General features: G+C 32.1%; 3 protein-coding genes and 2 long non-coding RNA genes across 18 annotated transcripts in view; 3 read left to right on the top strand and 2 right to left on the bottom strand.

The window, feature by feature from the left end:
• The window catches only part of LOC139482657 (KRR1 small subunit processome component homolog), a 29020-nt gene extending 5330 nt beyond the window's left edge, over positions 1 to 23690 (bottom strand). The window contains exons 1-8 of the mRNA XM_071266653.1: positions 23539 to 23690; positions 13427 to 13626; positions 11961 to 12095; positions 11316 to 11441; positions 10601 to 10684; positions 10150 to 10206; positions 2068 to 2238; positions 538 to 615 (exon numbers count right to left, since the gene is read on the bottom strand). Of these exons, the coding sequence (XP_071122754.1) occupies positions 538 to 615; positions 2068 to 2238; positions 10150 to 10206; positions 10601 to 10684; positions 11316 to 11441; positions 11961 to 12095; positions 13427 to 13626; positions 23539 to 23551 (864 nt within the window). The 5' untranslated portion in view covers positions 23552 to 23690. The remainder of the gene's footprint in view (positions 1 to 537; positions 616 to 2067; positions 2239 to 10149; positions 10207 to 10600; positions 10685 to 11315; positions 11442 to 11960; positions 12096 to 13426; positions 13627 to 23538) is intronic.
• On the top strand, positions 23651 to 51565 carry LOC139482658 (uncharacterized). Its single transcript, XR_011654905.1, has 2 exons — positions 23651 to 23871; positions 49368 to 51565. It is a non-coding gene; the product is annotated as an uncharacterized lncRNA (long non-coding RNA).
• Positions 51566 to 64608: 13043 nt separating this feature from the next.
• Positions 64609 to 75033, top strand: LOC139481390 (uncharacterized). 2 transcript variants are annotated; one of them, XM_071264699.1, is made up of 7 exons: positions 64792 to 64894; positions 66385 to 66465; positions 68073 to 68174; positions 68668 to 68757; positions 69556 to 69591; positions 69999 to 70076; positions 71638 to 75033. In XM_071264699.1, exons 2-7 carry the CDS (start codon positions 66438 to 66440, stop codon positions 73647 to 73649), a joined length of 2346 nt encoding a protein of 781 aa, XP_071120800.1. In that variant the 5' UTR covers positions 64792 to 64894; positions 66385 to 66437; the 3' UTR covers positions 73650 to 75033. The 2 variants fall into 2 exon arrangements, with proteins under 2 accessions (XP_071120801.1, XP_071120800.1); XM_071264700.1 differs by lacking the exon at positions 69556 to 69591 and having other exon boundaries at positions 64609 to 64894.
• A 15465-nt stretch (positions 75034 to 90498) lies between these two features.
• LOC139482656 (uncharacterized) lies at positions 90499 to 95976 on the bottom strand. The gene is made up of 2 exons (XR_011654904.1): positions 95838 to 95976; positions 90499 to 94259 (listed from the first exon to the last, which is right to left on the bottom strand). It is a non-coding gene; the product is annotated as an uncharacterized lncRNA (long non-coding RNA).
• On the top strand, positions 91950 to 143828 carry LOC139482654 (TNF receptor-associated factor 6-like). Of its 13 annotated transcripts, XM_071266642.1 has the most exons (9): positions 91994 to 92914; positions 96091 to 96269; positions 117884 to 117909; positions 119720 to 120030; positions 120451 to 120610; positions 122471 to 122632; positions 126919 to 126993; positions 133653 to 133730; positions 142660 to 143828. In XM_071266642.1, exons 4-9 carry the CDS (start codon positions 119804 to 119806, stop codon positions 143746 to 143748), a joined length of 1791 nt encoding a protein of 596 aa, XP_071122743.1. In that variant the 5' UTR covers positions 91994 to 92914; positions 96091 to 96269; positions 117884 to 117909; positions 119720 to 119803; the 3' UTR covers positions 143749 to 143828. The 13 variants fall into 13 exon arrangements, with proteins under 13 accessions (XP_071122740.1, XP_071122744.1, XP_071122752.1 ...); XM_071266639.1 differs by lacking the exon at positions 117884 to 117909 and having other exon boundaries at positions 91950 to 92914; XM_071266644.1 differs by lacking the exons at positions 91994 to 92914; positions 96091 to 96269; positions 117884 to 117909 and adding exons at positions 106148 to 109264; positions 110192 to 110291.
• The last annotated feature ends 351 nt before the right edge of the window (positions 143829 to 144179 follow it).

Below are 144179 nucleotides of genomic sequence, written 5' to 3'. Positions count from 1 at the left end.
TGTATTGATTATCATGATTAATTGCATAAATTGGTTTTCATTTTAAAGTTTTATTCAATACACAGATCCTCTTTTATTCGTTCTCTTCAAAAACAAATAATAAACAGAAATGATTTTGAAACAAGAATGTGTCCCTAGTACACGGATGCCCCATCCACACTATCATTTTCTATGTTCACTGGACCATGAAAATGGGGTAAAAACTCTAATTAGGCATTAAAATTAGAAAGATCATATCATAAGGAGCATGTGTACTAAGTTTCAAGTTGATTGGACTTCAACTTCATCAAAAACTACCTCGACCAAAACCTTTAACCTGAAGCGGGACAGATGAATGAACAAACAGACGAAGGGATGCACAGACCAAGAAAAAATAATGCCAAAATGGGGCATAAAAACAGAAATTTAAAATTGGTTAATTTGACAATTGTACAATAGAAATCAGAAATATGAAAAAATATATTTTTAAGATTTTTTTTATATTTTATGTCTATTTTTATTTTAACATTGTGTATAATCATATAATTAATTGATTACCTTTTTCTCAGCTTGCCTCCTTGCCTTTTTGGTACTGGGCTTCAGGAAGTATTCACCGGAAGCAAGTTCTTTGTCAACCTGAAAGCAGAAGACAAAATAAACATTCAACCCTATCAATAAGGCAAGCAGACCCTCCAACAATATCACTAATACTTTCATCTTTTAGTTCTAGTATATTGGTTAAAGATGCTTATGTCAAAATTATTTTAGTCCTTAAAATAGCAACTTCACAGCTTAATGGATTCCAAATTGATGAAACTCAGCATTCACTATCGGAGTATGAAAAAAGTAAAATAATAAAAATACAGAACTACGAAGAAAATTCTAAATGAAAAGTCCCTAAGCAAATTGCAAAATCAAAAGCTCAAACATATCAAACTATCCTATTCCTGACTTATGTAGAAAATGGTGAATTTAACCTGGTTTTAAAGCTAGCTAAACCTCTCACTTGTATGAAAGCTGCAAAAAATTTCATTAGATTGACACTAATTATCCCTACACATGAAGCAGACATCTTAATGACAACAAACCAGATGCTTCACAGGGCGCAGCTTTATACGACCGCAGATGTCGAACGCTGAATGGTTTGGGAAAGTATGAACACAACATTCAAGCTGGATACAGCTCTGAATTTGGATTGCGATTAAATAGTTGACACAGCATAGGTTTCTGACACAGAATGAATGTGGTCTAATGAGCTTAAACATTTTTTTTTTCTTCTGAGCAATTCACTTTGCTGTTGAATATTAATCCTCTCAAAAAAAAAAGTATTTGAAGAAATTTTCTTTTTAATTTCTGAAATCTGAAATGAGAAAAATTGACTCCCCCCCAATTTTTTTTTCACCTCCCCCTTTCCCTTATTCCAAAAATGATCTTTTTCAACTTGTAAAGGGGCATAACCCTGTTGAATAATCAAATGGTAATCAAAGTGCTTGTAATCACTGAATGGTAAAGATTGCTTTAGTTTATCAGTTGGTAGTAAAAGTGAATATTGCATTGTATATTGTATATAGCATTGATTTAAGTTGATTCAACTATTATTCTGGACAAAGAAAGATAACTCCAATTTTCAAAGATTTCATAAAGCATTAGTTTCTAGGTGATTCAACAACCATTCTGGACAAAGAAAGATAACTCCAATTTATTGTCTTGAAACTACAAAAATGCTTGTTTTTGGCCCTTTATACCTAGACCCTTAAATTATATCCCAACCTTCTACTTATGATATTAAACATTGTGGTACATTTAAGAACAATTGAAATACTTATACACAACTTAACACTAGATAAATGCTTGTTTGGGGACCTGTGGGTCCCTCATTCCTAAACCTTAGGGACCATAACCCCCAAAATCAATCCCAAACTTCCTTTTGTGGTTATAAACATTGTCTTAAAATTTTATTGATTTCTATTTACTTATACTAAAGTTATTATCCGGAAACCATCCATTTTCCGACGATGCTGACGATGACGACGAAGACGTGATACCAATATAGGATCGCAAAAATTTTGCTGTCGTATAAAAACCTACCTTACTCTCTGGTTGTGGAGGTGGGAAAGGTGTATATATTTTCTTAATTCTCTTCTTCATGGGTTGTTTCCTCTTACTGATATTTTTAGACTTAAATTTTGGCAAAAATCTATCCCAGCTTTCATTTTGTAGTTGAGGATCTTTTGCTAATTCTTTTCTTATCATCAATGTCTACAATAATAATGTAATTATAATAATGCTTGATATGGTTATAAAATCTCCCTTAACATCAACAGAACTCCTTAACAAGTCAAACAATAGTACTAAATTCAGGGCCTTTCGTCATAAAACTTTACTCAGTACTCAGATTACTATATCTGACTCAAAACACAAAATCCACAATTTTGATTGGTTGAATTTAGTCTGAATACGATAATCATACTCCAAAATTTTATGCACGCCAGGTCTGGTATAAGTTTTACATAAATCATGTTTCATCTGTCACATTGCTTGTTAGTAAATTGTAATTTCAGGATTTTTACAAAAAGAATGCCCATTTATTGTCTTATTTTTTAACCAAAAACTTGTTTATTCATACAATTTTTTTTTATTTGAAAACATCATTTACATTGTTGAGTATTTGGTTAAATAGATTCCCTACTTTTATTATATTCAGGCCAATTAAGAGGTAGTCATTTGATAAATATTGATTGGTTTTTTGGTTAAATAGATTCCCTACTTTTATTATATTCAGGCCAATTAAGAGGTAGTCATTTGATAAATATTGATTGGTTTTTTGGTTAAATAGATTCCCTACTTTTATTATATTCAGGCCAATTAAGAGGTAGTCATTTGATAAATATCGATTGGTTCTTTGGTTAAATAGATTCCCTACTTTTATTATATTCAGGCCAATTAAGAGGTAGTCATTTGATAAATATCGATTGGTTCTTTGGTTAAATAGATTCCCTACTTTTATTATATTCAGGCCAATTAAGAGGTAGTCATTTGATAAATATCAATTGGTTCTTTGGTTAAATAGATTCCCTACTTTTATTATATTCAGGCCAATTAAGAGGTAGTCATTTGATGAATATTGATTGGTTTTTTGGTTAAATAGATTCCCTACTTTTATTATATTCAGGCCAATTATTAGGTAGTCATTTGATAAATATCAATTGGTTCTTTGGTTAAATAGATTCCCTACTTTTATTATATTCAGGCCAATTAAGAGGTAGTCATTTGATAAATATCGATTGGTTTTTTGGTTAAATAGATTCCCTACTTTTATTATATTCAGGCCAATTAAGAGGTAGTCATTTGATAAATATTGATTGGTTTTTTGGTTAAATAGATTCCCTACTTTTATTATATTCAGGCCAATTAAGAGGTAGTCATTTGATGAGTATCTATTGGTTCTTTGGTTAAATAGATTCCCTACTTTTATTATATTCAGGCTAATTAAGAGGTAGTCATTTGATAAATATCAATTGGTTCTTTGGTTAAATAGATTCCCTACTTTTATTATATTCAGGCCAATTAAGAGGTAGTCATTTGATGAATATTGATTGGTTTTTTGGTTAAATAGATTCCCTACTTTTATTATATTCAGGCCAATTAAGAGGTAGTCATTTGATGAATATTGATTGGTTTTTTGGTTAAATAGATTCCCTACTTTTATTATATTCAGGCCAATTAAGAGGTAGTCATTTGATAAATATCGATTGGTTCTTTGGTTAAATAGATTCCCTACTTTTATTATATTCAGGCCAATTAAGAGGTAGTCATTTGATAAATATCAATTGGTTTTTTGGTTAAATAGATTCCCTACTTTTATTATATTCAGGCCAATTAAGAGGTAGTCATTTGATGAGTATCTATTGGTTCTTTGGTTAAATAGATTCCCTACTTTTATTATATTCAGGCCAATTAAGAGGTAGTCATTTGATAAATATCAATTGGTTCTTTGGTTAAATAGATTCCCTACTTTTATTATATTCAGGCCAATTAAGAGGTAGTCATTTGATGAATATTGATTGGTTTTTTGGTTAAATAGATTCCCTACTTTTATTATATTCAGGCCAATTAAGAGGTAGTCATTTGATATATATCAATTGGTTCTTTGGTTAAATAGATTCCCTACTTTTATTATATTCAGGCCAATTAAGAGGTAGTCATTTGATAAATATCAATTGGTTCTTTGGTTAAATAGATTCCCTACTTTTATTATATTCAGGCCAATTAAGAGGTAGTCATTTGATAAATATCAATTGGTTCTTTGGTTAAATAGATTCCCTACTTTTATTATATTCAGGCCAATTAAGAGGTAGTCATTTGATAAATATCAATTGGTTCTTTGGTTAAATAGATTCCCTACTTTTATTATATTCAGGCCAATTAAGAGGTAGTCATTTGATGAATATTGATTGGTTTTTTGGTTAAATAGATTCCCTACTTTTATTATATTCAGGCCAATTAAGAGGTAGTCATTTGATGAATATCGATTGGTTCTTTGGTTAAATAGATTCCCTACTTTTATTATATTCAGGCCAATTAAGAGGTAGTCATTTGATAAATATCGATTGGTTTTTTGGTTAAATAGATTCCCTACTTTTATTATATTCAGGCCAATTAAGAGGTAGTCATTTGATAAATATCGATTGGTTCTTTGGTTAAATAGATTCCCTACTTTTATTATATTCAGGCCAATTAAGAGGTAGTCATTTGATAAATATCGATTGGTTCTTTGGTTAAATAGATTCCCTACTTTTATTATATTCAGGCCAATTAAGAGGTAGTCATTTGATAAATATCGATTGGTTCTTTGGTTAAATAGATTCCCTACTTTTATTATATTCAGGCCAATTAAGAGGTAGTCATTTGATGAATATCGATTGGTTCTTTGGTTAAATAGATTCCCTACTTTTATTATATTCAGGCCAATTAAGAGGTAGTCATTTGATAAATATCGATTGGTTTTTTGGTTAAATAGATTCCCTACTTTTATTATATTCAGGCCAATTAAGAGGTAGTCATTTGATAAATATCGATTGGTTCTTTGGTTAAATAGATTCCCTACTTTTATTATATTCAGGCCAATTAAGAGGTAGTCATTTGATAAATATCGATTGGTTTTTTGGTTAAATAGATTCCCTACTTTTATTATATTCAGGCCAATTAAGAGGTAGTCATTTGATAAATATCGATTGGTTCTTTGGTTAAATAGATTCCCTACTTTTATTATATTCAGGCCAATTAAGAGGTAGTCATTTGATAAATATCGATTGGTTCTTTGGTTAAATAGATTCCCTACTTTTATTATATTCAGGCCAATTAAGAGGTAGTCATTTGATAAATATCGATTGGTTTTTTGGTTAAATAGATTCCCTACTTTTATTATATTCAGGCCAATTAAGAGGTAGTCATTTGATGAATATCGATTGGTTCTTTGGTTAAATAGATTCCCTACTTTTATTATATTCAGGCCAATTAAGAGGTAGTCATTTGATAAATATCGATTGGTTTTTTGGTTAAATAGATTCCCTACTTTTATTATATTCAGGCCAATTAAGAGGTAGTCATTTGATAAATATCGATTGGTTTTTTGGTTAAATAGATTCCCTACTTTTATTATATTCAGGCCAATTAAGAGGTAGTCATTTGATGAATATCGATTGGTTCTTTGGTTAAATAGATTCCCTACTTTTATTATATTCAGGCTAATTAAGAGGTAGTCATTTGATAAATATTGATTGGTTTTTTGGTTAAATAGATTCCCTACTTTTATTATATTCAGGCCAATTAAGAGGTAGTCATTTGATAAATATCGATTGGTTCTTTGGTTAAATAGATTCCCTACTTTTATTATATTCAGGCCAATTAAGAGGTAGTCATTTGATGAATATCGATTGGTTCTTTCGATAAATAGATTCCCTACTTTTATTATATTCAGGCCAATTAAGAGGTAGTCATTTGATGAATATCGATTGGTTCTTTGGTTAAATAGATTCCCTACTTTTATTATATTCAGGCCAATTAAGAGGTAGTCATTTGATGAATATTGATTGGTTTTTTGGTTAAATAGATTCCCTACTTTTATTATATTCAGGCCAATTAAGAGGTAGTCATTTGATAAATATTGATTGGTTTTTTGGTTAAATAGATTCCCTACTTTTATTATATTCAGGCCAATTAAGAGGTAGTCATTTGATAAATATCGATTGGTTCTTTGGTTAAATAGATTCCCTACTTTTATTATATTCAGGCCAATTAAGAGGTAGTCATTTGATAAATATTGATTGGTTTTTTGGTTAAATAGATTCCCTACTTTTATTATATTCAGGCCAATTAAGAGGTAGTCATTTGATAAATATCGATTGGTTCTTTGGTTAAATAGATTCCCTACTTTTATTATATTCAGGCCAATTAAGAGGTAGTCATTTGATAAATATCGATTGGTTCTTTGGTTAAATAGATTCCCTACTTTTATTATATTCAGGCCAATTAAGAGGTAGTCATTTGATAAATATCGATTGGTTCTTTGGTTAAATAGATTCCCTACTTTTATTATATTCAGGCCAATTAAGAGGTAGTCATTTGATAAATATCAATTGGTTCTTTGGTTAAATAGATTCCCTACTTTTATTATATTCAGGCCAATTAAGAGGTAGTCATTTGATGAATATTGATTGGTTTTTTGGTTAAATAGATTCCCTACTTTTATTATATTCAGGCCAATTAAGAGGTAGTCATTTGATGAATATCGATTGGTTCTTTGGTTAAATAGATTCCCTACTTTTATTATATTCAGGCTAATTAAGAGGTAGTCATTTGATAAATATTGATTGGTTTTTTGGTTAAATAGATTCCCTACTTTTATTATATTCAGGCCAATTAAGAGGTAGTCATTTGATAAATATCGATTGGTTCTTTGGTTAAATAGATTCCCTACTTTTATTATATTCAGGCCAATTAAGAGGTAGTCATTTGATAAATATCGATTGGTTCTTTGGTTAAATAGATTCCCTACTTTTATTATATTCAGGCCAATTAAGAGGTAGTCATTTGATAAATATCGATTGGTTCTTTGGTTAAATAGATTCCCTACTTTTATTATATTCAGGCCAATTAAGAGGTAGTCATTTGATGAATATCGATTGGTTCTTTGGTTAAATAGATTCCCTACTTTTATTATATTCAGGCCAATTAAGAGGTAGTCATTTGATAAATATCAATTGGTTCTTTGGTTAAATAGATTCCCTACTTTTATTATATTCAGGCCAATTAAGAGGTAGTCATTTGATGAATATTGATTGGTTTTTTGGTTAAATAGATTCCCTACTTTTATTATATTCAGGCCAATTAAGAGGTAGTCATTTGATGAGTATCTATTGGTTTTTTGGTTAAATAGATTCCCTACTTTTATTATATTCAGGCCAATTAAGAGGTAGTCATTTGATAAATATTGATTGGTTCTTTGGTTAAATAGATTCCCTACTTTTATTATATTCAGGCCAATTATTAGGTAGTCATTTGATAAATATCGATTGGTTCTTTGGTTAAATAGATTCCCTACTTTTATTATATTCAGGCCAATTAAGAGGTAGTCATTTGATAAATATTGATTGGTTCTTTGGTTAAATAGATTCCCTACTTTTATTATATTCAGGCCAATTATTAGGTAGTCATTTGATAAATATCGATTGGTTCTTTGGTTAAATAGATTCCCTACTTTTATTATATTCAGGCCAATTAAGAGGTAGTCATTTGATAAATATTGATTGGTTCTTTGGTTAAATAGATTCCCTACTTTTATTATATTCAGGCCAATTAAGAGGTAGTCATTTGATAAATATCGATTGGTTCTTTGGTTAAATAGATTCCCTACTTTTATTATATTCAGGCCAATTAAGAGGTAGTCATTTGATAAATATCAATTGGTTCTTTGGTTAAATAGATTCCCTACTTTTATTATATTCAGGCCAATTAAGAGGTAGTCATTTGATGAGTATCTATTGGTTTTTTGGTTAAATAGATTCCCTACTTTTATTATATTCAGGCCAATTAAGAGGTAGTCATTTGATAAATATTGATTGGTTTTTTGGTTAAATAGATTCCCTACTTTTATTATATTCAGGCCAATTAAGAGGTAGTCATTTGATAAATATCGATTGGTTCTTTGGTTAAATAGATTCCCTACTTTTATTATATTCAGGCCAATTAAGAGGTAGTCATTTGATAAATATCGATTGGTTTTTTGGTTAAATAGATTCCCTACTTTTATTATATTCAGGCCAATTAAGAGGTAGTCATTTGATAAATATCGATTGGTTCTTTGGTTAAATAGATTCCCTACTTTTATTATATTCAGGCCAATTAAGAGGTAGTCATTTGATAAATATCGATTGGTTCTTTGGTTAAATAGATTCCCTACTTTTATTATATTCAGGCCAATTAAGAGGTAGTCATTTGATAAATATCGATTGGTTCTTTGGTTAAATAGATTCCCTACTTTTATTATATTCAGGCCAATTAAGAGGTAGTCATTTGATGAATATCGATTGGTTCTTTCGATAAATAGATTCCCTACTTTTATTATATTCAGGCCAATTAAGAGGTAGTCATTTGATAAATATCAATTGGTTCTTTGGTTAAATAGATTCCCTACTTTTATTATATTCAGGCCAATTATTAGGTAGTCATTTGATGAATATCGATTGGTTCTTTGGTTAAATAGATTCCCTACTTTTATTATATTCAGGCCAATTAAGAGGTAGTCATTTGATAAATATCGATTGGTTCTTTGGTTAAATAGATTCCCTACTTTTATTATATTCAGGCCAATTAAGAGGTAGTCATTTGATGAATATCGATTGGTTTTTTGGTTAAATAGATTCCCTACTTTTATTATATTCAGGCCAATTAAGAGGTAGTCATTTGATAAATATTGATTGGTTTTTTGGTTAAATAGATTCCCTACTTTTATTATATTCAGGCCAATTAAGAGGTAGTCATTTGATAAATATCGATTGGTTCTTTGGTTAAATAGATTCCCTACTTTTATTATATTCAGGCCAATTAAGAGGTAGTCATTTGATGAATATGGATTGGTTCTTTGGTTAAATAGATTCCCTACTTTTATTATATTCAGGCCAATTAAGAGGTAGTCATTTGATAAATATCGATTGGTTCTTTCGATAAATAGATTCCCTACTTTTATTATATTCAGGCCAATTAAGAGGTAGTCATTTGATAAATATTGATTGGTTTTTTGGTTAAATAGATTCCCTACTTTTATTATATTCAGGCCAATTAAGAGGTAGTCATTTGATGAATATGGATTGGTTCTTTGGTTAAATAGATTCCCTACTTTTATTATATTCAGGCCAATTAAGAGGTAGTCATTTGATAAATATCGATTGGTTCTTTGGATAAATAGATTCCCTACTTTTATTATATTCAGGCCAATTAAGAGGTAGTCATTTGATAAATATTGATTGGTTTTTTGGTTAAATAGATTCCCTACTTTTATTATATTCAGGCCAATTAAGAGGTAGTCATTTGATAAATATTGATTGGTTCTTTGGATAAATAGATTCCCTACTTTTATTATATTCAGGCCAATTAAGAGGTAGTCATTTGATAAATATTGATTGGTTTTTTGGTTAAATAGATTCCCTACTATTATTATATTCAGGCCAATTAAGAGGTAGTCTTTTGATAAATATCTATTGGTTTTCTGTCACGTTGACATTTACTGTGGATTGAGTTATTCTCGTGTGTACCTATTTTTCGTTTATTGAGGAAAACTTGCATATTCGTGGATTAACAATTTGGTGGTTTTGGCAAAGTCTGCATACATTCCTTTTGAAATTTGTATTTCGTTGAACATTTAAATTTGTGGTACCCCTGAACCCATTAAATTAGTATCCAACGAATATTAATTAATCTACAGTACCAGATTGGCTGTCCTTCTATATTAGGTAACAAGTCTGAAAGTTGGTGTTTCTCTCCAGGAACTACGACTTCCTTCACCAATATAAACTATATAGCTGAAAGTTGTTTAAAAATACCAACATACAAACAAAGAAACAAAGTGTTTCACATTACTGAACTGTTTAGCACACTAAAACAAAGTCTTACCTTAATATTATAAATAGGATGAATATTTTTCATAGTGTCCTCAATGATTTTTCTGACCTGAAAAATACAACATTAAGCAATTAGACAACTATGAACTTTTATAAGCTGACTTATACATACATAAATTATCGTTATAGGAGTAAGGACTGACTTTTTGCTAAGTAAACAGGCAAGGATTTGATTTTATTGACGGACTCAAAACAAATCCTTTGCCAATCACTAGGATATTTTGCTGTTCTGTTTGTCAATTAGTAAAAAAGGTTATACCTTTTCTTCTCTAAAAAAAAAAATTGTTTCATCTTCAATATAATACATTTTTCCATCATCTTTTAATTTTCTTCTAAAACTTCTCCATTGAGGATACATGTAATGAGGCTGATTACAATAGTTTTATTCTGATTCAATTATTCATTTAAAATTTTATCAAAGTGTTATATATCTTTTAACTTACATCTCTTAATCCTTTGTGTGGTCCCAAAGCTGACACAGTGTTACCTTGTACCAGAACATAACATTCTGTTAGGAGCTCTATTGCCTGTTTTAGATAAAAGAAGTAGTTACATAGAATCCTCTAAATTACTCAGAATCAAATATAAATACATGTAGAAGCAGATAGAGTTTAAATGAAATCCATGTTATAGATATAAATTTTGTAGTCAAATATTGTAAGTGACAAATATTTATGTTCATGAATTGAATTTCAAAAGCATTCCAATAATTTGAAATGGTTGTAGAATCTATCTTTAGATGTAATAACTTTCAAAAATATGTTTTCTCACCATGTTTTTAATGTTTTAGTTTTTGAGTAAAATGATTGATGTCGGCTAAAATGAAGATGAGCATTATAGCTTGCTATGCAGCATGGGTTTTGCTCATTGTTGAAGGTTTACCAGTGACTTATAATAAGTAATTTCTTAGTTGTCTGTGGTGGAGAGTTGTATCATTTTGCTCATTGTTGAAGGTTTACCAGTGACTTATAATAAGTAATTTCTTAGTTGTCTGTGGTGGAGAGTTGTATCATTGATAATCATACCACATCTTCTTATTTTATTATTACCACGCAAGTTCAAGCTACTGCTAAAAAGTTTTGGTTTGGACATCTTTAAACAGTGCTAACCTGTGTTATGTGCTACAGTACAACCATATAATTTGTTAAAATTAATCACCTTTAGTGTAGATCCATTTGGACCTATGACTCTCTGTCTTCTCTTAACAAATCTTTCTTTATTTCTACAAAGTGATGCTATCTTTATGATGTCACATGCTATATCATTCTCCAGAATCCTAATTGCCTGTAAATAAAATAAAGTTCTACAGCCTCAGAAAGGGTTTCAATCTTATGTTATCAAATACACTTTATGTTATCCATAATTAATGATAAGAACAGTCTGTATACTTATAATGCAAGCTGTTGTTTTTTTCATAACTTTTCTAAAGTAAATAATGTTTGTATAGAGTATGCTGGCAAATGTAATCTATACTACTAAAGGAAGAAAACGGTTTAATTGAGCTGAAACTCCTCTGAAACTGTACACAGTCGGATATATTTGTGATATGATGTATAAATGTCTCTCTACAATCTAAATTTGTCTTTGAACAACAGAAAACAGAATTTTGAGAAAATATCCAAATTCAGAGACCATTATCGATCTGTGCACATGCCTTTTTTTCCGTGCATGCTTGTGCATGCTCAGTCAATGGCGTGTATCTTTTAGCATTAGTTCTACCTCTGTCAAAACAACTGGATCTGAGTAGAAACTCTTCGAAAGGGAAGTCTAGGAAAATATTTCTATATTAAAAAACAACTCTACCTGTTCATAAGGGACGCTCCTGGCCAATAACTTGATTAGATCTCTTGCATTGACAATAGAATATGGATCCCAGGTTTTTCTGGTGGTAGATACAGACATACTTCCTTCTACTACATCTAATTCTGCCTTGATTTCCTGAAAAAGATAAATAACAATCACTTGATACTGGTGCGACTTAAAAATAAATACTATTATTCCATATTGCTAAAATATTAGTAGGTTTTTCTATATGAATGGGATTTTGAATAAGTACCGATTATCAGGTTATCTACATGTTGATATCGTAAAATATCAGCTGCGAGACATAATATGAAGCTTTTTGTCGAGTGAGCGTAGCGAAAGAGATCAAAAAGCCTTCATATAATGTCAAGCAGCTGATATTTTACAATATCAATATGCAGATAATCTGATAATCGATTTATCGGGCTATATTTGCGTGTTTCAGAAGTGTTTTCTTTGTTTCACCAGCACACAAAAGATGACTTGATAAGTTCGGGTCACAGTTATTAACGTCGGTTCAAACATTATGACGTCGCTGATATGTCCGGGTCAAAGTTATTAAGGCCGGGTCAACGTATTTGACGTCACAAAGACATGATACGGAATAATATTAAGAGCTGAACAGAGTGATATAGACAGTGGGACGACCGATAAATAATCATATTCACCTGTGGAAAAAGGATATTCACCGAGCAAAACGTCGAGTGCTTTTACGTGCATAACTTTGGTAAAAAACGTTTGATGTACAATTGGTTTTGGTAAATATTTTCCATTACATTTATTTCTCTCGGAATATGGAATAAAACATTTACTGTCTTTTGTTTCGGTAAATATGTGGTTTTATTGACTTTTGAAAAAAGTAATAATCACAGAGGCCAACGGAATATCAGTTTTTTTCAAAAAGTCAATAAAACCACATATTTACCGAAACAAAAGACAGTAATTGTATAATGTTTTTATTGCAATACTAAAATGGGAATTCATATGTAAATCAAAGTTCAGCACAATTTTTAAGAAAAGTTGGTTAAAATGCTAACTCATGCTTATGGGTAACATGATGATACATGTACATTTATCCTAAATTTATGAATCACTGCATCCATCTATAAGATATTTTTTAAATTTTTTTTTCAGTAGTCAGGCTTTTACAATCTCTTTACCATCACCATCTGACTATCAGATAAGGTGTAAAGGGTTTTGTTGAATAAAACAAATATCAAATACTTGACTTTATTTTATTGTAAATATACATTATATGAACATCAACTAACACTAACCACTAACAAAAAGTAGAAAAAACACATACATTGTACACACTCTCGTTGTACTTGCATTTACATAACATGCATTAATTTGTTTATTACAAAGAAAAATGTTATCTTTGTAAAGATCTACTCTTTATAAACTGAAGATATCCATTAAATTTCTTTTTCTTTTAAAAAGTCTATATTCTATTAAAAACTTACATAGTCCGCTAAAGTTTTCTTAACCAAAGGCCAACATTCTCTCAGGTACTTTTCTCTGTACTTTGGAAATAAAGTAGCAAAAGAACTCTCTGCCAGCATGCCATGTTTATTTTCTTCTTTTGTTATTCCTGGTTCTTTCCATCCTTTAGGAACTTCTAATAAACTGTCATTGTCAACATTTTTCTTTCCCCATTTTTTTTCTGGAATTGAAAAATCAGTTTCATAATTCATTGACATATATATTTGTCAACTACAATATTTTTCAAACAATTTATTAAATTTTTTTTTATTGCCAACAGCTGTTCTAACTATGTCAGAGCCTTCTCCTGTAAGTAAACTATTGATTGACCGGTCAAAATTGTTATCAATCTTTTTTTTATAAAATGTGGAGGTAAGTTTAGTTCCTTAAATGATCGACATTTTAAACCTTGTTACCTAGCATTATATTTGCTGTTAAATCGTGTATGTTGTGTCTAGGTAAATGCCTGTTAGGTATACTAAAATCAACTTTCATCTTTGATTTAGTATACAATCATGTGATCTATAAATTACATGTATCATCTCTTTTCACAAAATATGCACTAGAGTTACATCATACTGCATGATGTAACTCAGATGTCTTTAGTGCATATTTTGTGAATAGAGAAGGTAAGTTTTACATGCTTATTTGTATTTGCAAATTCACTCAACATCAGAGTAAAAAGTAGTAGCATTAGTACTAATCACAATCTTTAACTTCACTGTTCAGTTCTACAGCTTTAAGAAAACTTATTATTAGCTACAGTCAAATATTAGATAGAGTCACAATTCCATTGAAAAGAAAAAATACATAAATATTATGTACATTTGTATTATAGTTTTAAAGCAAAGAGTTGTAATTCTTTCTGACCCTTTCTATAATATACAAATAATTTATTAATTCAATTTGGTTCCAACAGACCCTCTATTCAGCAGCATTTTACAGAAACATAAACAATCTACAATATATTATCAAAATTGTCTGCAATTGACTAAAAAGCATTCTATGGATTACCAATATTTGTGAAAATGTTAATTAGTTTTTATACTAATGATGTACTTTTACAAATTTAAATTCATTGACAAGTCCTCCTTACAAAAATATATATAAAAAAGTAAACTTGGATTACCTGGATTTGTCTCCCTTTAATACTATTATTGCTAAAATGACTCCTGCAAGTCAAAAAGAGATGAAAGTATAGATCTGTTACTTTCTGAGGTGAAATTTCTATAATGTCAGTTGTAACCTTTCATAGTTCAACCATTGATTCAAAACTTTTTGGTGGATGGCATTTACGATTAAAACAATCCAGATGTTCACATTTTATAACGATACATATAGTATATGAAATATGAACTTATAACATACAATGAACCCAAAGTCGATGAAGTGGTTAATGTTGGAGGAAATAATCTTCTATTGGTGGGAGTATTTTATATATTTCCCTTGATAAATCATTTTATAATGTCAAATAATATTTATGTCACTAAGTACATGTTGTACATGTAATATCAGACAAAACAACAATTAATTACCTTTATTTCCGGTCTTCAAGTATAGTTCTCATTATTAGTAGTGTATTTTTTCTTTCCCACTTTCATTCATTTATTGTATTTTAAGGCCAGAAATGAAAGAAGACAATTTGGATGTTCATTTTATCTGATATATATTAATTGAAGAATTCATTAGGTCAGGTGTAAACAGGTAATATTTTTTTGTTTTCAGAACATCTCTTGACTTGTCAATACGGTATGGATGTGCATATATAAGCTTAATTTTTGAGCTGTAAATTAAAGGCTCAATTTTCTAAATGTATGATATTTTTACACTTGCACTTTATATTACACACAAAAGTGGCAGCAGACTTGGGGTAATTGTAATTGTAATCGTTAATCAGCTGTAATTGATTACAATTTTTCAAGTAATCAGTGTAATCATTAATCAGCCAAAAATCTGATTACATGTAATTTAATTTAATCAATTACTTTTCAAAATACCCTGTAATCATGATTACTTTTTGATTACATTCTGATTACAATGAAAAAATCTAAAATTGTGTTTTTGGTCATTAAATGAACCTCTTTGTTATTCATATTTGATAAATTTTAAACATACTAAAATGGTTTGGTTACTTTAAGCATGTCTACTTTAGTAAAAAAAATAAACTGTTACAGTATTGAAAAGTCACCATTAGCCTAAGCAGAGACATATAATACAATTATTTACCTTTTATCTTGGTAAAAGATATTGTACGTACATGTATATTCATCGTTTTATAATGATCTTCATATTAATATTTGATAATAACTGTTATATATTCAAGTAATACTTTTCTTTAACCCTGAATTATAATCTTTCGTTAATTTTTGTGATTTTTTTGAATTGACAGGTAGGAGACTAATTAAGGTTTGTTTTTATTGCAATTACCAATTCAGTATAGCTGTAGGGAAATATATATGATAAAAGATAAATCAGACATGAAAATTTATCTAATTAGCACAAACTAAATTAAAAGTTGGACAAATATGTTGTTTAATTTTTTTTTGTATTTGGACTGGACATGTAAAATGCAATGATTTTTAGTACTTACATATTGTTTACAATTTGATTAAACATTTCTATTAAAATTAAACATAGTTTTAACTGGTAACTTTATTTCATCCATATTTAAACTTCCATAAACTGCAACTTGGAATACATATAAATTATGAAAGAGGTCAGAAGACAAACAAAAAAACTCTTGATAATGATTATGATATATCTTTATTAAATTTAATTCAAAATAATTCAGAGATCATTGGTGATAAAGTGTAATGTATACATATATATATATATGTATATGTAGTAAAATTTGGTGTTTATTTAAATAGATGAAGTTTAATTTAAAGTTATCATTTTATAATTGAACCAAATAAAATACTTTCTCAAAAATGATATAGTTATATTGAACATTTATCATTCACATCATTCAAAATGTTTTGTTTTTTAAATCATTGTAATCAGATGTAATCATGATTACTTTGCCAATGTAATCATTAATTTAATCAGATACTTTCAGAAATGATGTAATCATTAATTTAATTTAATCGTACAAATGAAAAAGTAATTGTAATTTAATCAATTACATTGAAATTAATCGGACCCATCTCTGAGTGGCAGTGGGCTATTTTGTGAATTGAATAATCATGTTTATCTGTTGCTACACTTTTAATAATAATCCGACCTAATGACAATTTGTTTAATTTAATTAGATTAAAGAATCACAGACATTACAGAAGCAAAATATTAAGAGTAGAGAAAATTGAGCAATAACATTTAAACTTTTGATTATTAATCAACTTTTAAAATTACTAAACAAGAGAAAAACATTTAAAATTGCACATTAAAGTAACCCAATTAATTATTAACACATTAAGGAAGTTTATATTTAGAGAAACTACTCAGTGTTTTGCATTTGCGCCGATCTGCATTTCATTTGCGCCGGTTTTTTTCCCCCAGGTAAATTACAGGTGAATATATAGATATAAGAAGATGTAGTATAAGTGCTAATGAGACAACTCTCCATCAAAGTCCTGTTATTTTTCATTTATCATTATAGACCTCTTTGATTAGACACAAATGAAATGAATTGTCAATCATCATGATCATAACATGTATATATTTAACTGTTGTCCCATGCTCACAAAGGGGAGATGGAAGAAGGCATACAAGAAACATCTCCAGACCTTTTCCTTGACCGTTCTTTAGCCTCTGCCTTTTGGGCTCATTCTGTGTTTTGATAATAGTCAGACTACCAGAATCCTTGGTGACTCTGGCTTTACACGATTTTATGATACATTAGTAAGATACATGTATGTTGTTATTAGTAAGATATGTTGTTATGTTTCAAGACACTGAACTTCCAATATGTATGGCCGTCAATGATTAAAGAATTGACTCCTCGGCTCGTTTTAGCGTCCAATTTGTCCATCATGTTTACAACAAAGTTCCAGAACAATATGAATCAAAACTAACTAATTAAACAAAAGTGAACAACATTTATAACCAGATTTTATGGTATAATACATGTACAAGTATTAACTTACCTGTAAATCTAATTACCCGGTAGGAGAAAATATAAAATCGGCGCAGATGAAAGAATGATTTTTTTTTTAATCGGGGAAAATGTCATACGCCCAAACTACTGTATTTGCTAAAATTAATAAAAATTCAAATATACTCTTTATGATGCACCATATATATGCCAACCTCAGGGCGGTGTCATTTGCAACAGGTGACATCCCCCATGGATATTACTTGATTTATTTCACTTGACTGGATGGGGTATAACAGGTTCGCTTATTAAAGACCAGTCCATCTATAGACAGGAGTTTTGGGATAAACTTATCAATGAAGTGTCCAGTTATTTGTCCCATATTATACACTCAGTTCTTTCGTACATCTGTTTGGTGACACTGATAGGTTATTAGAAATCAATAATAATTATAATGGCTATCAACCTTATCGCACACATCTTCAAATAGACAGTCCTTATGCAAATTTTAAGCCCCGCCTGATCACTTGATATTACAGTGGTAATACTAATACATCTCTGCAAAAATATCACTGTTAAATATTTGAATCAGTCCGAAGATTAGTTGAAATATTTAACATTTTACACATTCTTGCACACAAAACTGCCCACTAGATTCTACCTCCTTCTAACAAGAGCTACAAGCACATGGGAAGAAAAAGGAAAGATAGAAGTCGACAAAAACGAAAACTAGAGGCTCTCAAGACTGAAGAGCCTGTGTTGCTCACCTTGGTCTACCTAAATATCAAACAAAGAACACTCTCTAACATTGTAGATGAGAACAGACCATGACAAAAATCTCTATTTTGTTGATCTGGTATTACTGATCTTTTAGTCTGTTTAGTTATCACTTATTGATAGATCTTGCCTTGCTGATCATTTTTTTGTATTTTTTAGTGTTTATTCATCATAATGAGGCATAACAGAAAAAATATGTTTCTCTCTAAACATGATAAATGCAAATATTTAAAAAATCTTAAAATATGTCATTTATGGGCAATAACTCTAATAATAATTTGTCTAACAGTTTCAACGTATACATGTATATGGACAATTGGTAGAGCTCATAATTCTGAACATTATTTTTCCTTTCAGATTTTCTCTATTTACAGATTCAAAAGTCAGCCATGTTGGTTGATAGGAAAGTTATCTGTCACAATTTTAACTACATTTTTGTAGATACATTTGTGCCTTAAGCCCCAGTCCCACTAGACCATGATCACTACACACTCACCGCGATCTAAAATAAATTCAGATTGTGGTGACGTCGCGGTATGAGCGGCATGAAAATGTAAATTTTCAATGCTTTCACGATGCTACTTCTTCCCATTACGCTTCTACAATGATCTAGCTACGATTACACCACGTTCTCACCGCACTTATTCTGCGACCTCACTACGCTTATCAAGATCTTTCTACACTTATCACTTTATCACTACCACCATACCACGAGTAATCCGATTGCAACACGATCTTACCACCCTTCTACTGTGATTATAGCACGTTCTTACCACAATTACACTATGTTCATACCGCGTTCTTAGCAATAACGTCAACAAAACCTGAAGAGATTTGATATATTTTATGTGAAATGACAATGAGAATGATGGTCGTAGTATGAACGTAATGAGGTTGTAAGAAGAGTGTGATGAGGACTGAAAGGGCATGCTAGAATCGTACTGTGGTCTTGAACAGTGTTGTGTAAACGTGGTATGGTCATAGAGGAAGCGTAGTTGGGTCGCGGTGAGAACATGATGGTCGTAGTGATGTCGTAATAATGTTGCTGTGAGATCCTAGTGCAGTCTCTACGAATAGAAGCATGCTGTCGCTAAGCTCTTGCTACGATGGCACAGCAACCTTTGCGATCTTACCACTACCTTAGTGCGCTCTCAGTACGCTTCTACTACGACCTGATTGCAACACGACCGCACCACAATTGTTTTGAACATGTTCAAAGTTGGCCATGCTCATCACGATCTCGAAGACCTCAGCACAACCGTGATACGACCTTACTGTGATCTACATGATCGTACTACAATTTTTTTACAGATCGTAGTGTGATCGTGGCCTAGTGGGACTGCGGTATTAATGATGATTGTGGCCAAGTTAAATTTGTCTCAGTCAGTCAGTAGTTTCAGAGAAGATCTATGAAAAAGATTACAAAAATTTACAAAAAGTTGTTAAAAAGAAGTAAGTTTGGTAAGGGCCCTATCTGGCCCCAATTATAAAGTTCATAGTTACAAGACAATAAACGTTTTAATTTGCCTTAATGACGTGTGAGAAGGTTAAAAAGTAAAATTGAGAATGGAAATGGGGAATGTGTCAAAGAGACAACAAAGACCTGTTTTTGTCAAAGTTTAATTCTAACACGTTGATTTTTACATTCCAAAAAGGTCAAGATAAGGGATTTTGGTGAAATTTGACAAAATCAGCTGGATTTCAACCAAATTAAGGACCAGGAAACATAGAGCGCAGGTGTCGACAAACTTGATATTCAAATAAGACATGTGAAATGTCTTCACAATCATTTTTTTAAAAGATCTTTGTTGTCGACGTATGCGCTCTATGTTTCCTGTCCAATAATCTATGGAAATTTACCTGTTTTCATTGATTTTTTCGTAAAAAATCAATATGAGTACAACTTGTGGCGTCATAATGAAACGCAGAAACGTTATATTTTCAACAAAATGGCTTATTTCCTATCTAGTCACTATATTACGATGGCCGAAGTGAGCCGACAAAAATGCTATTTAAAAAACTTGTATAGTACTGTACAGACAGTTTGTACAATGTACTATCTTGTTGTTTTACTTCCGGGTAAAAAGATAGTACTTTGTACAGAAAGTTTGTACAATGTACTATCTTGTTGTTTTACTTCCAGGTAAAAAGATAGTACTCTGTACAGAAAGTTTGTACAATGTACTATCTTCTTGTTTTACTTCCGGGTAAAAGATAGTACTCTGTACAGACAAGTTTGTACAGTGCACTATCTTTTTATGGGATCAGGAAATAATAGGTACGGCAATTAATTGGTGCAGTTCCTTCACCGGAAATCTGTGACATGTTCGAAATATTTAATCAAATTATTTATGCATTTCAATATAGAGAAAAAAAATAGTCTATCATGGCAAATATAGAGGCGATGGATTTATAATATATAACGGAACATATCAGGGAACATCAGATGAAATAATAGATTTTTTTCGTCTAGCAAATAATTAAAACCCCTAATTAAAATCAAAAACGATCAAATGTCGTTCTTAGATGTTGATGTATTTAAAGGTCAAAGATTTACAACATATAACATTCTTGACCTTGAAATTCAAAGTAATTTTTAAGACACAAATTATTATCTGTTTCTGGACAGAAATAACTGTCACTCACAGCATGTATTCAGAGGATTTATTAAAGGTAAAGCAATGCGGCAAACTAGAAACACAATTGACCATAACAAATTAATAAAAAAATCTTAACTAATTTCAAAGTGAAATTATTAGATAGGGGTTATGATAACGTGGAGAAAGATGATAGTATCACTGATGCTTTATCAATTGACCGTACTGATTTATTACAACAAAAGAAATCAGAAGAAAACAATATATTCCGTAAGTTTTTATAACTAAATATTATAATCCATATATACATAAAATAAAGAAACGTGTAATGAAACACTGGCATTTATTACAGTTTGACGAAGATTGTGTACAAGTATTCAAAATAGCACCAATAGTTGCGTATAGCAAACATAAAAGTATTGGGGATATGCTTAGTATATCAAAGTTAAAGACTTTATTCAAATTGACAGTTGGATCCCTGATGATGGTAGATCTGTCATAACTTGTCTGTACAGAGTACTATCTTTTTACCCAGAAGTAAAAAACAAGATAGTACATTGTTCAAACTTTCTGTACAGAGTACCATCTTTTTACCGGAAGTAAAACACAAGATTGTACATTGTACAAACTTTCTGTACAGAGTACTATCATTTTACCAGGAAGTAAAACAACAGGATAGTACATTGTACAAACTTTCTGTACAGAGTACTATCTTTTAATCAGGAAGTAAAACAACAAGAAAGTATTATGTACAAACTGTCTATACAGTACTATACAAAGTTTAAATAGTATTTTTGTCGGCTCACTTCGGCCATCGTACTATATTAGCTTCGATTCATGTATGATTTGTTGTGATATTGGTCAATAAATCCAAATTTGAAATTTACGCTAAAAAAGGGGGCCATTTTAAGACCTTACCGAACATACTCCTTTATTATGAAGGGCAATAACTCCTAAAGGGTATCAATCAATCATTTTGGTCATGTAGATCTTATTTTGTTGAACAATTTTGCTGTAAACAGTTTATCTCTTTCTATTATAATTCAAAATAATAAGCAAAAACTGTAAAATTGCCATAAAATTACCATTTCTGAGGCAGCAACTCATCAATAGATTTGCGACAGAAAATTTCAGCATTTTCAGGGCAAATGGGTCTTGACCAGATGAACATTTTCATTCTGTCAGATTTGCTTGAAATGCTTTAGTTTCAGAGATATAAGCCAATCAAATTGCTTGAAAGCACTGAACTGTAAAGATTGCTTCCATTTATTAGTGGGAAGTAAAATTAAATATTGCATTGGTTGTAGTTGATTTAACAGCTATTCTAGACAAAGGAAGATAACTCCAATTTTTAAAGATGAGGTAAACAATGACTTAATTTATATTTTTTTAGAACAGATATTACATTCCTGCACCTTGCAAAAGTTATGTAATTTTCTTAACAAGTGTAACATCATTTTGTGCCTTGAATATCTGAGCATATATTACATTGATAAATTTTTGAAAATGTTCATGAAAAGGATGTATAGAATGTTATGATCAATGCACTATACTTTGTGTTTCAAAAAAGGTGGTGATAAGCCTTGGAACATATTAGCCCAACTTGGCCCAGTAGTTCATGGAGTTTCAGATGAGGACGTATTATGTTAGTTATACGTCCTTGTTTCAGAGGAAAAGATTTTAGTAAAAAATTTGATTTAGTTATCAATGATATTGACATATTTCATTGTTTACCTCATTTATAAAATTACGTAAAGGTGTGAAAAGTTGACTTTAAAGGGCAATGATTCTTTATAGCGACAATTGACCATTTTGGTCATGTTAACCTATTTGTAGACCTATTTTTGCTGAACAATTTTGCTGTTTACAGTTTATCTTTATCTATTATAGTATTCAAGGTAATAAACAATTAATTTTTATGGCGAACGAAGCTGGATACAACCGTAGAGGGTTAACCCTGAACAGTTGGGTCAATGACATAAAACATAAAACTCTGAGACTACTATAGTAATACTTGTTAAATGGTTATGGTAGTCTCATCAGTTATACTGCATAAATAGACTGAAGAGATCATTTGGTTCACAAATATCAATAAAGATGAATACATTAAATTCCAGTATCCTATTACATGTAACTTGTGGATATGTTAACATTTTTTAAAAACTAATCCGTTAAGGAAACACAGCTAGCTGTGTGTGCTCCAACACTGGAGGGATTTACATAAAGAAGAAGAAGAAGTATGCAAATCAAGGGGGAAATAATTAATTGGTTGTGGCGAATTATACAAATATTTGGCAATTTTTTTCATCAAACATAACAAGATAATCATGATAAAATATTCTGTTCAAATAATAAACATTATGCAACTAGACAACAATAAGAAACAATATAAATCAGGGAAAATGAACATCAGTTTTGAATGCTGCAAATGCTGCAAGATCAATATATTTGTCATATACATTATATGTAACCACATTATCATAACTTTAAACGAGGGTACATAACAAGATAACTAAATCTGGTGCACAAAATTTTGAGTCCATGCCATGGCCATGCATGTATTATTTTTTTATATATTATTTATAAACAAATGTCCAGATTTCAACTGTTGCAGTGTTGGGAAATAACATATTGGGACCCGCAGTTGGTACAGAAAGATGGATAAATAGTTATGACTTGTGCAAACCTTGTCTTTCCATGGTTTGTTTAAAATATCAAAGGAATTGTTTTCTTTTTTCTCCTCACGTTGTTTCTACTTTCAATTTAGTACAAGGATTATTTCCCCTGGATTGATCTTAATCATTGTTGCGTTTGTTAACGGAGAAAAGCTACTTTTTAAATGAAGAAATTGTATTGCTTGATCATGTGATTACTCATTTTTTTCCAGTTTGCAGTTGTGTATTATCCAGATTATACTGGTTATTTCCACACATATCGTGGCTACAGCATTACATTATTGAATGAAATATTTTTTGTGAAATGAAGGTCATTCTTTATCATGTTTATAAAAATTTGTTTGGTAAGTATGTATTATGATTAGAAAAAAATGGGTATCAGCTGTTTCCAATCACTCTTCGACTTCTTCTAATATATGAATAAACTCCTGGGAAGGAGTTTTAAAATCCCGTTCTCGGCCCTATGATATTTATCAGTATTTGAAATAAAAGATCCCATGGCTACATATAAGGCACAAAATGTGCACCATAATTCAGTTACCTTGTTTTGTAACCCCCATTGACATAATGGTTACATTGGTTACATTGGTTACACTCATACAAACTATCATAAATCATCATATTCAGAAATTCTCAAATCCTGGTACATTTGTAACCTCCACTGACCTAGTGGTTACATTGGTTACACTGGTTACACACATGCAAGAATCCCTTTTAGCCATCTTGTTACCATGGCAACCCCATTATTAATGGCTGTGAGGTTACATTAGTTATTTAGGTTACAATGATTTAGGGTTACAATGGTTACATGCATGGAGAATCAGGTTACAATGGTTACATGTATAGGGAATCAGGTTACAATGGTTACATACATGGAGAATTTGGTTTCAATGGTTACATGCATGGAGAAATAGGTTACAATGGTTACATGTATGGGAAAATCAGGTTACAATGGTTACATGCATGGAGAATCAGGTTACAATGGTTACATACATGGGGAATCGGGTTACAATGGTTACATACATGGAGAATTTGGTTACAATGGTTACATGCATGGAGAAATAGGTTACAATGGTTACATGCATGGAGAAATAGGTTACAATGGTTACATGTATGGGAAAATCAGGTTACAATGGTTACATGCATGGAGAATCAGGTTACAATGGTTACATAAATGGGGAATCGGGTTACAATGGTTACATACATGGAGAATTTGGTTACAATGGTTACATACATGGAGAAATAGGTTACAATGGTTACATGTATGGGAAAATCAGGTTGCAATGGTTACATGCATGGAGAATCAGGTTACAATGGTTACATACATGGGAAAGTCGGGTTACATTGGTTACATGCATGGAGAATCAGGTTACAATGGTTACATACATGGGGAATCGGGTTACAATGGTTACATACATGGAGAATTTGGTTACAATGGTTACATGCATGGAGAAATAGGTTACAATGGTTACATGTATGGGAAAATCAGGTTGCAATGGTTACATGCATGGAGAATCAGGTTACAATGGTTACATACATGGGAAAGTCGGGTTACAATGGTTACATGCATGGAGAATCAGGTTACAATGTTTACATACATGCCTGGGGAATCAGGTTACAATTGTTACATTCATTGGGAAGTCAGGTTACAATGTAGGTTGGTATAAAACTATGTCCACCATGATGGCCCTATGTGTCCATCATTATACTCCCTGTTGCTAATTAATACACAAGGTATTAATCAAAAACTAGTCAAGGATAAAGGGAAATCATGACTGCATTGAAGTGTTAAAATTACATAACCTACAGGTAAAGTGTCTCAGGTAAAATATGTGTTTGTCAAATTTAATTACTGTGATTATGAACAGAAAAATAAAAAAATAAAATGAAATAATACAACTAGATGAACCAGAGACATATAAAACACATATAGCCTTATAACATTTTTTTTTAAATGTCTTGTGACTTTGTTTTGATGTTAAATTTTTTTTTTAACTTCTATCAATTTATGTTATTTTTTAAAAGTACTTTTTGACAACTGAAGATTAAATGAATGTCATCGTCATATATAATGCAAACTTTCACAATACCTGTCTTTTTCTATTGAAAAGGTGTTTCTAAAATCAATTTTCTAAATTCAAAATTGTTTATACTAAGAGAGACGGATCTGCATTTAACATTGTTCAACAAATGTTTTAAGATAATATCTTTAGGACTTATTTTAAATATAATTTAGGCAATTCATTATTTCTCTATTGAATAAATATATTCAACATATATTTATTACAGCAAAATTTGATAATATTTTGTATTGTCATATATCTGAGACTACTAGACAAGTATCTTTAAATAGTCTAAATCATTCAAGTCCCTGCAGTTATTACAATGTATTAACTTTATCTAAAATGTCTGGTTTTAAGTGAAATATTCTTGTCAAATGTATACAAGATTATATGAATGTAGGACAGAGAGTCACAGCTCAAAATTTCACGGACAAAAAGTCACAATTCAGTTTTGAGATTATTTTTCTTTGAATAAGAAAACACTTCAAAAAAAAATTTGTATTGCCTTGAAGTTTAATATATGAAGCAACTTTGTAATTAAAATGTATTTAATAAATGTCATTAATAATTATCAAATAATTGTTTATATGAAAAAAAAATGCCAAAGTGACTTGGTACTTAAATTGGTTCATTTTGCCAATAAATATATCCTTTGCATGTTTAAAATTTAATACATTTTCATTATCAATGTGTATATATATGTATCATGCCAGTCCAGCAGTTTCAACAATATAATACACAGAGAGAAAAAAAATGATTTTATCAATCTAATTAAAATATTTTACTTAGATTGTGATTTTATTAATAGACCATAAAAATGTCACAATCTATAGACATGGTAGAAGTGTATTTATTTTTTCTGAAGACAAATTTTGGTTATTAACTGACAGATATTAGCCAAACTGACGATAATATACTGGATTTTCAATTGTTTTAAAAAGCAACAAAATTTTTCATTAACTAGTTTCTTTTCATAATGCAATTAAGATTCACTTTATTCTGAGAGCTAAGAAAATTTTTCAATATGATAAAAAAAAATAATGAGCGATAACAAAAATTAATGAGCATTTATACAAATTTGATATTCAACTGCAATATCTATTAACTGTTTAAACTGTTTATTCAAAAAGCACTCGGACGCAGATTTCCTGGCACGGATTTCCTGCATAACAGGAGCTACAAAGAATGTAGGACAGAAAGTCACAGGACAAAAAGTAATAGACAAAAAGTCACGGACAATAAGTGACAGGACAAAAAGTCACAATTATTTTTTTCTGGCTATTTTCTTTGAATAAAAAACGCTTATTTCTACAAAAATATTTTGGTATTTTTTTTTGACTGTTGTATATAAACCAACTTTGTAAACAAAATTTATCCAAAAAATATCAAAGATGATTAAATAATTGTTAAAAAAACAAAATGTGAAAGTGGCTTGACACTTTAATGGCTTCATTGTGCCAATAAATATATCCTTTGCATGATTTTTATTAAATAAATAATCATTTTTCAAGTATAATGACACATTTCCTAAACTAATATGAATATATGAATTAAAAAGTGAATACATCACTTACATATTCAAACAATTGGCAACAAATTATTTGTGACCTTTTGTCATGTGACCTCTTCGTTCTATCTTTGTGACTTTATGTCCTGTGACATTTTGTTCTGTGACTTTCTGTCCATTTACTGAGACAAATACACATAAATTTACAAATAACATAGATAGCGAAATGAGTAGAATACATAAAATGAAACAGTAAAAATATTTTTTTAACAAAACAAAATATATACTAAATCTTTTGACCAGATCGCAAAAAGTCTGTGCAATCTGTAAAGTTTAAATAACCATGTGATCAATATATTTAGATATGTGCATTAGGTTGGTTCTAGAACACCCAGACAAAGTCCTAGAAATATTCCTTATTATTCCCAAAACTCAAACTAAATACTTATATACAATCTTTGTTAATAGCTAGAAGTATCTTATTCATCAAATTTGTCTGAAATTTACTGAAATAATTTAACACAATTAAATTTTTAACAACAATTGAGGAATATACTTTATTTATTTAATTCATTTGTTATAATAGTTTAATATTGTTTTACCTTTTTTACTATTTAGTTTATGCCTCATTTGTTGTTTTTATTTTGACTTGGGACATCGTAACTGTTACAACTATCATCCTAAGACCCCAAAATTCAAACATATCTTATCTTAGAAGACTTTCTTAAGACTAATTTTAAAAGATGTGTCCTAAGACCAATACATGTATACCATGTATACAGGTTGAACAGATATATGTATATGAAACCACAGCACAGGGAATCTGATGTTTTAGCGCCAAAGAAGTAGCCTTTTAAGCACCAGACATTTAAACCCATTTTAGTGAAAATTAAAAATGTCAATGACCATTTTAGAGAAATATTTTGACCCATTCTAATAAATAATGTATGATCAATATAAAAAACTTCAATAGACTCAAGACAGCACTATAAAACATATCTTGTCCATTAAAATACAGCACTAATAGTCTAAAAGATTAATTCAAATGTTAAAAGTCTGTTCTACCCTGATATTTATATATCCTATGAGAAAGTACATAATGGGCTCTGCATGAATATACTCCCTGTACAATACTATTCATAGAATTGCATACGGAACTGTTCTTTCTCTTTATTTTGTCTAGAATGTGGTGCACATTCCTGTATACTTTGTAATTTTAATAATAATAATCAAGGAAAATGAAAATAGCTGGGTGACAACTATAAAATTGCTCATTATAATGGGCATGGAAAGACTCTGGACCATTAATTGGTTGCTTTGAATTACACTGCCCAAAGCTTAAGTAGGAATATAGAATCTTCAGTTCTTCCCAGTTTCTTCTAAGAGATAATCTGCGAATTCGATACATCTCTTATTGTATTTCCATGATGAACATATAAACGTTAAACCAGTATAAATTATTGTTCATGGTTATAGTGAGGCTAGTATTATTCAACCAGGGTCAGCTTTCGCTAAAATGGACTATCCAAAATACAGAACAGAGTAATCACACGCAAAAATGGGCTCTAATGTAGGCGCTAAAATATTCCCTAGTAGTCTTTTTTTTCTCTTGCTAAAATGTCCTGTGCCCAAGTCTGTATTATGTGATTATGTTCCAGACCGTATGAGTATTTGGACCGTACGCGTACGGTCTGGACCGTATGCATATATTTTCAAAATACGCATACGATCGGACCGTACGCGTACGGTCTGACTAATATTAAGAAGTTGGTCACGTTTATCAGATACAAATGTATATAACAGATCAACATGGCTTCGTTACATCTCAAATTAATGTAAAAAGTTCAATAGTAATTGAAATAAAACAAAATAATGTTATAACTATTTTAAAAAATCACGTTTATTTAATCTGTTAATCTCCTGTATTTAGCATGTCAGTAATTCATATATTGAAGCCAAGTATGCTAATTAAAATTGAAGTTATCGGAAGTAAACTTAGAGTGGGAGGACAATCGTTTTAGAATATTAAGGAACTTTACAAAAAAAAAAATGCAAAGCAACGTGCATGAACAAATTATGTTACTGTAAAAAAAATATGACGTTCTTTGTGGATTTCAGTGTCACCTTGTATGAGTACCAAAATAGGAATCACAGATATAAAAATAAACACATATTTAATTTCAATTGTTCGCTTAATCATTTCATCCAAATACATGTAATAAAATCAATTTATATAACTAAAAATAATGATTTTGATAAATATTTGTTTAAATTTAACCAATATGATCCCAAAACATCAGCTGGACCGTACGCGTATGGTCGGACCGTACGAGTAAACGTATACGGTCCGGACCGTACGCGTACGGTCCAAATACTCATATGGTCTGGAACAGTTATAAGCATTGTGACTGTATAAGTTTCATAACATTTGGTTGAGGCAAACTACTGTTAGAGAACGGAAAAAACTTGGAATTAAATGCTAACAAATTTGGATTTTATGTTACTAGGGGGATGCCTTATTTGTAACCCCAAGCCATTCAGTGAAGTCAATAACTACCATCATGACCATTAAATTTTCAATTGTTTATTGGATATGGTCAGTGTGTATTTATGTCTCTGATATGGTTGATTGAACATGATAATTTGCAATTTGCACAAAGTCATCAGTCATGTGTAATGTGCTGATTATAAAGTTATTTACTGTGCCTAACCGATCACCTTTGGGGTATTATAATACCTACAGTGTTACCTGGATAAAAAAATTGTCAACACAATTTGTCCATTTAAACTGTACAATAGGTTTTGTGAGAGATTATCAATAGGTGGTCATTTAACTACCTGTAGATTTTACCTGGTTGTTTTTTGCCCTAAATTTTTTTTTCAGGTAGTTAAATGACCACCTATTGATAATCTCTCACAAAACCTATTGTACAGTTTAAATGGACAAATTGTGTTGACAATTTTTTATCCAGGTAACACTGTAGGTATTATAATACCCCAAAGGTGATCGGTTAGGCACAGTAATTACAAAGTCATAATATCTGTAAATACCAAACTTTTTATTTATGGTTTTATATGCTTATCTTTTCTTACATCATATAATAGAATGTAATAGAATAGAATAGTATAGAATATTTTTATTTCCCAAATTACAGGGCCCATAAAGGGCATAAAATCAGATACAATTGATTTACATAATTGGTAACAACAACAATAATAGTCAAATGTAAATATATATTAAGTATATATAAGCATTGGGCAGAAGCAGAACCAAAACCACATATATATTGTGAATAATTAAAAGAATGAAATTACATTATATGCATTCATTCTCAAATCGTTTACTAGTACTTGACTTATATTCAATATGTATACCTGATCCCCTTAATTCAAAACGGTCACAAATATAATTTTTCCATATTAAGAGTTAAATTTTCTTGGGTAAGAGCCATGGCAATTTATAAGATTTATTTAAATTTTTTTAAATTATAACAATTGTGAGAAATGTATTTAAAAAATCTTCCCTCTGAATATCAAAAAGAGGGCATTCTAACAAAAAATAAAGCTCATCGTCAACTTCACCAATTGAGCAATTTGAACAAAGACACTCAGATCTTTCTCAAATGTTTTCATATATGCACTCTGTGCTTCTAAAACACTGATTTATGGTAATTAGTTTTAAAACTTTGTTTCTAGTGCAACAAGACAAGTCCTTTGCTGTATTTGTAAGCACCAATTACTACCAAAACATTCTCAAGTCCCATCGATCTTGTTTAACCAGCTACTAGTATGTTTAAAAGTGTCGGATCCAGACATTTTCATAAGTGGGGACCACTGACTGCCTAAGATGGGCCCACTCCAGTCATGCTTCAGTGATTCCCTATATCATCAACCATTTTTATCCCAGAAAAGTGTGGCCCTGGCCCCTAAAAACCACTCTAAATCCGCCTCTGAAGTCCCAGTTTCTTCTAAAATTTCCAAAATAGAATCCTGTGACTTTCTTTCCTGCATTCTTAAAGGATTAAAGGAGATTGCATTCATGCTATAAATTAAAATTATTTAATGCGGTCTTCTTAACTTTCAGCTTACAGCTAACAATTCTACCATACAACAAATATAGTTGACCTATTGCTTATATTTAAAGAAAAACAGACCAAAACACAAAAACTTAACACTGAGCAATGAACTGTGAAAATAAGGTCAAGGTCAAATAAAACCTGCGCTACTGACATATAAATCATAAAATATTTCATACACCAAATCTAGTTAATCTATTGCATATAGCATTAGAAAAAAAATACCAAAACTCAATTAAAAACTTTAACTTTGACCACTGAGCCATGAAAATGAGGTCAAGGTCAGATGACACCTGTCAGCTAGACATGTACACCATACAATCATTCTATATACACCAAATAGTAGACCTAATACATACAGCATAAGTAATACAGACCAAAACACAACAACTTAACTATAACCACTGAACCATGAAAATGAGGTCAAGAACATTGGACATGTGACTGACGGAAACTTCCTAACATGAGGCATCTATATACCAAGTATGATGCTTCCAGGTCTTCCACCTTTTAAAATATTAAGCTTTTAAGCACTTAGCTAACGCCGCCGCCGGATCACTATCCCTATAAAAATTAACAATTACAGAGAGGCAAAGACATTGATTATCGTATCAACCACTTCTTCAACAATCTGTTTATTCTTGTTGAATTTCACATGTGTATAACATATTTATAGTTTTGATATAAATTAAACAAATTAAAATTTCATTATAATGTCTTTAAACCTTTCAATATAAAGGGTATGGTTTTATTTTAGGACTAACCATTTTTTAGGGTTTATTTTAATACAAAGGTTTTTTTTCAATAAATACGTACATGAATACAAGGACACACTCTAATTTTAATTCAATAATTTTGATATTAATTATATTTATTTTTCTAACCTATTTGCATGATTTGATTTACATTTGAACATGTCAATTGCATGTTGAAAAAATTTATAACTTTCCATTTGAAACAAATAATTATATAGATATATATGCCATGCAAATATGAAATATGAAATGACAGAAACATATAATTCATATATTATATGTCTCTAGAATAGACATTATGTAAGATGTAAACATTTATAAATTAGGTATTAATCTGAGTTTGAATTATAAGTAATAAACAAGGTTAAGATTGTAAGTTATACACAGAGTTTAAATAATATGTAATAAACAGAGTTTGGACTGTAGGTTATAAACAGAGTTTAAATTATAAGTAATAAACAAATTGATATAATCAATCCATTCACGTCTCAGTCCTTACAGCTGAACGGACGTGCTGGGTCAGCTCTCCTTTACCCGCTATCTTCGATGAGGGTTTATTGCTAGATGGTCAACGACATACTACTAAGATGACAGAAACCAATCCATGCCGTACAGAGAGACGTAGTAGTTGGCGTACCCGCGTTAACATGCCTCCAAAACCATTGTCTATTATGGGGAGTGTCATGCCGATTAACGTCCGAGGGCTGTATCCTAGGCTGTTGGGTGATACGACCTTCATTTTCCTGCCTCACGGCTTGGGTCCTGATAACGCTTCCTGTCATCTTTAGAACTACGTCCACGATTCATCTACCAGTACTCCATCATCGAGGCTAGCGGGCTGCCAAGCTGACCAAACTGGCCCTGAAAGCAGCCGTTGTGAAGAAGTAAAATCCAAAATAGTAAACAAACCAAAATCAACTCACCAAAACCAAGATGGCGGCCTCCATTCGGCGTCCTTACTACCTGTTCCTGACCCACGGCAGAAATTATTCAAACGCTCACCAATCGCCTTCGGGCACCGAGCCGACCGTGCGAGGGCTGTATAGCCAGTCAAGGTCGTTAAACACTTCCATTTGTTGTATTGATATAATGTTACATTGGGGAAGATGTTTATTAATTCATTAATTTTAAGGCAAGTTTAAAAATTGAATAGCATTATATAAAAAAGTTTGACTAAAATAATGAGTAGAAGATGTTGTTTCAGGTTTTTTTACTGTTCAAGATTAACAACCAGCATATTGTTAATTTTTTTTGGATGATCATTGTCAACACAAAAAAAACACCGTCATAATCAATTAACATTTATCATGTTTATGAATTCAGATAAAACACTGAAATTCAAAAGAATGTTCCCAGGCTAAATGTGATTCCGTAATTGGTCTTGACATGAACATTAACAAAGTCCTTCTACTAAGGGAGTTTAACAACTTGACTAAGTTGGTCCTGAGACTACTGTGTTATACTTAGTCTCTGAGGTCTGTCGCAGAATTTTTTTTTTTTTTATTTTACTCACAGAAGACACCAAGTCAGTTCAGATTGTACGTGCATAAGACATTTTCAAACAGATTTATCATAAAGTATAAAATATGTCAGGACAATAACAGACTTTTAAGTTATGACCTTGAAAAGCACATTTAGAGTATGTTGAGACAAATGGTAAACGGACAGAAAGTCACAGGACAAAAAGTCACAGGACATAAAGTCACAAATTTGATAGGACAAAAAGTCACAGGACAAAAAGTCACAAATAATTTGGTGACAATTGTTTGAATATACAAGAGAAATATTTTGAAATATTTACTTTTTAATACATATATTCATATTAAAGGATAGGAAATGTGTCATTATACTTGAAAAATCAAGATTTATTTAATTTTAATCAGGCAAAAGATACATTTCTTGGCACCATGAAGCCATTAAAGTGCCAAACCACTTCGACATTTTGTTTTTTTAACAATTATTTGATCATCTTTGATATTTTTTTGATAAATTTTGTTAACAAAGTTGGTTTATATGAGACAATATCTAAAAAAAGTCTAATTTCCATGTCCCGCACTTCACCAGCAATTATTTTTTTATTCAACCATCTTTTTTGAAAATTTTAAGTTTCAGTATAAACTAAGTTATATAATGCACCATGGCCTGCCAATTAAACACTCATTCTTATATCTCTTCTAATAAAATATTGTAATTTAAATGTTCAACCCCCCCTAAAATCATGTTGTCCCCTGTGTTTTTTTGAAAACTAAATCATTCAAATATTATCCAAATTAATTAAACAGGCGTCCGATTCTCACATATATGATATATTATATAATAAACTTGCCCCTAATTTGTCTTTTTATATTATAACTATAGCATGTAATAAAATTTTGCAAATTTTAAGAGAAAAAAAATTTGTCCCCAGGGGTGATTTCCCTCCTGTTACCACTGGGTTTTTTTTACCTGTGGAAACGTTTACAAGACCAAGAGTTATTTTCCCATTATGTATTGTGAAGAGCATCATTTCCTGAATGCATTAGTACAAAGAAATAGTTGGAAAGGCGGCCAGGTTTGAAAATTCAAGCCCATCCAATGTAAGAATTTATAGAAAAATACTTATTGGTGTTCTATCCTGTTACAGCCTTTTCTCAAACTTTCTGAGAATATTTTTAAGTGTGCACCACAGCATTAAGTGTGTTTTTATATCATCTTTTTAAAAGTTATATGTTACAGGAAATACACTTACATTTAATGTGATAAAAAGGACAAAAACTATCGCGTAATTCCTTTCTGTTACGTTCTGTCATGTTACCTGATAAAAAGTAACAGAATAACCATCATCAGTAACAGGAAGGATGTTCAAGACAATTTCACTGAAGAATCGAACAGTTAATCTACTATATGCCAACCATTTCATTCAATATAAGTTATCACCACCATATTAAATAAATTTCAAAATAATATAAAGTATATTGAATAAAAAAATAGGTTTTTTGCTTTTGATAACAGCAGAGAACATTGTGCAATTCTAGTTTAGTAGATAGTAACAGAAAGGAATTTATTTTAGAATTTTTCATTACCTAGGCAGATTTTTCATCTTGCAAATACAGTTTCAAAGGATAAATGACATTGTTTGCTGTTATCTTCCAATTGTGACCAATTTAAAATGATGTATTTTTCTTAAACTTTAAAATAAAGCAGAAAAATCCTTTCTGTTACCAACTCTGTCCTGTTACCGTTGTGCTGTTACTCAAGATTCTTTCATGTTACCGACATATCTGACTATATTTAAGTATATTTCTAAACCTTTTGTATTGCAAATGCTAAAATCAATAATTGGCATTTGATAAACTATTGCAGGATATACTAGTAAACCACAAATATTGTCTTAAACTTATTCCTTATTCCCATTAGAAACTTTTTAAAATTGATTCACTTTGGTAACAGGAAAGAACTGGATTTTTTTTGGTACCATTTTTAAAATAGCCATTGTTTCCTTATTAAACAATTGTTTGAATTACAGACAACAGTTCCTAGATCCCCAATGTGTGTTCTTCGATTTGTGCTATTAAAATACTGGGTCTAAACAAAAAAAAAATGTTTTTTCTTATTTCCAAAAATTAGACTTTTTCAGATATTGTCTCATATACAATAGTTCAAGAAAAATACAAAAATATTTTTGTAAAAATAAGCGAATCGGATTTTTATTCAAAGAAAATAATCAGAAAAAATGAATTGTGACTTTTTATCCTGTGACTTTTTGTCCTGTGACTTTCTGTCCTACTAACTCATACCCAGTTTTCCCATTGTGATATGGAATCTTGTGGTACAATTTCAGAGAGATCCATACAATAACACACAAGTTATGGTCCAGACACTACAAAATTGCTTTCCCCCCTTATTTCTATACCTTTGGTTCCATAAACCCCGAACTCAATCCCAACTTTTTCTTTGTGGTATTGAACCTTCTGGTAAAATTTCATAGAGATGCATTCATTTAACTTAAGATGTTGTAACCTGACTTTCCCATGTATGTAACCATTGTAACCTGATTCTCCATGCATGTAACCATTGTAACCTGATTCTCCATGCATGTAACCATTGTAACCTGACTTTCCCATGTATGTAACCATTGTAACCTGATTCTCCATGCATGTAACCTGACTTTCCCATGTATGTAACCATTGTAACCTGATTCTCCATGCGTGTAATCATTGTAACCTGATTCTCCATGCGTGTAACCATTGTAACCTGATTCTCCATGCATGTAACCATTGTAACCCGACTTTCCCATGTATGTAACAATTGTAACCTGACTTTCCCATGTATGTAACCATTGTAACCTGACTTTCCCATGTATGTAACCATTGTAACCTGACTTTCCCATGCATGTAACCATTGTAACCTGATTCTCCATACGTGTAACCATTGTAACCTGACTTTCCCATGTATGTAACCATTGTAACCCAACTTTCCCATGTATGTAACCATTGTAACCTGATTCTCCATGCATGTAACCATTGTAACCTGACTTTCCCATGTATGTAACCATTGTAACCCGACTTTCCCATGCATGTGACCATTGTAACCTGATTCTCCATGCGTGTAACCATTGTAACCTGATTCTCCTTGCGTGTAACCATTGTAACCTGACTTTCCAATGCATGTAACCATTGTAACCTGATTCTCCATGCGTGTAACCATTGTAACCTGATTCTCCATGTATGTAACCATTGTTACCTGACTTTACCATGCATGTAACCATTGTAACCTGACTTTCCCATGTATGTAACCATTGTAACCTGATTCTCCATGCGTGTAACCATTGTAACCTGATTCTCCATGCATGTAACCATTGTAACCTGATTTTTTCATGTATGTACGTAACCATTGTAACCTGACTTTCCCATGTATGTAACCATTGTAACCTGATTCTCCATGCATGTAACCATTGTAACCTGATTCTCCATGCGTGTAACCATTGTAACCTGATTCTCCATACGTGTAACCATTGTAACCTGACTTTCCCATGTATGTAACCATTGTAACCCAACTTTCCCATGTATGTAACCATTGTAACCTGATTCTCCATGCATGTAACCATTGTAACCTGACTTTCCCATGTATGTAACCATTGTAACCCGACTTTCCCATGCATGTGACCATTGTAACCTGATTCTCCATGCGTGTAACCATTGTAACCTGATTCTCCTTGCGTGTAACCATTGTAACCTGACTTTCCCATGCATGTAACCATTGTAACCTGATTCTCCATGTATGTAACCATTGTAACCTGACTTTCCCATGCATGTAACCATTGTAACCTGACTTTCCCATGTATGTAACCATTGTAACCTAATTCTCCATGCATGTAACCATTGTAACCTGATTCTCCATGCATGTAACCATTGTAACCTGACTTTCCCCATGTATGTAACCATTGTAACCTGATTCTCCATGCATGTAACCATTGTAACCTGACTTTCCCATGTATGTAACCATTGTAACCTGATTCTCCATGCGTGTAACCATTGTAACCTGATTTCCCATGCATGTAACCATTGTAACCTGTCTTTCCCATGTATGTAACCATTGTAATCTGATTCTCCATGCATGTAACCATTGTAACCTGACTTTCCCATGTATGTAACCATTGTAACCTGATTCTCCATGCATGTAACCATTGTAACCTGACTTTCCCATGTATGTAACCATTGTAACCCGACTTTCCCATGTATGTAACCATTGTAACCTGATTCTCCATGCATGTAACCATTGTAACCTGACTTTCCCATGTATGTAACCATTGTAACCTGACTTTCCCATGTATGTAACCATTGTAACCTGATTCTCCATGCATGTAACCATTGTAACCTGACTTTCTCATGTGTGTAACCATTGTAACCCGACTTTCCCATGTATGTAACCATTGTAACTTGATTCTCCATGCATGTAACCATTGTAACCTGACTTTCCCATGCGTGTAACCATTGTGACCTGATTCTCCATGCGTGTAACCATTGTAACCTGATTCTCCATGTATGTAACCATTGTAACCTGATTCTCCATACGTGTAACCATTGTAACCTGATTTTTTCATGTATGTAACCATTGTAACCTGACTTTCCCATGTATGTAACCATTGTAACCTGATTCTCCATGCATGTAACCATTGTAACCTGATTCTCCATGCATGTAACCATTGTAACCTGACTTTCCCATGTATGTAACCATTGTAACCTGATTCTCCATGCATGTAACCATTGTAACCTGACTTTCCCATGTATGTAACCATTGTAACCTGATTCTCCATGCGTGTAACCATTGTAACCTGATTCTCCATGCGTGTAACCATTGTAACCTGATTCTCCATGCATGTAACCATTGTAACCTGACTTTCCCATGTATGTAACCATTGTAACCCGACTTTCCCATGTATGTAACAATTGTAACCTGACTTTCCCATGTATGTAACCATTGTAACCTGACTTTCCCATGTATGTAACCATTGTAACCTGACTTTCCCATGCATGTAACCATTGTAACCTGATTCTCCATGCGTGTAACCATTGTAACCTGATTCTCCATGCATGTAACCATTGTAACCTGATTCTCCATACATGTAACCATTGTAACCTGACTTTCCCATGCATGTAACCATTGTAACCTGATTCTCCATACATGTAACCATTGTAACCTGACTTCACCATGTATGTAACCATTGTAACCTGATTCTCCAGGCATGTAACCATTGTAACCTGATTTTCCCATGTATGTAACCATTGTAACCTGACTTTCCCATGTATGTAACCATTGTAACCCGACTTTCCCATGTATGTAACCATTGTAACCCAACTTTCCCATGCATGTAACCATTGTAACCTGATTCTCCATGCGTGTAACCATTGTAACCCGATTTCCCATGTATGTAACCATTGTAACCTGATTCTCCATGCGTGTAACCATTGTAACCTGATTTTCCATGTATGTAACCATTGTAACCTGACTTTCCCATGCATGTAACCATTGTAACCTGATTCTCCATGCGTGTAACCATTGTAACCTGATTCTCCATGCATGTAACCATTGTAACCTGACTTTCCCATGTATGTAACCATTGTAACCCAACTTTTCCATGTATGTTACCATTGTAACCTGATTTTCCTTGCATGTAACCATTGTAACCTGACTTTCCCATGTATGTAACCATTGTAACCTGATTTTCCTTGCATGTAACCATTGTAACCAAACTTTCCCATGTATGTAACCATTGTAACCTGATTCTCCATGCATGTAACCATTGTAACCTGACTTTCCCATGTATGTAACCATTGTAACCCAACTTTCCAATGTATGTAACCATTGTAACCTGATTCTCCATGCATGTAACCATTGTAACCTGACTTTCCCATGTATGTAACCATTGTAACCCGACTTTCCCATGTAGGTAACCATTGTAACCTGATTCTCCATGCGTGTAACCATTGTAAGCTGATTCTCCATGCGTGTAACCATTGTAACCTGACTTTCCCATGCATGTAACCATTGTAACCTGATTCTCCATGCGTGTAACCATTGTAACCTGATTTCCCATGTATGTAACCATTGTAACCTGATTCTCCATGCGTGTAACCATTGTAACCTGATTCTCCATACATGTAACCATTGTAACCTGACTTTCCCATGTATGTAACCATTATAACCCGATTCTCCATGCGTGTAACCATTGTAAGCTGATTCTCCATGCGTGTAACCATTGTAACCTGACTTTCCCATGCATGTAACCATTGTAACCTGATTCTCCATGCGTGTAACCATTGTAACCTGATTTCCCATGTATGTAACCATTATTACCTGATTACCCATGCGTGTAACCATTGTAACCTGATTCTCCATACATGTAACCATTGTAACCTGACTTTCCCATGTATGTAACCATTGTAACCTGATTCTCCATGCGTGTAACCATTGTAACCTGATTTCCCATGTATGTAACCATTATTACCTGATTACCCATGCGTGTAACCATTGTAACCTGATTCTCCATACATGTAACCATTGTAACCTGACTTTCCCATGTATGTAACCATTGTAACCTGATTCTCCATGCGTGTAACCATTGTAACCTGACTTTCCCATGTATGTAACCATTGTAACCCGACTTTCCCATGTATGTAACCATTGTAACCCGACTTTCCCATGTATGTAACCATTGTAACCCAACTTTCCCATGCATGTAACCATTGTAACCTGATTCTCCATGCGTGTAACCATTGTAACCTATCTTTCCAATGTATGTAACCATTGTTACATGACTTCCTATTGCATGTAACCATTGTAACCGATTTCTCCATGCATGTTACATTGTTACCTTATTCTTCATGTATGTAACCATTGTAATCTGATTTCCCATGCATGTAACCATTGTAACCCGACTTTCCCAGGCTTGTTACAATTTTTTACTGGATTCCCCATGGACAGCCATGCATGTACAGTTTGCAAAAGATAAAGTCACTATTGCATATCATTTACTTAAGGTCCATGTGTGTAACCAATGTAACCAATGTAACCATTGCTTCAATGGGGGTAACAAAACAAGATACCTATATTCGGGTGCACATTTTGTGCCATATCTACATGGCTGGCATTAGCATTACACTTTCTTTAGTATGCTTTCATGTCGATCTGTCCCTAGGTCGATCCGTCCCAATATGTTCCGGCCCCTGTTGATCCAGCCCCATATTTAAAGTCGATCCTGCCCAAATAGAAAATATTTATACAGAAAAAATAAGGTCAAATCATTTGTTCTTCGTACATACATGTACATGATGTATGTATGAGGGTCGTATTTTTTTACGGCAAATAACGGTAAAAAATCTTGCAATATGAAGTTAACGGTAATTTTTGGTGTATGACGATAAAATTTACACTTTCTTTTAGACGATAAAAACATCGACAGATTTTGACCAATATCGTTAATTTTTTTTTTAAATGACGATAATGATAATTATTTGAGACCTCTGAAGTATCATGATAAGGAATTAATTTTTGATGAATCACAGTAAAATTTTAACCAATTTGACGCCAACGGTAGCCAAAAATGAGTGTTTGACGCCAGACGTTAAAGGGCATTACTTCCCTCATACATGTATGAATTCGTACTTTGCATGCATTTTCAACGAAAATTGTGACGTCACAATTCGCTGTTTCAAAATCTAATGCATTCAGGGTAATATTTTCAAAGCGTTCATCAAAATGTTGTGATTGGTTAAAAACATTCTAAACAATTAAAATTCATCTAATGACATAGATCAATATTCTCATTTTGGTACGAACAATGAGATAACCCATAGTCCTTTAGATTCTGAAAAGGTGAATTCATTCTTAATCAAGTATAAAAACCCATGTCAGAGACGAATATAGGAATTGTAATTCATAAATTTCTATGAATTTTATAATAAAATAAAAGGTGTATGTGAATTGGCGAGAGTAAAAATCTTGATTTTTAAGCTCCCATCTGCCCAACCGTTATAAATTGAATTTTGGATACTAGTATTCAACTAAAAGAAAATGTGGATGCATCATGGTATCATTTCTGTTATATATTTGGACCCTCAAAGTCTAAGGTTAAATAAAACATTCACCAGTTTAAATTTAGAAAGATATACATGTACATGTAGCATGGTTAGAGATTGTCAAAATGAATTGAAAAAATAACCAGTTAAACGAGGAAAAAATGTCTAATATCATTTTCAATGTATTATTTTTTTATGCCCCCATCATAATAAAGGGGTCATTATATGTTTTACCCATGTCCGTCTGTATGTTTCTACCTCTGTGTGTCCCAAAATTGGTTTCTATACTTCCATTTGACTTTAGTTTACAACAACCAAATGTTATAAATTTTATATACACTGCTTCATGTGCTTATTACCTCAAAACTCAGATCAAGTACACATTTTGGTAGAGTACCTTTACTGTTATAGAGTTATGCCCCTTTACAAATGGGTTAATTGCTGATTTTTTTGTTGCCGTTCCCTACTTACAAAATGACTTAGGTTTATCTCAACTTAATGTTAAGAAACTTTTACCAATGCTTATTGCTACAAAACCCAGATCAAGTTTGAATTTTGGTGGCGTCCCGATTTTGTTTTTTGTCCATGGATTTATGAGTTTTGAACAGCGGTATACTACTGTTGCCTTTATTTACCATTCTAGAGTTATGTCCCTTTACATATGGAAAAATTGTTGAATTTTTCGTTTTGATTCTTTAACTTTAACTTTACCTCAACCTAATGTTATAAAACTTATACACTATCATGACTATGTTTATACATATAAAACTCAGTTTTTACCATTCTAGAGTTGTGTCCATTTATAATGTTATTTGCAAGCAGGAGCATCATCTGTATCTGTATTTGTTTGTGTCAAATGGACACATTCCTCATTTTAAGGATGTATTCTTCTGACGTTTCAGTCTTCTTGAAATCTCGTTCTGGAATTATTTCCAAAACATGTGATACAATTGGAAAATATCAATGAATTTTTATACGACTGCAAAAATTTTAATTTTTCGTCGTATATTGCTATCACGTTGGCGTCGTCGTCCTGCGTCGTCGTCCGAATACTTTTAGTTTTCACACTCTAACTTTAGTAAAAGTGAATAGAAATCTATGAAATTTTAACACAAGGTTTATAACCATGAAAGGAAGGTTGGGCTTGATTTTGGGAGTTTTGGTCCCAAAATTTTAGGAATTAGAGGCCAAAAAGGGCCCAAATAAGCATTTTCTTGGTTTTCGCACTATAACTTTAGTTTAAGTAAATAGAAATCTATGAAATTTTGAATTAAGGTTTATGACCACAAAAGGAAGGTTGGGATTGATTTTGGGAGTTTTAGTTCAAACAGTTTAGGAATAAGGGGCCAAAAAAGGGCCCAAATAAGCATTATTCTTGGTTTTCGCACAATAACTTTAGTATAAGTAAATAGAAATCAATGAAATTTAAACACAAGGTTTATGACCACAAAAGGAAGGTTGGGATTGATTTTGGGAGTTACGGTCTGAACAGTTTAGGAATTAGGGGCCAAAAAGGGGCCCAAGTAAGCATTATTCTTGGTTTTCGCACCATAACTTTAGTATAAGTAAATAGAAATCTTTGAAATTTAAACACAAGGTTTATGACCATAAAAGGAAGGTTGGGTTTGATTTAGGGAGTTTTGGTCCCAACAGGTTTTTAGGAATAAGGGGCCCAAAGGGTCCAAAATTGAACTTTGTTTGATTTCATCAAAAATTGAATAATTGGGGTTCTTTGATATGCCGGATCTAACTGTGTATGTAGATTCTTAATTTTTGGTCCCGTTTTCCAATTGGTCTACATTAAGGTCCAAAGGGTCCAAAATTAAACTTAGTTTGATTTTAACAAAAATTGAATCCTTGGGGTTCTTTGATATGCTGAATCTAAAAATGTACTTAGATTTTTGATTATTGGCCCAGTTTTCAAGTTGGTCTAAATCGGGGTCCAAAACTAAACTTTGTTTGATTTCATAAAAAATTGAATAATTGGGGTTCTTTGATATGCCAAATCAAACTGTGTATGTAGATTCTTAATTTTTAGTCCCGTTTTCAAATTGGTCTACATTAAGGTCCAAAGGGTTCAAAATTAAACTAAGTTTGATTTTAATAAAAATTGAATTCTTGGGCTTTTTTGATATGCTGAATCTAAACATGTACATTTGTACTTAGATTTTTGTTTATGGGCCCAGTTTTCAAGTTGGTTCAAATCAGGATCCAAAATTATTATATTAAGTATTGTGCAATAGCAAGAAATTTTCAATTGCACAGTATTCAGCAATAGCAAGAAATCTTCAATTGCACAGTATTGTGCAATAGCAAAAAATGTTCAATCAACTTAAATCATTGTTTTATACAATGCACAATGTATATTCACTTTTACTACCAACTGATAAATTAAAACACTCTTTACCATTCAGTGATACCAAGCACTTTTTGTTACATTTTAATATTTTATGATGTATTTAAATGAGTAATTATTGTTGCAAACACTATTAGAAATTTGAGTTGAGATCAGTTTTGAAAAAAGGGAAAGGTGGATGTGAAAAAGAAATTGGTGGGGAGGGGGTTTAATTTTTTCTCATTTCAGATTTCATAAATAAAAAGAAAATTTCTTCAAACATTTTTTTGAGAGGATTAATATTCAACAGCATAGTGATTGCACAAAGACAAAAAAAATATTTTAAGCTCATTAGACCACATTCATTCTGTGTCCAAAACCTATGCTGTGTCAACTATTTAATCACAATCCAAATTTAGAGCTGAATCCAGCTTGAATGTTGTGTCCATACTAATGCCCCAACCGTTCAGAGTTCAACCTATGCGGTCGTATAAAGCTGCGCCCTGCGGAGCATCTGGTTAAAATATTATAATCAAACTTAATTCTGTGAAAAAATTGTGTATTTACCAATGAATAGTTTTTGAGTAATCCCATTTTCAAATTTTACAACCAATCAAGTCAAGTCTTTTTAGCCAAAATTTTGAGAAAATGGGTGAGGAGAGCAAAAATGATTTTACAAGAATCATTTACATCCCATATAATTTTTGTCTTTTCAAATTTCTTAGATATGTATTTTTTCAATCATTTATTACAAAAAAGTTGAAATAATATGCATTTTGTTCTTAAAACTGAGAAAAAAAATCACAAATTTACAAAATTGACAGCATGGTAAATTTGACACAAAAAAAACCCATCAAAATATGATAAAACTTTCTTATATTAACACCTATGATCTACCTTTAGTTTTTTTATACGACCGCAAAAATCGAAAATTTTTTAGTTGTAAATGTATATTGGTATCACGTCGTCGTCGTCGTCCAAATACATTTCGGTTTTCGCACTATAACTTTAGTTTTAAGTAAACAGAAATCTATGAAATTTAAACACAAGGTTTATGACCACAAAAGGAAGGTTGGGATTGATTTTGGAAGTTTTGGTCCCAACAGTTTAGGAATTAGGGGCCAAAAAGGGCCCAAATAAGCATTTTCTTGGTTTTCGTACTTTAACTTTAGTTTAAGTAAATAGAAATCTATGAGATTTTGACACAAGGTTATGACCACAAAAGGAAGGTTGGTTTTGATTTTGGAAGTTTTGGTCCCAACAGTTTAGGAATTAGGGGCCAAAAAGGGCCCAAATAAGCATTTTCTTGGTTTTCGTACTTTAACTTTAGTTTAAGTAAATAGAAATCTATGAGATTTTGACACAAGGTTATGACCACAAAAGGAAGGTTGGTTTTGATTTTGGAAGTTTTGGTTCCAACTGTTTGGGAATAAGGGGCCACAAAAGGGCTTAAATAAGCATTATTCTTGGTTTTCACACAATAACTTTAGTATAAGTCAATAGAAATCAATGAAATTTAAACACAAGGTTTATGACCACAAAAGGTAGGATGGAATTGATTTTGGGAGTTAAGATCTCAACAGTTTAGGAATTAGGGGCCAAAAAGGGGCCCAAATAAGCATTTTTCTTGGTTTTCACACCATAACTTTAGTATAAGTAAATATAAATCTATGAAATTTAAACACAAGGTTTATGACCATAAAAGGAAGGTTGTGATCGATTTTGGGAGTTTTGGTTCCAACAGTTTAGGAATTAAGGGCCAAAAAAGGGCCCAAATAAGCATTATTCTTGGTTTTCGCACAATAACTTTAGTATAAGTAAATAGAAATCAATGAAATTTTAACACAAGGTTTATGACCACAAAAGGAAGGTTGGGATTGATTTTTGGAGTTGAGGTCACAACAGTTTATGAATTAGGGGCCAAAAAGGGGCCCAAATAAGCATTATTTTTGGTTTTTGCACCATAACTTTAGTATAAGTAAATAGAAATCTATGAAATTTAAACACAAGGTTTATGACCATAAAAGGAAGGTTGGGTTTGATTTTGGGAGTTTTGGTCCCAACAGTTTAGGAATAAGGGGTCCAAAGGGTCCAAAATTGAACTTTGTGTGATTTCATCAAAAATTGAATAATTGGGGTTCTTTGATATGCCGAATCTAACTATGTATGTAGATTCATAATTTTTGGTCCCGTTTTCAAATTGGTCTACATTAAGGTCCAAAGGGTCCAAAATTAAACTTAGTTTGATTTTAACAAAAATTGAATCCTTGGAGTTCTTTGATATGCTGAATTTAAAAATGTACTTAGATTTTTAATTATTGGCCTAGTTTTCAAGTTGGTCCAACTGGGGGTCCAAAATTAAACTTTATTTGATTTCATCAAAAATTGAATAAATGGGTTCTTTGATATGCCAAATCTAACTGTGTATGTAGATTCTTAATTTTTAGTCCAGTTTTCAAATTGGTCTACATTAAGGTCTGAAGGGTCCAAAATTAAACTAAGTTTGATTTTAACAAAAATTAAATTCTTGGGCTTATTTGATATGCTTTATCTAAATATGTACTTTGATTTTTGATTATGGGCCCAGTTTTCAAGTTGGTCCAAATCAGGATTCCATATCAAGTATTGTGCAATAGCAAGAAATTTTCAATTGCACAGTATTGCACAATAGCAAGAAATATCTAATTGCACAATATTAGCAATTAATTTTCAATTGGAGTTATCTTTCTTTGTATAGAATAGTAGTTGATAATATATGTTGGAAATTTGCCAGACATGACTATGATGTCATTTTCTATTTTTATTTGCCAATAACTTTATGTAAATAACTTCATTGGAAATTTGCCAATATAAAATGTTGCTTGTGAAGCTTTTTTTCCTTATTTTATCTAAAATGTTTTTAGATAATGTATGTTGGACATTTGCCAGACATGACTATGATGTCATTTTCTATTTTTATTTGCCAATAACTTTATGTAAATAACTTCATTGGAAATTTGCCAATATAAAATGTTGCTGATGGAAGTTTTTTTTTTATTGTTTTATACAATAAACAATGTATATTCACTTTTACTACCAACCAATCTTTACCATTCAGTGATAACAAGCACTTTATTTTACATTTTAATATTTTATGATGTATTTAAAAGAGTAGTTATTGTTGCAAACTCCATTAGATATCAGTTTTGGAAAAAGGGAAACAGGGATGTGAAAAAAAAGGGGGGGGGGTTTAAATTTTTCTCATTTCAGATTTCATAAATAAAAAGAAAATTTCTTCAAACATTTTTTTGAGAGGATTAATATTCAACAGCATAGTGAATTGCTCAAAGGCAAAAAAAAAACTTTTAAGTTCATTAGACAACATTCATTCTGTGTCAGAAACCTATGCTGTGTCAACTATTTAATTTTAGATTTTAAAAGTTTGAAGAAGAAATCTTTAATTGATTTGTAAAATCTTGACATTTGTTTTGTGTAAAAAAAACCCATGTAATGTCAAAAATTTGATCACAATCCAAATTCAGAGCTGTATCACGCTTGAATGTTTTGTCCATACTTGCCCCAACTGTTCAGGGTTCGACCTCTGCGGTTGTATAAAGCTGCGCCCTGCGGAGCACCTGGTAATATTTTATGATGTATTTAAATGAGTAGTTATTGTTGCAAACTCCATTAGAAATTTGAATTGAGATCAGTTTTGGAAAAAGGGAAAGGGGGACGTGAAAAAAAAATGGGGGGGGGGGGGGGGTGTTAAATTTTTCTCATTTCAGATTTCATAAATAAAAAGAAAAATTCTTGAAACATTTTTTTGAGAGGATTAATATTCAACAGCATAGTGAATTGCTCAAAAGGCAAACAAAAAAATTTAAGTTCATTAGACCACATTCAATCTGTGTCAGAAACCTATGCTGTGTCAACTATTTAATCACAATCCAAATTTAGAGCTGTATCCAGCTTGAATGTTGTGTCCATACTTGCCCCAACCGTTCAGGGTTCAACCTCTGCGGTCGTATAAAGCTGCGCCCTGCGGAGCATCTGGTTTCTTATGTTTTGGAATTTTTCACTGCCAAAAAAAATAAATTAGGAACTGTAAGAAAAAGTTTAACAAGTCTCTTTAGATACATGTATACGGGCCCAAATAATCTAGTACATTCAGTTTTTTGGATGCTTCTTACAGATCATACGTATACTGATATGCATCTCAATCCTTTGATTTAGCACATGGAAAATGAACAATATTAAGGGCAAGGGTTTTAGAACAGGTGCATCATAGTGAGGCCTACAAAAACACAATGTACCGGTACAAACATTTTAATATGGAAGATGAACAATATTAAGGTCAAGGTTTTAGAACAGGTGCATCATAGTGAGGCCTACAAAAACACAATGTACCGGTACAAACATTTTAATATGGAAGATGAACAATATCAAGAGCAAGGGTTTTAGAACAGGTGTATCATAGTGAGGCCTACAAAAACACAATGTTCCGGTACAAACATTTTAATATGGAAGATGAACAATATTAAGGTCAAGGTTTTAGAACAGGTGCATCATAGTGAGGCCTACAAAAACACAATGTACCGGTACAAACATTTTAATATGGAAGATGAACAATATTAAGGTCAAGGTTTTAGAACAGGTGCATCATAGTGAGGCCTACAAAAACACAATGTACCGGTACAAACATTTTAATATGGAAGATGAACAATATCAAGAGCAAGGGTTTTAGAACAGGTGCATCATAGTGAGGCCTACAAAAACACAATGTTCCGGTACAAACATTTTAATATGGAAGATGAACAATATTAAGGTCAAGGTTTAAGAACAGGTGCATCATAGTGAGGCCTACAAAAACACAATGTACCGGTACAAACATTTTAATATGGAAGATAAACAATATTAAGGTCAAGGTTTTAGAACAGGTGCATCATAGTGAGGCCTACAAAAACACAATTTACCGGTACAAACATTTTAATATGGAAGATGAACAATATCAAGAGCAAGGGTTTTAGAACAGGTGCATCATAGTGAGGCCTACAAAAACACAATGTTCTGGTACAAACATTTTAATATGGAAGATGAACAATATTAAGGTCAAGGTTTTAGAACAGGTGCATCATAGTGAGGCCTACAAAAACACAATGTACCGGTACAAACATTTTAATATGGAAGATGAACAATATCAAGAGCAAGGGTTTTAGAACAGGTGCATCATAGTGAGGCCTACAAAAACACAATGTTCCGGTACAAACATTTTAATATGGAAGATGAACAATATTAAGGTCAAGGTTTTAGAACAGGTGCATCATAGTGAGGCCTACAAAAACACAATGTAACGGTACAAACATTTTAATATGGAAGATGAACAATATCAAGGTCAAGGTTTTAGAACCAGGTACATCATAGTAAGGCCTACACAATACTTTAATACTAAATGTATATATATATATTAAGTACATTTTAATATAGAAGATGAACAATATCAAGTTAGTACAGATGTACATGCAGTGGTGTTGACATTTTAAATTAATCATTACAAATTTTACCTTGTAGGTTACATCACAAAAGATGAGAATAACGGCAGTGACCTAAGGTTGGAACTGCAGCAAAGCTGAGAGTAGATAAACGTGGACCATCTATAGATAGCTTGATACACAATCATAAGCTAAAAGAATGTCCCAAGCTAAAAAAAGTATTTCATTCGAGAATGGTGATGAACCATGTGTTCCAATTACCCGTCCTGACTGTATAGAAATAATGGATCCTATGAAATCCAACTATTCTACCATCCATGACTTGGAGGGAGAGCAGTTCTTATCCAACTACTCTACTGTCACAAGTACTAATAGTGCTCCATATGTACGAGATACCGCTCTTCTTCTTCACAGGGAGCATAAATTATTTACACAAAGTCGGGAAGACAAAACGAGAAGAAGATCAAGAAATGCCACATTCTGTTTCATCTTTGCAATTATACTCATTTTGGTATTAGTTGTGATTGCGGCAGTTTCTCTTCATCATAAATTAACAAATAAGAGCAATACTGATGAGTTTAGCCACCAGAACAATACCATCTTTAAAGCAATTGGTATAAAGGATATGAATCTCAATCTCAGTGATATAAAGGATATGAGTCTTATAAAGGCAGATAAAGACATGAACCTCAGTGACACAAAAGAGATGGCGCTGACAACTAACACCACTTCAAATTTGTTTCTTTAGCTTATAAATACCCCTGATAACAAAATTGTATTTTTGTTAGGAGATCTATACTATTAAGAATTTGCTTTTCGATGAATAGTTTATGCATTTTCATTGAATAAAAGAAATTTGAAAATTGATTAAGCAAGATAATCGCAAGAGAGTAAAATTGGGGTTGAAAATGGTAACAAATTTTTGTTCGAGTTGAATGCGGGCATATGGTGTCAAAGTTAAAAACCATAAGGGTTTTTTTTTAAGCTTGTTTTGTTTGTTTTGGTTAAAGTTTGGGTCAATGGAAATGTTGAGAATTGTGATGTTTTATTTATAAATTTTACTTTAACCTGATAATTCAGATTAGTTACAAGTATTATTTTTGCAATAACAAACTTATATTTTCTCTCTTTTTATTAATCGCTAAGCCTTAGTTCCACTGATTTTTTGTCTTTAGCTGGGGCTAGTTATTGTTTTTTTAAGTGCTTTATAATGTTTGATAGTGCTAGTTATTGTTTGATTCTGTCTTTGTTTTTTTTGTCACTTATACATGTAGGTACAATGTATAGATGTTTGTTTTGGTGTTTTTATTCACCTTGTTGATGTATGTAGTATATTTTAATGCATTGTCTGTTTGTTGTTCACCCACCTTGTCTGAAAATCCAGTATACCATTAATATTTATTATTTATGAAGTCAGAGAACCCTTATTTTGAATGTAATGTATTATTAAGTTTTCTTTATATAACATTCATGTGACCTGACCAAAAAAGGCATTGTTTGAAACGGGTACAACCATTACACATTTATGCTTTGGACGATAGCTTTTATGCTGTCAGTGGTACCCACGGTACAGTCAAAACAGTGTACATGTGTCTAGTGCTGTTTCATGCATGTTTTGAAGGCCAAAATTTCTCATATATATATTTAACATAAAACTGTCTTTTGTAACTACATGTATATGTGTATGGTATACACCATTGTCACATGTTTGTAATGTACATGTGTTCTCACAATATGGTCAGTTATGAGATATTATCTTTATTTTTTGTATTGGTAATTGTCAAAATAATTGTATGAAGTTTTTAAGATAATTGTATGTATAGGACCCCTCAAAAGAATGAGCAACTGTCTGAATATGATTGGGAAGATTTTCAAATTTAATATTTTTAATAATTTAACAAACTGATGCATGTGATGAAAGGGGTGATATTTTATTTGTATTTATTTATTTATTTAAATTCAAGTACATGTATGTGACAAGATGTTAGACAAGTTTGTTTTTTTTATGAATTGATAAGTGATAGTAGACATTTGTCTGGTATAATGTTAGTAGGAAAATGGTTGTGATATTAAATACATTATACTACAAGGCCAAAAAAAATAATATGTGGTTCTGGTTTTCCTACTTACACTTATTTTGAGCCCTAGCTATTTTACTTTATTAAAACTGTTTTGGGCTATTTTTAAGAAAACATCTGTTAGTCATAATGTGTCTTAGTATATTCTATAGGAAAAAAAATCAAAATAAAAAAAAACCCAACCCTGTTATTATAAAAATATATATAGAATACACCCAGAATCACACAATTATTCTATTTGGCCTGAGTGATTGCTTTTATAGATGGATCAGTGTAAAAGTTTTCAATTTTATATTAAAAAAAATTAAATTAAATCCTGACATGCACGACAACTATTTATTTTCAGCTTTAATAATGAAAACGTCTCCTTCTTAAATTTGCTTTGTCATGATATTTCATGAGGTTATGTTAATTATTTGTTATAGCTAAATATATGATTTAGGAGATAACTGTATTGTATTTTAAGCTCTGAAGGCATCAATTGGGGATTTGATGGTCGCAAATTAAGTTTACTGGCGACGGGTTAGCGGAGACAGTAAACGGGTATTTGCGACCATCACATCCCCAATTGATGCCGTCGGAGCCTAAAATACAATATTGTTATCTCCATTCTAATGAAACTGACAGAAAACAACGTTAAAACACGTAATTAAAATCTGTCATATGCCGTCTGCGCATGCGCGTACGCCCCATAGCATCAATTGTCAATTGATGCCATGTAAGAAAGAGACGTTATCCAATCAAAATGAACATTACAAACGTTGTTGCATTAGAATTACCAATCTTTTCATTTAGCTAATAAAGCTGCCATACATGGTACGGGTTAAACAAGCATTGACAAGGAAAATACTTCAAAATTATTAAAATTTGTCTATCACAACAAAAAAGGTGAAGTGAAAGCCAAGTCAAGAAATGTCTTTGATAAACATTGATGATTTGTGTGTTAGAATCACTTTACCAAGGGTCCTTAAACAGCCAAAACATATTCCAACAAATAATAAAATGTCTGGAATACAGTGTTAAGAAAAGAATTACAAGTTTACAAAATCCTATTGCCATTGGAAAACTTAAAAAAAAAATGCATGAATACAGACATGCAATGGGATATCCCTACTCAAACAATTTGAAATAGTCCAAATGTGTCATATTTATATATTTTTATCCTATATCTCTATACCTGATTTCTTACTTTTTGCATTGAGCTTACTTGATTAATATTTTTAACATGCCATACACACAGAAATTATTATCTATTCAGGCTGCTCATAGGAGAAATATTGTTGTCTTTTCAAAGTTATTCTTTGTTATTCAAATAATCTTTAAATACATCTTCATATATTTTATCTATATTGACTATAACCATGATTCAGATTTATAGACAATTTCAGTATGTAAACTTATACAAGGTGTTATAGTCACAGGTTTGATATTGGAATGAATAGATATCTAATAGAAGAAATAATATGGAAATATATATTTTATATTATAATTTATTCGGTACAAAATGTACCTGTGTTTATGGTATAAATCCATGCAAATGATGTACATTTCTATATTTTATCAGTTCACTGAGCTCAGTTTGATAATTTCAGATGTTTCGTCAGATACTTTAATATTTTCAAAAACATTTTGGATTAGTATTTTAATCAAAAAGGACAATATAGAACACTCAAAAACTTTCTAAGGGTTCTTTTGTAATAAAATAACAATGTGCATGTAGACTTTTATATACACAACAAATCTGATCACATGATTTCTACCAGAACGTCACTGTCAGATTCCTTATAAAGAAATCAGTATGCCTTTTTACATTTGTTTTTTACTTAGATAAGAACAGAATAAGTTATTATTAAAATAAGAATAACTATGGATTTTGCTCTTAAAGAAGACTGACTGTATTGTTGGTAACATTTACATGATTTTGTCTCTGGTTGGTATTTGTCTCCATGGCATTTATACCATGTCTTCTTATTTTATAGAAATAGAGATGTTTGTAGTATCTTAAATCTTTTGAGAATTTGCATTATGAGCCTTTTTTTAGGGATTTTAAAAGTAGTTCAGCCTTACTACGCATGTTAATTGTATACCTTAGTGCTTGGGTGTAGATTATTTCTAAATTGATGGATGCAGTACTCCTTTATTTAAGGATATTCATTCAAAGATTTTAGGGATACAGGGTATTTCCTAAACAAGGTTATTATTTAACTTTCTTATACTTTAAATTGTTTATTATTAGCTCACCTGGCCCGAAGGGCCAAGTGAGCTTTTCTCACCACTTGGCGTCCGTCGTCCGTCGTCGTCGTCCGTCGTCCGTCGTCGTCGTCCGTCGTCGTCGTCGTTAACAATTTACATTTTGAACTTCTTCTAGAGAACCACTGAATGGAATGGAACCAAACATGGCATGAATGTTCCTTATGAGGTGCTGACCAAGTGTTGTTACTTTGTAGCCGATCCATCATCCAAGATGGCCGCCAGCGGGGGACTTAGTTTAACATAGGACCCTATGGGAAATGCATACAAATGACTTCTTTTAGAGAACCACTGAATGGAATGAAACCAAACATGGCATGAATGTTCCTTATGAGATACTGACCAAGTGTTGTTACTTTGTTGCCGATCCATCATCCAAGATGGCTGCTAGCCGGGGACTTAGTTTAGCATAGGACCCTATGGGAAATGCATACAAATGACTTCTTTTAGAGAACCACTGAATGGAATAAAACCAAACATAGCATGAATGTTCCTTATGGGGTGCTGACCAAGTGTTGTTACTTTGTAGCCGATCCATCATCCAAGATGGCCGCCAGCAGGGGACTTAGTTTAACATAGGACCCTATGGGAAATGCATACAAATGACTTCTTTTAGAGAACCACTGAATGGAATGAAACCAAACATGGCATGAATGTTCCTTATGAGGTGCTGACCAAGTGTTGTTACTTTGTAGCCGATCCATCATCCAAGATGGCCGCCAGCGGGGGACTTAGTTTAACATAGGACCCTATGGGAAATGCATACAAATGACTTCTTCTAGAGAACCACTAAATGGAATGAAACCAAACATAGCATGAATGTTCCTTATGGAGTGCTGACCAAGTGTTGTTACTTTGTAGCCGATCCATCATCCAAGATGGCCGCCAGCGGGGGGACTTAGTTTAACATAGGACCCTATGGGAAATGCATACAAATGACTTCTTCTAGAGAACCACTAAATGAAATGAAACCAAACATAGCATGAATGTTCCTTATGGAGTGCTGACCAAGTGTTGTTACTTTGTAGCCAATCCATCATCCAAGATGGCCGCCAGCGGGGGACTTAGTTTAACATAGGACCCTATGGGAAATGCATACAAATGACTTCTTTTAGAGAACCACTGAATGGAATGAAATCAAACATGGCATGAATGTTCCTAATGTGGTGCTGACCAAGTGTTGTTACTTTGTAGCCGATCCATTATCCAAGATGGACGCCAGCGGGGGACTTAGTTTAACATAGGACCCTATGGGAAATGCATACAAATGACTTCTTTTAGAGAACAACTGAATGGAATGAAACCAAACATTGCATGAATGTTCCTTATGCCGTGCTGACCATGTGTTGTTTCTTTGTAGCCCATCCATCATCCAAGATGGCCGCCAGCATGGGACTTAGTTTAACATAGGACCCTATGGAAAATGCATACAAATGACTTCTTTAAGAGAACCACTGAATGGAATGAAATCAAACATGGCATGAATGTTCCTAATGTGGTGCTGACCAAGTGTTGTTACTTTGTAGCCGATCCATTATTCAAGATGGCCGCCAGCAGGGACTTAGTTTAACATAAGACCCTATTGGAAATGCATACAAATGACTTCTTTTAGAGAACCACTGAATGGAATAAAACTAAACATTGCATGAATGTTCCTTATGAGGTGCTGACCAAGTGTTGTTACTTTGTAGCAGATCCATCATCCAAGATGGCCGCCAGCAGGGGACTTAGTTTAACATAGGACCCTATGGGAAATGCATACAAATGACTTCTTTTAGAGAACCACTGAATGGAATAAAACCAAACATGGCATGAATGTTCCTTATGAGGTGCTGACCAAGTGTTGTTACTTTGTAGCCGATCCGCCATCCAAGATGGCCGCCAGTGGGGGACTTTTGAATGAAATTAAACATGTTCCTTTCCTTATCAATGAGGTTGTGTTGTCACTTTTAGCCAAATTTTATATTTTTTCATATGATTTCAAAAACCCAAGTAGAATCAGGTGAGCGATACAGGCTCTTGAGAGCCTCTAGTTTGTTTAGTTTTATTTTAGTTTTTTGCCTCCAACATTTATGTTTAGACTTAAAATAACAATTTAACTGCTTGTAAATGTTAAGTTTTAGTAAATAAACCTTTATTGTGTTCACCATTTGTTATATTGTTTAGTTACAGCCTTGATAGTCAGCACTTCTGTGTAGACATGAATATCAATTATATGGTCGTTTTAATAAATTTCCTGTTGACAAAACTTTTAATTTTTCAAAAAACTAGGGATTTTCTTATCCCAGTTTTTAGTCAATAACTTGTGTTTAAATGTATAAATCTCTCTGAAATTATACCACAAGTTTCCATACTACAAGGAATTGTTATAGGGATAATGGATCAAATCATTAAGCAATTAGGGGCAGAAAAGGTGGGATTGAATTTTGGGGTTCTTGATCCAATGGGGGTTTCAATGAGTGAGGGGCCAAAAAAAGGGCCCAAATAAGCATTTTTGTAGTTTTCAGTCAATGACTTGTGTTTAAGTGTATAAATCTCTCTGAAATTATACCACAAGTTTCCATACTACAAGGAATGGTTATAGGGGTAATGGATCATATCATTAAGCAATAGGGGCAGAAAAGGTGGGAAACAAGGGTTTTTCTGGTTAAAGGACAACTTAGACAATTTAAAAGCAGTGTAAGGGAGGTAATCCAATTTCAATTAGAATTTAAAGAATACTGTTATATATATATGTGTGATTACTTGATTACCTTTGATTAAGGGGCGGCGGGTAAAATATTTCTCATTTCAGATTTCAGAAATTAAAAAGATTTTTTCTTCAAATATTTTTTTTGAGGGAATTTATATTCAACAGCATAGTGTATTGTCAAAATCAAAAAACATTTTTTGTAAGTTCATTAGCCCACACATTCATTCTGTGTCAGAAACCTTTGCTGTGTCAACTATTTAATCACAAACCAAATTCAGAGCTGTATCAAGCTTGAATGTTTTGTCCATACTTGCCCAAACTGTTCAGGGTTCGACCTCTGCTGTTGTATAAAGCTTCGTCCTGCGGAGCATCTGGTTCTTTCTGTTTTACTTCCATTTTCATGTTCTTCTGGTTAAGTTGTGATGATACATGATATACATTCTTTGAAAGAAATTATAGGCAGTAATTTCTTTGAAAAAGTTACAAGAACTGGAAACAGGAAATGCATCTTTATCAGATTGAACAATATACACATCTTTAATGATGCAAAATGAAGAAGAAATCAAGGGAACAAAAGCAAGAATGATTCGAAATACAACGAATTTTCTCATCCCAGGCCTAGATTACCTTAGTCGTATTTGGCACAATTTTTGAAATTTTGGGTCCTGAACGCTCTTCAATTTTACACTTGTTTGGCTTTATAAATATTTTGATCTGAGCGTCACTGGTGAGATTTATGAAGACGATCCACTTGTCTGGCGTATCAAACTATAAGCCTGGTAACTTTGAAAACTATTTTATGATTAGAAAAGAAACAAGTTGTGGCTTTCTGAAAAGTTTAGAATCGACAGTCATTCGTGATAACAGATAAATTATTGCTGCAAAGGTAAAGTCTATTCTATGAATATAATCATTATCACCAGAAGTCCATTACTGGTGATAATGATTATATTCATAGAATAGACTTTACCTTTGCAGCAATCATTTATCAAAGAAATTTTGCTAGGGAACACAAGTCTAGAATTTTTAATAACATTCTTGGAGATAAATATTCCACATGCAGGTGCTGCTAGTAAGTGTGACATAACAATCAAAAGTTCAATATAGGAAAATTGAAGTATTTTTTTTTATGAATTGTCTACTATAATAGTAGGACATTATTTTTCCAGTCTTTACATCTGTTCGTCCATCCCTTGTAGGATTGAAGTTTAGCTTTTAGGTTATTGACCTAACCAACTTGAAACTAAGTACATATGTCAAAATATAAATAGCACTATATAGATATAAACGAAGATGTGGTTGGAGTGCCTATGAGACAACTCCATCCAAGTCACAATTTGTAAAAGTAGATCATTACAGGTCTAAGTACTATGTACATGATGTAAACTGTGTAAAAATATTTGAAATATCGGAAGGTCTCGACCAATTGAACAGGTCATGTTGCCAAATGGAAACATCTTGTTTTGTCTCGTCTCAAGTTGTCAACTGACCCTCATTATTGATTTGTAAGTATATGTTATAGTGTACCTGTTCTATTAAATTCAATTTGATTGGTACTCCCAGTTTCTTAGTACAGTAACATGCACATGAATTGAATTATTTAATGAAAGTTTATATAAGGTTAATATAAGAGAAAGCGAAAAAGATAGGATTAGTTCTAGGTTCTTCACTCTTCTAGGGAGAAGCCCTTGTATTAAGTCTGCCTCATGATAAAGACTTGACAACAAGTAGCATAGTTTTTTCTTAAAGGAATACAAAATGATTGCTTAAATATTACACTTACACCAAACATAACACACACGTCATCAATAGGAGGAATCCATCATGTTTCAAAGGATTTTCGTTATGTATCAGAACTGTTCTTACATACTCAGATTTGTCTTTTCTTAAAAAAAAGTATTCATTTTTGTTAGTCCTTTTTGTCTCGCCTGCGACGACCTATATGTGTTATAATCTGTAGTCGGCAACGGTAAACTATTTCTTTAAAGCTTTATAATTCAGGAGAAAGATCTAGTCACTTCATACTTTGTGTGAAGATACCTTATGTAACACAGTTTGCGTCTGTCATATTTCCCTTGTCCTTGGTGTCATTTTATGGTTCAGTGACGGCTTGAAAAAAACAGGTCTTTTTGTTAAGTGAATCACTTATTATGAGTTATATGATAACTATATTTGGTATATATTGATTCCTTGTAATGTTTACATATCTGTTCGCCTGACTTCGACCTTATTCCATGGATTAGTGATCAAGATTAAAGTTATATTTGTTGTTTTTATAGTGATTAAGATGATGACACAATGTTGACTGCTGTGCCCCTATTTTTGACATTTTTACCTATTATGTCTGTTTGTTTTGTTCACGCATCGGTGACTATATAATGGAATTTGATGCGACTGTCATACAAGTGAGAGGTTTAGCTAGCTATAAAACCAGGTTCAATCCACCATTTTCTACATTTGAAAATGCCTGTACCAAGTCAGGAATATGACAGTTCTTGTCCATTCGTTTTTGATGCGTTTTGTTATTTGATTTTGCCATGTGATTATGGACTTTCCGAATTGATTTTCCTCTGAGTTCAGTATTTTTGTGATTTTACTTTTTACGTGTCTAATAAACTCACCATAGATACCAGGATTGAAATTTGCATTTGCGCCAGAATCGCCTTTCGTCTAAAACTCATCAGTGAAGTTGGAATAAAAAAAATTAAAAAAGCCAAAAAAAGTACAAAGTTGGAGTCCGTATCTAAGATTCTATAATAAATTGAAGTCAAATGGTATAACGACAATCTTTGAACGGTGCTTGTTCATAGCATCCATGCCCTAAAAATGTGTTAGCCTTTTCGGATAATTATATCACATAACCACAAGCAACCACAATTTTGGAAGCAGTATCAACTGGCCTTTCTTTTTTTATATCAATGTTATAAATAAACTCATCATAGATACCAAGACTAAATTTACTCAATATACCAGAACCTGAATCAAACTAATTATAATTGACAACACAGATTAACTTGACCAAATGAAATTCAAATGCATCATTTACGCTGATGTTGTGTCGTTGATCTCCTCTTATATTTGATGTGTTTCCCTCAGTTTAGTTTGTAACCCGGATTTGTTTTTTTCTCAATCGATTTATGATTTTCGAACAGCGGTATACTTCTATTGCCTTGATTTACGCTGAAATAGAGATTAGGAGTAAGACTGGTTCGAAGTCGGAACTGGAAGTGAGACTTCATTTTGGGCCCTTGGAGTATTTCGCATCAGATATGGATTAATCGGTTTATGCAGCATTCGCTAACATTTTAGGACTCCAATTTGATGTGGCCTGTTTGTGTTTTGTGTTATGCCTAAACTCGGAGCTAACCATTCGTCGTTACATGTCTCAATTAGACTATTTACCGGATTTGTTATAACATAAGCAACACGACACGACGGGTGCCACATGTGGAGCAGGATCTACTTACCCTTCCGGAGCACCTGAGATCACCCCTAGTTTTTGGTGGGGTTCGTGTTGCTTATTCTTTAGTTTTCTATGTTGTGTCATGTGTTCTATTGTTTGTCTGTTTGTCTTCTTTCATTTTTATACGACCGCAAAAATTTTAATTTTTTGGTCGTATATTGCTATCACGTTGGCGTCGTCGTCCTGCGTCGTCTTGCGTCGTCGTCGTCAGAATAGAAATCAATGAAATTTTAACACAAGGTTTATGACCACAAAAGGAAGGTTGGGATTGATTTTGGGAGTTTTGGTCCCATTATTTTAGGAATTAAGGACCAAAAAAGGGCCCAAATAAGCATTATTCTTGGTTTTCGCACAATAACTTTAGTATAAGTAAATAGAAATCAATGAAATTTAAACACAAGGTTTATGACCACAAAAGGAAGGTTGGGATTGATTTTTGGAGTTGAGGTTACAATAGTTTATGAATTAGGGGCCAAAAAGGGCCCAAATAAGCATTATTTTTGGTTTTTGCACCATAACTTTAGTATAAGTAAATAGAAATCTATGAAATTTAAACACAAGGTTTATGACCATAAAAGGAAGGTTGGGTTTGATTTTGGGAGTTCTGGTTCCAACAGTTTAGGAATAAGGGGTCCAAAGGGTCCAAAATAGAACTTTGTGTGATTTCATCAAAAATTGAATAATTGGGGTTCTTTGATATGCCGAATCTAATTATGTATGTAGATTCTTAATTTTTGGTCCCGTTTTCCAATTGGTCTACATTAAGGTCCAAATGGGGGTCCAAAATTAAACTTTGTTTGATTTCATCAAAAATTGAATAAATGGGTTCTTTGATATGCCAAATCTAACTGTGTATGTAGATTCTTAATTTTTGGTCCAGTTTTTAAATTGGTCTACATTAAGGTCCAAAGGGTCCAAAATTAAACTAAGTTTGATTTTAACAAAAATTAAATTCTTGGGCTTATTTGATATGCTTTATCTGAACATGTACTTTGATTTTTGATTATGGGCCCAGTTTTCAAGTTGGTCCAAATCAGGATTCCATATCAAGTATTGTGCAATAGCAATTAATTTTCAATTGGAGTTATCTTTCTTTGTATAGAATAGTAATTGATTATATATGTTGGAAATTTGCCAGACATGACTATGATGTCATTTTCTATTTTTATTTGCCAATAACTTTATGTAAATAACTTCATTGGAAATTTGCCAATATAAAATGTTGCTGATGAAGCTTTTTTTCCTTATCTTATCTAAAATGTTTTTAGATAATATATGTTGGACATTTGCCAGACATGACTATTTACATTTTGGATATTGAACCATAATAGTTTAATATTAAACTTAAAAACTTTAAATTCTAATTTTCATTTCTTAAACCAAATTCATAATGTGACATAAACCTATGTTGTGTCAACTATTTAATCACAATCCACATTTATAGCTGTATCAAACTTAAAAGTTGTGTCCATACTTGTTCTCATTTCAGATTTCATAAATAAAAAGAAAATTTCTTCAAACATTTATTTGACAGGATTAATATTCAACAGCATAATGAATTGCTCAAAGGCAAAAAAAATTTTAAGTTCATAAGACCACATTCATTCTGTGTCAGAAACCTATGCTGTGTCAACTATTTAATTTTAGATTTAAATAAGTTTGAAGAAGAAATCTTTAATTGATTTGTAAAATCTTGACATTTGTTTTGTGTAAAAAAACCCATATAATGTCAAAAATTTGATCACAATCAAAATTCAGGGCTGTATCACGCTTAAATGTTTTGTCCATACCTGCCCCAACTGTTCAGGGAGCGACCTCTGCGGTCGTATAAAGCTGCGCCCTGCGGAGCACCTGGTTAACTTTCATTTCCACTGCTGGTGGACGTTTCGTTCCGAAGGTATCACCAGCCCAGTAGTCAACACTTCGGTGTTGACATGAATATCAATAATGTGGTCATTTTTATAAATTTCCCGTATAAAAAACTTTGAACTTTTTGAAAAACTAAGGATTTTCTTATCCCAGGCATAGATTACCTTAGCCGTATTTGGCACAACTTTTTTGAATTTTGGATCCTCAATGCTCTTCAACTTTGTACTAGTTTGGGTTTATAAATATTTTTGATTTGAGCGTCACTGATGAGTTTTATGTAGACGAAACGCGCGTCTGGCGTACTAAATTATAATCCTGGTGGTACCTTTGATAACTATTTAGCAAGGCGTTGTCAGTTTATTTTCGATTTATGAGTCTGACTGTCCCTCTGGTATCTTTCGTCCCTCTTTTGTCTCTGTTAACAACTTTATCTGATTACCCAGTTCTTGTACATCATGTACATGGCAATATCAACGTTCGCCCATTAAACCTTTTCACGCCAATCTATCATTGAACTGACTAAACGTTAATGCCTTTAATTCGCTGATCTAAAGAATTAAGTGACAGAACGCTCGGTGTAGTTTTTGATTTATCAAGGTATACACTTTCAACCTAGTCCTCCATGTCAGAACTCAAGCAGAGAACATTTGCTTTTCCACACTTCCACGCTAGCTTATTCGTTATGTTGGTGCTTCCTTATAAGACAGAAATAATCGTCTATAGTTCACTGTAATTTTCTAATAGGCTTGGCTATCGGATTCCTTGTTAATGGCTCATTGGCTGAGTATGAAAACAGCCAGCTTGTAAAGTTTTCTTCAGACGGTTCTAGAAACACCTTTGTAGCCAATGAAAATTGTCATCAGGGAACGGTCTAGCATAGTCAAACTTAAGTTTGACAGTCTCTTGAATATCTTTTGTTTATCTTTCATTCACTAAATAATTCAAAATTTGGTGACTATGTTGAATGCATCTATCCCATCGAACTAGAGATAAAGGATACAACATATACAGATAAGTTGGCCTCATGTCTTGACGTACATCTAGTAATTGATAATGAGGGTCGGTTAAAAACAAAACTCTACGACAAAAGAGATGATTTCAGCTTTCCAATTGTGAACTTTCCATTTCTAAGTAGCAACATTCCAGCAGCACCTGCATACGTGGTATATATCTCCCAATTGGTACGATATTCCCGTGCTTGCGTTTCCTATCATGATTTTCTTGATAGAGGGTTGCTGCTCACAAGGAAGCTATCAAATCAAGAGTTCAAAATGGTGAAGTTGAAAGTATCCCTTCGTAAATTTTACGGACGCCATCACGAGTTGGTTGACCGTTATGAAATAACCGTTTCACAAATGATATCGGATATGTTCCTTACGTCGTAACTACAATCCCCTTCCCTTCATGAATGTGACCTTCCGAATTAGACTATTACCGGATTTGTTATACCATAAGCAACACGACGGGTGCCACATGTGATGCAGGATCTGCTTACCCTTCCGGAGCACCTGAGATCGGCTCTTGTGTTTGGAAGGGTTCGTGTTGCTTATTCTTTAGTTTTCTATGTTGTGTCATGTGTTCTATTGTTTGTTTGTCTTTTTAAATTTTAGCTAGGCGTTGTCAGTTTATTTTAGATATATGAGCTTGACTGTCCCTTTGGTATCTTTCGTCCCTCTTTTTTAATCCAAATCGATATTTAGTTTCCAATATATGCAATGTCACAGTGGCGAATCCAGAACTTTTTGAAAGGAGGGGCCCGCTGACTGACCTAAGGGGGGGCCGCTCCAGTCACGCTTCAGTGATTCCCTATATATAATCAACAAAATTTTTCCCACGAAAGGGGGGTCCGGTCCCCCCAGGCCCCCTGGATCCGCCTATGTGTCAGGATTTCTTGATACAAGGAAAACATAGTATCCACTAGTAGTTTCAAAGTTTTTAAAATTGCCATAGATAGCTTGTCAATTTAATTTAGAGTTGTACTAGTATTTCAATGTTTTAGGAACGACATTATTTTGTTGGACTAGACTTCTCAACTCAAAATAGGTTTCTATGAACATTGGTCTAACTACAGTTTTGTGGTATATCTTGCGACTTTCCCAATGGTACTCTTCTGAATGGTGTATAGCTACGATCAATCATTTTATTCAAGTGCAGTCTAGGTGCCAGAATAACATCACCGAAGTTTCCCTCAAGTTCGGTCTTTTCTGCGTTTCAAAAGAGGGACTAAAGATACCAAAGGGACAGTCAAACTCATAAATCGAAAATAAACTGACAACTCTTCAGTTAAATGAATTACTATGCTGGAGCGTGGTCAAATTATAAAATGGTGAATTAGCTACTCTAAAGCGAATCATGTTCACCACGGAGATAATCCATTAATAGGCCCTCAGGTTTGATGTCAAGAATGATCTTGTTCACACATTCTAAGGTAGCCAAAGGAAATGCATCAATTAATACACTGGAATACAGAGATCAAGACCAAGAATGGAACTGAAGTCAGGACTGGAACTGAGACTGCAGTTTGGGCTCCTGGAATAATTCATGGTAGGTAAGAGGCAAGGAATATTAATTAACCGGCTTAGGCAGTAATCATTACATTATAGGACTCAAATTGGATGCGGTCTTTTCGTCAGTTTTGTGTAAATTCGTGATCTAACCCGTTGTCTATTCTCTGTAAACAACTTTCTCTGATTATCAAGTTCTCGTATATGGCAATATCAACTTTGAATTGACGAAACTTCAATGCCTTTAATTCACTGATCTGAAGAATTAAGTGACAGAACGCTCAATGTAGTTTTTGATTTATCAAGGTATACATTTGTAACCGAGTCCTCCCTGTCAGAACTCAAGCAGAGAACATCTTGTTTTTTTTTCACGCTTACACACGAGCTTAGTCTAACTTATGTTGTTGCTACCTTATAAGACAAGACTAAGTATAATCGTCTATAATTCTATATTTTTCTAATAGGCTTGAGGCACTGGCTCAGTCTGAAAACCGGCAGTTTATTTTCTTCAGACGGCTATCAAAACACCTTTGTTTGCCAATAAAATTCACATCACTGATATGTCGTTAGAACTTCTGCTAAGTACATATATGGTTCCAAGAGAGGTATCCTAGAGGTTATTTATAAGTTAATCCGGTCCGTCCTGCGATGATCTGACTTATCACCACTGGATTGTACATCTTGTTCAAAACGAAAGTAAATAATTCAAAGATGGTTTATGGGAAGGAAGCTTTTGCGTGTGTTGCCAAGGTAAGTACTGGAATAAAAGATACACATTGGTGGAGAAAAATTAAAGAGGAGTCGATTATTGTATGATTTGTCTAATTATGAATAGACCTAGCTATTGCGATTTCGAGACAAAAGCTCGAAGAGGGAATTATGGACAATTTTCATGTTTTTTAGAATGACTTAGCTCTGACACTCTATAAACCCAGTAAGACATTAAAACCCCCATGAGAGGAATATAGAACTGAATACTAGTAGTCTGACTGGTACGGAAATGACTTATAGGGCGAAACTTCAGAATAGTAGAATTGATCTAAAAATGTATAAACATATATATGTTATATTCAGAGTAGAATCATTTCAAATGTTTACCGGTTTAAAAAAATACCTTATTATATAAAAAAGATCGAACAGAATTTGTCCGAAATATTTATACAAAACCAAAACAATTTTCCCATTAAATACTATTACCACAAAAATGTTGTATAAAACGATGATAGTATAAAACACCCTTATTATGTGTGTTGTAATACGAGGAGACATTCTCACAAAAACATTTCTACATTGTGTTTATATGGTGATTTAATTTGACCTAGATTTTATTTATTTTATTAAATTTAAATGCTAAAAGGAGGTATTTTATAGTATAATTGATGACATTCAAAATTTCATCTTGAGTTACTGTAGTACGCGTCTCAAAAATATTTCATGACTTTGTCGCGGTTCTTAGCAAATCTGCTGCAAACATCTGCGTAAAAACTCACATGTTTGTTTGAGTTGTTGTTCACTTCGTTATACGTTTTATGTACATAATTTAGAAACATTTTTAAAATACTAGTAGCATGTAATTTTTCCAATTGAAAACCACAGTGTTGTTAATTGGTAGTATATGCTATGAAATAGTTAAGAGTACCAAGTATAACAACACAGAAATGTTGAAAGCACTCACTAAATTATTCACTCTTATACTTAATTAACACTACTCTTTATATCTTGATAAATGGAAGGAAAAAAACCATTCATCATTATTATAATTTTTTTCAAGAGAGGTGACAAGTAGTTGAATCTTGGTAGTTAGAGGGTGGTATCATTAATGTCCTGTTTGAGTAAAAGTTTAAAGCACGAAATGAATAACCGATACTTTAATGTTAATAATCTGTTATGAACAGAGTTGTGTCCTTTGATCATAAAAATTAATATTTTGGCTTGAACACCTTGTATTGCGTGAAACATTCTCTAATTACCCAATCATATGATTTTGCCCATTGAAACTGTTAATCATCTACGTTAAATACTTTCTTGTCATACGTTTACAAACAAATCTCTAGACCATTACCTTAGTATGACACAACTGAGCTACTGAAGTCGATAAATTGAGTTGGTACTTATATTGAAATAAATAAACCCGTTGGTTTTGGAAATTAAGACAATGTAGGTTAATACTTGACTTACAGTATACAACGCGTCTGCATCAGGTTTGAATATTAATAATGCACCCGATATTCTTTTTAAAGGAGTATTGTGTTTCTTAAGATTTGATTATCTTCGAAACAACAGACAAGAAGAAATGGCAGAAGGAGGAACCACAAACACAGGTGATTTTTGAGATACAGCAATAGCGATGAATAAGTTAGGGTTCAAAGTTGAATGTTGATAACTTTTAATACTTTCAAATGCTGTAAATTCAGATATTATTGCGAAGATGTTATTAATGCGAATTACGCATCTGGTTGAGTATCAAATTAAAAAAATGTATTCTGATATAGATCTGTATGCTGATTTTCCTGCAATCGCTAAAAAATATTAAATGCACACAATTATTTCTTAATCTACAGTTGTTGGTTTTGTAAATTTATGCGTTGACAAATGTAAATAATTATGTTAGATTTGATGATACCATTGGACCAGAAAGTCTACCCAGAGACCTTTTATTCTTTTGTTGAAAACTCTTTCAATTTGAATCAGTTGGTGGTACTAGTAAATAGAAAGACGTGGTTGGTAAGAGGAGATGACTACACTATTTGATAACACAATGATAGGAAAACACATGTAATCGTTCAGCCTTTCAAATTGTGTTTTAAACAAAGACTTTACGATATCAATACTTCGTACAAGATTGTATTTTGTCATATGTTCATGGTACTGTCAAATAGTATTTGGCCAATATTTTACAAAAATGTTTCCATCGCCAAGGATTGAATGCTGCGCATTCAAAAATGGAAACGATGAATATTGAATTCCTTAATGTCATAAAAAATGCAGACAGGTTACGTTTTCACACCAATTTTTAATTCGATGTAATAAATGTTGGTTTTTCAAAACAACAAGTGTTCATTAGTTGAAAAAACTGTGCCCAGGATGTTAGCTATAATTCTGGACATTATGAAATGATGTACTCTGTTTAAAAATCTTTTTCGTAAATTATGTCGTAAATCATTTGCAAGTTTTCAGAAAAGTGGGACCAGAGATTGGTATTTTGCTATTATGCAGTTTTAAACGAGCAAGTAACTCGTCGATTTTACACATTATTAATTTATAATTTTGTTATTATTCTAGAACATTGTATACGTCTTCATTTAACAGCAAAACATTATTTCAAGTTATACATATATGTCGAAACGACTCACACTGTACCAATATCATATTGTCAATAGGTTTTGAATAGACAATCTACAATGATATGATGATCCAAGACAATAACAATCAAAACCAAGGAGCAAACAAAGACTCACAAAACCAAAAGACATTTACATCAACAGTTAGAAATAATAAATAAAAAACAACACGAACTCCACTAAAAACCAGGAGTGAAATCAGGTGCTCCGAAAGGGTAAGCATTTTCCGCACCTTATACGGCACCCGTCGTGTTATTTCGTTGTTCAGGTAAAGATGGAAGGTTATTATGACTGAGAAAGATGCAACAGTAACAATAAGAAAAGTCGTTGTCAACTCATAAAATCATGTTGTCAAACAAATAATTGTTTAATTAATTGATACTATATTTGATATATTATATCTTTTTATTTCATTCCATATCTTTTTTTTACAAATCCGCTGCGTATTACATTAGATGCGTTGCTTTGTTTTCCTTGTTGCCAAATGTGATGTTTTGATTCCTAGATAGTTGTTTGGCGATGTTAAACTGTTACAGTAGGAAACATTATCCAATAGTTTTTTGTGTGTTTTATTTCTCTCTCCATAGATGATTGTTTGATACACGAAGATTCTTCATCAGATGAGGACTTTGCAAATGTACTTCATAAATTGGACCAGTTTAGAGCTACTGGAGATTTCGATGATTTTGGTAAATACATATACTAGTTTACTTTACGATAGTACTTTTCTAATTAGAATTTACTGCTAAAAATTTTAAAAAAAATTCTGACAATTAAAAATATGTTTTACTGTAGTGTTATCAGGATTGTGTCTTACGGATTTAGACTATTTACCAGGTTTGTAATAAAATAAACAACACGACGGGTGCCACATGTGGAGCAGGATGTGCTTTCCCTGCGGGAGCACTTGAGAACATCCCCAGTTTGTGGTGGGTTTCTTGTTGCTTAGTATTTAGTTTTCTATGTCGTGCCTTATGTACTATTGACTTTCTGTTTGTCTTTTTCGTTTTTAGCAATGGCGTTGTCAGTTTAGTTTTGATCAATGAGTTTGAATGCTCCTCTGATAACTTTCGCCCTTTTTTGAGTCATTCAGTTGAGCTTCACATGTGGTGTATGATTTGTGGTCATGAATAAATGTAAAACGCCCTGCAGTAAGATATCGTTTTGTATTTTTGTTTATAGATGCATCTTTAATAAACGCAAGAAAAGACGATATTAACGCATTTCGTAAAAAGGACCAATTTGGAGTTCCCGAGGGGTTCGAAGACTTTGGTAAAACATTAAAATGTTACATTTATTGATATTTTGGGTTAAAAATTTATTGATTTTTTCATATTGAAAATTTATAAATATTTATAGGTTTCATAACGAGTGAGAATCGCTTGATATCAACTCGAGTTATTTGATTTCAATATATTTAGATTAAATAACGAGATCAACGATATCCAATTTTCACAAGTTGTTAAAACCATTTCTCCTAATGGTCAACACTCTCAATGTGTGAAATTAAAAATTCCTCGAAATGTTGATCTAGTCTTTTGTACAGTCTTGTATAACGTCAAAATCTCCTTTTCCAGTTTCAGACTTTAACATCAGACATTTTATGACTTTTCGTACTCTCCAGAATTTAATAAAATTTGACAAAAAGAAGATTGTCAGATGAAATGTGCAAGTGTTTTGTATATTATCGAAGAAATCACATATGTTCTTCGCCATGGACGAAACGTACATCGTATTAACCTTTGAAAACCACCAATCAGTTAACGATTATACAATTGAAATGCTGTAATATCTTCTTGTAACACTGAACAAGCCAATCAAATTTACGCAGAATTTCGTATCACTTTTTCGTATCGCACTCCGTGCAGTGTGATACAATAATTATCTATCCATGCAAGTAATAGAAAGCAAGTCACAACCATAAGAAATTTAATTTGATAAAGATTGATGTTCATGTTTGAAACTTGTTATAATGTCAATGAACACATTACGGGATGGTCGCCTTCTAACGGACTATAATTATTAACTACTATAATTATTGCTTATTATAGTTTCATATTGCTGTTATAGATTTCACAGAAACAGGATCTGCATCTCTTTGGCAAGGTACTATTGGATGTTGAGGTGTTTTTATGATGTTGGTGTCTAAGCCAAGCAACATGTCAATTCGTTTTCAGTAAACTAAATTCATTTAAAATGCTCTTATATACCAGGATGTTGTTATAAGTGGCGTTTAAAATTTAACATTGATTTCAAATTGATATAATTAAACTTCAACTTGCGTATGTTTGGAATAGAAGATTAGAAAAAACACCTAGGTCCTTGACATATTATCATCGGTTTGCAACAAACTTTGACAATACTTCATAAATAAAGCATAAGAATCACTAAAACACATAAAACAGGATGGGCATTCATATAATAAAAAGGAAGGATGAAAACAAAAGCATTAAGTGTCAACATTGATATATATATATATATTATTCATCATTATAATTTTTTTTTATATTAAGGTTGTACTAGCAAGTACAGTGACCAGAGTAGCGACGAAAACAGTGACAATGGAACAACACTTAGGGATGAAATAATAGGTAAATACCATTTAAAGTTCTATTGAATCGGACAAGTGCAAAACTTGAAATATAAATAGTGATTTATATACACAATTGTCTATTATTGATGATGTTCATGTAGTGCATTTCAATTTTTTGATATTTGATATCAGTGGCAAGTCGTGATTGCGTCCGTAAAACTAACGAAGGGATGACCTCAACTTCACCATTTGAAACTCTTGATTTAACAGCTTCCTTGCAAGCAACAACCCTCTATCAAGGAAATCATGATAGGAAATACAAGTTCTGGAATCGCGTAGCAGCAGGGAGATATATACTCCGTATGTAGGCACTGCTTGAATGTTGGAACATAGAAAAGGAAAGTTAACAATTAGGAAGCTATATTCATCTCTTTTTATCGGAAAGTTTAACAAACTCTCATTGTCATATTTAGATGTAAGTCAATATATGAGGCATACCTAACTGTATCTGTTGTATCCCTTACTGTATCTCAAGTTAGATTGGATAGATTCGTTCACCACAGTTACCAAAATTGAAGAATTAACCGATTATGAAAGAAAGCTTTTGATACACGCAAATCGATCGAAATATGTTATGGCAAGAGTTCCAAATGGTGAAGTTGAAATATTCCTTCGTAAATTTTACGGACGCCATCACGAGTTGGTTGACCGTTATGAAATAACCGTTTCACAAATGATATCGGATGTGTTCCTTACGTCGTAACTACAATCCCCTTCCCTTTCATGAATGTGACATACCGAATTAGACTATTTACCGGAATTGTAATCACATAAGCAACACGACGGGTGCCACATGTGGAGCAGGATCTGCTTACCCTTCCGGAGCACCTGAGATCACCCCTAGTGGGGTTCGTGTTGTTCATTCTTTAGTTTTCTATGTTGTGTCATGTGTACTATTGTTTTTCTGTTTGTCTTTTTCATTTTTAGCCATGGCGTTGTCAGTTTGTTTTAGATTTATGAGTTTTACTGTCCCTTTGGTATCTTTCGTCCCTCTTTTATGGCAAAGTGTGATTAACAGATAAAACGAAAATAACTAAAGGACATACATATAATCATTGCACTGTTATATCATCTCATGTATTTAACATGTATGCATATTTTTTTCAAGGACACGTCCTTAACTACGATACGAAACCCGAAAGTTGATTAGCAGCAAAATTTGGTTGATAATCACCGAATAAATGTTTGTTGTCGATTATACATTATGTATTTGTTATAGAATAAAAAGAAAGTGCACAGAGGACTAAGTTTATTTATATGCAATCATGGTTCAATAATTTCCTCAACATAATAATCACCAGAAACTAGTTTCATAATACTTTTATAATGACCTTAAGAAACATATTAAAATCATGTCACCATGTTAATGCCGCGTATCCATCAGTTCATGGATGATGTGATAATAAAAAACACGGTATGATATGTAACATTATGTCATCTGATAATTCATTCTGAATCTTCTTTTGAATAATATTGTATCAATTTATTTACCTCTTCGGTAGACAATATGATGATTCCACACTGAGACTGTTTGAAAATAGTAATGATTTTTTTTATAGATGATTCTTTAAAAAATGCAGATCTAATAGACGAAGATGGTAATAATGTTCTCCATAAATTGGTTCTAATGGGAGATGCCGATAATTTCGACAACTTTGATTGTCAAATAAACAAGCTTCTTTTTAGAAAAGGAAAAGAGTTCGTTAAAAAGGCTTTAAAGCAAAAAAATAATATAGGAAATACACCTTTGCTTGAACTATTAAGATGTGAAGATATGGAATGTGTTAACCGAGAGGCCCTACAAATCTTTTTACACGAAGACTATGAATATGATATCAACACTTCGAACAATATGAAATTAGGTCCGCTTCATCTAATAATGTCAAAAGAATTTTTGCCCAATATTTACGAAAATGTTTCATCCACCACTGACAAACAACTGCTGGATGATTACAACAAAAAGAGAAATAAGATTGCAACAATGTTACTGAATACTCGTGCAAATGTTAACCAAAAAGATATTTTCGACCGTACGCCATTGTTTTTAGCAAATGCTACAAGTTCAGTTCAGCTTCTGATAAACAATGGTGCAGATTTGAATATTAACGATATATTTGGAAGATCCATATTACTGGCAGCTGTATCTATGGAAAATCATAAACAACTTACTCAGTATTATATCGAAAAGATGGACAAACAACATTTTTTACATTCTGATGTTTATCAATCAACATTATTTCACTACGTAGCGATATTGCAGAAAGAATTGGAGATATGTGATTACCTGGAACGTAAAGATAGAAAATGTTGGGATAACTTGGAATGTAAAGATATTAAAGGACATGCACCTTATGAAGTTTCGAGATTTCGGTTACATTCTGAAATCAATAGAATTCCAAATATTAATATCGAATCAATACATTCACTTTTGGAAAAGAGAGGAATAGGAGCCCCATGGGACTATGCCGAAAGTGAAGATATCAAGCAAACTGTTATAAAGTTTGCTGAAGAATTGTGCATAGCTATTGGTGAAGAGGACGCAAGACTGAAATGTACTCTTCGAAGATCAGGGAGTACAGAAGAGGGAACAAAAGTAGGTGATCCAAATGAATTCGATTTTATATTCTGCTTGGACGAAATCCAGAAATTGTGTAGCGTTAAAGATCTGAAGATGGAAAAAGAATTTTTTGAACTGAATGCTAACATGACCAATAAAGACATCCCTCAGCATTTCAAAATGTTCTTTGGGGAAGATGGTTTGTGTAAAATATCCGAGGTTCGAATGGCATTTTCTAGAGCGGTGAAAACAGTTGTTTTCGATGAGAAGATTTGGAAATCAAAAAACATTATTTTTGGGAAGTTGAAAAATTCTACTGAATGTGACAAACCGGTGTTAACAATGGAAATACATTGGTTTGGATGTTCTTACAAAGACGAAATTATAAGTATTGACCTCGTGCCAGCTATCAGAAAAACAGAATGGTGGCCTTCAAATGGTGGAAGTTGCGAGTTGCTGAGGAATGAAAGTATTAAAGGACAAGGATGCTTATTACTTTTTCAAACAACAGTGATGGTACACTCGGAAACACATCTTAGAATTTCCTGTTCCCCAGCAGAGATCAAGTTGTTAAAAAATGTTTTACCGTCGTACTTTCTTGAGGGGTATCGTCTTTGTAAACTACTTTATCTGTGGCTTATAAATACCCATAGTTCGGACGACAAGTACATTCAGGCTTGTATAAAAGATAAATTGATAACAAGCTATATGTTCAAAAATTGTCTCTTCTATGTGTTCGAAAATTACAAGACGAAAGGCATGCCTGTAGCAACCAGCAATGAACATGTAGCTATAATTGATTTAGTAGGCGATATCCTATTATGTTTGAAGACTTTTAACAAAAATCAAACGTTTCCAGTATTTTTCATTCCCAGACGTGAAGACATTTTCATCATCAAACCTTATGAACAAATTAATCTCATGGAGGAATTAAAGGACATCTTAAAACATCAATGCGAAACCCGTGCACATGTTATAACGTATATGCTAAAGATACATGGTAGGGAAAAGTAACATTGAAAACATTACATATAAATGTACATGTATGTGAAAAAAGACTCTTACTTTGTTTCAAGAAGCTCTTTTGTATTGCAGTTTATATTTTTAACATAGCTTTATTCATTTGTTGACTCTTGTACATATATAAATCAATACCATGTAATGGAATGTAGTCGATGAATCGTTTCTTTGAATAAAAAAGCAAGCAAGGATAGGGCAATGACTTACAGTCAATATGGCATGCAAACACAGTAAATATAAATTGAAAAGAAAGAAACTTGAATCTGGGACTAACGCAACAAAATGTTTTAGAGAGAGTCATAAGACCGAAAGGAGACTGGTGCGATCTGTCCAAACGCCTAGAAAAATGTTTGTCTGATATTGGTGATTGGATGAGTGCCAACATGCTGAAACTTAATGAAGACAAGACAGAATTAATAATTTTTGCACCAAAACATCAATTGAAGCATCTTTCAGATTTTCGTCTGACATTTGATGGAACAGTGTTAAGCGACATTTCTTGTGTGAAAAATCTGGGAATGTACTTTGATAAAACCATCAGTATGGAACATCAAGCCAGTGCGATCACTAAAGCTTGTTTTTACCAAATTCGGAATATTGGTAGAATTCGAGCTTTAATTTCAGTTGAAGCCTGTAAAACACTAGTGTGCTCCCTAGTTACATCAAGGCTGGACTATGGCAATGCATTGTTGTACGGTACTAACACCAACATTATCAGTAAATTGCAGCGGGTCCAAAACACAGCAGCGCGTTTGATAACACGAAAAAGGAAATTTGACTCAATTACGCCTGTTTTAATATCATTACACTGGCTACCCATACATTACCGTTGCCAATATAAACTTCTTTTATATGTTTACAAAGCACAGCATGGCAAGGCTCCTAGTTACCTTCAAAATTTAATTACTCCATACAAGCCAAGTAGATCCCTCAGGTCGGAAAATAGTATGCTTCTACATCCTCCAAATGACGTTCGAACAAAAAGCTACGGTGAGAGGCGTTTTGACAAGGCTGCGCCTACACTCTGGAACCATTTGCCATCGTCTTTACGGAGTGTAAATTCTTTAGATGGTTTTAAAAAGCAACTCAAGACTCATTTATTTCGGACTGCTTTTAAGGATTTCTTGTAGATTTTATATACTTTTAATTGACTGCATTAGTTTTAGACAGTTTTGTATATTTTAGGGTACATGCATTTTTCATTTCTTTTATTTCTGTTTTTTTTCTTCTTTTTTTTAAGTATCTTATAAATTTTTATATGCTTGTTTGATTCTTTTAAGATAGTGCTTTGTAATCTATGATTTATGTATTTTTGTATTTATATATTTTTAAATGTGAAGAGTTTAGAGTAATTTTTGTTATTATATAATGCGCTCTATATATATTGTATTTATTATTATTATAGAGTTGTCATATTCAATTGCATTAATGATACATAAAGGAGTAGTATACCGATGTTCAAAACTTATAAATCGATGGAAAAAAAAACACAAATCCGGGTCACAAACCAAAACCGAGGGAAACGCATTAAATATAAGAGGAGAATGACGACACAACATTAAAATGTAACACACAGCGAAACGAACTAAGCATTAGACAAAATCCGATGAGAATAACAAATATAACATCAAAACTAAATACATGAATTTGGGATAGAAAAGTACCGTGACACGTCTTATAATAATGTGAATTCTCACTCAAATATAAGAGGAAACAAACGACACAAAAGAAACACAACGTTAAAATGTAACACACACAGAAACGAACTATAATTTAACAATGGCCATATTCCTGACTTGGTACAGGACATTTTTAAAGATAAAAATGGCGGGTTGAACCTGGTTTTGTGGCATGCCAAACCTCCCCTTTCATAGCCATGTGAAATATAACATTAAAATGACAACTCAACACCACAGGACTACAATATAAATAAATTGGAGAATACAATTGCCAAAGAAACAATCGAACAACAGCCAACAAAAGGCAACAAGTTGAAAATTTTAATACGTCAGAAGTGCATTTTATCCACACAAGATCCACCAGTGACGCCCAGATACAAAAGTTTGAAAGCCGAAACAAGCACAAAGTCGAACAGCATCGAGGACCAAAAGATCAAAAAAGTTGTGCCAAAAACGGCCAGGGTTTTCTGTTAGTTACCAGAACATCCTTATTATTTAGAATAATTTATACTTTTGCAAACAGTAAATTTATAAAATTATTAAACAGAAGCTGTACATGATAGAACTGAAATATTAACTAATTACAGGAAAAAACTGAAATACATTACATAACCAGACATTTGCAACACAAAATGTAGACACATCCGAACAAGCCCAAACCCCAACGCCAAGTGACGTCATATTTGAAATTGTAAAAAGGACCAAAAAAATGATGACGTCATTTGAATTTGTAAAACAGATCATCAAAAAATGAAAAATGACGTCATTTGAATGAATAAGATAGAATTAGGATCGATTTAAGATTATATTTGAACTAAATACTGATATTGCATTTAACAAGAATGCACATTTTAATATTTATTATTAGCAAACTAAGGTAGCAATTAACTATCTTATAAAGCTATGTCCGGTTTGTTTTGAATGTGACTTCAAACGTAAAATATCGTACTGATTACTTTGAACAAAATGAAATCTAATAAATGAATGCGGTGATTAATATTATTTACCATAACACATAAATATAATAGGAAAGACAAACTGTTTCTTTCAGTCATATTAACCATAAACAGAGTTGGTAATCCAATAATTCCTCCTGAATCACTATGTTTGACTTCTGTGTTGATTTGAAACATCATATATTTGGGTTTTGTTCACTCCTTAAGTAAAAATGGTAAGATGAAAAAAAAGTGAAAATCTGCCAGATGGGGTAGGGATGTAATGTTTCATTTTTTTCTGGTAAGAAATATGAGCAGACTAGTATTCTTTATTGTAATATGTTCCAAAGTAAGAAGTCTATGTATCATAGGTGTCCGGACTGGTTTCAAGTTTGTTATGTCTTGGTTAAGGTGGCACGGTAATATTTGCATTCCAGAATTTAGGTTGCTCTTTTGTGTACCCTACTTAGGTAAATGTGCTTAAACAGTGTGATTGGACAAAAAATACAGTATCAACTGAACATACTTTCATAAACTGAGGGATGAATCAGGTGTAGAAAAATATGAAATAATTTTACATACAGATGAAAATGAATTTTTGAGAATTTTTGAGAATTTGTATTCACTGCACCATAAAAGACCTAAAAGTACTAGTGACCATAGGTTTTTAAAAATAGCAAAAAAAGTAAACGGTCATGATACATATTCAAATTCAATTCTGAATAGTAAAATGAAAGTGCTTCAGTTAACTGTGAATGTAGAATTTTTTGCAGTGTTAGAAAGTGGTGAAAATTCTAAAAAGGCTATCATTATCCCTTATGGGCCAGGAAATAATAACGTGCCACCTTAATATGAGTGTAGTGTTAAAAAGTATTAAACGGAACGGATATGATCTCTGCGCCGGAGATTGAGTTACCAATTGAGTAAAACCTGTATCCAAAAAGGAAAACCATTAAAAATCCGAATTTAAATCGTAAAATGAAATATGGAAAACAATTACAAAAAATAAAAATATTAATCGTTAAATTGAATACAGAAACCTTAAATATATCACCTAACAAAACAAAGCTAGATTGCTTAATCAAATCACAGCGTAAAATTAAGTGAGCATTATGAGAAAAGGTCAAGATTGACTGTAACATGAGTTTTGTCAGTACGAACATGTACTTCAGGATATTTTACAGTTAACAAAATGACAAATTAAGAATTCAAACAGATCTCATCGAAAAATAATGAATTTGTTATACGGGTTCTAATCATTGTTGAAGACGTATAATCATTTACGTCTACGTCATTTTGGGTCTGGTAGAGGGTTGTCTTGTTTCCAATGATACCACATCTGCCACTTTTTATATCAATGTTTATAAGACAATTTGTCAAAAAAGATATTATCTAGTCTTGGATACATAGAAGTTGTTTTTGAACTAGCTGTCAGTAAGTGCGAGTTCTCTCTGATCTGTACTTAGTGTATTTTTGTTGCAGAGATGTACAAGTACCTGTCCAATTCCTCTCTTTCTTAGAAGAATTTCTATTTGTATCCATCTGATGATTTTAGCTTTTTCAACTGATTTTTATTGTTTGTTCTTATGTTGTACAGTTACAACACTGTCAAAATAATGGAAGGGTGGCTGCTTTCTAACTTGTTTAGCCAGGCCACATTATGTATGTACATGTCCCCAGTCAGGAGCCTATAAATCAGTGGTTTCCGTTTGTTGCTGCGTTACATATTTGTTAATCGTTCAACATTTTGTACACAAATAAGGCCGTTAGTTTTTGTTTTATATCTTATATCTGACTATGCGGTATGGGGTAAGCTAATTATCGAAGGTCGTAAGGTGAAAACTAAAATCCGAAGAAAAGTTCCTAATAAAATGGCAAAATCAAAAGCTCAAACACATCAAACGAATGGACAACAAATGTCATATTCCTGACTTGGTACAACCATTTTCTTATGTGGAAAATGATGGATTAAACCTGGTGTTATAGCTAGCTAAACCTCTCACTTGTATGATAGTCGTATAAAATTCCATTATAGTGACAACGATGTGTGACTAATACTAACAGATGTAATAGGTAAAAATGTCAAACATAGGGTACAGCAGTCAAAATTGTGTTATTATCTTAATAACTATTATAACAAATATATAAACAAACATTTATCATGGCACAATAAAACGATGACGGGATATATGAGTACAAAGCTACGTCATACGTAACAAAGAAACATAAAAAGGCGTATAGACAAAGCATATTCGCAAAAATAAACGACAAGAATACAAAACTTATCATAGAACAATAACGCAATGACGAGATGTATAAGTACAGAGCTACCTCATCTGTAACAAAGAAGCACAAATAGCATATGGAAAAGGCATACATTTGTATAAGCAAAAATGAAAGACAAGAATATAATAGTCCTCATAGAACAATAACACAATGACGGGATGTATAAGTACAGAGCCATATCTAAAGGATACCACCAAACAAAAACAGACTGAAAAAAGACAAACAATAGAATACTATAACACATTATTTTACTTGATAAACAACGCAAGTACCCACAATCTATACTTCAAGAACATTGTGTATTATTTGTCAAGTTTCCACTGAATATTTATCAATAAGGTCTTGGTACCTTCCAATGAACTATTTTAGAAAAAGGACGATCGAGACGTTGTTTGACATTCCCCCGTTCGTCAACTTTCTGCCCAGACACTGGTGACGTTTTACAAAATCTGAATAGTTGCTGCATGCTCTTGAATATAGATAACGTTGGGAAATGTATATCCCATATGCAGGTGAAATTAGTATATTGCTATTATGGTTTGGGAAAGTGATTATTTCTGAATTAAAATCGTCTCGTTTGGCATATATTGTTGCACTGAGATGACCGTGTATGTCAAATTTGAGATATAAGTCTTAAAATGAAGAAGAGGAAGCCGTGTCTGTTGTTTCTACAATTTCGAGTTCAGGGTGATATATTGATGGAACCTAATCAGAAAGGTTTGGATTGTTAATGGAGAGAATGTTATCAATATATTATATATCTGAATGTGAAATGTAATGACCTGGCTTCTTTGATCTTCTTGTGTTTGGCAAGTGTCTGAATGAACTCCGATTCATAAAAAAATAAGAAGAGGTCGACAGGGAGAGATGCATAGTTTGTTCCAATAGGACTGCCGACATTTTGTTGAAAAAGTCTACCTTCAAATTCAACAAATTTGTTGTCAATAAGAAGCTCTACCATACTGATCACTTGTTCTTCTGTGTAGCATGTTTTACCTTTATGTTCACAATTAACAAAATATGTCGTTTGGTATCCTAAAGTAATACATTTATAGTGTATGCTACCATTTTTATGTTGAAATGCATTATGTATTATTATTTTTACGCGATTTTTCAATTTAATATTAGAAATGGTTGTATACAGGGTTGATAGAACTAATTTCAGAAAAAGATTGAAAATTATTCGGAAGTACTTTAGAGTTTTTCAAGTTAGAATCCATAATACCACTACGCGAGTAAACAGCTTCGCAGTATTTCTAAAGACCCTCTTTCACTCCGGACATTTTTGTAATTTAAATTGAAAATTCTTTAGTCGACCATGCAGATGATCCGGCAAAGAATTTTGTAAAGCTTATGTATCCAATACAAATCAAAAGCTTAAACATATCAAATAAATTGATAGCAACTGTCATATTCCTGATTTAGAATAGGACTAATTTCTTACGTAGAAACTATATTTAACAGGTATTTTGTGTAGTCAATAGGGACCATCAAATGTTCAGAAAAATACAAAAGCTGAGATGTTTTATTGATATTATTGGTTTTTTTTTTCTATTTGACTCTCAGTTCAGTTGACGGGTGCCATGTGTGAAGTAGAATCTGCTTACCTTTCCGAAGCACCTGCGATCACCCCCAATTTTGATGGGGTTCATGTTGCTTAGTCTTAAGTTTTCTATGGTGTGTATTCTGTACTATTATTTGTCTGTTTGTCTTTTTATTTTAAGTCATGTCGTTGTTAGTTTATTTTCAATCTATGAGTTTGACTGTCCCTCTGGTATCTTTCGTCCCTCTTTTGACGGATGTTCTTGTAATAATAATATTTGTGAATTATGTCTTACCACTGAGGAACATTCTTTAAAGGCTTAAAAATACATTAAAAAATATATGTTAAACATATGGCGACAAAACTGAAAACTTTAACCCTTCCATTATAACCATAGACTGGTACAATTACCACATTGCTGTGGGTAAGAAAGATTTTCATTTCGTCCTTCAAGTTTTAGTTTTTAGCTCTTTATTCACTTTATCGATTTTGAAGTCCTTTCGTAAACTGACATTTTAAATATCGGTTTCAGTTTTAAAGTTCATATGTACCAATAATAAGGTAGTCCATCGTCTTTGCCTTAGATTGTAATAACAGACTGCATTTGTCAATTTTCTCATTTTATTCGCAAACGTTATGGTAGGTATTGTCTCCCTTTGAATGTGTCAAACTATATTTTGTCTCTTGCCATCATATGTTTCATAGATGTTTGATTGATAGTGCCTACAGCCCGTTTAGTAACAAAATGTCACATTTGCAATAAATGCAAGAAAAAACTCCATAAAAAAACATATTTATAAAATAGAAAAAACTGCCATGTCCAATAATTAAGTGTTCCAAATACCACTATACAAGACATATAACACGCTTGACAAATAGTGTGCGATTTCTCTGTGTTAATACTTCAGTTACAAACTATCAAAACAGTGGTTTTGAATTCCTCATCAAAGATTTAAATATCGAACACTGAAGTCAGCGGAGGTTCTGATTGTTGAAAAATGTGAACTAGTTTCACAACACACTTTGATTGAATATTGGTTTCCTTCGAATATGCAAAGGCGAATAATTAAATAACAAAATTTCCATTTCCACAGAGAATAATTAACCTTTTTGCTAACCTAAAGAATGATGATGTTTTACATTTCTACATGATAAATTTGTTAATGTTAATGATATTTGTAGATTTTATTTTGAGTTATTGCCTCGCTTAAGGACTTAGCATCAATGTTTTATCTGGTAAAAAAATACCGACCTTCAAGGTAAATTCAAAAAACGTACATCCACTTTTAAAACACTCCTGATGGAGGTTACAGAAATATGTTTCATTGGTTTACAATTTTTGAATTATATACTTACATCGGTCCCTCAACATAGTCAAAATCCTGTCTGTTATCATTTGCAATTTATATTAATTACAAAGCCGTACATATTCTTTCTGAATGGTTTAAGGCTGTGAAGTTGTTGATACAATTCATAATTAAAAACTGAATGAATCTATGAAAAAAGTAAAATCACAAAAATACTGAACTCCGAGGAAAAATTCCCTAATCAAATGGAAAAATCAAAAGTTAAAACGCATCAAATGAATGGATGACAACTGTCATATTCCTGACTTGGTACAGGCATTTTCTTATGTATGAAATGGTGTATTAAACCTAGTTTTAAACTTGCTAAACCTCTAACTTGTATGACAGTCGCATCAATTTCCATAACGTTAAAACCAATGTTACATCATTTCTTTAAAATTCCTAATGTAGCAAAACACCTGTCCTACCTCAATCATAAATAAATTGCAACTTGCAGATAAAGCCCATAACCAACATAGTGTTTGTGTATAAATAAATTAGGTATTAACAACTCACTTGGAAACTCAACATCTAGTGTATACCCTAACAACACTTACCAAGGGATAAATCATACTTTGTAAAAAATCAAATTTCAAAGAAACTGACAATATCAAGATGCTTGATTTTTTTTATTGATATATCTGTTACCTTTAAGGACGTGTTAAAAACTCAATGGTTGACTGTTATAGAATATCTGTTATACAGATGAATAAAGCCAATAGTAGTATAACCGATTTAACTGAAACAAATCATGGTCACAAACCAAACCTGATGGAAACACTGCAACTGCAACTATAAAAAGAAACAAAATGGAACAAAAAACCACTGAACTGCTACAAAAAAACAAACGACAACATACATAATAAACGGACTATGTGATAGCCACTGTCACATTCCTGTCTTGTTTGGTTGGTTGAACCTGGTTTTATGGCTAGCCAAACCTCCCACTTATTAGGCAATGTTAAATTACGCATAAAATGAAAACATTACGTGACAGAAATAGTTCAAATAACTGTAAGAGCAAACAGGACAGAGAAACACATAAATAAATAATATAATGGTCCATTTCAACATATTATCCAATGTGGAATATCAACGAACAACTAAAATTGATTTACAACAGAACACAAGTTCAGCACGATGTACGAATGTATCACAAAAAAGTGAAGTCAAAGCTAAATCCCTGAAATTTAATATAATATTGTAAGTAAGTTTGTAAATAAACTCATCATAGATACCAGGATTTAAATTTTGTACTTTTGGACGTTTCGTCTACAAAAGCCGTCACAAGTGATGCTCGAATAAAAAAAAGTTTAAAAGACCAAACAAAGTACGAAAACCAAGAGCATTAAGTACCAAACATTTCAAAAGGTTTTGCCAAATACAGCTTAGGTAATCTATTCCTTGTATAAAAATGCTTAGTATTTCCTAAATTCAAAGTTTTGTAAACAGTTAATTTATAATTATGACCATATCAATTATAATTTATGACAACACAGAAGTGCTGACTTCTGGGCTGGTGATACCCTCGGGGAAATAAAACTCCACCAGCAGTGGTATCAAACCTATGTTTTTATTTGATGTTTTTTCTAACCATTAGAAGAGTATTGATATAGAATGTTGTTAATAATGGTGTAATTATTGTAGTTTATAACCATGTCGGTTCCTTTTAGATCAAACTGTAGACAAAAAAATCCCGTGCATATATCAGTAATTGCTTTAAACTAAAAGTCAGATAAATGAACTAGGTGATTATATCTTTACTGTTATATACATTTAGAAAATAAAATTCGAATTAAACCCACAAACTTAAGACATAAAACAACACCCAACCAGAATTACAAATGGAAAATCATAACTAAATAAAAGTAACAGTAGTCTACCTCTATTCGAAATTCATAAATTGATTGAGAAAAAAACAAATCCGGGTTTCTAACTAAAACTAAGGGAAACGCATCAAATATAAGAGGAGAACAACGACACAACAGAAACACTAAAATGCAACCCACACAGAATTTTTTTTATAATAAGATGCTAGTAATAGCTGCCATTGTCCTGACTTTGTACAGAACATTTTAAGAAAAAATGGTGGGTTGAACCTGGTTTTGTGGCTAGCCAAACCTCGCGCTTTGATGGCAATTTCAAATATAACACTTAAATGACAACATTACATGACAGGACTACAGTACAAATAAACGAAAGAACATGCAGGACAAGGAAATACACAAATAAACATTACAATAAGACATTTCGACATGCTAATCATGTAATACATGAATTTTAAATATACAAATACCGAGACACGTTTTATAGCAATGCGAATTTACTCTATCAAAACAGTCACATTCGGTAATTAGAAGACCAGACGTATATAGTAAACCACAAACTAAGACGAGGTAAAAATGTCGTTATTTAGTTGAGACACAGACACATCGTATAGATAAACCAATTCGTGATGGTGTCCATAAAATTATAAAATGTAAATGAAATACGTATCGGGTGAACATACATGTGCATATCAAAACATCATACGATGAAACAAACGGTATGTTACTGCTGAGAAATGGGAAATTGATAAAATATAGTCATGGATTTTTAGTGCGAAATTGTCCTTCTGTGTCAATAATGAGGAAATTATCAACGTAGCAAGCGGTCCTTCTAGTATCAGTAGTATCCTTACTAACGGATATATTCCAATTGTTGTAGCTATAATCCCGTCTCATTTTATTTGAATGTTACCTACCGAACTAGACTTATCCCCGATGAGTAACACGACGGGTGCCATATGTGAAGCAGGGTCTCCTCAGCATCACTGAGAACCTGCAATCAATCCAGTTATTAAAGAAATGAGTGGAGGTAAATACTCATATTCATATAGGTTTCTCTAAATTGAAGCTCATGGATCTACGTCAAACAAGATTTAGGTTTCGTATCACCTGCCAAGAGTTTCGGTTCGGACATGATTTTAACAATTCAAGGATTTCAATGACTTACTCAAACCAGCTTTTATTTGCTACATTCACATTTTGGTTTATTAATTTAAAAACCAATCTTATTTGAACCATTTTACAAAGTGTATTTTACTCAAAAGCCATATCTCAATCAATGTCAACGAATGGTGATTGCTTTGCTGTGTCGTTGTTCTCCTCTTATATTTGATGCGTTTCCCTCAGTTTTAGTTTGTAGGCGTGTTACCCTGTCATAAATTACAAATTATTAGCAACCTGGCCCTCGCCTTGCATACTTCAATCCTTGACGAGGTTTTGTAACCACTGATTCGATGATACTGCGCGCTGATTTTCCATTCGTTTCCGATGGTATCACCAGCCTAGTAGTCAGACAACACTACTCTGTTGGTGGAATATTTCATGGATAGTGTAATAATACTCTTCAACTTTGTACTTTATTTGGACCTTTTAATATTTTTTTTATTTGAGCTTCACTGGTGAGTCTTTTGTAGACGAAACGCGCGTCTGGTGCAAATATAAAATTTCAATCCTGGTATCTATGATGAGTTTATTTTGTAAGTTAACAGTTTACAAATGTAGAATTGGAGAGGGAAACAACTGGGTTGTTTTCTACCACCAGTCAAAATGGCTTTATCAAAAATTTGATCTATTTTAATTAATAATGATCTTCATTTTCGTTATTGATATGGCATTTGAAATGTTACGATTTGAGTGCCGCTGATGAGTTTTATGAGACTTGTATGTAAAATTAAAATCCTGGTATCTTTGATGTGTTATACTTTGCCATTGTCCTAGCTTTTCACTAGATATGACTTTTACCATTTTAATACACAAACGTAAGATGTTGCACAAAGATATACAATTCTGAAATCTGTATACAGAATTTTAAACATTGGTTTGTCATTTAAATTATGTGGATAGAATTCATATTGATAATAGGTGGGGTTCTAATTTAAATTGACTTATTTCAGAAAATATTACCGAGTCCATGTTTAGTCAAAGTGACATTTGTTAATCGATAAATCACATATACTTGTCAAATGTATTTGAAGATATATACAATCTGAGTCTGAAGCTTACAGCCAACTTAACGGAGATTGAAATATTTGCCAAATTATCTATCCGATCTTAGTGATACCGGAAATCAATCTATTTAATCGTAACTTAAATTTCGTTTTATCTATGTTGTTTACTATGTTGACAAAAGAATTTAGATTAAGTGTTTTTTTCTGTATTGGTTGTTATGCACCTTTTGGTTATAACTTATCGTGATCAAACGTGGACAGAATTAAATAATAAGAGAATGATACATGTAAAATCTATTGTCTAAAAATATCTTTATTATGACGTTAAAGTATTATAACGTCATGAAGTTTCCAAGGACATTTATCTATAACATCTTTTCAATGATTGAAAAAAGAAATGGCAGCCATGTAGTTTAGAGGAATAATAAACAACTGAAGAAGGCCAATGGCCGAAACGTCTTGAACAATGGGTTTATTTATACAATTATAAAAATATCTTTCTAGCAAAAAATGAAAACTTTAAATGTTTGACGTTTGTCTCGGTTTAGCAAGGACGCAATCATAATTATGAAATCACAAAACTCGTTCCGGTAAACAGGAACAATAAAATTAACTTGAATACAAACGTTTTGTTTTATAATATTATTTTACTCATAAAATAGAAAACGAACGATGGGCAGAGTAGACATCAAAGATTAAGATTTATGAAATTAATGTACATGGCAAATTCAAATGCACCATATCCCAAAGTAAATAAACAACCAATTATAAACATTAGCACACAAAACACAACATAATAACTGAAGAACACAACTCCCCTCCCCATCTCAATTACCGAAAACCAAGAGTGAGTTTATTTTCCATAGAAGGGTACGAAGATCCTGCTTCACGGATGGCACCCGGAGTGTTGCTTGTGTTACCAAAGAACCGAATAATATTTTGAATGCGAATAAATCGAGAAAACAGCAACAACATATTCACTATTCCGAAACAACCTATTCTATAAAGTTATGAAAAATTATAAATATCGTTTAACGGGTAATCTACCTGTAAAACAATATTTTCCCTTTTTTAATCTAAAGAGACATAAGCTTTAATTGTTATACATTGTATTTACAAAACCCCCTATATTTCTATACTGAAAGAAGAGCTCGTCATAATGAGCCGGCCGACGTGCTCAAAAATTGGTATACAAAAATAATGCAATTGTATCAAGCGTATAATGCGATTATCTTTTTTTAAAATTATTTTTCAAAACACATAGTTTGACTAATCATTTTATTAAAACGAAAGCTCATCAATTCAAAACTAAGCTTATAAATCGATGCGTCATTCGCGCAAGTTTTGTCAACGTTATTTTTTTTTACACATATATTCCGACTGTATATCTCAGAGACAAACAAATGCCAGTATGTCACAAAATAGTCATTAATACGTAATTTTGGAGGAAAAAAAAGAAAGGCAACGATAGTATACCGCTGTTCAAAAGTCATGCATTGATTGAGAGAAAACAAATCCGGGTTACAAACTAAACCCGAGGGAAACACATCAACTATAAGAGGAAAACAACTTAATTGTTGAAGTGCAACAAAAACAAATGCCAATATACATAGAAACGAACTATATAACAACTGCCAAATTCCGATATCGGTACATGACAGTTAAAGAAAAAAGGGGGTTGGATGATAATATAAAAAGAAGATGTGGTATGATTGCCAGTGAGACAACTCTCCACAAGAGACCAAAATGACACAGAAATTAACAACTATCGGTCACCATGAACCATGTTTTATGGCTAAAAAACCTCCCGCTGGTATTGCAATGTTGTAATAAACATCGCTTAATTGGCAACATTACATGACTAAAATACAGCACAAACAAACAAAAACACTCAGCACAGAGAAACGCACAAACAAATAAAATAAAAGCCGTAACGTTGCAACATGTAAACCGCACAATAACAACGATAGGATAAGTTTACCCTGTTGACTCATCTGTTCTCATCCTGTTTGGAGTTGATAAAATTTGACTAGGTTTATGTTATAAATGGATTTTTCAGGTTTCATTTCGATTTTAATACTACTGAAATACAGTTTAGGATTTTCCTCGAATATTATTTTACTTTTTAGTACTGGTGTCACCTATTTATACCTAGACATCTATATATAATTGAAAATTAGTTAGTTTTCTGTAATATTTGATATACGGATTTTTATCCAAATTAAAGAGCAAGATATAAATTTTTGAGATCTTTGCTTCAATATGCATTTGATCACAAATAATTACAGAATGGAATTCTGACCTAAAAATTTATATGCCTGGTATATTTGATAATTATATTAAATAATGGAATTCTGACCTAAAAATTTATATGCCTGGTATATTTGATAATTATATTAAATAATGGAATTCTGACCTAAAAATTTATATGCCTGGTATATTTGATAATTATATTAAATAATGTAAAACAACACAAATTAGTCTTCCAGGGATAGAAACACTTACAAATGGAAGACATAAACAAAACAAAACGTTCATTGAATGTCTATCCCATCGAACTTGAAATAATGGATACCACAGATACAGTAAATTGCTGACTCAAATTTTGGTTTGCATGTAGAAATTGGCAATTAGAATTTTTATTTTACTACAAAAGCGAAGATTTCTGTTTTTTAATTGTGACCTTCACATTTCTATAAGGCAGCATTCAATCAGCGCCTGCATATGGAGTATGAACCTTCAAGTATATTCCATATTCCAGAGCTTACATTTCTATTATAATTTTCGTGATAAAGAGATGCTTATAAGAAATGTTTCCTAGTGATATAGTTGAAGTCATGCCTTTAAAAGTAAGTGAAATCTCAATAATTTGGTTGACCGTTATGTAATACGTGTATCTTATCTTACAATACAGTTATTTCCTAATTGTCCTAGCCACAATCCCGTCGTCGTTTCTTTGATTATGGCATTATCAAGGACAGAACGTGTGGCGCCGGATCTTATATCAGATTTTAGATATCACAATATATTTTGGTCTCAAACATCACTTAAAAGACATTATTTGTCGAAATAAGCACACGGTGCATCAAAATTGTTACCAATTATATTATTGCCCTCTGAAGAACCTGCTATATCTGATTTTTGGTTTGACTCATATAACTCAGTCCCAAGTTTTCTGTATATTGTTAAGTGGACTGTTGTTATTCTATAACTGCTTTATCTTGCCACTGATACATAACATGCAATGCATCAAAAGAAAAATACATAGAAAAATGAATACCCATCATCACTACCAACTTATAATAAATTGTTGAACTTCGGAGAGATCGTTTAACCGAGAAGAAAATTTGAACCTTTCAACTTTATTGGCATCCAGTTTGTTTCTTGTAATAAAGTGACAAGTTAAAGGTATTCAATATTAGTTGTTGATTATAATAGTGACTAAGGTTGTAATATGGTCTATGAACTTTGTCAGTATTGCTGGTGTTATATTGTGTTTGTGTGAAGAAAAGGGGGTGGGTCCTGTGTTGATTTTTTTGTTTTACATTTTACTAAAATTTCTTTTGAAACTAAATATAAAGGTTAATGAATTGAAAGAATGTTACGCCTCCTCCAATTAGTTTCTCTGGGATATGAATTGGTAACATTTGCATTTAGTTGCGTAATGTTGTTCTTTCGCTTTCTATGTTGTGCTTTGTATGTTTGTTCTTTGATTTACTTTCTTTTTCTTGACGTGGCTTTGTCGGTTAGTTTTCAAATTATGTGTTTGAATGTTCCTTAGGTATATTTCGCCTCCCTTTAATTGCGATGACATCTTAAGAACAGAAATTAAAAGAAAATGCAATTCACAATCGGAGACAAACTGGTAACAAGCCCGATTTTTTTCTCTCTCGAAAATTGTGTATTAAATATTATTCCTAAAGTATTAAAGGAACGAAAATATATATTTTATAAAAAAAAAATTGCAAACCCATGATTGTCATACTCATTTTATCCAAACAATCAAAGGTTTAATAAGTTATGCGCATAATCCGTTACAACTGTAGTGTAAAGAAGTGTTTCTTTCGGAGAATTGGTCATAAGACTCGTTGTTTATTTCAAAATAAAAAATTATAACAAAACTTTTTCAGCGAAACAAGAAATTTTAGAATGAATTTATATGAGTATATATATCTAAACAGAAATTTTTCCATGTTTTTTTGTATTTTCTGTCTTTGCTTTAACAGTATTTATAATAAAAATCAACAGTACTAATTTTGCTGCATCAGATGCGAATTTTGACAATTAATGTCTATTGGTGGATGCTTAAGACCAAATAACTTGAAGACTTCAAGCATAATACAAATGTTAAAGAGCTGATATAATAAAATTGGACCTATTACATAGCAAAATCCAGGCAAGGAATTAGACCTTTCCATGAGGAAGATATTATTAAATAATTTGATATGATTTCCAAAATTGTATTATAGAGCAGAAGTACAGATGTGCAGGTTACTGTGTTGGTGATACTCTCTTAGACAAACAGTCCATCAGCAGAGGCATCAAATAAAAAAAATTAGTGATTTTTAGCCATGGCGTTGTCAGTTTATATTCGATTTATGAGTTTGAATGTCCCTTTGGTATCTTTTGCTCCTCTTTGAGAACATTAGTTGCATGCTCATGCAAGTACGCTGAAGGTGGGTGTTTGTTATCAACAAATCGAGAACAAATCAGTTGTCAGTACTTCAGTGTTGATGTGGCGTATCTTCTTTTTTTTTTTTTTAAATTCACTTAAAAACAAAGGATCTTCTTCTCGCGTCAAAGATGTCAACCGTAGTTCTCAAGTTCTTAGTGCTCTTCAACTTGATTCGGCTTTCCAACTTTTTTTTATTGGAACCGCCACTGTTGAGTCTGTAGCTATTTGAATATTTGTGTTTTAGTGCCTGTTTTCTTGAGAGAATAATGCTTTTGAACGTTTTGGGGGTGAGTGCCAATGCAAAATATAGAATAACCAACTTCGAGGAAAATTCTAAACGGAAAGTTCCTAAACAAATGGCAAAATTAAAAGCTGAAATACATCAAACGAATGAATAACAACTTTTTTCTTATGTATAAATATAAATATAAAGATTTTCGAAAGCAGAAAACTTAATAAATATTTGAGATATGTTTATGATTTTCTTGCATGATGTTTGACATTTTCTTATTTCCTTGCTAGCACAGACAAGTTGTTGTATCTTAATAACATAATTATGATTTATAATTTAATATTAGAAAAAATAACTGAACATGCAACCATCTTTTTCAAATTGCATTTCCGCAATAATGAGACAAAATGAGTCAAATGTAAAAAAAAAGATATTTACGTCCTAAAAACAAGAATTTTTGAACAGATTTTATGTTCATGATTAAAATGTTTTCTTAATACTTAAAAAACTATTTAACAAAATTTGATTGAAAAACAAATTTAATCTTTTAAAAAATAGGGAAAGGATGAATAAAAATCAAATTATTAAATAGTATAATTATATTATAAAATGATTAAATTGCTAAAATGAAGATGGACTCAAGGAAATCGTAGCGAAATTGCTTATTTTCACAAATTTCATTTTAATTTGATTATGTTTTTTGAAAATCGTAAATAACTTTCGAATTTAAAGTCTGATAAAAACAATTATTGCATTTTTAATGTAAAGAAAATCTAAACTATACAACTTTATCAAATCATTTTTGGCTTAAATGCTTCTCATTCTGCCACTGAAAAAAATAATATTTAAATATAGTAGCACTATTTGTCCATATTTATATTTGAATATACTACTTAGGTTCAGATTTGCTATGCATTTCTGGAAAATAAGTGAATCAGTATTTATGTCAAATATTTTAGACTAATTCAAAACTGAAAATTATGTAAACTATATAACCATTTAAAACATTTTAGAAATTGACAAATAAATCATTTTCATCATCCAGACACAAATGGATAAAACTTTTTAAAAATATTAAATTTGTAAAACATTAAAACCATAAATGAAAACGGTGATGATCATGACGATGATGGTTAAATAATAACAATAATGATAATGATAAAAATAATAATAATTTTAATAACAATAACAATAACAGTAACTACAATTTATTTACGTATCGCGTACTAAATTGCAAGCCTGATATTTTTGCTGATTTTTAATACAATATCAAACCATATGTATTGGAAAGCAAAGCCATCGTCTATTCTAGCAGGTGGTAATCGAAAATGGCACCTAATGATCGGACAGACAGCCATAAATGCAGAGCAAAATATTTAACATTCAATAGAAAAAGGATGCATAAATTTCACGTTGCCTTTGAAGCCAACAGCAATGCCAGAATATTGCAGATATTTTAATATTTACCAAGAGATTTCTAAGAAAAAGTTCGTTCGATACTGATAGCTACCAAAAGTGCAGCGAAAGCTTTTGAGAAGTCATGGCCGAGATGCCAAGTGGTGACGTCATTTCTATATATTTGTGTATAAGGACGAGATTTGATTGGGTAACTTTGCCATTCCAGTGAAACGGGTTACAAAACAAGTCCAGTACGAAAAAAAACATCGCAGGCAATGTTATAGTTCTGGACCTTAGTATCGATAAGTTACAGTTGTATTCATGGAGTTAATAACGACTTTAATGGAAGGATGTAGTTATCCAGACCGATTTACCAAGCCTCTCATTATACGATATCGATGTCATTTGGTGTTGCTTTTAAAATGGCCTGTACAAACAAGATCATGTGTAAGAATGGGTGTAGACGGATGACCAGCAACAACAAAGACTTCCATTTTACAGTCTCTCATTGACAATGGAATCGAACAACAAAAACATATATGAATATATTTAAAAGAGGAAGAACTTTACTGGAAGATCGAAAGTTTGGATTCAGTCAAGTCAATATCTAAAAGTATAGAGTCATCAAAAAGAGTCATTTTGCGAGTAAAATCGAACTAAAACCACAATGAACGTAAAATCTGGTAGTCTATGCATTACAACATAAGGCTAGTGAAATTTTGTGCAATGTTTTGCCTTCTCACTCAAAGATGAATGTGATATATTGTGGTGATTATCAAATATTTTAACATCACTTTGTATCGACAAGATGGTTCCATGAATGAATTGGGTGTTTACATTTTTTAAAACACAATAATACAATATGTGTTATTTATTAATTTCTATATCAACATACGAAAATACTGAACGACTCATAATGGTAAAAATATTGAATTACATGGAACTCAAAAATACAATTTTTTGGAACCATCAACAATCAGAGTTGAAATCATATTTAGTGTTAGTTACTAGAGCATAATCATCATCAGCAATTTAAGTTGCTATGTGGCATTTTTAAATAATAAAGCAAACAGACAACTCAATTCAGATGAAGGAGAATGCAGAGAAATGTGATAAAATGATGTTTTTTACATAATGGATTTAATGGAAGTTTACACAAAGAGGCTGATGGGTAAAGTAAATCAATTAAGTTTCATTTCCTCTTACAACATGTTTTATCCAAATATGCTCTATAGTACTTCAACTACTGGTACGAAAAACATAAAATATTTTTGATGTGTACATAAATATCATTGTAAACAAAGTTATATACTCCATCCAAAACTTTTTCATAAAAAGAATATCTTAAATCAAGTTGTGCTAACTGTTTAACTTGAAATGTTTCTTTTTTAAAAAGAACATCATATTTGATTAAACTTGAAAGTTAAACAACAATGATCTATGAATCAAAGCAAAAGTTCCTCACAGCATATGCAAACTTTATTATTTTTCTTATTATTATAAATATTATTATAATTATGAATTTGTAAATTAGAAATGTGTCATGAATAAATCAAAATCAGAAAGAATAAAGGTTTAAAAAATAAATCTCGATTTTAAGTTTTGTTTTTGCTTTTTCTTACTTGCATACTTTACAAGAGATAATTGTGTAAAATATTTTCAAAACGAAGCATTCATATATTATATTCAAATTTTTGAATTATGGTTTCTTGAGATTATTCATAAAAAAAAAATAAACAAGGATTTTTGTTTTAGTAAATGCTTGATATTATTGGCAAATCAATACACAAAACAGAATTACAGACAAAAAAATTGAATAATTATAAAATCAAGTCTTACCGGAAAATATGTTTGAAAATGTTGTTACTTTTGGTAAAGGAGATCTATATTAACAAGTAGCAGCAACAGCTCTTTTCATAATTAAACAATATTATCTAGTTATAAAGTCACACAAAAACATTAATAAATAATAAATATATTCAAAGAGAACTTTCCTGTTTATCTAGGTTTATCCTCTCTAAAAAGTTGTTCTTTTAAAGTTGTTTGTTTCCTCTTTGTTTATTAGTCATACCATGTGATTGCACATATGAACAAGAAGCATTTTTCTTTTTCTTTTTTTTTCCGTTGGTAAATGTTATATGAGCTACGTCCGTTCAATAGACTAGTAAATGTTATTTATCAAGACTTGTGAATGCTGTGTGCATAATTGTTATGATCTCCATCGGCTTAAAAGAAAGCTGGCTTTCGATGCTCTTTGGTGAAGTCACTGAGAAAGCTATGGTACGCTTTGAGAATTATTGGCTCATGAAGTCCGCCATGTTTGTTTGTCATCAAAAAGGTTGTTTGATATGACCTGGAAAATTCCCATTCAAAAAAACAAAAAACATCTTCTTCGTATGCATGTTCCTGATAAATTTTCTTTTTGTTTCATGGCAATTTTCTTCGCTCTGGGTGTTTGTATTTCGCAAAACTGCAGGCAATCCAGCTCTTCACAGAAGCGATGATGCAGGCGTTTCCTGGAGAAAAAGAAGAAGAAGAAGGTGAAAATATGAAATTAGTAAAACTTATTTTTTGCGATATTCTTAACGTAAGGAAATGTTGCATGTGCCTGGTGTGAGCACCAAACGTGTATGGTGTGAGTACCAACAAAAAAAACTTAGAAAAAAGGTAAACATCACGCACGTGTCAGGCAAGGAAGGTGTTTTCCAAAGTTTATTTAAAAACAGATCTAAATTTGGACATTGAAGCAGGTAAAGTTTGTTATCACAGTGCATAAGCATTCCCAGTAAAAGAATCGTGGAGTGTGGTGATGTTTTTGTTCGATCAAGTCGTGTTTTTTATTATTCATATAGTCAAATACAATATAAAAATATTTCAAATCTTACAAGTGAGAGATTTAGCTAGCTCAGGGTTAGTATAGAAAGTCACTGGCTAGCTATAACACCTGTTTAATCCACAATTTTCTACGTAAGCAAATGCCTGTACCAAGGTCAGGAATATTAGAGTTGTTTTCCATTCGTTTGATGTGTTTCAACTTTTGATTTTGTCACGCATTTGATAAGGGAAGGCTTTTTGGAAATTTTCCTTGGGTTTCGATATTTTTGTTATTTTACATCTCAGTCTATGATAAAATAGGATGGTGGCAGGGATGATTAGTTATTACTGATATTAATAACTTATGTATCAAAATTATTGATCTAGTTAACAGAAAATTGCTTAAGATTGATCATTTTGAAAAATATAAATTCCAAAGTGTAAAGTTTCAAGTCTAACTCGCCTTTAAAAGTAATACATAAGTAATCTAGATTAATTTTGTGCAAATGCAACTAAAAAGCACGTAGCCTCTTCTCTGTAACCAATGAATAGACCAGAATATGTTGAAAGAGTCATACAAGGGGAAGGGTATCATGGTGGTGTGTGTTTAGCCGATACCACAGGTAGTCCAGTAAAGTAGTATGAATTTGATAAATTGCCCAGTGATAAATATAAAATCGGCACACCAAATTTAGAATCATATAGCATCATGCAATAACACTATTTTACTGTGAGATGATCAGCGTGCTCTCACAGACACTCTTTTGTCACATATTATAGACTGAACATGGCACGAAAACAAGATAAGAATTTAGTGTAAAAAAACGAGACAAACATGTTTTGGCCTGAGTGAAACAAGAAAAATAGTAGCTCTTCAAGTTAAGGAGGGCGCTGAACCTGTCACCTTAAAATCCGCCTCTGATAAAAAAAAAAAAAAGCGATTGTAAAACGAACTGAATGTCATCAGTAGACAAGGTAGTCTCCTTACAGCAAAGTTCTTAAGAAAAAGACCTTTGAAAGTTTCCCAGCAACTTGAGAACGAAAGGGCAGCATTGACAACCTTACGTCCAGTACCGAGTCTTCTCAAACAAGTCATAAACAATGTCTAGAGTTAAACCAATGTTCATGTTCTAACTTCACATACGACTGAATTTAAAATACTTATCAAGACAAACTAAACAACCGATTAACAGTTACTGTATTTTTCCTATTTGAAACGTTATATTTAAAACATATTCCCGAATTGAAAAAGACACAATACAATGCAATGACATAATTACCTTTTCTGATACATCCTGAATAACTTTGTCCAGTTTTACCGTTGGTATTTCCTACATAGTGTATTTACTGTATATTTCTGGTTCGGGTTGGTGTGTATAAATCAAAAAGCGTTCGAAACGGGGAATTTTTTGATGACGCAGGTTTTAATTTTCGAGTCGTTTCATCGATTTACAAATAAAAAAAAATTTGACAGCATAAACTGAGGCGTCATTTCAACTTTTCATGTCATTTAATAACAACCAACTGTTACAGAGCCCGCCTGTATTCAAGAAATTCCGGAGTGCATTTGATGACACCGTCCGGGAATGGTTTTTAATTTAGAAGTTGGGAATTTCCCTAAGTAAAAATTATTGGATCAACTGTGACTCGAAGAAGGAAGTAGCCTGTAGCAGCCGATTTCCAAGTAATTTAGCAGAAATTTTCAAATTAAGGTGAGGCCTTTAAATAAAATTTACAAATATCAAAACATGTTTGATCTACCAATCTCGAATGAGCTTTGGTAAAGTTTGAAAAACGTGTTTAAACCAAGCATGACGTAAAAAATGAGGAGTGGGTTCATTGCACTTATCCATATGCAGTGTGCAAAACTAGATGACAGACCTTAAAAACATTGCATTGTATTACTATATTTCTTAATGCGGGTTAATTGTTATATATTATACCAACTTTATTTACTTAAATGTATAATATTGCAAGGTCATGTCTATTGAGTATTGTTTTTAAAAAAAAACTTGCTTGAAAATTGATAATATATGCAGAAATCCTAGAAATTCCCATTATTTTAACCAACCAATCAGTTTGACTGTCATAACAGTAAATTTTCCCAGAAAAGACAAATTATTACTTGGGTAAAATTAAAAAGTAAACAACATTGAAACTTGTAGCTGAATTGGAATTAAAGGGGCAGGTGACCAAAGTCACAGAACACCACCACCTACTGAAGAAAAAAACACGGTTAATGCAAAAACTGACCCTTTTACCCACATTCAGCATGTTAAAGATTGTTTGTTTCTACAAACCTTAGATAGTCCCAAGTTTTTGATTGGGTCTGTGTTGCTTATTACTTCTCTTGTGCTTTGGTTTGTCATTTTCCTTTTTAAGCCATGCATATTGACATTGTCAGTTTGGAATGGAAATAATCATATATATAATTGTTTTGTTTTAACACCCTTTAGTCTTTATTTAACAAGGTTTAAAAAAAATTTTTAATTGGCATAAAACTTTATTAGTTTGCCATTTGAAAATGAAACTCCAACATGTCCAAGGAAGGATACATGTATGACTAAATTATTTTGAAAATGTTTGTGGTAAAATTAAATGAAACTGGAACTCACATGTCATGCATGTATATTTAACTCAACAAAAACAACCTATTTAAGCCACTATACATGTATAGTGTAGATTTTGATATTCTAAATAGTGCTCCATGAATATAATTTTTAATTAAACATCTGTTTAATTTGTTTACATCAGAAAATAGCGATACTACATACACATTGGTACATGTACATTTTTTGTAAGTTAGTTAAAATAGTGAATTTGAAATTTAAAATTTGACAACGTCACAAGTAAGACTGTCTGCAAAGGCCAGATTTAGGAACAACATTCAGGTTGATATTGTTATTGACTGCTCCATCTATCATTGTCTATAGGCTTACAATGCTAAACAGCTAATCTTTGAAATTAAAAAAAAAAAAATATTACAAAGAAACATTGTGATTGTTTCATGTTTAATTAAATACATAATATTAAATAATGTGAATTTGTGGTTTTTATCGAGGAAAAAAGTGGGTCATGCCAAGAAAAATAAAAAAGTAATGTACAGTGTAACCCTGAAGTCAAAACAATATTTTTTTCTACTTTATTTGCTGCATTTACTAGTCCACTTCCAGTATATTGTATTAAAACACAATATCTTTCCACTTTGCTTGTTTAAAAACCCCAAAAGATGCAAGATTTTTTAAAATCTAAATATATGCTTCAATTCAGCATAAACTTAAAATCAAACAGAAAAAATTCAGAAAACAATGCACTGTTTTATTTCACTCCATGTTTTGACATTCTGGATTACTGCTGAAATTGGAATCATAATACAAAACTCACTGGTTCCTGCATTCTTTTAAAAGTGATATACCATTAAAGGTAACTTACTTAACCAGTCTTTGTAAGAATCAGGCAATTTAGGTAAAAATTAAAACATGATTAGAAAAAACCCACCGAGCTAATCATGCTATTTAATACTAACCATCATCCTGAGTTAAAAAGTATTAGTCTGTCGTACGTGTGTGTCTGGTAATATCAAATAACTTGGTTAAAAAATTGGTTAGAATGATAGCAAATTGCAGAGTTATCTCCCCTTATTCCTTAATTTCTAGTGCATTTCAACCAAATTGTATCTTTTATTACCAGAACAGAAAATGGAAATGAATGTTATTTTTGTGCATAACTACATATTATGAACTGAAATCAATGTCAAATAGGGTGGGTTTTTTTGGTCATGTTTTCACCACTGCCTGATTCTTAGGCAGACTGGCACTTACATTGTAACTATTAAAGTTATTTAAAAAAAAACCTACATGATACATGCTGTTGATAGGTGAGCACTTATAAAAGGGTAGGTGGGGAATCCATAAACCTAATTATCTTTTTACCTTATCATGCTTATCTATAATACTATTCAATTCCATTTTGTTAGAACATTTATTGTATTTGTATAATAGATGTTAAATCATGTAAATTTGATTGACAAAATAACCATTTAAATTGAAAACTTAAAAACACTTAATGACTCAAATAATTTTTCATTCAGACAGTTGCATGTTTTTTAAGTGTAGATCAGATAAAATGTATCATATGAAAGTGCAAATTATAAACTTCCTTTTATGCCCCACCACAAATATACATTTACTATAATTTGTTCATACTACTGTAAATATTGTTCCAATTTATTTTACATATAGAAACGGGACATCATGGTACATAGATGGATTTTGGTTTATATTATGATTTGGTCTTATACATTTGTAGGTACATGTACATATTTATTAGAAACTTAAGTGAAATTTCACTTGTGTGTGCAGTTCTCTTGTGTTGTTTTAAGTTTTTCAGCAACATATTGGTACTATTGTAACCTGCATTTCACACTCAAGTGATAGTTGTTAAAACAACCTTTGGTATGCATGTACATTTGTGTAATTTTACATGTAATACATACATATACAAATGTACTGTAACCATCAATGGCCTTTGTTTGTTATTATGCTCTTTAGTAGGGATGTTTTCTCTTTCATTCTTTTGAGACATTCCCTTTTCCATTCTCTATTCTATATATTCATAAACAATAATTATACTGACACTCAGTCCTCTTTTAAAAATGACATAAAAACTGTTCTGCAACAATTTGGTCACTACACTCTCATTTTATACATGTCATACCTTGGTGATTTTCTGTTGGTTAATTGTTACAGAGAATGACCGTTAGGTCATTCCGATTTATTGTTATCGCCTAAATTTCCATTATGCAAATAAGTTTTGGGTACGCGGACATCATCGAGTACAAAATAACATTCAACAGGCTATTATTTGAACTTGGAATTATTTTTAATTAGGGAATTTGCATAATTTCTTGTGTTCAAATTTTTTTTATAAATTCCATGTTTATTTTGTATTATGATCTTTTGAGCGGTTAATAACACTTTCCATACAATGTATTTTGGTTAGATAGTGTTGTGCGCGGCACAGTACATTCTATTGAAAATATACTATTTTCTTTGTAATAGAAAGTGTTGTGCGCAGCACAGAACATTTCAGTACAGAATAATCATGGAATTTATTAAAAATTTCAATAACAAGAAATCAAGCAAATTCCATAGTTAAAAATAATTCCAAGTTCAAATAATAGACTGTTATTCGTTATTGCTTGCTATATATTCATTTCTTCAATGAATACTCATAAAATAATGTTTTTAGAACTTAATTTGATAATATTAAAATGTTTTATATGTATGTAAGTAAAAATCATTAATATCTATGCAGACGTATAGACAAATTGTGTTAACGCATGCACATGCGGAAGAATATCTCAAGAACAATTACAATCTCCTATAAAGGAGGTGAAGATTGTATACAGATACATGCAGAGTTATTGGTCCTGACTCTCTAATTTAGGCGGGAAAATATGAATGCCTACTCAAATTATCTATTAGAAAATCGAATTTATTAACGAAGAGTGTCCACAATGCACTTGCACTGCAAAATTAATAATTAGTAGAATATAGTAATATACATATGGATGAAAATTACATACATATACAAATGTACATGTTGTATACATTGTGTACATGTAACTGTTATCAGGGACATTCTATACTGAGTATAGAAAGTCCCTGCTGGAATGTACAAATAATAATATAATATAAACCAGAGTACATGTATATTGATTTGTATCACTACAATATACACTGATATATATATATATAATAGTTATAACGGACTTTTAACGGTGATGTTGAATTCCCTTTCATCATGTTCATTTATTTATCTTCCACTACAAGAACTTGTCTCTAAAAAAAAAATACATCTGTGCATTAACCTCACTTTCAGGTATAAAGATGCAATTTTTTTTTTAGACAAGTGCGCATGCTTGTGACCATCAAGAAGAACTTGCTGTCATCCGATGTTCAGTACTTCAGTCCTTTGATTAAACTTAAACATGTTATACATCAATAAAAACTGTTTATTCATTATTATTCCTGCGATGCTAATTTTTGTGAATTTCATACTATAAAACCATTAAAGTACATATATTTTACTAAATTTTCATTTAAAACTTTAGAGATAATTCAAAGCAGCTGATTTACACATAGAATGCTATAAACTTTATTTTTTTAATTTTGAATAACATTAATTCCTTATTCATTAAACATTTACCATGTTTTTGTCAATTATCTTATAATTATCATCAATCATTGATAAAAAAACAACTGTAATCTGATTTAAAGCTGTATGTATTGTGGCCAATGTTCACATATATGCCAAGAACTTTTTTTGCACTAAACATTTTTCTATTGTGACAAATGAACTCTTTGTTTGGAAATAAACTTTCTGAGAGATCTATGTCAACGCTGAATATAACTGGTCTGGTAAAAGTTTGCTAGTATGACAGTAATGTATTTTTTCATATATATCTCTCTACTTGTTATTTATCTATATTTTTGTATGTGTCAGGTTGTCTTGCATGTAGTTTATCCAGAGAATGGCAAGTTTGGATTGTGACCATGAAGGGCATCTGGTGATCTTTAGATGTATCTTTGTTATCTTGTATTGTTGGACAGCTGTCTTGTTGAAATTTACAGCACTTAGCATTGTAATAAGATTTTTTATTTTGAAATGAAACGTTCTCCAGATTTCTTGATAAATGATATTAGTACTTCCTATATAAAAAGGTGATAGGACGTGCCGGGTGAATAGGTCACCATTTTAAGCTTAAAAGTATGTGAATATGTCGGGGAGGGGGGGGGGGGGGTGGAAACTATCAGAAATTTATGATAAAGTCAATAAAGTTCTTATAACTTCTTTGTCTGTCATCTTTCTTGGTGATCCTGGCTGTTTTTATCAACCATTTTTTTTCTTTTGGCACTTTGGTATTCCACTCTTACATTACATACATGTACAGACCACATGAAACCCGAGCAATATGGGAAAAGGTTACATTTTCACCTGCACAATATTTGAAAAGGTATACATTTTAAACATCTAAATTATATGAAAAGGGTGGGGTAACAGAACCCCAGCGGCACCTCCTATCAATTAATATATTAAATATTGAAGTAGCCCTCCCCCTTGAGGTCTCATTGACAGTAATTCTGAAATGGATTATATTTTAAACCATTGTAGTATACATGTACATGTATATTATACATATTTGTTCTTGAACATGTATTTAAGAGATATTAATTGCTTGCAGTTAAATTCATAAGTTATGCTCGTACTAACAGCAAAACTGTAACACGGGCAGTGTGTCATATAGCAATGTGTTACATAATGTACATGTACATGTATGTGTAATGTTTCACCTCAGATATGTGTCAGTGGAATATGTCATTCCTTGTGTATGTTTGTGAAATACCACCACCTTATAAATGATGTTCATGGAAAAATTAAGTTTGGTAAGGGTTAAATGCATATGAAAAACTCAGGAAATTTATTTGAAAGTTTCTTTTGCTGATATCAGTGAAACATGGTGTTTGCTTTTGAATTTCTGACAAATTCTGTGACAACATTAAGATCTGAATGTTTAACCCATCTGATAATTTATTGAATATATACAGCATTTACTAAGAGATATTTAAGAATGAATGACCCTCAAACTCCACTCCAGTAGTCACTTGTAAAAATCACCAGCAAATCATGACAAGAATTGTTAGGCCATATGCAAGTGGTACACTTTTATGTATTTGCATTAAACATGGCAGATATATACCTTTCTGGGCAAAAACTTGCAAAAAGGCTAGTTTATCCTTCCTTTGGGAATAAGCAATAGCCCAGTAGTCAGCACTTCTGTGCTAACATGAATTATCATTGATATGGTCATATTTATAAATTAACTAGATACAAAAAAATTGAATTTTAGAAATACTATAATATAAGGCTTTTCTACCTCAGGAATACAAATGTATATTACCTTAGCTGTATTTGGCAAAACTTTTAGGAATTTTGTCATCAATGCTCTTCAACTTGGTACTTTATTTGACCTTTTAACTTTTTTGGATTCAAGAGTATCTAATGAGTCTTTTGTAGAGGAAATGCAGTTCTAGCATGAATACAAAATCTAATCCTGGTATCTATGATGAGTTTATTTACATTGTAGGTCTTTCTGTGGTTCCTTACTTTGTGACATCTTTTGTTTCACAGAATGATCAATTTATAAGTTAGGGGTCATCCATAATTGTCAACCATTTTCCAAAGTGTACAAAACGTACACTTTTTCAGACCCCCCACCCTCCCTCAAAAAGTGTACATCAACCATTTTCAGATTTCAAGAGAAGAATCAGTCATTCTTAATAAAAAGAAGATCCTGTCTATTATATTTTAGTTTAATATAGAACTTTGCATTGAAAAAAAAAACTAAAACATAGCTGACTGTTTTATTTGATGACATCTATCTGTGATGCTTGTGTTTTGTCAGAATAAAGAGTACAAAGATTAGTGTTTTCCCTATCACACAGTGGAAATGGTAACTCCAATAAAATAGGGCACCTAGAGCATACAAAAGATAAACAAAGGGGCACATAAATTATGCTAGGAATCAAAGAAAGGGAAATGCATGGTTTTATTGCATTGGTAAAGTATCATGAGTATGGACTGACAGTTGTTGATGGAATCAGAGCTGAAGACAGCAATCAATAAAAGTTTAATGTTTTAAAACATTTTGAGTTTTTAAATTTCCCGCCTGTATTTCTATTTAAATGGTCCCTGTAAATATGCCATTCATGGCACCATTATCGTTTATGTATATATACTGTAACATGTACATATATTTGATATTTTCTAAGTTAAGGTTAAACTTCATATGGAGGTGCTCCTAATTGAAGGAGGCATTTAAGTTTACTTCCGGTTTACTGGTTTACTATTTTGGAATGCATTACAAGGAAATTAATCAAAGGACCAGTTTGAAATCTTTTCTCAAAATGGCGTCTTGTCAAAATCAAAACATTCAAAGAATTTAGTGTTCCAATCAATTTTGTTTATTAAACAGAGTAAAACGATATCGATCAATAATAAAGCAGGTGAAATTGAAAATCGGGGGTACTGAGAAATGCTTGCAAACTTTTTGTTTACATAATTTTACTAGTTCACATTTTTGAAAGATTTCGTTTTCATATGATTTGATCTTTTAATCGTTCAATCCCGATTGAGTAGAATTATGATATCTAAATCAATATCATCAAGTGAAAATAATAAAGAAGAAATAAGAAGAAAAACACACCCAAGCCAATTCTCGATTTTATAAATCGACTTTCCATACGGAAACGATATATTAAAATTCCGGAAAAAAAAAGCGTACTGTAAAAATGTTGATTTTTTAACCCCCTCCCCCCAAGTGTACGTTTTGTACACTTTGGAAAATGGTTGACAATTATGGATGACCCCTTAATTTAAAGTTGATTAAACTTATATACTGAGTGCCAATGAAAGCGCAACACTTGGTTTTTCAAAATTAATAATAATATTAATTTATATTAGAAATGATAATCTTTTAAAATAAATTGTTTTTGAAAATTAACAATTTTAACAATAGTTCGATATCAAACAAAAATGTTTCATTGTCATCTTTCGGGCGCAATTGGTAAACAAAACATCTAATGTGGAATCATCAATTCAGTCCTAACAAAAAATGTTACAACCTGTGGTTCTGCGAAATCTCAACAGCGCTTTGGAATTGATCATCCCGGATCCCGAGGAATGTTATTCCACTTGTCCCGCAAAGTAAACTCAAGCTGACTTTTATGATATTGGTGATGGTTTTAATCGTCTAAACCATGTCAAATCTGATGCAAAATTTGCTCGATCAGACCAAAATCCAGCGAAAAGCATGACTTTTGGCCAAGGAGGGTGCCAAATGTCTATGTAACCACCACTGATGGTTTTTGTACATAATGAATGATTTTTGGTCTACAGAATTCGATGTATACGCCAGACGGCAGTTTAGATGTCACTAAGGAAAGACTGTGGTGCTCTTTAATAATTTTTGCACAAATGGTGCTTTACTGAAATTGCTCCAAAGTTTCTACCGTGACCACCATTGAACTCTCGTGACCTTTGGACTGTTAAAGACCAAATGTATCGGTCTTGCTGAGCGTTTCTCATCCCCCGGGATGTGGTTTATCATTAAATGATCCATTTTGGTTGAATTTGTGGATGATTTGGGTTATTGTAGAGGCTACAACTGCAGTCTTCTTGTTATTGTTTGCAGTGAAAGGCTTCATTGGGTCATGCCCAAAACTGCATGTCGCTGGTTGTCTGAAAGTCCTGGCATTTACTCAGATGTTTATTGTAGTTTCTTAACAATTAGGTCGTGAAATTTCATGACATTAGCAAGGCTTTAAATGACAAAATCGTGAAAATGGTGCTTATGTTGAAAAGCAATAAACTCGGATTATGTCCATTCAAAATAATCCTTACCTCGCATTTGTTCCAAAAAACACTCAACCGTAAAGTTGTCGACAATTGTCTTAAAAGTCATTTTCAACCAACTAAACAAAGTTCTAATATAAATAAAAAAAAAATTATAAGATTTTTTTGAAAAACAAAAGTGTTGCGTATTCAATCATTGGCACTCAGTATATCTACAAAAATGTTAATTGTAACCTTGATAAACTTGTATGAAAATTTATAATTATTAGTGCAGGAAGGCAGTCATTAAGCTTATGGCTTCCCTTGATAAAGTACAATAAGTGAAGTAAGTGGAACTTTATAGATCTATGCTACAGACTATGGAGTTCATTAAATATAGGTCACTGGTCAAAGAATATGTTGTTTATATGGAGTTTTTTTTATGTACCTACAAAAAATATGGAAGCATACTGTAAATTCCTTATTACTCTGACATGGGACATCAATTATAGCGGGTCTATACTTTGACATGGGACATCAATTATAGTGGGTCTATACTCTGACATGGGACATCAATTATAGTGGGTCTATACTCTGACATGGGACATCAATTATAGTGGGTCTATACTCTGACATGGGACATCAATTATAGTGGGTCTATACTCTGACATGGGACATCAATTATAGTGGGTCTATACTCTGACATGGGACATCAATTATAGTGGGTCTATACTCTGACATGGGACATCAATTATAGTGGGTCTATACTCTGACATGGGACATCAATTATAGTGGGTCTATACTCTGACATGGGACATCAATTATAGTGGATCTATACTCTGACATGGGACATCAATTATAGTGGGTCTATACTCTGACATGGGACATCAATTATAGTGGATCTATACTCTGACATGGGACATCAATTATAGTGGGTCTATACTCTGACATTGGACATCAATTATAGTGGGTCTATACTCTGACATGGGACATCAATTATAGTGGGTCTATACTCTGACATGGGACATCAATTATAGTGGGTCTATACTCTGACATGGGACATCAATTATAGTGGGTCTATACTCTGACATGGGACATCAATTATAGTGGGTCTATACTTTGACATGGGACATCAATTATAGTGGGTCTATACTCTGACACGGGACATCAAATATAGTGGGTCTATACTCTGACATGGGACATCAATTATAGTGGGTCTAGATGAACCACAAAATTAAATTTTTTTGACTAAGTCCACATTTTCTATTGGCTTGTATGCAGACTTTGGAAAAAATCTTGTACCTTTAAAAAATACAATTGTTTCTCAATCCATGAAAATTGGTACCCATGTATGTAAATAAATGAAATCACAGTAATACATTTGCTGTTTCCTATTCTTGGATCAGGCCACCCAGTGATTTATAAAGCATTTGATTAAAAGTCGGATCATACAAGTTCAAAAGTATAATAGTATTCAATATTGATTGAAAGTTAGTTTTATGAATTATCATAAATGTTATATAATTTATATAAATTGATAGTCATTTGTTGGATAAAATGGTCCCTATTCATTGATTTTATACAAGTTTTCAATTGAGTCTTAAAACTGTTTGACATTATTGAAACTCATACAGGTAGTGATTGTACAGAACATTGTAAATACATGTGATATGTATAGATTTACATATAGTTATTCAAATTACATGTAGTTTTTTAATTTTTAGGTGTTTTTTTCTGTTGTTTTACTTCCTGGTTGAGGATAGTGTAAAACAAATTAACTCCTTTTAATTCATTAAATAACAGATGTCTCTGAGAATAATTTGTCTCCTTGACAATAGATTACTGCTATGATTCTGACACAAAGTATAGAACTTTAGTATGCATTAATTATAATCCACATTTCAAACTTAAGAAAGTTTGCTAACAGTTTTTTTTATAGAAAACAATTTAAACATGGCTTTTGTAAATTATTAAGATTTTCATTAAGGTTTTTCATACAGAAAATAAACTAGGTTATCTAGATCTGTACACTGAGTATTTTAGGATATGTTTCTGATTTTATAATTTAATGACCTTCTATTGAAAAACATGCTATCAAAAACATTTTAGGACTTCAAATGAATATATACTAGCTCTGTTATAAAGGAAGATAACTCTTGAAGAAGCAAGAAAATTATATTTTAACAAACAAATACACTGACTAACAAAGTTACATGTATAAATCTAGAGTTATGGCATTAAATGTATATTGAATATGGTTGAGCATGATCATCATGACATGATTAAATATTAGGGCTGATTCATTCTCTGCATCCATATGTAACAGCCACATATTGACCTGTCCTTTATAAATATAAGGCCAGTTTATTTGTGGAGAAAACATCTTATTTTTATCTATACTTCCTGATTTAGTACGAAAGATAGTAGACCAATAAGATAGACTTCCTCATTGCAAAGTAAATATATACTTCATTCAATAACGTAAAATATATTACAATGACATATTTAGCTGAACCAGAATGATTAAAGTAAATTTGATTAAAAATGGAGAAAATAATTAAAAACTTAATGTGGATTTCCATTTGCATGTTTATTAAATTTAAGGTTTGGCAGAATTGTATATTAGCAGAAATAAAGCATGAAGATTTTCTTCAACATGTTGTATTATAACTTTATCAGAATAAATACATGTGATATAATTTGCAAGAGCATCCGATTTTAAATCCGGTTATTGTAGCAATTAATTGAGAGTTTTATCATCATGATCATGTTATAAATTTGGTAAGGAGGGAATATTGATTTAGAACAAATGTGGAATGGAACTAAGGATTTTGCTACGTTTTTGAACACTTTTGTCAGCTTTCTTAACAAATTAAAACTATGTGGATTAAATAAAGAATTTTGTATAAATAGTATGGAAGACTCATCTTTGCTTCAGCACTATGCAATAACAGACAGTTTTCTATTTAGTACATCAGTTTTCTTGCTTGTGAAGTTATTAAGCAGTATGAAATTGCATTCCTTTTAGCCAATTGATTGTTTCTTAGTTTTAATTGGAAAAAGTCATTTGTTACTTAATAAATCACATGAAGAAGTGTCAAATGCATCCTCAAGATTAAAGTATAAAAGGAGAGGATGTTATTTGTTTTAAATACAAAAAAAAATATAAATAACAATGTTAAAGGAAGAATGCATGTGACTTTCTGTTTTTCAATCAAACATTGATTGGTCATTTATTTGGCCAATCAAAATGTGAGTTAAATTTGTACAGGGAACTTCTGTTCACCTCTAGTGTTTCCTGTACTTTTTAATCAATGGATATAATACTGAATCTGCAGTATTGTATTTTTGTCAATTGCAATGAAATACAAATCACTCAAGGGGGAATTTCCTTATATAAATGAAATAATAACAATATGATAATCAGAGAGATCTTTTTCTAGCAGAAATACTCTCTTTTGTACCCCCCTGTTGACAGAATTGATATTCAGGGTCATATTAGAAGTTTTCTTGCAAAAAATAGAGATGAAAGTTCACACTGACATACTTGAAGGCTGTTTTATTCAATTATAGATTTTTTACAAATATTTGTAAAAGTAGGTTGTAGTGATCCGATTCCTGTTAAATTAGTTGGCTGTTTAAATCATCTTTAAATGAAATATTTCTTTGATTGTTTCTTTATAAGTTATGTGAAAATTGCATAACATGGCTACATTATATGGATTGATAACATCTGTCATCTGTTTGGATTTATAATGGTTACTTTCATGACTGAGTCAAGCATCTGCTACAAGCAATACAAAAATTATTTTTTTTTTGCCAACATGATTTGCATATATGTGTCAGTCAACAAAAATCTTTAGGATTTAAGATTCTTAAGACATTCTTGAGGGGGGAAAAGTGTAATGTGTCTAATGACTGTTGTTGTTGTGTGTATTAGTGTGTCATAGTGTGGGCTTAATCCAGTAGTATTATCTGTTAAAGATGTTGGTGACATATTTGGGTACAATTTGTATTGGGACAATGTACTGTACAACCTTTGAAGAAAACTTCGAAGATCCTATATTACTGTTAGAATATTTATAAGTGCGATGACTTTTTGGGGATTGACTATACTTATTGATAACCAAAACCATAACTATGACTATTTATTTATTTTTAACACTAAACCTTCCTGTAAACATAAAATTGGGAATTACCTACTGAAGATTTTTTTGGGTGTAGACACCAACTTTCTGCATGTAGCTTCAGTATTAACAAATTGATCAAAGACATAATTGATGGTATGCAGTTGAAGCTAACCAAAATTAAGGTAAACATTATCACTGTACTAGTATACATATTTTTTAAGGGGCCAGCTGAAGGACGCCTACAGGTGCGGGAGTTTCTTGTTACATTGAAGACCCATTGGTGGCCTTTGGCTGTTGTCTGCTCTATGGTCAGGTTGTTGTCGCTTTGACACATTCCCCGCTTCCTTTCTCAATTTTATTTGCAATAGTTATGAAATTCTAAGTCTTTTTGAACTTTTAATGTGCATGTCTGCAATGCCACCACTGAAAAAAAACTAATTAGTTTTTTTAATGTCCAGCTTCAAATATAAGAGGCATATCAGGATAAGAACATGTAAGTTTAATATAACTAGAAACCCTGCTTTGTACAAGACCAACATGTTGAGCCTCATTTTCAAAGTGCTAGGTCACAGCCCTTAGGAAGCAGTTGTTCATTAAACATTATTTTGATTCACATCAGATCATGCAGTCTTTTCTCATGCTCCTGTATGATATTCTTTCAGTTCTCTGTTATTATTACATTCATGACATGTCTGAGCACTGACTAGTCCAGAGCATGGATCTATCAAATAAATTCATCACATTGCCTTAAAAATACACAATACATGTGCACTTGTATTTACATGTAAGATGAAAATTATAATTTTGAATCAGTTCTTGGAATTAATTTATGAATTTCAATATTACTTGGTATTGTTATTATATGGCTGAAGATTATATGATAACATTTGACCTTTATACAACCTTAGATTGTGATAAAACTATCACATTTGAAAAAAAAAAAGATATCCTTATACTAAATTTATATTTGTGAATAATTGTTTTAATCTTAATAAGATTAAGTTAAAATGGAGATATTAAATGAGTATTTTTTTTATCAATAATTAAGTTATGATTTTCCTTACAAAAAGGATAATTCAAAAGTGTTGATTTTCTCATCCTTATATCAGTTTGAATGAACTGACTTTGCTTAAAATAGATGTTGAAAGTGGAAGTTGTTTGCTTAGAACTCTTGAAGTTGTATTGTTTTGTTGGATGTGGATGTGAAATGTAAGTTACAAGTATTTTGAAATTTAAGTGATCAAAATATAATTTCTAAGTAATTTTCACACGGTGAGCTTTTATTTGGATACTGTGGACTGTATAATGTATATTTCTATTTTAGAGTTAATATATATATATTTAAAAAATACTTATAGAAATTCAAAATAATGGTATAATTGTACCCCATGATAAAACTTATTTGTACATACATTTATTAATTAAATTTGAAGAATTGACTTAGCCCATCCGTGTAATATGACTTTTGTTATCAACTGCTTCTGATTCATATCAACTGCTTTCCTGTAACGTTAATGGCTGACATTTCAATGTTATTCTGCAAATTCCTGAAAATATACCCCACTGGTACGTTTCTTTGTGTAAAACATAACAAAGTTGGATACAAAAAAAATATTAGGAATCAGGAAATTATATTAAAAAATGCAAACCAATATATATTACAACAAAACCATTTTTTCAAAGTTTTGAAAATAGTTTTTGTCTGAATGTCTTCTGTTGAAATAAATGATAAAAAGAACATAACATGTCATTTTTCATATCAGACCCCTTATCAGCCCATGCTCAAAATCATCCCTGTCGGCTCTCAGGCTGATATCATAACCTAGGGATGATATAGGGTCTGATATAAAAAATGACATGTTTAATCATATACAGTATGTACTGTAAACCAATTTGTGGGGTGGTTGAAGTTATTATGCTTTTTGAATTTTGGCTATTTTCATGTTTTAATGGTGAAATGTGTATCAGATATAAAAAAACAAGCTCTCACAGCCTTTAACTGTGTCATGTAAGTGAGACTAAAGAGATGTAATGCTTAAAAGTCTTTCACCAATATAGTGATCATATCAGAGACAATACATGTACACAAATGTACATGTATACTAAAGTATATATGTCTCTGATCATATTTTCTGAGATGAGTAAATATCAAGAATTGGAAAAGAAAAACCTTATCTTAGTTTGGTGTTTTATATATATATGTTTTGATATTTTTAAGCAAGTCAGTGGTCAACTTAAAAAAAAATAATTAAGAGATGCATGGTAAAAAACAAATGTGAAAATTATGTTTTTAAGTTGTGCACAAATAGAACTTTAACATTGTATCCAATAAAGATTCATCCCGCTTTGCTCAAAATATGAAAGTAAGAAGTTGTTTTATGAGATTATTTTTCTGAAAGTTTAAATCAAAAGGGAAAAAAAAATATTGTTCCTTTGAAATTTTCTGTGTCAGAAAAAATATATTTCCTTAATTTACCTGCTTCAGATTCCTTCTCTGCCATGACTGCACACTTCAGATTCCTTTTCTGCCATGACTGCACACTTCAGATTACTTCTCTGCCGTGTTTGCACACTTCAGATTCCTTCTCTGCCATGACTGCACACTTCAGATTCCTTCTCTGCCATGACTGCACACTTCAGATTCCTTCTCTGCCATGACTGCACACTTCAGATTCCTTCTCTGCCATGACTACACACTTCAGTTTCCTTCTCTGCCATGACTACACACTTCAGATTCCTTCTCTGCCATGACTGCACACTTCAGATTCCTTCTCTGCCATGTCTGCACACTTCAGATTCCTTCTCTGCCATGACTGCATACTTCAGATTCCTTCTCTGCCATGACTACACACTTCAGATTCCTTCTCTGCCATGACTGCACACTTCAGATTCCTTCTCTGCCATGACTACACACTTCAGATTCCTTCTCTGCCATGACTGCACACTTCAGATTCCTTCTCTGCCATGACTGCACACTTCAGATTCCTTCTCTGCATGACTGCACACTTCAGATTCCTTCTCTGCCATGACTGCACACTTCAGATTCCTTCTCTGCCATGACTGCACACTTCAGATTCCTTCTCTGCCATGACTACACACTTCAGATTCCTTCTCTGCCATGACTGCACACTTCAGATTCCTTCTCTGCCATGACTGCACACTTCAGATTCCTTCTCTGCCATGACTGCATACTTCAGATTCCTTCTCTGCCATGACTGCACACTTCAGATTCCTTCTCTGCCATGTCTGCACACTTCAGATTCCTTCTCTGCCATGACTACACACTTCAGATTCCTTCTCTGCCATGACTACACACTTCAGATTCCTTCTCTGCCATGTCTGCACACTTCAGATTCCTTCTCTGCCATGACTGCATACTTCAGATTCCTTCTCTGCCATGACTACACACTTCAGATTCCTTCTCTGCCATGACTGCATACTTCAGATTCCTTCTCTGCCATGTCTGCACACTTCAGATTCCTTCTCTGCCATGTCTGCACAAATATTACCTTTTGAAAAAGATTCTGTGATGAAGGTCAACAAAATGTTACTGCAATGTCACAATGAATAAATTAAATGTGAGATAGATTTGATTGAAGACCACAAGTTCCAAAAATATTTTAAAGGGATTTAATGTAAAGATTTTTTATGGTTTCAGGACTGCCATATTTGTATATCTTATGCATGATCATACCTATAAATAGTTTTAGGAAAGCAGAATTTTTGAAAAAACATCTTTTTTTCTTAATTCAAAGGGTATATAAACAAAAGAAAATATAAGTAATTATTGAATAGAATTAAAACTTACAACATTATATGTTACATGGATGATTACAGTTATTGTTATGTTAAATTTCCTAATAGGAAGATATCTTTGAGGTCATGTTAAATGAAATTCCTCAAACTTGAATCAAATACGTAGAAGGATCGTTGATATCTCCTTTATTATTCATACACCTTTTCTGAATTCTAATGCATTTTCATAAACTGAGGTTCTGGTTGCAAAAGCAATGTTTAAGTTGTACTGCAAGTGAGTGCAATGAAACAAGTGCGTTATATTTAATACAAGCTATGATTAGCTCGACCTGATTGAAATTGACAACTAGGAAGTACAGTATATTATTAAACTGATGTTGGAATTTGTACAATCAATAAGGTAGTATATTATTCATTGCAATATTTCTTTTCATTTAATTTAGCTTACTGGTGCTGTGAAAAATATTTTTTTGTCTTTGCATACATTTGATTGTTTTCTACAAGTAAATTTTTTTTTTTAAATTATAAAAAGGTTAATTTTATATATTTTAAATATCTCAGGAAAGTATATGTTCAGATACTTCCTTCGTACATCTGCATTATTTCTGAAGTAGCCTACTGATAGAAAAATATACATAGGAATGCTATTTTAATGTGCACAACATTTGTTTTTTTAGGAAAAAAAAACACCCAAAAAAACAATAACATTAGTATGCTTTAGTCCAAATTTAAAATTTGACAAAACTTCATCATGATGTTTCTGTTTGATCAAAGAATCTTTTTTAGAACCTAATGATTGCATATACATACAAGTATCTTTTATTAAAAGTTATTGCATTATACATGTTATATGGAATGCAGATAATAACCAGATGCTCTGCAGGGCACTGTGCCACAGCTTTATACGACCGCAGAGGTCGCACCCTGAACAGTTGGGTCAAGTATGGGCACAACATTTAAGCTTGATACAGCTCTGAATTTGGATTGTGATTAAATAGTTGACACAACATAGGTTTCTGACACAGAACTGAAACTTAAAAACTTAAAAATTTTAAATTATGGACATTTACCTATAATGGTCCAATATCCAAAATCTAAATATACTGAACGACTTTAGAAACGCAACACTCATGTTGTTGATTTTTTTACCAAATCTTGTTTGATTCTCTTATTACTTCTTTTCATGCTTATCATACTTCTTTCTCATTACAAAAAATCAAAATCTGACTTAACTGTGGTTCTTGAACATACCGAATTTTTGAAGTTGCACAAATTTTCTAAAGCGAAATTTTGGACCCCTGAATGATTTTTTCAGTTTTTTTGCTTTGTGAAACAGTTCTTTCAATCCTTGGCCTCACTTAATTCAGTTTAAAAATGTTGCATCTCCATTTTGACAAGACTGAGAAATAAAAAACTGAATTAGCCCTTAAGAATACTGCAAACATGAAAACATAAACGTGCTGCAACCATACTGTATGACTTCAGAAACTCCTCTTACTGTCCTTCCGACAACGATACAAGTAGACAAGATTTGTTACTGGCCATCAATGAACAGATCAACGTGTAGTGACAATGAAACTTGTCTGAATTTGATTTCGCAACGTCACTTGCCAGACATGTTTACGGCTGCAACGTCAAATGCTATTCAAATTGCCGAGTGACATTGAGTACAGATTCATGCCATAAATGTTTCCCCATCAACTGAATTGCCAAAGAATCGACTGAAGAAAAACCTTTAAAGCCCTCAAGTTCCAACCGCATAACTGCCAAAACCAATAAATGGGTTGAACAAATGCAAAATCAGAAGGTGTAAATCAGAACCCAAAACATGTCAGACAGAATTTGTTGACCTTTCTGACAATCATTTTGGCGTTTGTAACAGGCAGTCATCGCTTTTGACGGTGACACATTCATTCAAAAATAACACAAAATTAATCTAGTGTTGCATTTCTAAAGTCGGTCAGTATACATGGTTAGATTCAGCATATCATAGAACCCCAAGAATTCAATTTTTGATGAAATCAAATAATGTTCAATTTTAGACCCTTAAGACCTCAATGTGGACCAATTTGATAACCGGGCCCAAATATTAAAAATCTAAATACATGGTTAGATTCAGCATATTGAAGAACCCCATATATTCAATTTTTGTGAAAATCAATCAAAGTTTAATTTTGGACCCCGATTTGGACCAACTTGAAAACTGGGCCCATAATCAAAAATCTAAGTACATGTCAAACTAAGTTTAATTTTGGACCGTTTGGACCTTAATGTAGACCAATTTGAAAACAGGACCAAATATTAAGAATCTAAATACACAGTTAGATTTGGCATATCAAAGAACCCCAATAATTCATTTTTTGATGAAATCAAACAAAGTTTAATTTTGGACCCATTTAGCCCCAATTTCCTAAACTGTTGTGTTAAAATTTCATAGATTTCTATTTACCTATACTAAAGTTATTGTGCAAAAACCAAGAAAAATGCTTATTTGGGACCTTTTTTTGCCCCTAATTCCTAAGCTGTTGGGACCAAAACTCCCAAAATCAATCCCAACCTTCATTTTATGGTAATAAACCTTGTGTTTAATTTCATAGATTTCTATTTACTTTTACTAAAGTTATACATGTAGTGCGAAAACCAAATGTCTTCGGACGATAACAACGCCAACGTCATACCAATATACAACCAAAAAAGCGAAGATGAATTTTTATTTACAATGTTTTAAATGTCTTTCTTTGATTAACTGCATCTAATGTTGCATAATAAGAAGAGAGAAAAAAATTGATTTAAGTGAGAAACGCTCTGAAATTACCCAGTCCGTTATCCAGATCACTTCCTTGTTTGTATCCAGCTGAAAATTATCAAACATATTTTGAATGATAGCCGTCACAATTCATTTGTAAAAAGTTCTTTACAAAACATAGTCACATAAATTGTCCTTGTTGGTAAGCAATAGCACATGATTTCCAGTGCCTTGACTCGACAGTCATAAACTTTGCATAATTTGCCAATATTTTATACATCTATATAAATATTTACTTGATAAGCAGTTATAGGAACAGAATTTCCAAAATCTGTATTTAGATTACTGGTAAGTGGAAACTATATTGAAATTATATTTACGCCAACACTTTACTTATGTTATTGAGATTGACCCAAAAATGTCATGTAACATGTTGAGGGTGATAAATTGACTGGGTATCAATTAAACTTTAAATTTGTTAGAATGAACCGAGTAGGTTAAACAGAGAAGTGTTCCATGTTGTATAGAGTTCAATGATCCAATGAAACAAATGCTCATTAACAACATAGACGGATCCAGGGAGTGCCTTTTGTGGGACAAAGTTGGGTGATTATATAGGGAATCATTAAAGCATGACTGGAGCTCAGCATATGGGTTCTAATGGTGTAAACCTATTTATATAAAGCTTAGTATTTCAGACAGTAGAAGATGTGGAAACTTTGTATCTTGTATACAAATGCCTCATGGTATCTGTATGAAGATTCCATTTGTTTTATGTGGATTGTCTGTAACCTCATTTTCATGGTTCAGCAGCTGCCTAAGAAACTTACATATAATTATAGTCTTTTGATCCCATGATTTTCTCTAAAAAAACAGCCAGCCTCAGGTGTGGCATTTTCTCGCTGTGTCGAAGACTAATAATAGCCTTGGACTGTTTTCTGCTCTTTGGATGGGTTGTTGTCTCTTTGACCCATTCCCCATTTCCTTTCTCAATGTTAACTATATTTGGGATATAGAATCATTATAATTTCCACATGTCTGTCACTCAGTCAGGGTTCACCTGACCTTAACCTTATTGTCATAGATCAGTGATCAAGGTAAAGTTTCAATGGTGAAGCCTATATATAAGCAGCTTTTCAATAATACTTTGCAACGTTGGACAACTTTTCTGATCTGTTAGAAACCCGATACTAATAATTTCAAATTGTTCAATGTACTTGAATATTTTTTCATCACACATTTCCCTAGACTACAGAACAGAATTTGATTTTGCATTTGGTCAGCAACAATTGAAAGTTATAAGTTGTAACTTGTGAGTATTTTTCAGATCAGTCTGACACCTTTATTTTGTACTTCCTGTTTGCCTATACTTTGATATTTCAATAAATGGACTTTAAATTTTAAGTCACACATTTCTCTTGTACTACTGAACAGAATAACTTCATATTTAGGTATGTGATGAGTTGTTATGTGTGGTTGCTTTTTTTATTTGTAAAATAACACGCCTACTTCCTCTGTTCTACTGATACCTCAATACAAACACGTTTGTTGTTAGCTAGACCAGGCCTGCAATCTTGTTTAGTGTATATAATAGTTTATATGCTCATTTGGAAGTGTTCATTTGACCGTGACCTCAATTTCATGGTTCAATGTTCAATGTTAGATTTTCATGATTTGATACTTTTCTCAGATACTACAAGTACAGTATATGGTTTATGGAATGAATGTAATGTGTACATGCTATTCTGGTAGGTTTAATTTGACCTTGAACATTTTCATGGCTCATGGGTCAACATCAAATTTTCATATTTAGGTCAGTTTCTTGCATACAGATACTATAAGCTATGGTCAGCATCAAGTTTTCATGATTAGGTCTGTTTCTTGCATACTATAACTTAGCATAAGCTATATATATGTGTCAGCTATATTTGGTGTATAGTACAGTTGTAAGGTTTACAGGTCAAACTTGCATACCTCATTTTCATTGTCCTTGATAATACCAAGTGTGTGGTACATGATGTAAAATCTTAAAAATCTTAATCTTAATGACTTTGAACATAAAAATCAATCAAGATCAGTTATGCAGTTGACATGTTCCAGTGTGTGTTTTTTTTATTTAGAAGGGGGTATATTTGTTATTAATATAAACATTACCTATATATAGATTACCTATATATGCCATATTATATATTTGTCAGATCCATCATTTGTTTACTTCCTGTTTGCAGGTTAAATTTATGTTCCTCACATTGATGTATAAATTTATTAAGTCATAATTAAGTCCGTTTTTTCTCAGCAGCTATAACAAACCAGAGCTTTAAGATAGTGGGTACTATTAAGTTTTATATACCTTATAACACATTTGTCACTTGCTCTCATTCTTTTTTTGAAATAAAAGTAGAAATTTTTGCATTTATGATTTATTGCAATTGTCTTAGCATCTAAAAATCAAAGCTCCTTAAATGTGTGACTGAGCTTCAAATTAAGAAAATGTGCAATGGAAAACATTTCCAGATCTGTCACTTATCATGGTTATCTTTTTTTTCTCTGCAAGTATGCTCAATACATTTATGTATACATATGTTGCAATAATCTCAGCAATTGCATTTGGAATGAACTTTTGTCTAATTCTACTTTGTCGTTTGTTTTAAACAATGCATGGTGCTTGTTTTTTCTCTGTTTCAAATTCTAGAGAGATGTATAAATTAGTGAGCAATCTTGTTGTAAAATTTAGTCATCATCTTTAAAGGACCAAACCCGTATCATTATCAACTTCAATCAGGTTTTACTACATCATATTCTTTTTATGAAAACTTACACGACACGAAATGAATAGTAAAGTATTCTATTTTTATATTATATAAAAAATTACAATAATTCACTGTAAATTAAGATGACTTTTTAATTGAGAACATAGTATTAGATGTATGGTAAAAGGTATTTAAGTTTTAACATGAGTAGATTTGATTATTCATGCGGAAAAATTGGAAGTAGTGTTATAACCTCTTTATGTACTAAGATACCTGTATTGAAAAAGATTACAATGAGCAATGTGGTATTGAAATCTTCAATTGGATAAAAATCAGTAGGTAGCTTTTGTGTGGTTTTATTTACAAGGGTGTGGTGTGTAAAAAAACTAGTACAAAGACGAGTACTATATATAGATATTATTAAAGAAGATGTTGTATGAGTACCAATGAGACACCTCTCAGAGGCAGATTTAGAGGGTTTTCCAGGGGGCAACCACCCCCCCCCCCTTTTGTGGGAACAATGGGAACAATTTAGTTGATCATTATTTATGGAATCACTAAGGAATTACTGGAGCAGGCCTCCTCTTAAGCAGGCAGTTGGCCCCTCTGAAATTTCTGGATCCTCAGTGACTCTCCATACTTAGTACTTACCAGGAATGTTATTGACTTGTCGCTACTGATTGTTCTATTACAAGTAGTTTGAACATATTTACTTGTCTAAGAGATTTTTGAATAGTCCGAAAAGTTGCTCATGAAATTTTCATGTCCCTTATTTGAATATAAATTTGTAATGGGGAAAAAGAAAAAGCATGTTTTGTTATATTAATATATAAATGTATATCATATACAGTGTTGACTCTTACACATATATATACAATGTAAGCATAAATAAAATTGAGAAAGGAAATGGGAAATGTGTCAAAGTGACAACAACCCGACCATAGAGTAGACAACAGCCGAAGGCCACCAATCGGTCTTCAATCAATGTACGAGAAACTCCTGCACCCAGAGGCGTCCTTCAGCTGGCCCCTTAAAAAATATGTATACTTGTACAGTGATAATGGACGTCATACTAAACTCTGAATTATACACAAGAAACTAAAATAAAAATCATACAAGACTAACAAAGGCCAGAGGCTCCTGACTTTGGACAGGCACAAAATTGCAGCGGGGTTAAACATGTTTATGAGATCTCCCCCCTCCCCCCATACCTCTAGCCAATGTAGAAAAGTAAACGCATAACAATACACACATTAAAATTCAGTTCAAGAGAAGTCCGAGTCCAATGTCAGAAGATGTAACAAAAGAATGTTTAAAATGTTTTATATGAACATGTATACATACAGTTAAGTATCAACACTATATAACTATTTCTTATTTTTCAGAAACATCATACAAAGAAAAGGTGTATTATGTCCCTGTGTAACCATACCTATGATTCCTAACATAAATATGATGATCAAGGTCAGATGGCCAGTGTGTTCGACACATTAGAACCAAAGAACAACGGAGATTCTGGAAGTTACTCATCAAATGTTAATTTTCTTACCGAACCGGAAGACGGTTATGACTTTGAATTTGTGAACTTAAAAGATGACAAATATGACTGTCCAATTTGTTTACTTATTTTACGTGACCCAGTTCAAACACCTTGTGGACACAGATTTTGTCATAAATGTATACACAGGTGGTTAAGGTAATTTTCATTTTCCAAAATATACTTTTCTGTTTATAATTTGAAAGGAGTTGTCTTTCTTACATTTATTATTTTACATTATGTATAAAAAAAATGTAATCTTTTTCTTTTGATAAAAAGATGTTTCTAAGCACAACATGAATTTATCATATCTATTGATATATAAATTTTCAAATCACTTATTGCCATGCGTGCAACGCGTTGCAGGGGACATGGAAATTCTGGGTGTCTGTCCAGTTAAGATTTGATGTTTTTCCATTTTATTTTTAAATTTACTGACATTATATGACTATGTCACACTGAAATGAAATATTTTAAACAAAACCTGTAGTGTTTTATAAAAGTACATGAGAAAAAAGTTTAATTCTGTAAATTTGAGGAGTTGTGAAAACTTCAATATTTTTTCAATAATATTTGCAGTGAGTCTGGTGAACAACGTTGTCCTGTAGATAATACAACTGTGATAAGAGACCAAGTGTTTCCAGATAATTTTGCCAAACGTGAAATCCTTAGTTTACAAGTTAAATGTCCCAAATCCAAAGAAGGCTGTAAAGTGATAGAAGTTCTAAAGCAATTACCTGTAAGTACAATTATTTAAGATTGGTGTTTCAGTTATTTTACAGTTTCAATGCCAAATTTTGCACACATAATATGATATATAATACGCCAGACGTGCGTTTCGTCTACATAAGTCTCATCAGTGACGCTCAGATAAAAAAAGTTATGAAGCCAAACAAGTACAAAAATGAGGTGCATTGAGGACCATTAAATTCCCAAAAAGTTGTGCCAAATATGGCTAAGGTAATCTTTTCCTGGGATAAGAAAATTCTTTAGTTTTTTTCGAAAAATTCAGTGTTCAGAAATTTATAAAAATGACCATATAATTGATATATCAACTTATCATGCTTATGGGTAATGATACCATATTGTAGCTTTTGGTTTATAACAGAGTGAGGTTGTTATAATAGAATTATGGTTGAATTTTCCAGGAGGAAGTCTGTTAAAATCATTCCATTTGCTTAATTTACCTTTGTGCAAGATGCATAGGTGTGAGATGATTTTTTCAAACTCCAAAGTGACACAAAAGCTATCTTGGAACTCTCCTATTTCATCATGACTAATTTGTTTATTATAACAATGCTTAAGCCTTTATCATGTATCATGTCATTGATGATCAGTTAAAAGTTCAAAGTCATTTTTGTTTCAATTGACCCTTGGTCATTGGTGTAGTAATAATCTCATTTTGAATATTCAATCACAACCAAATTCAGAGCTGGTTTAAGCTTAAGGGCATACGATACAGTTTTGATAAAAATTTCCATATAGACTATTTTTTACCTGATTAAATTAAATATGTAATAAAAAATATACCTTCATGTGCTACTTTTTTTTAGTAAAATGAGGTAGAAATTTTGTATTTTTGCTTAAAATTAGGATTTGTGGCCTTATTTTTCGCTTTCGAAAGAAAGACATAACTTTTTTTGTTTTAAACGATAAACACAAATTATTTTTTGTTAAATTATAAGTTTGTAATTTCTGTATTTTATAAGTATCTAAAAATTAATACATTTTTTTCAGAAATAACCCATATTTATCAAATGTTCATAAATGAAAAAAAAAACACAATTTTTTGCTGTATATTTATCAAATTAAGAAAAATTGCACTGTTTACGTTTTCATGAAAATTGGCACACATAATCTTCTTGCGTAATCAAACCAAATGGCATTTTAAAAAAGATGGGTCCATGAACTCGTTTTCAAGTTTGATATAAGTTTGAATGATAAAAATCCGTTGAAAACTGAATCTTTTCCTGATAAGTCATAGTTTGACGTTGCCAAAATAACAATTTACGCTAGCAATGTCATTACCTCCCCAGTATGTGTATCCTATGCCCTTAAATGTTGTGTCCATACTTGCTCTACTGTTCAGGATCACACCTCTGCAAAAAAATTTAGTTTGCTGTAGCTCAACAGTTACTTGTATTACATCTTCTAAGTTTAAAAAACAATTTTTGAAAATCTTATAAAAATCCTTGTTGTTTTTCATTCTCTTTGAAAAAGAAAATGCCCTTCGAAAATGAAAAAATTGAAAGAGTATCATTTTCCACAAATTTTTCAGATAATCATGATAATATTGCAAAAACAAGGACATGGACCTGTAATTTATTTTACTTATTTTTTTTTTTAAAGTTCCATCAATTTATCACAGTCTTATAAATAGCTTGTTAATTTGAAACAAAGGAGAAAATATAATGAACTGTTGTATTAATTATTTCTGTAGAACAGTGATAGTTAGAAAATTGTTGATTGCATTAAATTTGGTATTTTTATTTGTACAAATTTAAATTTTTCATTAAATTTTTTCACACTTGAAAATTGACCTTGCAATATAAAGTGTTGTTTGTTATCTCCTGAAGTCATTTTTTTTCTTTTTCTGCAGAAACATTTAGAAGTGTGTGGTTATGTGCCAATTCCATGTCCTAATGAATGTAGTGATATATTACTACGTAAAGACTTACCTCATCATCTATCTCAGATCTGTACTAAACGGAAAATTGTCTGTTGTAAATGTGGTGAACAGGTGACAGCAGAAAGAGAACAGGTAATTGATAGAACAGGTGACAACAAGGAAACATTTTGCATGAAACTTTAGTGAATTCTTTATATATATTGACATGAGCTCCCTTTCCATTTTTATAAATTTTAAATTTTATGTTTCAGAGTCATTGGGTTTTATTCTTTTCAAAAAGGGGATTTTCCAGTTTTTAGTCAATAACTCAAAAATGCTTTGAGCAGTTTTCCTGACATTTTGGTGAATTGTTTATATTTATTAGCTCACCTGGCTCAAAGGGCCAAGTGAAATTTTCTCATCACTTTGTGTCCGGAGTCATCCGGTGTCGTTAACTTTTACAAAAATCTTCTCCTCTGAAACTACTGGGCCAAATTGAACCAAACTTGGTCACAATCATCATTGGGGTATCTAGTTTAAAAACTGTGTGGCGTGACCCAACCAACCAAGATGGTCACCATGGCTAAAAATAGAACATAGGGGTAAAATGTAGATTTTTGCTTATAACTCTAAAACCAAAGCATCTAGAGCAAATCTGACAAGGGGGGGGGGGGGGGGGTCGGGGGGGGGGGTGTTAAAATTGTTTATCAAGTTAAGATCTATCTTCCCTGAAATTTTCAGATGAATCAGACAACTGGTTGTTGGGTTGCTGCCCCTGAATTGGTAATTTTACGGAAATTTTGATGTTTATGGTTATTATCTTGAATACTATTATAGATATAGATAAACTGTCAACAGCAATAATGTTCAGCAAAGTAAGATCTACAAATAAGTGTGCTTGACCAAAATGGTCAGTTGACCCCTCAAGGAGTTAATGCATTTTATAGTAATTTTTTACCAATTTTTCGTAAATTTTTGTTATATTTTACAAAAATCTTCTTCTCTGAAACTACTGTGCCAAATTTAACCAAACTTGGCCATTATCATTATTGGGGTATCTAGTTTAAAAATTGTGTGGCATGATCTGGCCAACCAACCAAGATGGCTGTCATGGCTAAAAATAGAACATAGAGGTTACATGTAGATTTTGGCTTAAAACTCTGAAACCAAAGCATTTAGAGCAATTAATTCTGGGTTAAATTGTTCATCAAGTCTGCCCCTGAAATGGTAATGTTTTAGGATATTTTACCGTTTTTGGCTATTATCTTGAATATGTTATCGATAGAGATAAACTGTAAACAGCAATAATGTTCAGCAAAGTAAGATCTTCAAATAAGTCAACATGACCAAAATGGTCAGTTGACCCCTTAAGAAGTTATTGCCCTTTATAGTCATTTTTATACGACTGCAAAATTTGAAAAATTTTTCGTCGTATATTGCTATCACGTTGGCGTCGTCGTCGTCTGCGTCGTCGTCCGGCGTCCGAATACTTTTAGTTTTCGCACTCTAACTTTAGTAAAAGTGAATGGAAATCTATGAAATTTTAACACAAGGTTTATGACCACAAAAGGAAGGTTGGTATTGATTTTGGGAGTTTTGGTCCCAACATTTTAGGAATTAGGGGCCAAAAAGGGCCCAAATAAGCATTTTCTTGGTTTTCGCACTATAACTTTAGTTTAAGTTTATAGAAATCTATGAAATTTTGACACAAGGTTTATGACCACAAAAGAACGGTTGGGATTGATTTTGGGAGTTTAGGTTTCAACAGTTTAGGAATTAGGGGCCAAAAAAGGGCCCAAATAAGCATTATTCTTGGTTTTCGCACAATAACTTTAGTTTAAGATAATAGAAATCAATGAAATTTAAAAACAATGTTAATGACTACAAAAGGAAGGTTGGTATTGATTTTGGGAGTTTAGGTCCCAACAGTTTAGGAATTAGGGGCCAAAAAGGGACCCAAATAAGCATTTTTCTTGGTTTTCGCACCATAACGTTAGTATAAGTAAATAGAAATCTATGAAATTTAAACACAAAGTTTATGACCATAAAAGGAAGGTTGGTATTGATTTTGGGAGTTTTGGTCCCAACAGAATAAGGGGCCCAAAGGGTCCAAAATTAAACTTTGTTTGATTTCATCAAAATTGAATAATTGGGGTTCTTTGATATGCCGAATCTAACTGTCATGACTGTGTATGTAGATTCTTAACTTTTGGTCCCGTTTTCAAATTGGTCTACATTAAGGTCCTAAGGGTCCAAAATTAAACTTAGTTTAATTTTGACAAAAAATGAATCAGTTAGGTTCTTTGATATGCTGAATCTAAAAATGTACTTAGATTCTTGATTATTGGCCCAGTTTTCAAGTTGGTCCAAATCGGGGTCCAAAATTAAACTTTGTTTGATTTCATCAAAAATTGAATAAATGGGGTTCTTTGATATACCAAATCTAACTGTGTATGTAGATTCTTCATTTTTGGTCCTGTTTTCAAATTGGTCTACACTAAAGTCCAAAGGGTCCAAAATTAAACTTAGTCTGATTTCAACAAAAATTGAAATCTTGGGGTTCTTTGATATGCTGAATCCAAAAATGTACTTAGATTTTTTATTATGGGCCCAGTTTTCAAGTTGGTCCAAATCAGGATCTAAAATTATTATATTAAGTATTGTGCAATAGCAAGTCTTTTCAATTACACAGTATTGCGCAATGGCAAGAAATATCTAATTGCACAATATTGTGAAATAGCAATTTTTTTTTAATTAGAGTTATCTTTCTTTGTCCAGAATAGTAAGCAAGAAATATCTAATTGCAAAATATTGTGCAATAGCAAGATTTTTTTTTAATTGGAGTTATCTTTCTTTGTCCAGAATCAACTTAAATCTTTGTTATATACAATATACAATGTATATTCACTTTTTACTACCAACTGATAAATTATAATAAATAACATTCAGTGATAACAAGCAGTTTTTTTTACATCTTAATATTTTATGATGTATTTAAATGAGTAGTTATTGTTGCAAACTCCATTAGAAATTTTAATTGAGATTAGTTTTGGAATAAGGGAAAGGGGGATGTGATTAAAAAAATTGGGTTCAATTTTTCTCATTTGAAATTTCATAAATAAAAAAGAAAATTTCTTCAAACATTTTTATGCCCCACCTACGATAGTAGAGGGGCATTATGTTTTCTGGTCTGTGCGTCCGTCCATCCGTCTGTCCGTTCTTTCGTCCGTCCGTTCGTCCGTCCGTCTGTCCCGCTTCAGGTTAAAGTTTTTGGTCAAGGTAGTTTTTGATGAAGTTTAAGTCCAATCGACTTCAAACTTAGTACACATGTCCCCTATGATATGATCTTTCTAATTTTAATGCCAAATTAGAGTTTTTACCCCAATTTCACGGTCCACTGAAGATGGAAAATGATAGTGCGAGTGGGGCATTCGTGTACTGAGGACACATTCTTGTTTTGAGAGGATTAATATTCAACAGCATAGTGAATTGCTCTAAGAGAAAACAAAAATTTTAAGTTCATTAGAACACATTCATTCTGTGTCAGAAACCTATGCTGTGTCAACTATTTAATCACAATCCAAATTTAGAGCTGAATCCAGCTTGAATGTTGTGTCCATACTTGCCCCAACCGTTCAGGGTTCAACCTCTGCGGTCGTATAAAGCTACGCCCTGCGGAGCATCTGGTTTTAACAATTTTCATAAATTCTGTTACAAATGGGCCAAGTTCATTTTAGATAGAGATAATTGTAAGCAGCAAGAATGTTCAGTAAAGCAAGAACTTCAAACACATCACCATCACTAAAACACAATTTTGTCGTGAATACATGCGTGTCCTTTGTTTAAAATGCACATAGACAAAGGTGGGTGACACAGGCTCTTAAGAGCCTCTAGTTATTGTAAGCTCTCATTTGATTTTTATAAATTTTAAATTTGATATTTTCAAGTTGTGGGATTTTATTCATAAAAAAGGGTCAATTTTCAAGTTTTCAACAATATCCTCAAAGTGCTTTGATCAGTTTTTATTAAACTTTGGTGACTGATTTATATCTATTAAGATAACCTTCCTTTGGATATTCGTAAGTTTCTGATATGACGTTATTGAACTTTATTCTTTGAAAACATGATGTGCGTATCATGCTCTCATTGCCCAGCTGTTTATTTTATTATCATGTGGACTCAATCTTCTTTTATTTAATATTTATTATTTTTTAACAAAGGGTTGAAGGCTTACCTGTATATATTTGTTTAACTAACTGCCATGAAAATATTAAGAATGTTGCAGTATCCAGCATAAATATCAGCCGACAAAAAAATATAAGGATGATTTTGACTGGTAGCATGAAGGTTCAATTGAATTTTTGAGAGTTGAAAGATATACAGACTTTTCACCCAATACTTTTTAGTTTTCTAATGAGTTTTTGTTTTTGACTTTTTAGGAACACCTGCATAAAGAGTGTCCTATGGTGACAGTTGTATGTCAATACTGCCAGATTGAACTTTTGAGAAATCAGGCAAGTTGATCTATAATTAGTCATTTATTTGGGTACTGACAAGTTGATCTATAATTAGCCAATTATTTGGGAACTAACAAGTTGATCTATAATTAGCCCATCATTTGGGAACTGACAAGTTGATTCCTAATTAGCCCATTATTTGGGAACTGACAAGTTGATCTATCATAAGCCCATCATTTGGAAACTGACAAGTTGATCTATAGCTAGCCCATTTAAAAAAAATGGCAAGTTGGTCTATAATTGGCACATTATTTGGGTACTGACAAGTTGATCTGTAATAAGCCCATTATTTGGGAACTGACAAGTTGATCTATAATTTGCCCATTATTTGGGAACTGAGAAGATGGTTTTAAATTTGAACATTATTTGGGAACTGACAAGTTGATTTATAATTAGCCCATTATTTAGAAACTGACAAGTTGATCTTTAATTAGCCCATTATTTATGAACTGACAAGTTTATCTATAATTAGCCCATTATTTTTGGAACTGACAAGTTGATCTTTAATTAGCCCACTTTTTGGGAACTGACAAGTTGCTTTTTAAATTAGCCCATCATTTGGGAACTGACAAATTGATCTTTAATTAGCCCATTATTTTGGAACTGACAAGTTGATCTATAATAAGCCAATCATTTTGGAACTGACCAGTTGATCTATAACTAGCCCATTTTTTAAGAACTGACAAGTTGATTTTTAATTAGCCAATTATTTTTGAATTTAAGTTGATCTATAATAAGCCAATTATTTGGGAACTGACAAGTTTATCTATAATTAGCCCATTCTTTTGGAACTGACAAGTTGATCTATAATAAGTGCATTATTTGAGAACTGACTACCCATTATTTGGGAACTGGCAAGTTGATCTATAATAAGCACATTATTTGAGAACTGACAAGTTGATCTATAATTAGCACATTATTTGGGAACTGACAAGTTGATCTATAATTAGCACATTTTTTTGGAAACTGAGAAGATGGTCTTTAATTAGCACATTATTTGGGAACTGACAAGTTGATCTATAATTAGCCCATTATTTAGGAACTGACAATTTGATCTTTGATTAGCCGATTATTTGGGAACTGACAAGTTGATCTTTAATGAGCACATCATTTTGGGAACTGACAAGTTGATCTTTAATTAGCACATTATTTGGGAACTATCAAGTTGATCTTTAATTAGCCCATTAATTTGGGAACTGACAAGTTGATCTTTAATTAGCCCATTATTTGGGAACTGACAAGTTGATCTATAACTAGCCCATTTTTTGAGAACTGACAAGTTGATCTTAATTAACCCATTATTTGGGAATTAAAGTTGATCTATAATAAGCACATTATTTGACAACTGACAAGTTGATCTTTAATTAGCACATTATTTAGGAACTGACAAGTTGATCTATAATTAGCCCATTATTTAGAAACTGACAAGTTGATCTTTAATTAGTCCATTATTTGGAACTGACAAGTTGATTTATAATTAGCCCATTATTTAGGAACTGACAAGTTGATCTTTAATTAGCCCATTATTTATGAACTGACAAGTTTATCTATAATTAGCCCATTATTTTTGGAACTGACAAGTTGATCTTTAATTAGCCCACTTTTTGGGAACTGACAAGTTGATTTTTAAATTAGCCCATCATTTGGGAACTGACAAATTGATCTTTAATGAGCTCATTATTTAGGAACTGACAAGTTGATCTTTGATTAGCCCATTATTTATGAACTGACAAGTTTATCTATAATTAGCCCATTATTTTTGGAACTGAAAAGTTGATCTTTGATAAACCCACCTTTTGGGAACTGACAAGTTGATCTATAATTAGCCCACCTTTTGGGAACTGACAATTTGATCTATAATTAGCCCATCATTTGGGAACTGACAAGGTGATCTTTAATTAGCCCACCTTTTGGGAACTGACAATTTGATCTAAAATTAGCCCATCATTTGGGAATTGACAAGTTGATCTATAATTAGCCAATCATTTGGGAACTGACAAGTTGATCTATAATAAGCCCATCATTTGGGAACTGACAAGTTGATCTATAATTAGCCCATTATTATTGGAACTGACAAATTAGCCCACTATTTGGGAACTGTTATGTTGATCTATAATTAGCCAATTATTTGGGAACTGACAAGTTGATCTCTAATAAGCCCATCATTTTGGGAACTGACAAGAAGGTCTTGTTGTAGCATACTCATCTCTAGAGATGTGTCAAAAGTGTGTATACAGCAGTGATCCTTGGATGAATTTTATGAAGGCAATGGGAAGGTATGGTGTTTATAAGCAGGATTAAATGTACCTTGTAGACAATAATTCTCAGGTTTATCAAACAGAAAGGAATTTGTTCATCATTCAAGACCGTTTGGTGACCTGTACAAATAAATTATAAAGCATGGTTGAAATTTTGAGTTGACTCTATTAGTGTTATTGTCCTTTGACAATAATTTTACTAAGTTTTTGCTTTTTTATGCCCCTGGCCATAGTAAAAAAACTATTTGAATTAAGTTTTTTATCCTACATTGAACTTTTGATGTCTTCCCTTAGCGAGTTCTCTTTGTTGAATATGCACATATTTAGTCATAAAATATTGCAAACAAAAATGTGTCCCCAGTACACAGATGCCCCACTCACACTATCATTTTCTATGTTCAGTGGACCGTGAAATTGGGGTCAGAACCTTAATTTGACATTAAAATTAGAAAGATTATATCATAAGGAACATAAATACTAAGTTTCAGGTTGATTGAACTTCAACTTCATCAAAAACTAACTCGACCAAAAACTTTAACCTGAAACTAGACAGACGAACAAATGAATGGATGAACGGACGCACAGACCAGAAAACATAATGCCGTTCTACTATCGTAGGTGGGGCATAAAAACAGTGACTTTTAACCAACACCAATTTAACTGATGCAGAACAAGAATGTGTCCATAGTACACGGATGCCCCACTCCCACTATCATTTTCTATGTTCAGTGGACCATGAAATTGGGGTCAAAACTTTAATTTGGAATTAAAATTAGAAAGATCATATCATAGGGAACATGTGTACTAAGTTTCAAGTTGATGTAACTTTAACTTCATCAAAAACTACCTTGACCAAAAAACTTTAACCTGAACTTTGCACTATCATTTTCTATGTTCAGTGGACCATGAAATTGGGGTCAAAACTATAATTTGGCGTTAAAATTAGAAAGATCATATCATGGGGAGGGAACATGTGTATTAAGTTTCAAGTTGATTGGACTTCAGCTTCATCAAAAACTACCTCGACCAAAAACTTTAACCGGACGGACAAACGGAGGCACAGACCAGAAAACTTAATGCCCCTCTACTATCATAGGTGGGGCATAAAAAAAGAAGAATGTTTCATTGATATAATCATTACATTTGTGTTGCTGTACCATCAACAATTATCCAGCTCCTCTTCCTTATATGAACTAGAACAGATTTCTAAACATATACATTTTATTTTTATGCCCCATTTATGGGCATTATGTTTTCTGGTCTGTGCGTCCGTTCGTCCGTCTGTTCGTTCGTCCGTTCGTTCGTCCGTTCGTCCGTCTGTCCCGCTTCAGGTTAAAGTTTTTGGCTTCAGGTTAAAGTTTTTGGTCAAGGTAGTTTTTGATGAAGTTGAAGTCCAATCAACTTGAAACTTAGTATACATGTGCCCTATGATATGATCTTTCTAATTTAAATGCCAAATTAGAGTTTTGACCCCAATTTTACGGTTCACTGAACATAGAAAATGATAGTGCAAATTTCAGGTTAAAGTTTTTGGCTTCAGGTTAAAGTTTTTGGTCAAGGTAGTTTTTGATGAAGTTGAAGTCCAATCAACTTGAAACTTAGTATACATGTGCCCTATGATATGATCTTTCTAATTTAAATGCCAAATTAGAGTTTTGACCCCAATTTTACGGTTCACTGAACATAGAAAATGATAGTGCAAATTTCAGGTTAAAGTTTTTGGTCAAGGTAGTTTTTGATGAAGTTGAAGTCCAATCAACTTGAAACTTAGTATACATGTGCCCTATGATATGATCTTTCTAATTTAAATGCCAAATTAGAGTTTTGAACCCAATTTTACGGTTCACTGAAACATAGAAAATGATAGTGCAAATTTCAGGTTAAAGTTTTTGGCTTCAGGTTAAAGTTTTTGGTCAAGGTAGTTTTTGATGAAGTTGAAGTCCAATCAACTTGAAACTTAGTATACATGTGCCCTATGATATGATCTTTCTAATTTAAATGCCAAATTAGAGTTTTGACCCCAATTTTACGGTTCACTGAACATAGAAAATGATAGTGCAAATTTCAGGTTAAAGTTTTTGGTCAAGGTAGTTTTTGATAAAGTAGAAGTCCAATCAACTTGAAACTTAGTATACATGTTCCCTTTGATAAGATCATTCTAATTTTAATGCCAAATTAGAGAATTTATTCCAATTTCACAGTCCTTTAAACATAGAAAATGATAGTGTGAGTGGGGCATCCGTGTACTGTGGACACATTCTTGTTTTCTCTACATCACAGACAGCTAGAACATCACACTTCAGTGTAACCGCCATCACACTTCAGCTTAACCACCATTGCTCACCAGTGTAGTTATCAACAAGTTAGTGTCATAATGTCACCATCACACTTCAGCGTGTAAACCAACACACTTCAGTGTGGACCATCACACTTTAGCGTGACCATCGCAGTTCTGAGTACCATTGTGGTTCTGAGTCCTACATATATACATCTCCTTTTGAGTTAGGGATTGATTTATTTATGTTAATGGGTACTAGTTTTCCTTGATTATGGAAATCTTGCATTTTCCTTGATGTGTGTTTTTTCGTGGTTCTGCCTAGTCTAGACTAGTCTAGACTCAGCATTATAGAAATTTGTCTTTTATGAAACATTTAAATTTGTGATTCAACTGTACCAATAAAACCCACAAAAATGAGTTTCCAGAGAATAATAATGAATTAACAGCATCATATATCTACATTTATTCAATCCAATATTATCTCCAAATATTCATTTGATATGACTTGCTTGGAGTAGACTTGCTACATGTCCATTCCTAATTATGTTTTTTGTTCTCTTTTTTTTTCAATTTTGCCCCTTTAATAATTTTACTGCTATAACTAGGAGATTACAATTATAGTGACATCTGCAGGAGGAAGGCTTTCTCCAAGGGCAATCAGTAGGCTGGCACTTATCAGTAAACATATAAATTAGTAAGAGAGAAATAATAGAACGGGAATGGTAGCAAGTCTATGCTTGGAGTTATATATATATATATATGAATAAAACAACGACACACAGGACAGTCTTATATATCATATTGACAAATTGTAATAATAAGTTAACATACAAAAGTGCATTCTTTTATAGGTCATATCACAACCTAACATCTCTCACAATTTTAACAACCAATTAAATTTTTAATGACCATTAAAGTCTATTCAAATAATGTGAATCAAACTGTAATATAATACCTTGTTGATAAGTGTTTAAATCGTAAAAACACTTCCTGAATTTTTAATATACAAAGAAGTACCTAAATTTGATCTTCCTACTATATGTTAGAAATACGAGTCATATAAAACTAAATTGAAAGGTGTGCTTTCTTGATATATGATCGCTGAAAGCAAAATGTGCATTTAATGTAAATATTTGAACAATTTGATTAAAATGAAAATATTCTAAATACAGGTAGGTAGTTTGTTTCTTATCAATAAAAAAATCTTTTTCATTTTTTTGGAAATAATTTCTCATTGAAATACTTATCAATGCTTATGGCTGTTCCAGATTTTAATGCATGGGGAGAGGTGGGGCATTCAAATTGATTAATTGAGGGTGGTAGTATTTTCTTAAGAATTGCAATGATTGTCACAAAAAAAAAGGAAGTTAAACCCTGAGACCCCGCCCACTCAAGTTACAGGACTTAGTTTTGGTAAAAGCCACTTGTGCTTTGATATGTTTTTTAGCAAACTTTTCTTGACAGCATAAGCTATGTGTATAATGCCTTTTACTTCAGAAGATAGAAGATCTGGATGCATTTTGACTACTTATAATTAATACAGACACCTTATGATAATAAGTTTCTCTGTCTGTCATATGTCCATTGTCCTTGACTTCATTGTAATGGTGAAGTGACTGCTTGGTTGAGTTTTTTTGTCAAACCAAATACTCACTTAGGAGAAACAGGATAACTCTTTTTGATATATTGGTTCCTTGTAGCGTCTTCGTGTCCATCAGGTTGGCTCACCTGACCCCAACCTCATTTCATGCATAAACAGACTTAAATCCCCTGTTTCATTGTTTTACATGTGTCATTTTGGGCCCTTTTTTATATAGTTTGCTGTTAAGTGTGAGCCAAGGTTCCTTGTTGTAGACCATACTATGACCTATAATTATTAACTTTAAATGTATTGTGACTTGGATGGAGAGTTGTCTCATTGGCACTCATACCACATCTTATTTTTATAAAGGTTAAAATTATGTAGTGAACTCTAGTTCAGATACTAAGATGTAAATGGCTGTCTTACATGTTTTGACATCATTTCCATGGTTCAGTGGACCCTGTCAATACTTTCAAGAATAATATATACCTTTTTTAAAATTAACTTGAGTTAATTATTTGAATTAATTCTATTACAGATAAATAGCCATGAAGAATTTGACTGTCAGAGAGTAATAGTTCCCTGTCAGTATCAACCCATGGGTTGCACCACAAGGGTAAGTTATAAACAGAGTTTTACTGTGTGTATTGCTGTGTGTTTCTTCATTCTATATTGGTTAGAGGTAAAGGAGGAGGGTTGAAATCTCACATGAAATGTTTAACCCCAACACATTTTTGCACCTGTCCCTCTGGCCTTTGTTAGTCTTGTACAATTTTAGTTCAGTTGTATGTTTTGTAACCTAGCTATATGTGAGACATTCATTATCACTGAACTATAAAAAAGAAGATGTGGTATGTTTGCCAATTAGACAAATCTCCACAAGAGACCAAATGACACTGAAATCAACAACCATAGGTCAACAAACATGCTTCAACAATGAGCAAAGCCTATACCACATGGTCAGCTATAAGAGGCCTGACATGACAATGTAAAACTATTCAAAAGAGAAAACAAATGGCCTAATTTATAAAAAAAAATGAAGGAAAAACCAATATGTAACACTAACAAAAGACAACCACTGAAGTACAGGCTCCTGACTTGGAACAGGCACACATACATACAGAATGTTGCGGGGTTAAACATGTTAACGGGATCCAAACCTTCCCCTAACCTGGGACAGTGCTGTAACAGTAAAAACTATGAATGGGTTCTCATCATTATTAATGTGACTATAAGTATATTTACATAATATATATGGATACAAAAAATAGAGGGAGGTTCTTGGCTAAACTCTCACTGAAGAGCACTAAGAGAGATAAGAAGGAGCTGACAATTTTTTTCAAGATTAGATACCATTGATAATCTGTTAATCTCTTATTTTCCTAGGCAACATCAATGATGTTGACTTATATTTGATGTTGACTTATATCATGTCATTATGTTCTCACTCTACTCAGTTTAAATAACTGTTATCAGCTGAGTCAATTGAGATGGAAAATAATCACACAAAAAGATCAATACAAAATTAAAGAAAAATTGATAAAAAAAATTTATTAAATATTTAGCCAGTTATAAAAAAGATTTTTGTTAGGTAATACAAATTTTTAGGTTTTAGTATGTTGAAATTGTCAATAACTGGAAAATAAGCAGATTTATTTTTCACTGTAAGTAAATTGACAGCAGGTTGTGTTTTTTTAATTTTATCACAGCTGATTCCAGAGATGATATATATCAAACCAACAAGGAAGTAAAATACTTCTCGTTATGCTGTCATCCTTATGTCCCATCTTGATCACATTATAATTTGGAGTCTTCCTAGCGTATATCCCGATTGTGTACTAATGTTCATTGTTTTGATCAAACTGTGAAATTAAGTAATTGATGCAGGAACCCAGAAACAAGGTTTTATCACTTAAAAGTAATTTCATTAGTCATTAAATCAATGGAAAAGTACATTTCTGTCCTTGCATCAATGCTTGAAAAATTAACTGCATGGTAACTTTGAGTTGGCTATATATATTATGATTAAGGTTTTTCTAAAACTTGCAGAAATTATGAGGATGTTCAAAGGCTATGACTGCTCATGCACGACTAAAGCCTATATTTTATGCTTTAATATTTTGAAGTACAATTTTTAAAGATAGGGAAAACAGTTTTATTTTAATTAGTTCAAGACTGTTTGAGTTTGATAAAATAACAATTTGTAATGTGCTTTTTGTTTTCATAATTTGATTCATTATATGGCATGATACAATACTGAAAAATATATATATCTCAATGAATTAGCCAGAAAATAAAATATTTTAAACATCTTAAAAGCAAAAGATAGATAGAATGACCCAGATTTCATGATCTGTTAACATTGACAAATCTCATGATGTTGACACAATAGTCTGTTTTTTGGGGGTTTATTGTCAGATCTCATGTTCTTGTAACAATGATCTGGTTTTTTTTTGGTCAGATCTCATGGTCTTGTAACAATGATCTGTTGTTTTTTTATTTTGTCACATCTCATGGTCTTGTAACAGTGATCTGGATTTTTTTTTGTCAGATCTCATGGTCTTGTAACAATGATAAGTTTTTTTTTTAATTTATTGTCAGATCTCATGGCCTTGTAACAATGATGTGTTTTTTTTGTTGGTGTTTTGTCAGATCTCATGGTCTTGTAACAATGATCTGTTTTTTATGTCAGATCTCATGGTATTATAACTGTTAACTTTGTCAGATCTCATGTTCTGTTAACTTTTAAAAGACCTTTGAATTTGACATAAATAACATTTATTATTGTTTGTTGTAAAGGTCCAATCACTTTAATTCAGGAAGTTAATAGAATATTGAATGGATTACCCTTACGACTCTATCAATTTCTAATTGGCATTGTTTATCGTGATATATTACAACACTAATTAAGCTGTAAGTTGAATTTTATTTTGAAATTTTAAACTCTTAGTTAATTTTGATCTGGTGTATAATAAAAAAACAAAAAATGCATTACACATGTTACAAAATGATACATTAATGCTACAGATTTTAATGCAGTTCGAAAATATAAAGGGATGTTTTTATAAAGTGCTTTTATTTGAACATTTTTATTTTTGCATCGCATTCCATTGTTTCAGTGGTTGCGTACTTGAATACTGTTTGCATTTTAATACAAAAAAAAGAAAAAAAAGTTTTCTGAGGATACTTTTTGATGGCAATGGGAATTTTTTAGACAAAATAAGGGTCAGTGGAAGTTAACTATTTATGTTACGTGCCAACATTTATTTGGTGTTTTATATGCAAGTATCTTTGAAAAGTTTGAAAAAAAAATATATTTGCATGTTAAAAATATTTCAGTTTATATGCATGAGGATGGTATTTTTATGATCACAGCAGAATTTTGTATTAAGGTACACATACTGTTTAAAAATGGACTCGTTACAGAACATTTGCAATGCATTGCAGTTTTCATTTATTTTTAGCTTTATATAATTAATTTTTGAATATTGAATATCAAATCAGATATAAAAAAAAACTTAGCATAACCTAAACTTTGATTTATGGTTGATGACCTTATGTTAACCCAAAGTTAATTATGACATTTATTACACAGGATTATAACTCTTGAACTGTAATTGTCAAATCAGCCAATGAAAATAATCTAAATTTGTTAACCAGTTAACACCGGGGAAACAAAAATAAAATACATAAATGGACTTCAGGTAACGCAGTTAATACAATGCAAAAGTATCATCCACAGAAAATAGCTACTGATCTCTAATATTTTTTATTAACCTGCATTTTGTTTATGTAAGTTATGGTATAAGTGCCAGTGAGACAACTCTCTATTCAAGTCACAATTGTAAAAGTAAATCAATATAGATCAAAGTACGGTCTTCAAAACAGAGCCTTACTCACACCTAACAGCAAGCAATAAAAGGCCCTAAAATAATTAGTATGAAACCATTCAAACAGGAAAATTAATGGTCTAAACAATATAAAAACAGGAAAATTAATGGTCTAAACAATATAAAAACAGGAAAATTAATGGTCTAAACAATATAAAAAAACAGAAACACTTATGAACCACATCAACATACAACAACCGTTGATTATCTGGTTCCTGACTTAGGACAGGTACATTTTGTACAAACAAATGCAGCACTTCAATAGGTATCAGTTTTCACCCTTACCTGAAACAATAGTGTAACATCAGAATGACACACTATAAACCCTTGTTTTTCAAAATTTCAATAGGGAACATTCTCTTTATACATGTTATAATAATTGTGTCAATAAATTTATTGATACAATTATACACTATAAATCATCAATTGAAATGGCTTAACTCAATCAAAAGTCATATAAGTTATAACATAACAAGTGAACATACAAGATAAAATTGAGAATGGAAATGGGGACTGTGTCAAAGAGACAACAACCCGACCAAATAAAAAACAACAGCAGAAGGTCACCAACAGGTCTTCAATGTAGCGAGAAATTCCCGCATCCGGAGGCGTCCTTCAGCTGGCCCCTAAACAAATATATACTAGTCCAGTGATGATGACACCATACAAATATCAAATTGTACACAAGAAACTAAAATTAAAATAATACAAGACTAACAAAGGTCAGAGGCTCATGACTTGGGACAGGCGCAAAAATGCGGCGGGGTTAAACATGTTTGTGAGATCTCAACCCTCCCCCTATACCTCTAACCAATGTAGAAAAGTAAACGACCATACCTACACTAGACTCCTGTGAAGACACACAAACAATATCAAATAATAACAAACAAGATATGGTCCAGATAGACTGACTTGGTACAGGCACATATATGGTTGGGTAAACCAGATTTAATTGTACACAATTTTCCCCAAATTTATAGTAAAAATAAAATAAGGGTTAAAAATACCCATTGACTTTTTTCATATTTTGACTTTCAGCTACTATCTTAAGAAATAAGATTGATTATAAAATTGAGAAAGGAAATGGGGAATGTGTCAAAGCAACAACAACCCAACCATAGAGCAGACAACAGCCAAAGGCTACCAATGGGTCTTCAATGTAGCAAGAAAATCCCGCACCCGGAAGCGTCCTTCAGCTGGTCCCTTAAAAATATGTATACTATTTCACTGATAATGGACGTCATACTAAACTCCGAATTATACACAAGAAACTTAAATTAAAAATCATACAAGTAGACTAACAAAGGCCAGAGGCACCTAACTTGGGACAGGCGCAAAATTGTGGCGGGGTTAAACATATTTATAAGATCTCTATCCAATGTAGAAAAGTAAAAGCATAACAATACGCACATTAAAATTCAGTTCAAGAGAAGTCCAAGTCTGATGTCAGAAGATGTAACAAAAGAAAAGAAACAAAATGACAATAATACATAAATAACAACAGACTACTAGCAGTTAACTGACATGCCAGCTCCAGACCTCAATTAAAATGATTGAAAGATTATGTCTTCATCATATGAATATCAGGCACAATCCCTCCCGTTAGGAGTTTAGTATCATACTATCATAAAATATATGAGAAGAACATAACCTGTGTCATGCCAACAACTCTTTTTAAATAAATGTGTTTAATTCGTGTGCAAAGACCCTATAAGTGAATCAATATTAAAGCCAAAATATGCAATCTTTAATGACCTGACAACAGTATTGTAACTATATCCCTTCTTAATAAGTCTGTTTAAAGGTTTTGTAAGCTTTTGAGGTGAATACTGACATTTTTATACGACCGCTTCATTTTTTGGGTTGTATATTGATATCACGTTGGCTTCGTCGTCATCGAAGTCGGCAGCGGCGGCGGCCGAAGACTTTTGGTTTTCGCACTATAACTTTAGTATAAGTGAATAGAAATCTTTGAAATTTAAACACAAGGTTTATGATCATAGAAGGAATGTTGGGATTGATTTTGGAAGTTTTGGTCCCAACAGTTTGGGAATAAGGGGCAAAAAAGGGCACAAATAAGCATTTTCTGGGTTTTCGCACTATAACTTTAGTTGAAGTAAATAGAAATCTATGAAATTTTGACACAAGGTTTATGACCACTAAAGGAAGGATGGGATTGATTTTGGGAGTTTTGGTCCCAACAGTTTAGGAATGAGGGGCCAAAAAAGGGCCCAAATAAGCATAATTCTTGGTTTTCGCACAATAACTTTAGTATAAGTAAATAGAAATCAATGAAATTTAAACACAAGGTTTAAGACACAAAAGAAGGTTGGGATTGATTTTGGGAGTTTTTGTTCTAACAGTTAATTAGGGGCCAAAAAGGGGTCCAAATAAGCATTTTTCTTGGTTTTCGCACCATAACTTAAGTATAAGTAAATAGAAATCTATGAAATTTAAACACAAGGTTTATGACCATAAAAGGAAGGTTGGTATTGATTTTGGGAGTATTGGTCCCAACAGTTTAGGAATAAGGGGCCCAAAGGGTCCAAAATTTAGCCTCTGGCCTTTGTTAGTCTTGTATTATTTTAATTTTAGTTTCTTGTGTACAATTTGGAAATTAGTATGGCGTTCATTATCACTGGACTAGTATATATTTGTTTAGGGGCCAGCTGAAGGACGCCTCCGGGTGCGGGAATTTCTCGCTACATTGAAGACCTGTTGGTGACCCTCTGCTGTTGTTTTTTATTTGGTCGGGTTGTTGTCTCTTTGACACATTCCCCATTTCCATTTTCAATTTTATTTGTTTGAATTTGGTGTTCTTTGATATGCCGAATCTAACTGTGTATGTAGATTCCTAATTTTTGGTCCCATTTTCAAATGGGTCTACAGTAAGGTCCAAAGGGTCCAAAATTAAACTAAGTTTGATTTTTGATATGCTGAATCTAAACATGTACTTATATTTTTATTATGGGCCCAGTTTTCAAGTTGGTCCAAATCCTGGTCCAAAATTAAACTTTTTTTGATTTCAACAAAAATTGAGTCCTTGGGGTTCTTTGATATGCTGAATCTAAACATGTACTTATAATTTTTATTATGGGCCCAGTTTTCAAGTTGGTCCAAATTGTGGTCCAAAATTAAATTTTGTTTGATATCAACAAAAATTGAATCCTTGGGTTTCTTTGATATGCTGAATCTAAACTTGTATTTAGATTTTTGATTATAGGCCCAGTTTTCAAGTGGGTCCAAATTGCAGTCCAAAATGAAACTTTGTTTGATTTCGACAATAATTGTATAAATGGGGTTCTTTGATATATATGGTTAATCTAACCATGTATTTAAATTTTTGATGTTTGGGCCCGGTTATCAGATTGGATCACATTGAGGTCTAAAGGGTCCAAAATTGAACTTTATTTGATTTCATCAAAAATTGAATTCTTGGGATTCTTTGATATGCTGAATCTAACCATGTATTTAGATTTTGGATATTGGACCATCATAGGTAATGTCCAATTTAAAATTTAGTTTTTAAGTTTAAGTTCTTAGACCACATTCATTATGTGTCAGAAACCTGTGCTGTGTCAACTATTTAATCACAATCCAAATTCAGAGCTGTATCAAGCTTGAATGTTGTGTCCATACTTGCTCCAATGTTCAGGGTTTGAACTCTGCGGTCGTATAAAGCTGCGTCATGCAGGGCATCTGGTTGTGCTTTGTAAAGAATATTACCATAAAAGATTGGATGTGAAAAACCTGAACGTATAAGATGTCTGCATGTTGAGTTATATTTAGGAATTATTTCCTTATATGGATGATAAAATTTAGTAAATGTTTTGACAAGCTTGTGATAACAAAAACCCTGGTGTAATAATTTTTCGGTAATACATAAATTTCTCTCGCTAAAATCTAATAAGTTGTTACATACACAAGCGAATTGTACAAGTTGAGATATATAAACACCAATAGACGGTGACAAGGGAAAGTCACCATCTAAAAATGGATAATTAATGATAGGAAATGAAAAATCATCTCTTTTATTATAAATTTTTGTATTTAGCTTCCCATTAATGATATAGATATCAAGATCGAGGAAAGAGCAGTGGTCATGATTAGTATTAGCTTTATTTAAAGTAAATTCAACAGGATAAATTTCTTTAGTATACATACTGAAGTCGTCATTATTGAGAGCCAATATATCATCCAAATATCTAAAAGTATTGTTAAACTTCTGTATCAAATGTTGTTTCGATGGGTCTTTGCTAGTTTTAGTCATAAATTGTAACTCATAACAATACAAAAACAGGTCCGCAATAAGTGGTGCACAGTTAGTCCCCATTGGAATTCCAATAACTTGACGATATACAGAAACTCCAAAGCGAACAAAAATGTTATCAAGGAAAAATTCAAGCACAAATATAGTATCAAAACATGTCCAATTAACATAGTTCTTTTGTTTATTGCTACTAAAAAATGACCTAAAAGAGTTTGAACATATGTAATCGCATTCTGAATTTTTAAATGCCCGGTTAATTAGGGTTGTGAATTTTTTCTTAATAAGAATATGAGGCAAAGTGGTATATAGGGTAGAAAAATCAAAACCTTAAACAGATTCAAAATCACCAATATATGCTTTCAATTTATCAAGTACTTCCAACAAGTTTTTGACACTCCAGAAGGTTTTTTATTGTTCCAAGTGTACTAGTAAGTAGAATAGACAATTTAGTAGTGGAACAATGGCTTGAAGATAAAATAAATCTACATTTGTAAGGTTGTTTGTGTAGCTTTGAAAGCCAGTAAATAGTTGGGACTTTCATTGTTTTTGGTTCTGCTTGTAAAGAAGTAGCTAAAAGTTTGTGTTTGTTACAGACGTTGTTTTCTGAAAATGAAGTCAGTTGGAATATTGGTGAATTCGTGATTTCCTTTTGCAGAACCTCAATATAAAATTTATGTCAAACAATAATGATATTATTACCAGCTTTATCAGCTGAGACAAAAACAAATTCCTTGTTTGGTTCTTTTAGTTTATGTTTGATACGCGAAATAGGGTTTTTATGGTTGTTGTTAAGAGTTCAATGTTCTTTAAAATGTTGTATACGAATATCAACTACATTGTTGTATCTTAATTGCTGAATTAAAAAAAAGAGTCCAAAGATTTTTGTCTGTTTTTTCCAGTTTTACCCATTTCAAACAGTAATTACTGAGTGAGTTGTGGATGATATTACGACACTCAGTTCCAATTAATAATTGACGGGGGACGATATTTAGGTCCTTTAACTGAGGAATGATTTTAACTCTCGGTCACAACCGATGTTAATGTCTCCTGTTATGACATGGGAAATGGGGCCATATGTGTATTCAGAATTACTGCAATTACATGACATAGGTATATTTTCACTGATATTTACACCTTTACACAATTGGCTATAATTAAACACATATTTCCAAGTAGATTTCTTGAAAATATAACAAATAAGAGGGAGTTAAGTATTATCAAAATATCAGGAATTTGTTCTTTAACAGAATGAATGGTCGTTAAAAATACGGGCATTATTTACAAAATCAAAACCTTTATTAACATACTTTATTTTAATAAAATGTTATAACCATTTGAAAACGAAAAATAAAATGATTATTGAATGTTATTTTCTTCTTTTTTAGCTGGAGAGATGTGAAATGTCACAACATTTACAAGAATCCATACAACAGCATATGAACTTGATGTTCAACATTTTAATGCAGCTGAGCTCAGCTGTACAAAATATAGCCCCTGGAGCATTACAACATTTTCCTGCTGTCCCACAATCACACAGTTTACCAGTCACGTCATCGGAACAATCAATCACAAACTTACTAGAATCTTTACGTATAGGTGTACAGCAAGGAATGAATGTCTTATCAAACCCTACTCCAGTTCCTTATTCACCTGATTCTAATGTCTCCTCTGTTGAAGGTTTCCCAGAACCTGTCACTGGTAGCCATAGTCATGGTCTGATAGAGAGGAATATAAGTGAGCAAACACAAGTTGCTCCAAGTATAAGTTATTCTTCTCAGCAATCCAATAAGGATGTAGAAGGTGGGGCTTATGTCTCTGTCCAACAAGGATATGAATTAAAGTCTCTGAAAGATCAGAATGTTACACAGGACGAAAGTTTAGCTAGACACGAACATCAAATCGATGAAATTCGTGGTAGAAATGATAATCATGAAAAAATTGTCAAGGATTTAAATAAAAGGCTTAAAATGTTAGAAAGTACTATTAATGAATTTGAAGGAAGGACTTGCAATGGAACTTATGTTTGGAAAATAAGAAATTATCGCAAATACAGAAGAGAAGCGGAAATTGGTGATACAACAGCAATTCACAGTCCACCATTTTATTCTCATTTCTATGGGTACAAGTTATGTATAAGAGCCAATTTAAATGGTGTAGATTCTGCGCGAGGAACTCATCTTTCTATTTTTATTCATTTTATGCAGGGAGATTATGATGACATTTTAGACTGGCCTTTTAATGGCAGAATAATATTGACCGTTATTGATCAAAATCCTGTATGTGAATTACGGCATCATGTTGTTGAAACTTTAATCTCTAAACCAAATTTAGCTGCATTTCAAAGACCAAATACACCTCGCAATCATAAAGGCTTTGGGTATATGGAATTTTTGCCGATTGGAATTCTGGATAATTCTACATATGTTAGGAATGATACATTGATAATCAAAGCATGTATTTTGCCAAATGGATAGTATATATAGTGTGGTTTTAGTATATTTTTAAATAAATTAAAGATCATTGATGTTTATATAAAGAGGTACACTAGCGTAAATCCAATTTATTATGTTTTTATTTTATGTTTAAATGAACATTGCCCTGGTATATTTTTATGCCCCTGCTGCTGGGTGACAAGAGTAAAATGTTCTCCCTTGCATGTCTGTATGTCCATTCCCTCCGAAAGTGGTTTTCTTTTTTCTAATTTCAATTAGCCTCCTACGGAACTTAAACACTATGCAATTTACATATCAAACACAGATCAAGCTTGAATTTGGATGGTGTCCCTTCCGCCATAGCTGGAGGGGCAGTAAGTTTTGCCCTTGTCTGTATGTACCCAAAATTGGTTTCCCTTCTCTAACTTCAGTTTGCTTCCATATAATTCTATGAAACTTATACACAACGCTTA

This window comes from Mytilus edulis, chromosome 7, assembly GCF_963676685.1.
Source record: "Mytilus edulis chromosome 7, xbMytEdul2.2, whole genome shotgun sequence".
NCBI lineage: Eukaryota > Metazoa > Mollusca > Bivalvia > Mytilida > Mytilidae > Mytilus > Mytilus edulis.
This window is presented reverse-complemented; position numbering and strand designations above follow the sequence as displayed.

What these genes read in the sequence shown, in the direction of transcription:
- LOC139482654 (XM_071266643.1), top strand. Translation starts at nt 119,804, where the DNA reads ATGGCCAGTGTGTTCGACACATTAGAACCAAAGAACAACGGAGATTCT. An exon ending in TGTATACACAGGTGGTTAAG is followed by an intron (nt 120,031 to 120,450) that starts GTAATTTTCATT and finishes TAATATTTGCAG; the next exon opens with TGAGTCTGGTGAACAACGTT. An exon ending in TGACAGCAGAAAGAGAACAG is followed by an intron (nt 122,633 to 126,918) that starts GTAATTGATAGA and finishes TTGACTTTTTAG; the next exon opens with GAACACCTGCATAAAGAGTG.
- LOC139481390 (XM_071264699.1), top strand. Translation starts at nt 66,438, where the DNA reads ATGGCAGAAGGAGGAACCACAAACACAG. An exon ending in TGGAGATTTCGATGATTTTG is followed by an intron (nt 68,175 to 68,667) that starts GTAAATACATAT and finishes TTTTGTTTATAG; the next exon opens with ATGCATCTTTAATAAACGCA. An exon ending in ATCTGCATCTCTTTGGCAAG is followed by an intron (nt 69,592 to 69,998) that starts GTACTATTGGAT and finishes TTTTATATTAAG; the next exon opens with GTTGTACTAGCAAGTACAGT.